The sequence below is a fragment of the Oryx dammah genome, unplaced genomic scaffold, assembly GCF_014754425.2.
Source record: "Oryx dammah isolate SB20612 unplaced genomic scaffold, SCBI_Odam_1.1 HiC_scaffold_2, whole genome shotgun sequence".
NCBI lineage: Eukaryota > Metazoa > Chordata > Mammalia > Artiodactyla > Bovidae > Oryx > Oryx dammah.
In genome coordinates, this window is record NW_024070186.1 from 40359561 (window position 1) to 40503739 (window position 144179).

The 144179-nt window shown below is 40.7% G+C and overlaps 5 protein-coding genes across 12 annotated transcripts in view; 1 reads left to right on the forward strand and 4 right to left on the reverse strand.

The window, feature by feature from the left end:
• Nucleotides 1-14358, forward strand: part of LOC120858679 (mediator of RNA polymerase II transcription subunit 12-like protein) — a 114046-nt gene extending 99688 nt beyond the window's left edge. Inside the window, exons 11-13 of the mRNA XM_040234900.1 lie at nt 2582-2713; nt 5299-5425; nt 7885-14358. Coding sequence (XP_040090834.1) covers nt 2582-2713; nt 5299-5425; nt 7885-8183 — 558 coding nt within the window. The 3' untranslated portion in view covers nt 8184-14358. The remainder of the gene's footprint in view (nt 1-2581; nt 2714-5298; nt 5426-7884) is intronic.
• A 77-nt stretch (nt 14359-14435) lies between these two features.
• On the reverse strand, nt 14436-20865 carry GPR171 (G protein-coupled receptor 171). 2 transcript variants are annotated; one of them, XM_040235036.1, is made up of 2 exons: nt 20766-20865; nt 14436-15729 (listed from the first exon to the last, which is right to left on the reverse strand). In XM_040235036.1, exon 2 carries the CDS (start codon nt 15668-15670, stop codon nt 14711-14713), a length of 960 nt encoding a protein of 319 aa, XP_040090970.1. In that variant the 5' UTR covers nt 15671-15729; nt 20766-20865; the 3' UTR covers nt 14436-14710. The 2 variants fall into 2 exon arrangements, with proteins under 2 accessions (XP_040090970.1, XP_040090960.1); XM_040235026.1 differs by having other exon boundaries at nt 14436-16193.
• Nucleotides 20866-30225: 9360 nt separating this feature from the next.
• P2RY14 (purinergic receptor P2Y14) lies at nt 30226-88889 on the reverse strand. 5 transcript variants are annotated; one of them, XM_040234954.1, is made up of 4 exons: nt 88537-88889; nt 57964-58064; nt 35324-35429; nt 30226-32369 (listed from the first exon to the last, which is right to left on the reverse strand). In XM_040234954.1, exon 4 carries the CDS (start codon nt 32341-32343, stop codon nt 31330-31332), a length of 1014 nt encoding a protein of 337 aa, XP_040090888.1. In that variant the 5' UTR covers nt 32344-32369; nt 35324-35429; nt 57964-58064; nt 88537-88889; the 3' UTR covers nt 30226-31329. The 5 variants fall into 5 exon arrangements, with proteins under 5 accessions (XP_040090888.1, XP_040090895.1, XP_040090905.1 ...); XM_040234961.1 differs by lacking the exon at nt 88537-88889 and adding an exon at nt 58374-58509; XM_040234971.1 differs by lacking the exon at nt 88537-88889 and having other exon boundaries at nt 30226-32426; nt 57964-58342.
• Nucleotides 88890-104030: 15141 nt separating this feature from the next.
• GPR87 (G protein-coupled receptor 87) lies at nt 104031-130046 on the reverse strand. Of its 3 annotated transcripts, XM_040234923.1 has the most exons (4): nt 129960-130046; nt 129776-129869; nt 110905-111036; nt 104031-105518 (listed from the first exon to the last, which is right to left on the reverse strand). In XM_040234923.1, exons 3-4 carry the CDS (start codon nt 110936-110938, stop codon nt 104476-104478), a joined length of 1077 nt encoding a protein of 358 aa, XP_040090857.1. In that variant the 5' UTR covers nt 110939-111036; nt 129776-129869; nt 129960-130046; the 3' UTR covers nt 104031-104475. The 3 variants fall into 3 exon arrangements, with proteins under 3 accessions (XP_040090857.1, XP_040090847.1, XP_040090865.1); XM_040234913.1 differs by having other exon boundaries at nt 129776-130040; XM_040234931.1 differs by lacking the exons at nt 129776-129869; nt 129960-130046 and having other exon boundaries at nt 110905-111044.
• Nucleotides 130047-140867: 10821 nt separating this feature from the next.
• P2RY13 (purinergic receptor P2Y13) overlaps nt 140868-144179 on the reverse strand; it is a 6669-nt gene continuing 3357 nt past the window's right edge. Inside the window, exon 3 of the mRNA XM_040235014.1 lies at nt 140868-141321. Coding sequence (XP_040090948.1) covers nt 141296-141321 — 26 coding nt within the window. The 3' untranslated portion in view covers nt 140868-141295. The remainder of the gene's footprint in view (nt 141322-144179) is intronic.

Consider the following 144179-nt stretch of genomic DNA (forward strand, 5'->3'; position numbering starts at 1 on the left):
AAAGGAGTGGACTTTTTGGAATCTGGCCAGTGATGGGAAATACTTATTGGTAACATAGATTTTGAGATGTATAACTTTTTATGGGCACAAATTGGTTGAAATTTTATATTTTAAAACTTATCTTTTAGCAGCATGCCTCCCTGATTTTCTTAATTCCTAGTGAGTACGTTTTGAAGCCACAAGCTGCAGTGAGTAGACTGCAGACCTGTTTCATGTTTGTATCTTGGTGTCTATAAACTAGCACAGGTGGATGCTCATCACCTATGAGGGGCTTCCCTGGCAGCTCAGCTGGTAAAAAGTCTGCCTGCAAGACAAGAGACCTGGGTTCAATTCCTGGGTGGAGAAAATCCACTAGAGAAGGGATAGGCAACCCACTTCAGTATTCTTGGGCTTCCCTTATGGCTCAGCTGTTAAAGAATCTGTGGGCAATGCAGGAGACCTGGATTCAATCACCCATGTGATGTGGAAGTGCAGGTGCCTAGACTCAGTCACTTTCCTTCCCCACCTTCAGAACAGTTTGCTGCTTTACAATGAGTTCCCTTTTCTGAGGGTAAACTTTCTGAGAACAAGGGCCAGATCTTTAAAATTTTGGTTTCCTCAAAGACTAGCATATCCTGAGTGCTTAATAAGTGTTCTTGGAAATGAATTCTCTTTTTCTTAAGAGTGATTTTCTAGCATATGCCCCAAACCAGTGGGTCAGTTTCTCTATGTGTTAAAAAGAAGTCTTTTCCTTTATAGTTTCTTTCCTGTGCATTTCCAGGTCGAGGAGAGCCTGCTACTTGAATGAGTCAATTATTCTTTGGTAGCACATTTTCATTTTGTTTGATGGAGAGGGAAAATAAAAAAAAATATAGATGTAGACATGTAATGTAGACACGTAGTAGGCATGTAATGTAGACACATAGTAGGCATGTAATGTGGACACGTAGTAGGCATGTAATGTAGACATGTAGTAGACATGTAATGGAGACATGTAGTAAACATGTAATGTAGACGTGTAGTAGACATGTAATGGAGACATGTAGGCATGTAATGTAAGACATTGTAAATGTAGACATGATGTACATTGCTGACGAACTTATTTAAAACTGTGGGCTTTGTTTTTAAAGTAAGTTCTTTTGTTCTCTTTAATATTATAAAGCTAAGCATGCAGTGCCTCACTGCATTGACATTTATATTTTTGCTTTTCCTGGGATTAGATTGAATCCAGGAAGTCATTCCTCCCAATTTGCTTTCTTTTTAAAAATGTTATGTTGTCTTTGTACTTTGTGACTGAAATATTTTTCTTGTTTTACATTAAAAGATTCAGAGCTCTTTTTGAGATATCTGCCCTAGATAATTTAACATTTCTTTGTTTTAAGATAAAGAGTTTGACTGAGTTTTGGATAGAAAGCGTAAAAATCTTGGAATAAACTGATTTTCATGGTCTGAATTGTCTGCTGGTATCTGGAAGATGATTAGGGAATCTTATCCTGGGATTATTCTTAAATGCCTTGTCAGAGTCCACAAACCATCTGAAATGCTGTGTTAAAGTACATGTGGGTATACGTATGTTTTTCTTGGGCCTGTGCTCATAGCTGTCATAGTCTTAACTGAGCTTATGAATTCTGAAAATACAGAACTTCTTACATAGCTTATAAATGCTAGTACTGTGACTGTCTGGCCCTTTTGGCATAGTGTTTATGAATGTTAAAAATGTGTAGTTGATGTTCTGTGTCTAGAGGCATAGATCCTCTATAAGGAAGGTGAGATTGCACAAAAGGACAATCCCCGGTCTTATTGTAAACCCCGCCATTGCGCCCACCGTAACGGTTGCTCTGATTCTTCTCGTCCTCAGTGTGTGGTCTCATGTCTAGGCCACGGCAGTTACAGCTGGTAGTTCTGGTGGCAGTGCTGAGCCCTACATAGATGTGGGCTCCCATCTTTTGTTAACTGGGTCTGCTTGTAACCCTTGCTCCTTTCTGTGCCTGGGTGTCACTCTTCATGCTTGTTGTTTCTAAGGCAGCAGGTTTTGATCAACAGCCCTCCAGTTTGTTCCTTGCAATTCCTCCTTGGACTGGACGACTCGCTAGCCTGGCTTGTTGGGATTATGTGTTGATTGAGGCTGTGAGTAAGGGCCCGAGGGGGTCAGCAGCAGAGTGAAGCTGGTACTTGGGCTTTGTACCAGCTGTTCTTTTTTTTTTTTTTTTTTGAGGTTTATATTTGTTTCTTTTTTTTCCTATTTTTAATTTATTTTAGTCGGAGGCTAATTACTTTACAATATTGTGGTGGTTTTTGCCATACGTTGATATGAATCTTGGGTTTACACATGTTCTTGATATTCAGTACTTAATGTCCCTTTTTGCTTCCTTTGAGTTCTGGAGGCTTGATGGGGCTGGGTTATGATCTGTGCAAGTGAAGACATATACAAGGAAACGCCAGTCCTCTTGGAATTATCACAGACTCAGCTTTTCTAAGTGACTAATGTCCTTGTGACTAAAGTTTTACAGTTTAAATTTTCTGCTGCTTGCATCCTAACTCTCATTCATCAGGTGAAATGTTTCATGTGACATGGCTGTTACCCATTTCTCTTGGTCCTTAGGTTGCCCCCAATGATGAAGCTGTGGTGACGCTGCTCTGTGAATGGGCTGTGAGCTGTAAACGGTCAGGGAAGCACAGGGCGATGGCTGTGGCAAAACTCCTGGAGAAGAGACAAGCAGAAATCGAGGCAGAGGTAGACTTGACTTTCTTTCTACTTGTTGTTAATAATACTGCTTTGAATACTGCTTTGATTCTGTTTCTTACTTTCACTGTGCTTTTTTTTCTTTTCTTGTTAAAAGAGAAAGGAAGAATGTACAAATTCACATAAGGACTTCATAGCATGACCCCTCTAAGTTGATGAAGCCCGTAGTATATATTCTGGACCAATTTAAAATCAAACTTTAAAATCTGACTTAGAATGGAAATCTCCCTCTGTGAGGTTAAGACGTGCACACATACATATATGTCTGTACGTTTGGTGTTATATGCCTTTTATGTATATATGCACACGTGTGTTTAATGAATATGGATATACTTTCTTGAGGCCATTGTGACTGTGAGATTACAGATGCCGATTTGTGTTCATTTTTGAGACTGTGTTCTGGCCCCAGAGAGGGCAGTTAAAGCCTCTGGGGTCGATTAGAAAGGAACCAACAAAGCTAACGTCGTCAGCATGGCTTTGTTGAAGGAGAGCATCAAAATGAGGCTTCGTTTCTTCCTTTCTAGGGGTGGAGAAGGCGTGTGTGTGTTCTGACCAGGCTGTCACCTCTCACCTGGATAACTCTGGGGTCTCCTGCCCCCTGTCTCTGTCTCTTCCCCCTCCGTCCCCACCACCCTCCACACAGCCTCCAGAGCTGACTTCTCACCATGGAAATGGATCATATTGTCCTCTTCCTAAAACACCTGATGGCTCCTTCTCAAGACCGACAGAGCCTCACCTGAGCCGCCCACCTGCCCTTCCCACCTCATCCCCCGCTCCCATAGGTCACTCACAGCTCCAGCCACCCTGGTCTTCCTGTCCATTCCACACTCACGTTCCTCTCGGGGCCTTTGCTCTTTTTGTTGCCTCTGAGTGGCACGTTCTGTTCCCCTTTTCACGGCCGTTCCCGTTTCAGGAGGCGTCACTTCCTTCTCTAGTATTCTTGGCTCAACGCTTGGCACCTGCTCAGGAGACTCCCTCACCAACTCATCTGCGCTTAACGGCACCCACCCCTCGGCCTGTCTTTCTCAGGCCATTCTGGTTTACTCTCCCCATTGCCTCTATTTTAATGCCTGAGAGTGTAAGCTTGACAGCAGGGGCTTTGCTCACCCCGTTCAGTGTTGCACTACTGGTGATACACCTGCTTTTTATGACAGTATTAGCAAAAATGAAATAGGAAGAATATTTTCATAGACATCTCCTTTTGTTGGGAAAGCACCTTTCACGAAATACAGAGGGTCATGTTGTTGAAATTGGGGCTTAAAGATACTGACGCTAAGGTGTAAACCACATAGCCCCTTTTTATAATGGCCAAATTAAGAAAAACATATTTCATTGCTTTTTTCCTACATATTTATGAATGGACTATATTCTAAAGAGAAGTGCAGTGGTTAAACTTTAGTTAACTAAAGGTGATTCCTCAAATTTCATTGCTCCTACTGGATAATTTTTATTGTGTCTTCCCTTCCCTCTTTGTGTGTCCCAGAAGACCCACACGCAGAGTCATATTCAGAAGAGGTTCACACATAGATGACTATAATTTTAATAGATTTAAATGTATCCATCTCTAAAAATGTATTCTTCTAGAGATGTTTAAGATAATTGATTTCTACTAAACACCACCTTCAAAATTTGACTCTTATAAAGAGGATGGATTGAAGAAATCATATCTAATATAATAGTGTTTTAATGCTAAAATGGATAATGAAAATGGGAAGAAACAAAGGGGTAGCAAAAAGAACAGAAAATGAGGTTCTGATTGCTTCTAAACTGTTCCTTTGCTGGTCTTCTAGTTCTGGCCTTAAGAATGTAGAAGTTAAACAGCTTCTCTAGATATGTTTCCTGAACTGTGAAGATTCCAGGAGGTTCTGAGAGAGCTAATTGGTGACGCGTGATGAGGGAAAGAATCTTGTTAGAGGGACATTTGACATTTTACTTCCTAACATACTCGTAAATTCACCGCCTGACAAAAGCAAATACAGAACAATCAAACTCAATAATACATGCCCAATGTAGTTCATGAGAAATGCTGGGCTGGAGGAAGTGCAAGCTGGAATCAGGATTGCTGGGAGAAATGTCAATAACCTCAGATATGCAGATGACAGTTTGTTCAGTTGGTAAAGAATCTGCCTACAATGCAGGAGACCTGGGTTCGATCCCTGGGTTGGAACGATCCCCTGGAGAAGGGAAAGGTTACCCAGTATTCTGGCCTGGAGAATTCCATGGATTGTATAGTCCATGGATGGGGTGTCAAAGAGTTGGATACGACTGAGCGACTTATCACTTTCTTTCACTTTCTCTTAACTTTCCTTTTTTTTTTAAAATTAATTAATTTTTTTATTTTACTTTACAATTCTGTATTGGTTTTGCCATACATTGACATGAATCCACCACGGCCTCTTAACTTTCAGAAATTATATTCCTTTATGATGCATGGTCCTCAAATAAGTATAGAGATCTCAATTTTGCATGTTTTATCCAAGAATGTAAATGTTAATGAAAAACCAACACATTTCTTGAACCATTGTGACTGTACTTGTCTTTAATAATTAACTTTGCTTGCTTGTTTTTAATCTCAGAGATGTGGTGAATCAGAAGTCTTAGATGAGAAGGAGTCCATTTCCTCAGCCTCCCTCGCTGGATCTAGTTTACCTGTTTTCCAGAATGTTCTTCTAAGGTTTTTAGATACACAGGCCCCCTCGTTGTGTAAGTAAAGATCTTTGCTTCTAGATCTTAAATAAGGGAATTGACCTTTTTTTAGGAACTGATCTTTTTTCTCCCTTAACCTGTAATTTTATCAATGTAATTTGCACTGAATACGCTGCATATTTTACTGAACAAAATTTTGGGGCAGTTATCAGTGGATACTTTTATGACAATCTTCAAAGACTTGAACATTTCTGAAGTTTTAGTAGTTAAAACAATAGGTCAGTTCATTCTCTTGTATTTGATGGATTAATTTTCCCTTTCTAGATCTTTCTTACCAGAAGAGCGGCATTAAGGTCCTGTGATGCTCATGACATTTATTGTGATTATGAACTTCTCTTCTTTCCCTGTTTTCTAAGTTTCTGATTTTCTAACTTCTAATGTTAAAAGGGGGCAAAGATAAAACAATGGTACCTTATAAGCAGGTTTCTGATACAAGGAGATGATTTGTGAAGATGGTTGACGGCTTGTCTATGCTCTCTTAATTGTTCATGTTCTATCATGTTCTTTTTGTATCTTAATTATTCCACTGCTGGTAGGGAGTAGGGTGGGGATGGGGAATAAACAACCACCAAGTGGGTTTATACTGTGGGTGGAAACTTGAAAAAAAATCATTTGTGTAAGCTCAGTTGGCTTAATCTTATTTTGAGGTTTTCATTTGATGAAGTACAGCAGGGAGTATATTATCTTCACTTCAGTTCAGTCGCTCAGTCGTGTGCAACTCTTTGTGACCCCATGAACTGTAGCACGCCAGGCCTCCCTGTCCATCACCAACTCCCAGAGTCCACCCAAACCCATGACCATTGTGTCGGTGATGCCATCCAACCATCTCATCCTCTGCTGTCCCCTTCTCCTCCTGCCCTCAATCTTTCCTGATACTTTCAGTATCAGGGTCTTTTTAAATGAGCCAGCTCTTCGCATCAGGTGGCCAAAGTATTGGAGTTTCAGCTTCAGCATCAGTCCTTCCAATGAACACCCAGGACTGGTCTCCTTTAGGATGGACTGGTTGGATCTCCTTGCAGTCCAAGGGACTCTCAAGAGTCTTCTCCAACACCACAGTTCAAAAGCATCAATTCTTTGGCACTCAGCTTTCTTTATAGTCCAACTGTCACATCCATACATGACTATAGATGATGGTGGACCAACAGAAAAATGGCAAAAAGTGACAGGAAAGGGAGAAAAAGTGTTGGAGGCAGAACAGGAAAGTATCTATGGAGGAGAGAGAGATAAAGCAGCAAGAAACAGTGCTGCTTTGACTCCTCTGAGGAGGACCTCATTTTCAGTTGAGTGACGCCTGGGGGTGAGGTTTTTTTAGGTTCCTGGTGGTTATCCTAGGGTAAAGAAGAACAAGAATCTGAGCCAAACTGGTGATTGGAACGTAGGAAGCACTGAAGCCCGGAGAAAGACAGGAGAGATTCTGGAGAGGAGAAACAGTGTTGTCGGGAATGGCAGTTAGCAGTTGGATGTACCTTGTGTCCTGGGGGAGACAGACACTTGGTCTTTGCTCCCCTCATCCCATCCCCATTCCTGTTCTTGCTTTGGGAAAAAGTTCTTCCTCCTGTGCCTGGCTTGCTCTGGATCCTGTTTATTGCTTTGTCAGGGAAAGCTCTTCTGCTTCTCTGAAGAGTTTTCTCTCCCTATTGAGTTTGGAGGTGAGCAAGAACAAACATATAGGCTTAAGATTTTAGGGCTCTGAGTTTAGTGTTCCCTGGGTCCATCTGTCATCTTTCTCAGTGTTTAAGTGTGATGGTACCAGGGCCTGAGCTTTGTAGGTTAGTCTTAGTAGTTTAATCATTTTTTAACCTTATCTCAAAGGTAGAGATACAGAGTTTGAGAGTGCAGTTGCAATATTAAAAGTCATAAGTTATATAGCTTACTTATGAATTTTAGAAGATGGCAGAGCTCCATCTGGGGCCCTTTTAATTGCACTGTTCCTTTTGCTTTTCAGTGGATTCTACTCACCAGCTTTTTTCAAATACCATCTGAATTACAGTTCTGTTGTGATGTCTCCTTTGAAAAAGTGCTCCATTCCCACCCCACCCCCCCCTCCCCCGAGTATACAGATGCTCAAAATAGCTCAGACAGATATGAATCATGAATCATAACAGTAAAATGCGAGGAGAGTAATCTCACCTTGCTTTTTTTTTTCTCTTACCTGAAATTTTGCGTGTTTACACGGTTACCTAAATGGCCATTCATTTGCCAGGGACCACTACCTTTAATTTTGAGACGGTGCCTAGAACACTGGATACTGTTTTGCAGTTACAGTGGGAACAGAACTGGTGTACTGGTTCTGCAACGAAAGCTAGACCTCTGTAGCGAATCTTCTAATACATCCTTTATTAAAAAAGTGAATAGGAAAAATAGTGAACACTTTAAGCCTGAGTGCTTGTCTTTGTTCTTTTTCCCCCTCCTCAGTCAGGGAAACTGAACTCTTGATGCCCTTTGTCTCCTCACAGCGGATCCAAACAGCGAATGCGAGAAGGTGGAGTTCATCAACCTGGTGCTGCTCTTCTGCGAGTTCATCCGGCACGACGTCTTCTCCCACGACGCCTACATGTGCACCCTCATCTCTCGGGGAGACCTGTCTGTCACCGCCTCCACCCGACCGCGGTCGCCAGCAGGAGAGAATACGGACGAGCACTATCCAAAGGACCACGACATGAAAATGGAGGTACGGCCCTGGGGGGGCCTCCCCTTGGACCTGAACTGTGCTGGGAATCACTTTTGGAAGGGTTGCATGCTGGTGGAAGGGTGATGGCTTTTCAGTTGTAGCCTCTTGTTTCGAAGCTCATTTATCGCTGCTTCTCACTGACACAACAGAATTTGGACTGTAGTTTATATCTTCTAGAATTTTCTTCTGGGTATGCTAAAACTGAAAAGATTCTACAGGCCATCACATTTTTCACTGAATTGGAATTATGTGCTTCTAGTTTTATGTATTTCTAATCTCCAGTTTTACTGTAATGTTTAGCCTCAAATTTGGACTTGTTTCGGCCCTGACGTCATGACTGTTTTTATTCTAAGTAGCATCTTTCCCCCGATGTCTCATTACTTATATCACTCTTTGATACTTATATTGCTGTTTTATACGTATGTTTTAGTCATAACACATTATATTTTCATTTCAATTAATTGCAAATTTAATCTATCTTTCAAACGTAGAATTGCGCTTTTCAGCAAATTACTTTATGCTGTGAGTATGACTTTATTATTTTCTGCCAATTTTTTGATATTTTGGACATTGTTCCAGGTACTTATGGGACTTTTCAAGGCCAAAAACATGAAGTTGGTGATGGGAAATAATAGAAAATTATTAGAGATTATGATAGTTTCTGAAAAATAAAGCCTCATATTGGTCCTGTCAGAGTTTCAGCATATGCTGTTATGATATTTTACAATAATGGCTATCTTTGTAATTTAAAAACGTGCCTTTAGAATTGCACACGTGAATTTATAGTTTATACTCTTAAAGATTTTTGAAAATTACTTGTTTAATATGAATACTTTTGTTTCTAAATTTGTCCACAGTAAAAAAGTTAGAGTAAAACATAAAATTAGTTTACCTGTTTATGCTTTTTCTGTGTTTCTCTTTCTCTCTCTCTCTTTTGTTTCCTGTTTTTGGACATCAAGGTATCTTGTATGTTAAATATACTTAGATTTTTCTTACTAAGGCTAGTTGGTGAGCATGTGACTGGGAATAGCCCCAAGAAGGAAATTATGGTCAGTTTGGTTTTAATCAGGAAGTTTGTGCAATTTTTTCTTGAAATAGCACGGAAGTTAAATCTTTTTTATCATGAGGACAAAGAACGTGACTTTTTAAAGCAGTGTGTATCTTAACTTCCTTTTCTTTATTGAAGAAAAACACACTGAGGGGAAAAGAGACATAAGATGACTTAATGTCACTGTTGTGTTTTAGCTTCAGCTTCTTAATGAACTACATTTACAATGTGACTTTCTTTCTCTGGCAATTATCAGGAACAGACTATTATGGCGCATATGGGCATTGACTCAGGAACTACTAATATTTTTGATGAAGTAGACAAGAATGACTTTAAAACTGACTTTGTTTCGGAATTTCCAGTAGGTTCAACCTTCCAATTGTTATTGACCATGAACCCCTCCTCCCCCACCTCTGTCCCCAGCTCTCTCCTCCTTCTGCCCCTTGCCTTGTGTATTGGCATGACCCCTGTACTTGTGATGTAAGTGTCTTTCTCTGGAATGAATTCCACCCCAGGCCGCAGTTCATCATCTCACGCAGCTGTCTCATTTCAGTTCATCCTCAGTTTTGGCTGCATTCCCTCCTCCTGTAAATTAAAACACTCTCATCCTCCTGGTTGACCGTGACTCCTTTGTTTGGAGATCATTCTCTCTCAGGAATCCATGAATATCATTTCATCAGGACAGGCCATGTTGATTTGCTGGATGTGTGTTCAACTTCTAAATAACAGCTTTCCTGGCTCTGGACTTCTTGTACATTCTTCTACTTTATCTCGGCATAATTACAAAGTGTTCTTCCTCATGGATCTCAGTGTGTAACTAACTTTATGAAAACACATGTTGGTTGGGGTACAGACTAAAACCTTTGTATCTGTTGCTCATGAGCTTTATAAGTGAATTATTTCTTTGTATGTGTTTTTGTAGTAAATGTAGCCCTATGAGGAAGACACTTAGTTATCAGTCTAATTTTATCTCTGGTCCTCTGGGAAATGGAGCCGTGCACGTTTCTTCCCTGTGTGTGTGGTTGCCACTTTCTCATCTTTGGAACAGGGGATGATGCTCCTGATCTGAATATGAAATTTGTGGAAATTAACACAGTTCATTATTTTGCTAATGGTTAAATAAGGAGAAGATATGGTACGAGTGTCTTGTGTGTTTGGAGTTGTGTGCTTTGGTTTTGCGCTTTCATTTACAGTCTCCAACATTTGTTTTACATGACTTAGATTTTTTCTCCCATGCCTGGAGAGTCCTGTGAGAATGCCAACCCTGCTCTGGGCAGAAGAATGTCAGTTAATGGTGAGAAGCTGTTGAAGAGAGAAAAACCAAGGGAGCTGATTTTTCCATCTAATTATGACCTCCTACGACACCTGCAGTATGCAACCCATTTTCCCATACCTCTGGTAAGTCGCTTGTCAGTTGGCAAGCTGATCATTCCATTGTAGGGTCATTGATTATTCGGCTGCTTGCCTGAGTACTACATATGAAAGAGGTGAGTTTTTTGTATTCACTACCTGCTTTTGTTTGTTATGGTTCTTACCATGTAGCTTATGTGCTCGTGTAGTCTACATTTGTGGTATCGTACTACTGACATTAGCAAAACTTTCCACATTAGTATACTTGTACTAACAGCATCTGAGTCACTGCAAATGATGTTGGTATGTATTTTCCTACTTCGATTTGAAACTCATTTACTAAGTAGTTTTATCTGCACTGTATTGTGGTAGGTACTTTTGGCATTGTACAGATGAGTAAGAACTTTTGAGCACAGAAAAGATGAAAAAGATAGGGAGACAAATGTCTATAAAATGACAAGCCCCAGAATAAGTGAAATAACTTGAGTAAAAACCCAAGTGTCCACTGAAAAGTGAACTGTTTGACTTTCCCAGAGCTCTTCTACTACTCTGAAAGAATAAAGATGGGAGGAGGGGAAAACATGTGGTTGAAAAATTGGCTCATGCTTCATAGAAAAGGTCGTATATGTGATGGACTTGGATTTCCACTTGTTGACTTTAAGAACTGGATGATAGCACATGGGAAATAGTTGCTGGGAAATTTACTGTTTGAGTCATAACAAGTGATGTGGTTTATTTTGAAGGGAAACAAGATTAGTTTTCTGCTATATTATGAAAATTGGGCCAAAATTTATAAGAAAAAAAAATTCTTAGGTTCACTATCCTTTTTCGTGGAATTTTATTTTAACTTATTTCAGTGAGTCTTTTTTTTTTAATAGAAGACTATTATTACTACTATTTTTAAAAAAAATGTAATTGTGACATGCATATTATTTCCTGGACACCTTTGAGGAGCTTTGATCTCTAGGCTAAAGAGTTTCTTAAATTTTTTTATTTTTTTGATTATTTTTGAACATCCTCTGAAATGACTTTCAAAATCACTACACCCATATATTTTATTTTCTTGTTACAATTAAGAACCCCTTGTTAATTATCCTATGTCTAGGAATATATTGAAAGTAACTAAAATTGTTTCTTTTTTATCACTGGTTGAATATACCAATATTTTTCATTTGCTACCTGTGGGCATCACTCATTTTCTACATATTGGAACAACTTCACTGTATTTAGGGCAGCAGAAACAGTAGCTTGATATTTTAGATAGATAGATATTTAATTCTTGAAGAATTCATGGGTGAACTATCATGATGTCTGATTTGTTTTAAAATAGTCAAAAAGATTCCATATTGAAGTCTAGAGTTAATATTAATGTACTGGTGTTAGTGTCCTGGTTTTGATGAATACATCATGGTTCGTAAGGCTTTAACTAGGGCAAACTAGATGAAGATAGGGTAACTGTCTGTACTATGTTTTTGCTTTATCTGTAAATTTTAAATTATCCCAAAATGTGTATTTGGAAAAAATAGGGGAAAGGAAGGAACTATGGCAGAAACTTGAAAATGGTTGAGACTGGTTGAGTGTTCTGTGCTCTTCTCCTGGGTGAGCAGTGCTTTGCAGGGCTCCCTGTGTGTGTGGGTGTGAGAGCAGGGGGCTGCGCGAGCATGTGCTTCTTTGCTCTGTGATTGTGAATTCATGTGACCTGTGGTGACACAGCTGTTCCCAGCACTTAAATTCTCAAGACTGTCCTCTTCCTTAGAGGAAAGAGCGTGAATGATTCCCAGGGACCATGTCTCCTGATGGATTATGACAGAATTCAGCTCTGATGCGAAATCATAAAAGAGCTGCTAGAAGTTTGACATTAGAGGGTAAAATCTTTTAATAGCCTTCTATTACCAGTTGTCTTAGAAGTGCCTTTACTGTGAGTGTAATTGAGACTAAACCATCAGAAAAGGGGAAATGAAAGCGTATACTAGTAAAACTGTGCCATTGTGGATGCTGTAGTGAGTCTCACTCGCCTATTATACACATGAGAATACAAGAATATGATTTTAAAATAAAAAAGTTTGTTTTTTACCGTCCCCGCCCCCACTTTGTCTCTAAAATGTGGCTCTAGTGAGTGAAGGCCAAGGAGAGAAGACTAAAAGGCACCTTGACTAAAGGATTCAGAAAAGTAAGCTAGTTTCATATATGCTCTTGTATGAATGATGTCTTCATCTGCTCATCAGTAAGACTGTGCTCTCAGTGGGCCACCAAGCCCAGGTCCTAGTGTCCAGGCATTCAACCAGCCTCTGCCACAGAGCATTTAGGGTCATTTAGACCCTATCTGTGTCAGACATGTGATACCCACAGGGCTTCCTGTTATTACCACTAGCCGGCTGGGGTTGGTGCAGTGCCTGCCATGTTAGAGGTGTAATGGGCACTTTTTTGGGTGCATTTTCTCATGTACTGTTCTCCTCAGACTATATATCCTCAGACAATGTGTGGTAAAGCTATGGGCAGGAGCTGTCCAAGGTTCAGCTGTCAGACAATAGTTCGCGGCACAGAGCCAAAAAATGAGCCTAGGATTCAAACTTGTTACTTTCCAGGAACACCATTTCTTTTTCCTTCCTTCCTTCCTTCCTTTTCTTCCCTCTTTCCTTATTTTTCTTTCTGTCTTTCTCTCTCCCTTTATTCCCTCCTACCCTCCCTCCTGTCCTTTGAGATCATTTATTTATTTTAGTTCTCTTTATTTTATTTATTATTTTTTTTTTACTGTACAATATTGTATTGGTTTTGCCACACATCAGCATGAATCCGCCACAGGTGTACACGTGTTCCCAATCCCAAACCCCCCGAGATCATTTATTTTTATTGAGGTAGTGTTGATTTATAACATCAGAGATGTTTCACGTGTAAACATTTTATTTCTACTGCGGTATCCCCCACACCGTGCTCACCACCCAAAACTTAGTTTCCCTTTGTCACCAAACAGCTGATCCCCATTACCCATGTCATCCTCTCCTCTGGTGACTACTACTCTGTTCTCTGTGTCTACGTGTTTGTTTTTGCTCAAACCACACCATTTCTTAATAATTGCATTACTGATTGTTTTGATGTGGGCTTTTATAATGGAAACGAAAACAATACAAAGTCTTATATATGCTTATCTTAATTTTTTAGTCTTCCTTTCGTAAATAAGTCTTCATTTAATACCATCTACTGAATCCTTTCTGCTTTACTCGCATTTGAGAGAATTTGATCAATGTGACCCTGAGAGTGGAGTCATGCATACATTCCATGGCTGGCCTCCCATGGGGTCAAACTCATCTTTAGGACCTGGGGGGCACACTTCAGCTAAGCTCATGCTGCATTTCTTTCTAATAAGTCCTTGCAATGTGGAGCCGACATGTCTATTTCAAGACTATTTGACTGGTGCTAGTTTTCCATACCTTTGATGTGAGTTCCAAAACAGTAGTTTTAGCAGTTAGTATAACTTAACGACCCCCGACTTGAAAATGTTATGGGGTATGTTCTTTACTGCTACAAATAAATAAGAAATCACTGGATTTGTCATTACTAACAGTAGAAAAATCTTTATTTATAACCTATAGGTAGAATATAAGGTATGTTCAAAAACCATGCTTTTCCGAGCCTTTTTATAAGTAAAAAATTGTAAGCTATTGTGGTAGGACACACTTAGATGTTAAAAATTGGAGCATTGAGCCAAAAAGTTACTGTTAAGTGATGGATTAAAAATCAATCAGGCTCAGGTGGTTTCAGGTAAGAAACCACCCCCCCCTTTTTTTTAAGTGATCTAAAGGGCTTTAAACTGTGTTGCTAAAGGGCTTTCTGGCAACTCAAATAGAGTATTTTGTGTATTTCTATCAGAAGTCAGCTCCAGGCCGTTAAATGAATACCTAATGAATATTTCAGACTCTGTGTCATAGAACTCATTTAGGTTTTAAGGATATTGCAGGGTTTATATTGGTTCAACAAGACTTACTAGTTTTTTTGTTTTTTTTTTTTTGTACAAACATTTGTATTAAGGAGCATCAACAACCACAAGAGTACAGTTGGGCTTGTATTCAGAAACAGTTTCTCAGTAAACCAAGCTGCATTTGCCCTCTGCCTGTATTTTTACTTATGGAGGCTCTTTTCTCCCTCCTTCCCAGGAGTTTGTACACTTAATTGTCTAGTGAGGCAAGAAATTATAGCATGAAAAAAATCCTGTATTTTATGCATTGTTTTCAGACCTTGATTTTTCTTTTTGAGCCTTGGACTCCTTATGGGAAGCAAACGTCTCAGTGATCTTTAATCGGAAAGCTTTTGAGAGATGATAGTACAGGATTGGATCGAAACACAGATTGGACACAGCCAGGAGCAGTGTGGCCTCTTTTGCCTTGAAAAGTGAAATCCTGGTGGAACAGTCAGATATGACCTCTGTCTGGCTGAGGGTGTATGGGATTCGGACAATGTGATAAGGAACAAAACATATGAGGTAGCCTGTAGTTACCAAAAGTATACTGACGAGAGCTCGCTTCACGTTTGGATAATTTTCATTATCTTTGTTTCTGTAGAGTTGTCGAATTACAAGGCAATTAGATATTAAGATGATGGCTGAGAAATTGAAGAATATTGCTACACTTATGAAATTTGTCAGCAAATGCCAGTTTCTTCCAAACTCATTTTTGAATTCCATGCAGCCCACGTTGGGCTTTTCCTTGATGTCTTTGATGGGAATGATCATGTTTGGCACCATTATAAGAAGGACCATTAGCCACACAACAGCTGATATCATTTTAGCAAACCCAGGTTCTTGTATTCGATAAATCTTGGAGGTGTATGTCAACTGAAGACAGCGATCAATGCTAACGAATGCTAAGAAGATTATTGATAAGTACATATTGATGTAGATGAGGCAGGCTGTCACTTGGCAGTGGAATATCCTCAGCTTCCAGGGTGCGACACCCAAGTCAACAGTGATTTTCACTGGTAATGCCAGAGTGAGCAGGAAATCAGCTGTAAGCAAATTAATTAAGTATATGCTCACACACCTGTGATTTGTGTTTCTCTGTATGAAAGCCCAGGTTGCAAAACAACTTCCAATAATTCCAATGAGGAAAACTAAATAAAAGAAATATGTGAATGGCTCTAGGTCTCTGTAAACTGGGCAGAAGGTAGAACTGTTGGTCATCTTCAAGGACAGTAGGGATGATTGTCCAGAAAGAACAAAGACAAAAAGCTCCAAAGAATCTGTTAAAAAAAAAAAAAAAAAAAGCAAATGAGAGGGAAGGGAGGTTAGTAATTCAAATTAGAAATTGTTTTCTTCAAACAGAATTATATTCCTGAAACCATGGTCTCAATCACTCTGCTTCTTAGAATTTTATTGGTGAAGTTACTTGATGTGTGGATTGGTGGGAACATCTTTGATTACGAGGAAGGAAGCCTGGGGTTTCCATGGTCTGATTTTGTGATTTTGGGAAATCCCGTGTAAGTTGCTGCTAGAAGGGATATTTTTGACTTCACACTTTTGCATCCGGATAGCTTGTTTGTAACCAGTTGGGTTGGAAGTTAGTTTGTAGAGGAAATAAGTGAACTGAATTTCTGAGAAATAGAGGAAACAAAAGGTTTGGTTGTGGCTGAGCCTGAATTGCTCTCAATGAGGCTTCCTGGCTTTTGTTTTCATAGGTTGATAGAACTCTTCATGCTGGAGAAACCTAGGTGGAGAGGGGAGGTGAGAGGGGACAGAAAATTGTACTAAAATCTAAAAGATTTTTATTTAAATAATAGGCCTTTTGTTGTGTAACCTACCAGAACAGTTTTACAATCAGAATTTCATTTCATTTTTCTTTTTTAACAGAAGAAGTTGTAGGATTAGCATCTGGTCTTTGCCTGATGTTCTGGATTATGATGGTGTAGACCTGTCCTGTCTGGTTTGGTAACCTAAAACCACAGATGACCATTAAGCCCTTGAAAAGTGACCAGTCCAAACTGACTTGTGCTGTAAGTGCAAAGGACACACTGGGTCTTAAAAAATATTTAGTATGAAATATTATAAAGAGTAGTTACTACTTGCACTATGCTTACAATATTTTACATTAAATCTTTAAAACCCAGTGTGTACTTTGCATTTACAGCACAAGTCAGTTTGAACTGGTCACATTTCAAAGGCTTAAGGAGTAAAATTGTGCTATTTTATGCATATAGTGCAACAGTTAGTAAAATGTGTCAGTAATTTTTATATTGAGCATATATTGGAATGATATTTTTGATATATTATGTTAACTATATTATTAAAATTAATTTCTCCTGCTTTTGCTTTTTTAAGTGTAGCTGCAAGATAGTTTTAAAATAGCTTTGTGGTTTGCTTTATATTTCTCTTGAACAGTGCTTGCATAGATGTTTCCTTGTCAGTGTTGGCAAGAAGTTTGACCAAGATTATATTTTAAAGGCTTCTAGGGCAAGGGTCAGAGAAGGCAACGGCACCCCACTCCAGTACTCTTGCCTGGAAAATCCCATGGATGGAGGAGCCTGGTAGGCTGCAGTCCATGGGGTCGCTAAGAGTCAGGCAGGACTGAGCGACTTCACTTTCACTTTTCACTGTCATGCATTGGAGAAGGAAATGGCAACCCAGGCCAGTGTTCTTGCCTGGAGAATCCCAGGGATGGGGGAGCCTGGTGGGCTGCCGGCTATGGGGTCGCACAGAGTCGGACACGACTGAAGTGACTTAGCAGGGCAAGGGTATATGTTGGTTACAAAGTTCTCAGAAGAGAAGCTCAGTTATATATATATAGATAGATGTATCAAAGCATCTAACTTTAGCACTTGAGGGTTGTTTTTCTTCTTTCATTGTGGGTTTCAAGGCAGTCAAGGCCAAGTGTATAAGTCCTACCCTTGGAACCATTATGATCATCTCTGATAGTGACACAGTCTTGTCATGTTCCCTCCAAACCTGGAATATTGGATGATGTATAGCATAAGTTAAACAAACTAGGCTTCATAAGCTCGTGCTCTTAGGGCTGTGGCACCCTCCTCGTGAATATTAAACAATTTCCTTCCTTTGATTTATTGATCAGAAGGTTTTGTGTTTTAGCAAGAAAAAAAATTCACGTGCAGCTTTTAAAAATAGGGACCAGTAACTTTAGGGGCTAAGAAGGCTACTTCTCTGAAACATCCTTTTAAAAACACAAAAACTTTAGAAGCTTTTTTGAATCTTTAATTCTCCTAATTATTTAATGGTCCATTGGGTACATCTTGGGGTGAAACAATATGTAAGTGGATGGATAAGGCAGATGTATATGAAGCTTTCTAAATTAAAGGGACATTTAAAGAGAGTACATGTTTTTCCCATTTCTCTACTTGAGATAGGACTTGAGAGTCCAGGAATAACATCATTCTGTACTAAACTCAGTGATAGTCATCAAACACATTCTTTGTATCTGGTACCATGCCAAATACTTTACATGTACTGATTTAACCTTTTATTATTTCTATCATATAGATGTTGTCTCCCTTACCTTTTTTAAATTGGGGTATGGAGGTACCTTATAAAACTAAAAATAGAGCTACCATATGATCCAGTGAGCCCATATATTGGGTATATACTCTGAGAAAACCATGATTCAAAAAAGACACATGCACCCCAGTGTTGGCTGCAGCACTGTTTACAGTAGCCAGGACCTGGAGCAACCTAAATGTCCACTGACAGATGAATGGATAAAGATGTGGTACATATATACAATGGAATATTACCTGGCTATAAAAAGGAACAAAATTAGGTCATTAGTATCCCTGTTTTATAGATGAGAAAGCTGAGGCACCGTAAGGTTGAGTAGCACTTGAGGTTTTATAGCTGGTAAACTATAGAGCCAGGATTCCAGCCAGACAGTCTGATCTTAGAAGCCATGTTCAAAACCACTTGAAACTGTGTCTCAGTAATAATAATAATAATAATAATAATAGTGGTTATTGTTATTATTTTGAGGAATAGCTTTTATTGGAGTATACTTGATTTACAATGTTGTGCTAATTTTAGTTGTACAGCAAACATATATCTACTCTTTTTTAGATTTTTTTTTTTTTAACCTGTGTAAGTCCTTACAGAGTATTGAGTAGGGTACCCTGTGCTTGCAGTAGGTCCTTATTAGTTATCTATTTTATATACAGTACTCTTGCCTGGAAAATCCCATGGACGGAGGAGCCTGGTAGGCTACAGTCCTTGGGGTCGCGAAGAGTCGGACACGACTGAGCGACTTCACTTTCACTTTTCACTTTCATGCTTTGGAGAAGGAAGTGGCAACTCACTTCAGTGTTCTTGCCTGGGAAATCTCAGGGACGAGGGAGCCTGGTGGGCTGCTGTCTATGGGGTCGCACAGAGTTGGACATGACTGAAACGACTTAGCAGCAGCAGTGTGTTGATGTCAATTGCAATCTCCCAGTTTATCCCTCCCCCCTTTACCCTTGGTAACCATAAGTCTGTTTTCTACATCTGTGACCCTTTGTGTTTTATGGATAGGTTCATTTGTACCATTATTTTTAGATTCCACATATAAGTGGAATCATATGATACTTGTCTTATTTTTATTATAATATCAAACCTTTACTAAGTGCTTACTGTTGTCAGGAACTATAGTCTAAAAATTTTCATGTAAAAGAGCAGAAATAAAATATTCATTCTTAATTTTTCCCCTAAATACTAATGAATGACATTTAGGCTCTGTATGTTTTGATGTTTCGTTTTACAATAGATATATTTAAAAAAAATTCTCGGTTCTATCTTTTAAGCCTAAACCTTCTTTTTTTTTTTTTTTTTTTTTTTCAGAATTCCTGTTTGTAGTCTCTCCTGTTTGCACTGTCTTCCTCCCAACTCTGTAGTTTAATGGTGGAACCCCTGCTGTTCTGGTAGCACTTCTTTCCTTCCTTTGTACTTTTTGTTGTGATAGGATTTGGGGCTCATAGGACTGCCAGGATGCAGGGAACCCTTATTTATAACATTTGGTCCAGTCCCTGGGTTTGAGGACACTGAGGTCTGGCACCTGGGTGTTGGACAGGTTTCCCTGGCTTGTTGGAGCAGACTAGGGTCCCACCGTTTTCTAGGCTCTCTGCCTTTATCCTTCCCAGCCCCGATCCTGCCTATCCTAAATGTTTAAAGGAAGCCCTTCAGATCTGAAGTCTGTTCTAGGTTTTACTGACATCCTTATGACTTGACTTTTGCTAATAACCGTTTATTTATTAACCATTTATTCTGAACATTCTTTTGTTTTCTGGGTCAAAAGCTAGTGTCAGTGTAGATGAACCGTCACCTCCCACCTTTGCTCATTGTTCCTTTACAGAGGTGCTAGGATTTTGGCCTAGGCTCTTGTATTTCAAATGTTACATTATGATCGTAACATATAATGCATTTCTTTGAGTGCCCCTATTGCTCATACAGTAAAGTCTCATTTTATAGATGACTGTGTGGTAAAGAGAGGATTAGAGAATTAATTAGTTTTGATCAGTTAGCCTACTGTGTATCTGGAACTGACCAGCCATTTATTTAAAAATAATTACAATGTAACTATTCACTCCATAGTGCTTGAGAGTCATGCAGGGCCTTCCAGTTGTTTTTCTTGAACCTCCGGCTAGCTTGCAATGAAGCCCACATTTCTCATTTAAAATTTTTGGTCATATCAAAAATTTAACAGTTGTTAAATTATACTATAATAGCATTCTGTGTTTTCCATCATGAATTTGAAAACTAAGTGCTCGATGAATATATTTTTTTAACCAATTATTAGCCTATGGACATCTGAGATGCCCATGTGTATTCTAGCAAAATCAAGAGATTTCTAGTGTTTCATTTGTTTGAGAGTGCCCATTGCTTATACCCTCATGAGATAACTCATTAGTTGTTCTTTACAGAAGTCACTATGGAATTTTCTAGAAATTACCTATCAGAGTGTTGGTAGAGCCCTGTTGTGCCCTGTGGTGAAGAACTACAACATAGCCTTCATCCATCCAGTTTTAAAATCGAGTTACTGACTAGTTAGGCTTTCCCATCAGGAAGTAGTATTCAGTGTTGTGTGAATTAAGCTGTCTTTCTGAAAGGGATGGATGAGATCTTCAGATAGAAGAAAATTACAGTGTAGTTCACACTGCGAATCTATTTGGAGTTTAATAATTGGTGCCTTCTTGCACAGCAACCTTATTACATGTTGGCATTTTCAGCTCACATGGTTTAAGCACTGAAAATCATAGATTTCCCTGCCATGTAAAGACACTGAATATATTAAGTATTTAGGAAGACATACCTGGAGGTGTATTCTCTGTGCTTCAGCGGGCCTTCCTCCAAGTCTTCAGAGAAACATGAGCTGTTTGGCTAGCTTCAGCTGTAGTAGGCCCGCTGCAGGACTGCCGGCTGCACTAAAAATTTCCTTTCCTTTTTGTGTGGTTTTAAAATGTTGCATATTGACGTAGATGAAACTGTGGTTTGCAGATAGTTTAACTGTATTTTTTTCTTTTCTTTTAAAAAATTTTACCTTTATGAAAGCCTCCTCAAGAAGTTCTTTTAAATTTTGTACAAGGTTTCTTCAACAATTAAGATTTGTTCTTGTAGAGGAAAGATTTTTATTCATCTGTTGTAATGCCTGTGTTTTTTTATAATCATCCAAGCTGTGTTTTTCATCATAACAATATTAAAAAATGCCAACTTTTGCGTCTTAAGTGGTGTTATGAGTTAAAGATACCAGGTGTTTAAGCAGAATTTCTTTAGTATATATACTGACACTCATCAGCTTTCAAAATGATAATTTTAAAAATTGTTGCAATTTTAATACTGCTGTGAGACATCTGCTAACATACAAAAAATATGTGATTTAAGAGAGTCTGATACAGTGTAGTTTTTATTTATCTTCATTTTTTGTTCATTTTAGAAGAATTTGGAAATATAAGAGGAAAATCATTATGTACAGAGATAATCACGGTTAACATTTTTGCTACATACATTTTCTGGCTTTGTTTTATTTATTTATTTTAATCAATTTCTCAAAACTTTTTTTAGCTGTGCTCGGTCTTTGTTGCTGTGTGCAGGCAGTATTTTCTAGTTGCCATTCATGGGCTTCTTATTGGGGTGGTTTCTGTTGCCATTCATGGGCTTCTTATTGGGTTGGTTTCTGTTGTGGAGCACTAGCTCTAGGGTGTGCCAGCTTCAGTAGTTGCAGCATGCAGGCTCAGTAGTTGTGGCACACAGGGTTTCTTAATTATCTTGTGGCATGTGAAAACTTCCTAAACCAAGGATAGAACCCATGTCCCCTGCACTGGCAGGCGGATTCTTAATCACTGGACTACCAGTGGTGATGTGTGATATATACATTCTAACATTTTTCGGAGTATGCTCACATAATCTCACATCATCTCACAGAGGATGAAATGGTAGGATGGCATCACCGACTCAATGGACATCAGTTTGAGCAGACTCAGGGAGATAGCGAAGGACAGAGAAGCCTGGCATGCTGCAGTTCATGGGGCTGCAAAGAGTCGGACACACTTGGTGACTGAACAACAGCATGCCCACATAAAAATGTTTCTATGTTGTGCACACTGTTTTATAGTTGGTAATTTTTTTTTATTCAAAAATGTATTGGACCTGTTTTTCTAAGTTATGAGAGTAAACCTGCAATGTAGTTTTGTCAGTTTGGCCACAATGGCATAATGAATTGAGACAGGTACTTAGTAATTAATAACTTGTATGAAAAGGGACCCTCTGGTGTACATTTAAGTTAGATACAGGTTTCTTTGTCCTTTGAGGGAGTAAGTTGTGTGGGCCAAAGGTGATTTGTCAGGGCAAACCATTGCCTGATCATTTGGGGTGGGGTCTGGTGTTTCTGTTGCTTCATTGACCTGGTAGGTACTTTGGTTTTGTCTCTTTTTCTTCTAGTAATTCTTAGTTTTCTAATTTATAGTCAGAAGCAGGTTTGCTAGGATCTAAAATGCATTCCTTTAGTATTCACTCTTCAAAAGAAAAATCTCTAAAAGACTAAATGAGAACTGTCAGGCTGGAGGGAATTTAAGGTGGATCTAGGGAACTTTTGAAAACAGCAGTCTTCTGTAAGGACTCTTATGATGACACTGTACACTGGTTTCAGATACACTGGTGGCCTTTCAAATTCAGGTAGTTACTATCATTTTGCAAAAGAATAATTTTTACATATATTGACTTAGAAATTAGTGGGAAAATGCGCCAGTCTTTCTCAAACTTTGTATTTGATTTGGGTTAGGAACCAGTGTTTGGAGAAGGCAATGGCACCCCACTCCAGTACTCTTGCCTGGAAAATCCCATGGATGGAGGAGCCTGGTGAGCTGCAGTCCATGGGGTTTCAAGGAGTCGGACATGGCTGAGCGACTTCACTTTGACTTTTCACTTTCATGCATTGGAGAAGGCAGTGGCAACCCACTCCAGTGTTCTTGCCTGGAGAATCCCAGGGACAGAGGGGGTCTGGTGGGCTGCCATCTATGGGGTCGCACAGAGTCGGACACGACTGACGCGACTTAGCAGCAGCAGCAGGAACCAGTGTTAACTTTCATCATAATACGAAATGCTCTCTCTTTTAAGACACTGATGTGCATCATTACTGGCTAGGACTCACTGAAAAATACACTTGTATTTTGTAGTAGTCAAGTTAAGTGAGCAGTTACGATCAGGGTTTACACTCACTGGGGGATGGCGAGGGTGAGATGGAAAGAATTTGATGAGATACAGGTGGCTGCCAGCTGAGTGGTGACTGGTTTTAAAATATGGTGTGAAGAAACATTGGAATCGAAGGTTTTTGGTAAAGTTTATTTTTCTTTTTTTTAGTTAGACATAGTCATATGTGTACTTCCCTCTTCACTTTGGGGTATAGACAGAATTAAGAAATATATTGAACTGTTTGTGTGTGTATGCACATGCGTGTGTCTGGGTTGCCAAGTAAAAAAGAGCTGAAGTCCCTTAGTTCTCCATGTTCTATTTCCTTTTGGGAATAATGAGGAACCAGTCTTTTAATCTGGAAAAGGGCATGGCAACCCACTCCAGTATTCTTGCCTGGAGAATCCCATGGACAGAGGAGCCTGGTGGGCTACAGTCCATGGGGTCACAAAGAGTCAGACACGACTGACGTGACTAACACAACACACAGTCTTTTAATAGTGAAACTGAGCATGTTCTTCCTCATTCCTGACGGTGAGCTTGAGGCAGCCTGGAGTTTTGTGGAAGTTTCTTCACAGTGTAAGAGGCATTCTTTTTTGGCCTGCTGTCCACTTTTGTTTTTGTCTTTAACACTAGTTCCATGTGAATTTCCATAAATCACTTCTTCCTGTTTCATTAGAGACAAATGCTTGTCGGTGGGTGTTTTCTTAGCGTTCTAGGAAATTGCCCATCATCACTAACCCAGTATTTCAGAAACCCAAGTGGGAAGACGTGAGGGGAAGTTGTTTTTCCCCTACCTCGGTTGTGGCAATACTTTTTATTTAAGAAATGACGAAGCATTTACTTTAATGAGTATTTTGTATGTTTAAAAATTGAAAGTAAATTGCCCCATGAATTGACAAAAAAGATCTTTTTGTAGTCTCTCCTTTATCCACACAAATGATAGTTTTGATCTTGTTGAATGCAAATACCAAACTGTATTTCAATAGAAGCATCATTTTTAATGTGTAACATTCTTAAATTTGCTTTAATAAGGAAGGAAAAAAAAGATTGTTGGGGTAGGTAGCCACTGTCACAGCCAGGAACACATGTTTGAGAATTTATTTTCTTTGAAGAAATCTATAAAATAGAGGAGCTTCTTCTCTTTACAGATGGGGAAACTAGGACATGAGGGAAATGGAGGCCTTGCTCAAAGCTGTACAGTTAGACCCCAGTGTTCCCCAGCACTGAGTTATTCTAGTTCAAATGAAAGTGTTAGATGGAGAATGTGGTTACCAGGCTGCCAGGTCAGTCGTATCCCCCTCCTCCCACCTGCAAACACACACACATTTAGTGTTTACAGCTGTGTGAACTTTAGTGCCACTGGGCAGTGGAACAGGCACCTTTGTGCCACACTTTCCTCACGGAGTTTGCAATTTGAGATGTTGACAGCTGAAAATAGTTTGCATCCTGAAGTTTTTAAATGATCTTCAGGCAGGAGGCTGTTCTTTGGTTAACAAATGCCTGTATCTGGAGTATTTCTCCAGCAGCTTCTGGCGCTCCAAGTCACCCTTCTCTCTGGAGTCCTTGTGCTTTTGGTTTGCATTTTGAAAGTGTTTTTAAAAGGTGGATAATCCCCTTTCCCACTTGAATTAGTCAAAGACATTCTTTCCTAACTCTCAGATTGGTAGCTTCAGATCTGACAGTGACAGATATGATTAGATAGAGTAGTTTTAAAGTGAGATGTAGATGCGGAGCTGCTAACAGGTTACCGTTGCTTTCTGCATTGTTTATGTTCTGCCTCAGTTTTCCCTTTTTAATGAAGTGAAGGGTAAAAATTTGGGGATATTTTGAAGATGGATGGAGGTGTTTTGCACCTTCTTAAAATGTGAATTTGATTGTAGGGGTGGCTGAGTCTATTGTCATTCCCCTGTCTGGTGCTTTTGATTTTCTGCCTTTTTATTGGCTGCACAGTGTTATCTGATCAATATATGATTCATCTAATCTTTCAGTTGGGAGATGTGGCTGTGCTATTTGGTCCATGGTTATCAAATAATTAATAGCTGGGGAAGTCCCTTAAAAAGAACTTTTAAAGGTTATCTTGTGTCTTTTTAGTCACTGAAGTTCCCCACCCCCCCCCCCTTGAGTATGATATGATCCATTTCTTGTGCAGTTTGAGTAACAAGTTTTTAAAGTGCAGGATATATTTTATGAACACTGTTGTTAATTTCAAGGAGAAGGTTTTTAGAGCAATTCTCCCTTGTCCTTGCTATGTGAATCTTTGTTTTGTGGTCACGTGGTTAAGAAAAATTCTGATAACTATTTCTTGACTACAGGCTGCCTCCTTAGTTTCCATTCTCCTGAAAGTGGTTGTTGCTTTTAGAAGGTCACAGGATAGAAGGCATGGTAAGGACAAGACAGGATTGAGGGGTTGCAGGTGGACCGTGGGCTGTCAGAGCCTGTGGGGATCCAGGAAGTGGTCTTTTGACCAAAGGAGTTGAAGAGCTGCTTCTGAGAAGTGAGGGAGCGGAGGTAAGCTGGGGGAGAGATGCACGCAATTGGGTTGTGGTGTGGGGAGGGTGCTTGGGGCTCTCAGTCTGGGTGCAGAGAGAGAGAGAGAGAGAGAGAGAGAGAGAGAGAGTGTCTGTGTGTGTGTGTCTGTGTGTGTGTAGGCTTCCTGTGAGGAAAAGGCTGAGACCAAATCTCAAGAGCCCTCTGGTCCATCTTGGTTACTTTATTTAGTAAGCAGTGGAGAGCTCAGGAAAGTAGTGTGAGGAGAGGTCAGTTCAGTAGTACCAGGTTAGTCTGTGGGCACTGGAGTATATTGGGTTGGATTGAGAGGAGAAGTGAAAGACAAAATCAGGTTTGGGGGGTCTCACAGTCTTTTTAGGTGAGAGGCAGTGAGGATCTAGAATTGGCCCAGAAGAGACGGGCAGTTGGGAACGACTGTAGAGGTGAAATCGCTGAGGAATGGGCCTGGCGGGACGCAGACTGTGGTCTTAGTTCTGGGATGGGAAGTCTGAGAAGAGAATCTGGTTTAGCGGGTAGAAAGACAAGTTTGGTTTATTGACTTACTGTGTTTTTAGTGTTACCTCATTATCTGATATAGCATAACTTGCTTTTTATTTTATCCCTTTTCATTTTGCTACTACAAAAGAAGAGCAGGTAACTTCCTCTTATTAGTTAAAACTAACACCATGGAAGGTGACTGGCGAAATAGTACAAACTCAGGCCTGGTTCCATCAGCTGCAGCCCTTGCACCCGCCCTTTAACGGATCCCATACCCACAACTGTGGACATTCAAGTCTGTCAGCCAACAAATCTCTTATATGGCACAAGCCTAATGTTTGTTTTTTAGTGGGGTCACTTACAAATAATAAAACCTTTCCACGTTAGCGCCACCTAAAAGATTAATCTCGAGACTCTGGAAAACACTCTTAAACTAAGCTTTTATTCCACTTAGAGTTGATAGGAACTTTGTGCCATTATTTCTCTATTCTGTCCTTTGTCCTGTTGCTACTACCTATGTGTTTTGACTATGGAGAAAAAATAAACTTTATTAGTACAGAAAATATCCATGACATCAACAGATGTCATACAAATTATAAACATAACAGATCATCATTTGCCCAGAATGACATGGGATTTCCTTTGGGTAACAGCACTGTGAGGGTTTGTATGTTGGGGTAGGAAAGATCTAATACTCTGTGGTTTTCAACAGTAAAAGCTGCTATTTCCTTTTGGCCACCTCTTCTCTGCAAGATTTCAGTGACATATGGATCACCACTTGATGGCCGGACATCCTCCTGATGGCTTACGGTGAACTGTATCAGATTCGTGATCTCTGAAGATGATGATTTAACTTCGGGACCAGGGACCAGGCTTGATCAGTCAAGAGCTTTTGTATAGCAGAGTTTTATTAGAGTATGAAATGGGACAGAGAAAGCTTCCGAGATAGACATCAGAAGGGGGACAGTAAGTGCCCCCCCTTGCTAGTTTTAGCAAGCTGTTTTATGTCGGTTAGAAAGCTATCAATCAATTAAAAGAAACACTTCAAGGCTGACTGAATTTCACCTGGCCCCTCTCCCACAATATGTATTTTTGAGATAGGATGGCACAGGTGTGTCGTCCCCAGCCATAAAACAATTGATGTGAATAGTGGTTTGTTGAGTTGTTATCAGCCAAAAATTAATTTTAGGTGGAACCAGTTTGAAGAAAGGTAGCTTCCAAAGCAAATACATAGTTTCATTAACATGACTTAAGAAAAACATTTCCATAAGAAAAAAGCATTGGTTAGCTCAAGTTTTGAGAAAAATTAAGTTCAGGTGGAACCAGGTATCGTCATGGCAACACAGAATTTTAAGAGAAAAAAATCTAACACTTGTAGTTTGTTTCCTCCTGGCGATTAAGGGAGAGATTAAAAAAATATCTGACACTTGCAGCCTATTTCCTCTTTTTGAAGACCCCTGGCCTTCCTGCCTATTAACCTCTAACTCCTGAAAGAAGCACTTTAACAATACGTAGCTTGTGTTTGCCATAAGCCAGTTTTCAAAATGCTTTATTTCATAGCACTGCTTGTACAAAGTGATTAAATGTTGTATTTTTTTAGCTGCAGCAAATATGTATTACAAGTCTTGTTTATAAACTAGAACATATTACACAAAATAATTTAAAATCTAGTACTGATCTCAGAAGTTTCTGGATTAATCCACTTTTGCTATTGCTCTATTGTTGTATTTTTTTTTTATTGTAGCCGTGGACCTTTAAGTTTCTTTCTTAAAAAATGCTCATTGCTTTTATTTACTTAACTTTTCAATATTTGAATAAACTCCTTATGATCTGACTTCTAACTCTGATAAATTTCTTACGGAAATTCCTCTCGCTAAAGTCTTAAATGATCTTCAAAAGTTAAATCCAAAGATTTGTTTGTAGTCTTGATCTGAATTTTTTCCTTCAGTTTTTAAATTGAAGGATAATTGTCTTATAGCATTATTGGTTTCAGGTGTACAACATAGTGATTATTTTTATACATTACAAGAGGATCACCTTGATATGTCTGGTTTCCATCTGTCACCAATGAAAGTGAAAAGTCAAAGTGAAGTTGTGCAGTCGTGTCCAGCTCTTTGCAACCCCATGGACTATAGCCTACCAGGCTTCTCTGTCCATGGAATTTTCCAGGCTAGAGTACTGGAGTAGGTTGCCATTTCCTTCTCCAAGTGATCTTCCTGACCCAGGGTTGGAACCTAGATCTCCTGCATTGCAGGCGATTCTTTACCAGCTGAGCCACAAGGGAAGCTCATATTATTGATTAATTTCTCTGATGTACATTACATTCACATCCCGTGATTTATTTACCGTATACCTGGAAGTTTGTTGCTTCTTTGATCCCTTGTTTCACTAATTCCTCCCCTCTGACTACCACCAGTCTGTTCTGGGTGGGTCGGTGGGTGGGTGTCGCACATCTTTTTGCATTCGCCTGTTGATGGGCACTTAGGTTGCTTCCATGTCTTGACTATTGCAAATAATGTTGACGTGAACGTAGGGATGCATGTATCTTTTAGAATAAGTGTTTTTGTTTTTTTTAGTGAAAAGCACTGAGAAGTATAATTGCTGATAGTTCTTTTTTAATTTTTTTGAGGAACTTCCGTACTGTTTTCCATAGTGGCATTACCCATTTACATTTCCACTGATAGTGTGTGAAGGTTCCTGGCCTTTTTGCTTTTTTGGTTATTTCTTTTGCTGTACAAAAGTTTTTTAGTTTGATGCAGTTTGCTTACTTTTGCTTTTGTTTCCCTTGCCTGAAACATGTCCAGAAAAATTGCTACAACCATTGCCAAAGAGAAGTACTGCCTGTGTTTTCTTCTAGAGGTTTTATGCCTTCAAATCTTAGATTTCAGTGTTTTATCCATTTGAGTTTATTTTTGTGTATGGTATTAGAAAATAGTCCAGTTTCTTTCTTCTGCATATAGCTGCCCAGTTTTCTCAACACCATTGATGGAAGAGGCTGTCTTTTCTCCGTTGTATATTCTTGCTTCCTTTTTGTAGATTGATTGTGTGCGTATGGGTTCATTTTTGGGCCCTTTGTTCTAGTCCATTGATCTATATGTCTGTGTTTGTGCCAGTACCATCCTGTTTTGGTTACTATAGCTTTGTAGTATAGTTTGAAATCAGGGAGTGTGATACCTCCAGCTTTGGAATCCTTTCTCAAGCTTATCTTGGCTTTTCAGAGGCCTTTGTATTTTCGTATAAACTTTAGAATTACTTGTTCTAGTTCTGTAAACAATGCCATTGATATTTTAATAGGGATTGCCTTATATAGTATGATCATGTTAGCAGTGTTAATTCTTCCAGTTTGTGAGTACCATACATCTTTCCATTTGTTTGTGTTTCCTTCAGTGTCTTACACTTTTCCAAGTATAGGTCTTTTACTTTACAAATTCTGATATGCAGTAGCTGTTATTCAACTCTTGCTTCACCTATCCTTATTTGCATTGCAAATTTTCCTGAAAAATACTGCCTTTCATGTTTCCGATTTGCTTAGCCACAGTGGTTACAGAGGCATTACTTGGTGGTTCCTATCTTCTTTTATACTTTCAGTTTCTCCTGGTGCTGCAGTAGGGGCATGTTAAACCTAAATATGTAATAATTTGCCCTGAACAATGGAAACTGAATAAAAACAAGCTACTTTCTTTTGCAAATATATTTAGCCAGACAAATGCTATAGCAAGCTTAGTTTTGCTGGGCATGCTTATGATAGAATTGTGATTTGTTCTTTTTGGAAGAGAATATTTGACCCAGAGTTGGGAGCAGAGAGTAGAAGGTGGATACAGAGTGTGAAGACCTTCCCAGATCTTCCTCAGTTTAAAATGTGCCTTCTCACTTTTGTCTAAAATTTGATGAGGTCCTAGAACATAGAAATACTTATTTTGAAAAGTCAGTGGCAAATAGGATTTCAAAAGTACTCTATATAACTCTTACCTGGGTATTTCTATGCCTTCTTTCTGTGTCTTTTATTAGCATGTGTGATCGAGTGTACTAAAGAAACCACCCATGTCTTGACTGAGGAAATCTGGTACTGTTTTTTAGTATCTTGACTATTAAGGGAAAAATTGACACTATGAAAAATATTTTTTATTAGTACATATATGATACAAAAATGTTTGAGAAGAACATTTGAAAGTTGGGCTAAATATTTTCAGGCAAGTTAATAGCAAAGAATTTAGCTTTGATAACTCACAAAGCCAGCCGCCATATCCTATATCTGCACATACGAAATTTGTTTTTCATAAAATGTGACATGTAAGTTTTCATTTTGTGTGTAATTTATGACTCATAAATTTTAGATGTTCTTCTTTATGAAGTCCAGTTGCTTTCTACGAAAACTGTTTCTTTCTGCTCCTAGAGAATAATGTATGTTGGCAGCCTGCGGGGTGTTTGTGTACATATGCCTTTTCCCCAGTCAGCCTGTATATATTTCTTTCCATACCATTGAGCACAGGAAGTTGCTCGCAACCCATGCCACTACCTAGATTCTCTCTGTAGAGTTCACTTAAACATATTCTAAGACCAGAACCCCAGTCTCATTAAGTGGCTTAGCTAATCTTCATATAAAGAATTTAAAAGTTAACCTTATCCTCAAAATGCTATCAGAGAAAAATTACACTTTTGCTGCAGTGTACAGAATTTATATCTGCTTTCCTTTGAAATGTGATGAAATAAATCAGTTGGGGATTTCTTAAGTAATTTTCTCAGTGTCTGCTTACCCAGTTCTTCAAATCAGAGAAAACTTGACTTTTTCACTACAAACTGGCTTCTAAGTCCATATCAACTCTGCCTGCTTTTACATTGGTCTTTAATGACCTTGTTGAAAGAAATTGTATAACTTGATCCTTGTTTTTAGAAGACACACCTGTGAATTGTCTGTATTGCTTCCTGTGTATTTGCTGTTTAAAGTTCTGTATGAACTGACCAGACTACTGATTATACTTTTAAACCTTCTATTTTGATGGGATAAGATTAAATAATATATTATTTTTTTCTTTGATGTTACAAAAGATGCATGGAAACTTACCTGTTAACTTTATTATTGCACTAAATTGAATAGTAATGCCTAGAGATGATACTATTGTGGACACGTGTATTCATTTTGTCTTGTTATAGAATTGAAGATTACAGTATGCATGCATGAACTTTATTTGAAAGGAGGTGAGAATTCACAAAGTATCTGTGCTTTCTTGTATTATATTTTCCCTTTTGGTTTTGGAAGTTTCTGAGTCATGCTGAGTTTTTAATGGGATATGCAATTTCTTACACAAGACCTCTCTAAATGGCTGGCATAGAAAGAAATAAATAATGGGGTCCAGGCATACGTTTGCAGCTGACAGTAGCAGAGAGAATTCTTTCACATAAAACAGGATTTGTTTTGACCGGCAGCTGTAATGAGCTTCTGTTTGGCTCTGTGTATAGGGGATTCTGGCAATGTGGTAAGGTACAAAGCAGATAAAAAACACGAACATAATGCTGAATATATTACGGCTAGATTTCTTCTTGACTGATATGGAATTCTTTCTGGACTTGAGGTGGGACTTAAAGATCTTCTTTGTGATAGCAGTGTAGAAGATGATTAAGGAAAGAAACACAATCCAGAAGATGCCCACAAAGATGTAGCTGGAGGCTTTGTGCCACCTGAGGCCCAGGTCACTCTTAAGGTCCATACATTTCACGCGTGTGGCCTCTGTGACACTCCGATTGGTCAGGATCATGTTGGGAAGGGCGATGAGCAGTGTGAGGCTCCACACCAGCACTGACAAGAGTTTGCTGTAGCTTATGGACTGGATGAAAGAGGTCAAGAGAGGCTTCACGATTTTATAATATCTGTCAAAGCCAATGAGCCCGAAGAACACGATGCTGACGTACATGTTGATGTAGAAGAGCACGGCCGAGACCCTGCACACAAAGACTTTTACCTGCCAGAGGCCCAGGCCCAAGTCCCCCAGGATCTTGAAGGGAAAAGTCAGGCTCATCAGGAAGTCGGCAATGACAATATTCTTGAGATAGACGATGAAGCTCTTGGAGCTAGGCACGTAGAAGAACACCCACCCTGACATGCCGTTGAGCAGGATGCCGGCCACAAAGACCACAAAGTACAGCGTGGGGATGATCTGCTTGGTGAGGAGGGTGTTCGAGGGGCAGGACCCCTCTGCAGGTGGGGCGGTGGTGGCATTCATGGTCTGGTAACTTCCTAAGGCGTGGCCTGCAAGGTGATGTGAAAGAATCACTCAAAGGGCACTCATGACCTCTGAGTCGTTTGCTGAGAAACAAAAGCAGAGGGCAATAGATAAAACCAAGTAAGTGAGTAAGTGTTAGTCGCTCAGTCTGCCCAACTCTTTGGGACCCCATGGACTGTGGCCCACCAGGCTCCTCTGCCCATGAGATTTTCCAGGCAAGGATAGGATATAATAAACCCCAGCAAGATATAACCAAGCCCAGCAAATTCTGGAAGCTAAGTTTGTGCTGTATTCGTTAGGTACCCATCCCTTCCTCCTTTTCACCTTCTCTTCCTTCCTTTAGAAAAGGGAAGAATTGAGTAGACAGGTAACAGGAAAGAAACATAAGAGAGCAGCGGGCCAGCCTGAGCACTGAGGTGATCATGGAGACCAGCATTTCCCTGAAATGATAGGGGTTCCTGTAAAACTGAGTTCTGGGAGTACTCATTTAAATGTAGCTTCTGAGGTAATAAAGCTGTAAAAACAGCATCTGTTTCATAGTAGGTTTAAGAGCTGTTGTTACACAAAGTGCACGCTATGTATATTTTAGACAGGACCGTGTCTTACAAGCATACACGGCCACATGTACCTGGTATTTTTGGTATAGGATTATGGGTACCTTTCAAAATTGAGATATTCTGTGTCTTTTCCCATTTAGAAGCTGATTTGCAATATTTTTATAAATTAGTAAACACAAAAATGATAGGACCTTAAACATTCTGAGAGATGTTCCCCAAAGTACATTCTAGTCTGTATTGTCCAATATGGTAGACAATAGCCATGCGTGGCTATAGAGGACTTGAAATGGGTCCATTCCAGATTGAAAGGTGATGTAAAATGCACAATGAATTTTGCAGACTTAGTATAAAAAAATTATGTAAAATATCTCAGTATTTTTAATACTTATTACATGTTGAGATGATATTTTAGAAATATCCCATTCAATAAAATATATTATTAATCTTAATTTCACCTAATTTTACTTATTTTAAAGAATATGGCTACTAGAAAATTTAAAATTACATCTATGGCTCTCATCATATTTTTATTGAGGAGCACTGTCCTAGGTATTACCCAGAACCTTCTTTTGTTAGGGAATCTTGTGTAGTCTTCACAGAAGTTGGACATAGTGATTTATGGCACAAGGAAGATGAGGAGTGAGGAGTTTTTTGAAAGATTATTTGATGTATCAAAGAAAATGTCTGCTGCCCATCTTATCTGTAATGGCAACATCCTGTTTAACCCTTCATTCTTGCCCTCAGGATAAAGTTCTTCAACTCTTAAACCCTGAGCTACCAGAAGTCCCCTTCTTGGTCTGGTCCCGACTAATTCTGCCTCCAGCAATGAGCTCCTGCTGTTCTGAATCCTCCTACCTTGTAGGCTCCATGACTTCTCTCACCTTGAATCTTTGCACAGATTTTGATTTGTGTGGAAGACTCTTCCGCTACCTTCTTGGTTGGCTAACTTTTCATCATTCTTTCCTAAAGAAAGCTGTGACTTTCTTTAGGACACTTTGCCACCTTGAGCCTTGGTTGGGGTGGATTGAGCATGAGGTCCCTTGTATGTGAGCTCATAGTTTCGTGCCTTTCTTCTGTCACAGCACTTGTCTCTTCAGGTGTTTGTTTTTTGTTTCCTCTACTATTATAAGCTTTTTCAGGGTAAAAGGGATCATGTCTTTTTTTTTTTTTTTTTTTAAAAAACCATTGTATTCCTAGCATTACTTTAGGACATTAGATATTTAAAATATTTGTGAAATAAATGAATATACAATCTGGGAATACAAGACATGAATTCCTCTTAAGAAATTTACATCTAGTCAGGGATCATGGAAAAGAAAGATTGTGGAGGACGCTGGGTTCCTTGAGGATACAGAATGTATCTTGTTCATCTTTGTTTTTCTGGTGCCACATATGGTGCTTACAAAGTGAGTGAAGGGTTAGGTCAGTACATTTAAGCACATGTGAAAAGATGAAATTTGGAAATGCGGAATATGAAATTCAGTCACGTTGCAAATAAAAATCATACTTGCAAGCTTTGTGTGCTACTGCTCACAAAAGAATATCTTGCCTCTGTGTATTCTTCCTATGAGCATATGACAAAACTAGAAATATTTCTAGCCATTTGATTTTGCCAGTCCTTGGACTTCCTTTGGAGGGAAATCTGATGCCCTGTTCACTTGGATCTGATCATAATGGATTTGTAGTTGACTTGCTTCTTTGTAGGTCTTCTGTGGCCTGTTTTATATTTAGATGGTGAGCGAAGGGTCTATGTTTCCTATTGTAAACTGCTTACTGTGGCAGAGTCTGTATCAAGGAAATAATTGGTATTGTCCACTGAAACTAAGATGCAACTTAGTCTAAGAGCAGTTTGACGGAGCTTAAGAGACTGCCCCCAGTGGTCACAGTGCTGGGGACACTGCCCCTCAGTCAGTGTGTTGCAGGGGTCATGTTGCGTATTCACTAATTGTTGGATTCATTGCAGTTTAAAATATAAATTTTTTTTTAAAGCAGATCTCATGCTTAATTGGTCAGTCATTTCCAACTCTTTGTGACCCCATGGACTGCAGCCTGCCAAGCTCCTCTGTCCATGGGGATTCTCGAGGCAAAAATACTGGAGTGGGCAGCATGTCCCTTCTCCAGGGGATCTTCCCTACCCAGGAATCGAACAGAGGTTCTTACATTGCAAGTAGATTCTTTACCAGCTGAGCTACCAGGGAAGCCCTAGTACATTGTAGAGAGAAATATTAAATATTTAATATGTAATTACATGCTGAAGAATTTCCAGAAATTATTTAATGAGTGCCAACTTTTTCTGAATAGAATAATTATAGAAGCCAATATAAAGAGGAAAACAATAGAATAGGAAAGACTAGAGATCTCTTCAAGAAAATTAGAGATACCAAGGGAACATTTCATGCAAAGAAATGTATTTCTTCAATTACCTTTTTAAAAATTTGGACCAATATGAGGTTTCCTTTCAATGAAGTAATTTAGCCCAGTGAACGCTTGTCATCTTGAAGTGGCCAAGATGTTTCTTCACCAGTGATCCTGTATTGTAGTAGAAAAATGAAGATTTAATTATGTTAAATAAATGCCAGAATGTTTTATTGAAGTGTATGTGTGGTAGCAGGGTACTTAGTCTTTAAATACAGCTTGTATAACTTGAAATATTTCGACATATGCTTTTGTTGCTTTACCAAACTTGTTGGTTGTCGCTATTGACCATTATAGATTTGATGTAAACTCTGGTGAGAACCTTGTAAACTCTACTTGAGAGTTGAACAAAAAGTGTTTTTAGTTACCGGTTTATTATTTTTTTCCCCCCTTTATGGATTTAGATGCTCAAAACAGATCATATAAATTACTGAAGTTAACAAACAGTTGACCCTTTTAGCCAGGAAATCATCAGCAGGCTTTCTTTTGTTTCCTGTTTTTTTTTTGTTTTTAAAACCTTTGTACCATTGACATTTCTGGAGTTAGATGACTTGTTGTGACCGTTGTCCTCAGCATTGTAGGATGTTAAACATCAACATCCTTGCCTTCTAGCTATTAGGTGCCAGTAGTTTTATCGTCCTAAGTTGTGACCAAAATGTCCTCTAGGGGGCGAGATTGCCCCTGGTTGATAACCAGTGGTCTAGTTATACATGGACTTACCGAAATAACACCTGAAAGTTTTATTGTTTGATAGGGAGAGGATAGGTTTCGCAGAATGTGATTGGTTCAGTTCTGCCTTGGTCTGGGTTGGCACCTTTTTGAATTCTTTAAGCTAGCCCTCCTGAGACTTCAATGTGTGTACAGATTTCCTGGGGCTCCGGCTAACGTTAAGACTCATATACCATAAGTCTGAAGTTGGGTGTAATGTTGATGTTGGTAAGGCAAAGAGTACTCTTTGAATAGCAAGTTTCTGACTCTGTACACAGGAAACTTGAATAAATGTTTGAGGAGGGTTTAAAAAAACTTTTTTTTGCTGTAGTCAGGACTTCAGGTAGGTAAAAGTTATGTTAAAGGGAGCCTGAAATCTAGAAGTTTTCTTAGAGAGTTTACTTGTTACAGATTTCATGATAATAATCTCATCTTTCTGGTCTGGAAATATAAATAGATATTTTATGGAGAGCCAGTGATAAAGAACATCTTATATTTACCTAGGATAGTCCTAAAAGGTCATGAGGTTTTCTTTAGAAACAAGCAGATGTAGTTCTCTGTGGTGAAATATTGTATTTGATCCAGGGTGATACTGAGCTTGTTCTGGGCAAGAATGATACTGTCTTACTTCAGAACAGTGCTTACTCTCGGAGAAGGAAGTGGGGCGTAGGGTGGTTGGACTTTAGCTGTATTTGTGGTCGTTCATCTCTTAAATTCTGAAACAACTAAACATTACTGTGCCTAACATTACTGTGAATTATGTGTAAACATTACTGTGAATTAATACTGGGCAATTAGGTATATTGGTGTTTACCAGCATTAGTTTCTGTACTTTTGTGTACTTGGAATAGTTCATAATTAGGAAAAAATGTATATGGAAAATGAATTGCTTTCAAATCACTCTTTTATCACCACCCACCTATGATGAGCGTTTTCCTCACTGTTCTTTGTTCTGTTCTTAGCAAGTGACAATGGTAGTTCAGCTGGTAAATAATCCGTCTGCGGTGCAGGAGACCTGGGTTCAGTCCCTGGGTTGGGAAGATCCCCCAGAGGAGGGCATGGCAACCTACTCCAGTATTCTTGCCTGGAGAATTCCATGGACAGAGTCGGACATGACTGAGAGACTTCGCACAGCACACCTATGATGAGCATTTTCCTCCCTGTTCTTTGTTCTGTTTTTAGCAAGTGACAGGCTCAAAATTCCTCCTCGAGTTCAAACATCAAAAGCTTTCATTCCAGGTGCCCCAGGATCTTTTCATATGCAATAAATACTTGTTTTCTAGATGATTCTTCTAACAGTAAAAAAGAGTATGCTGCTGCTGCTAAGTCGCTTCAGTCATGTCCAACTCTGTGCGACCCCATAGATGGCAGCCCACTAGGCTCCTCTGTCTCTGGGATTCTCCAGGCAAGAATACTGGAGTGGGTTGCCATTTCCTTCTCCAATGCATGAAAGTGAAAAGCAAAAGCAAAGTCACTCAGTCGTGCCCGACTCTTATAGATGTGTATAATCATTGTGCGCATGTCCAAACTTACTAAGGCTGTTTTCTTAGCATTGCTGTTTTTATCTCCCTTGCTGTAATGTGTGACTTTTTCTTTTCTCTCCTTGTCTTGCCAATATGTAGTATCCTAGATGGTTTTCAGAGCAGTTGTAATTAATGGGTTGACTAAAATGAGGATTTATGTATGGGCTACTTATTCAGTCTTATAGTTGCATTTTATAATGTTTTATGTTATTAAATATTCAATAGCATACTTTTATTTTAAAAATATTTTATACTTTTGAGTAGTATTAATTCTGTGATCAGTCTTCTGGCCTGTCTTATTCTGTGGTCTGTTGAGTATTTAAGAATTTCTTCTTCCTGACTCTCGGTCCTGCCTCTCTTTCCCGACACTGTGACTCCTGAGAAGTGGGTAAACAGTGTCTTTTTCTTCTAGGTCATAGACCTGTTCAAAAGGAAGTCATTTTAGGCTCGTCAGTTTACTTTGTAGAAGTTACTGTCTTTAATGTGTAACTGACTGCCCACCTTGCGACTCAGAAAACCATTTCTTACTCCATTTCCTGCTTGGCTGCTGCTCAGACTTCGACTACGGCTATCTAACCCCTCTCTGCCCTCCCTGTGTCCTCTGTCTGGCCTGCACTTTGTCTAGGCTCAGCCAGTGGGAATCGTGCTTGCTTTTGTACCGGAAGGAGTGAGTACCTCCCTTATCTTTCTTCATTCCCATGAGCATTAATGTCCAGTGCTCACCACACTTCTCAAAGGCTGCCGGGGACCTCATTTCTAAATTTATTGTCCCTCTCTCTGTCATTCTGTTTCCTGACTTCCCTGTAATAGTTGATGGTATTGATTTTCACTGCTTGAAATCCTCTGTTCATAAGGTACATTGTAGCCTTTAGCTCCTGTATACATTGGATCTTCCTTTCCTTCATTTGTTTACTAAATCCAACAGAGCATGTTTCTAGGCAGTATGGAGATAGTGGGGCTTCCCAGGTGGCTCAGTGGTAAGGAATCCGCCTGCCAATGCAGGAGATTTGTGGGTTCGATCCCTGGTTGGAAAGATTTTTTGGAGAGGAAATGGCAACCTACTCTAGTATTGTTGCCTGGAAAATCTCATGGACAGAGGAGCCTGGTGGGGTCCATGGCATCCCAAAGAGTCGGACATGCTTGAGCAGAGCACAGGCAGGCAGCAGGCAGGCAAGCAGGCATGGAGATACATTGGCAACAGGCAACACTCAGCAAGTTCCCAATCTGGGGGAGACGGAAGAACACAGTGGTACTTTTGGTTGCAACAAGGTGCTGTCATTGAAGGAGGAGGCACAGGAGCAGAGCTACCACTCAGCACCTTCCAGCTTCAGGAATGGTGGTATTAAAGCTGTCTTCTTGGGTCATGTGATAATGAAGGTTGACAAATTAGTTAGGTTTAGCCAGTCAAAGAGGAAGGAGAATGTGTCAGGCAGAGAGAGCTACCAGGCACATTCACCAGGACGCCTGAGATGATAGCACAGCAGGGGTCCTGTGGCTTGCCCAAGCTCTTGAGTAACATAATAGAGCCTTGTTAATCAGTTACTGTTACCACCATTTTGCAAATGAGGAAGCTGGTGCTGAAAATGGTTAAGTAACTCATCAAAGGCGAATTGGGCAGATAAATACACGGTCAGACAGTATTAAAACTTGTGTGTTCATCTCCCAGTGAGGTCTTCCCTACTCCTGTAGTAATTCAGGCAGGCGTGATAGGCAGGCGTGTTTTGTGTGTGTCTGTGAGTGTGCAGGCCCTTCAGCATTGTTCTGGAATATTGTTTCTAGGAATCACTTATCAGGTATTTTTTTTTTTTTTGAGGTGAGGTGGACATGTGAGTGTGAGAGTGGGATCTGGTGGTTAAGAAGTCTGCCAGGTGTGTGGATGCCTTCAGTCTCTCCATCAGCGTCTGGGTGCCACTGCGTACAGAACCTCTATTTAATTTGCCAGTTTCTGAAAGTGTTTAAAAATGAACACCTTTCTGACTAGAAACAGACCCACGTATATTATTAGTGATTAAAACAAATGACATTAATCAGTTGGTGGTGGAGACCCTGTTGCTGGAGGAAACCCAAGTCTGCTGCTGTGGTTTGGATGCTGGGATCCTGGGCATGAGGAGGGAGGACCCTGGTGGTTGCTGTTTCTCCCTTCCAGCCTGCTTTCTCTATATGCGCATGAGGTCTAACTTGATTCCTCAAACTCCTGGCCACCATGACTCATTGACTTCATCTTCAGTCAGAACGTACGCCAGTGAGAAACGTGCTTTCACTTATAAATGGGCGGATGTTGTTGTCTCTGAGTTGTTTGTTGTTCAGTCACTAAGTTGTGTCCAACTCTTTGCAACCCCATGGACTGCAGCACTCCAGGCTTCCCTGTCCTTCACTGTATCCCAGAGTTTGCCCAAATTCACGTCCATTGAATCAATCAGTGATGCTATCCAACTATCTTATCTTCTGCTGCCGCCTTCTCCTTTTGCCTTCAGCCTTTCTCAGCATCAGGACCTTTTCCAATGAGTCAGTGTTTGCATCAGGTGGCCAAAGTACTGGAGCTTCCTCATCAGTCCTTTCAATGAGTTTTCAGGGTTGACCTCCTTTAGAATTGACTGTTTTGACCACCATGCTGTCGAAGGGACTCTCAAGAGTCTTCTCCATCACCACAGTTGAAAAGCATCAATTCTTTGGTGCTCAGTCTTCTTTATGGTCCCACTCTCAGATCTATACAGGACTACTGGAAAAACCATAGCTTTGATTATCAGTTCAGTCACTCAGTCGTGTCTGACTCTTTCTAACCCCATGGACTGCAGCACTCCAGGCTTCCCTGTCCATCACCAGCTTTCAGAGCCTACTCAAACTCATGTCCATTGCATCGGTGATGCCATCCAACCATCTCATCCTCTGTTGTCCTCTTCTCCTCCTGCCTTCAATCTTTTCCAGGATCAGGATCTTATGGACCTTCAATTGACGAGCAGTGCTAATTCATTCTCACATTGGAAACACCTGCATGTTCTTCATAGGCTGAATTGCAGACACCTCAGAACTTCCTCTTCCACCAAAGCATCAGCTCAGCTCTGTCCTTACACCTTCAGGCCCCCTTCCTGGGTCCTCCTGTTTATAGACTCTCAAAATCACGAAGACTAAACATCTGTGAGTTTCTGCCACAAACAGCTCTTCTTTGATTCCATGTAATAACAGGTAGACTGATAACATGCAGACCTACTTTTTATTTAATTCCAACCACTTCCCTTAAAATACATTTAGCCAAACTCGCAGCTATGTGCAAGAGTGCCATCTCCTCGAACCTGGGTCTGTCTTCACATCTTTGGGTGATGCAGGCAGATAATTAGGAGCTGGGGGAAGAGGTGAGGTGCTGCACAGGCCCTTCTGGGGCCACAAAAATGCCCTCCCGCCACCGCCTCTGTGTCAGTAACTGCATTTGGTTTGTCAGGATGGATTTGGGGGGATTTTTCACCTACAGTCTTGGGGTTGCCCAGGATTTCTCATCTGTGGTACTGTCAACATTTTTTTGAGTTGCAGTTCTTTGTGGGTGAGTGGTCTGGTGCATCATAGAAGGCTGCATCTTTGGCTCTATCCACTAGGTGCCAGCAGCTCCCATGGTTTAAGACATGAAATAGCCCCTTAATAATAGTTGTATTTCTTAACATTTTGATACAGGAATAGAATGTAATCAACTCTGTGACTGATGCTAAACTTTATGCATTGAGTAACTCAGCAGCAATATGTGATTCATATGTTTAGGTCTTGGAATGTGAAGTAGGTTTTCTTTACTGTCCTGTTGGAATAATGGGCAGGCAGTGGAGCATAATGATTAAATGGATGCAGTGGACCTTGGTTAAAAATATGGCTCAATTTCTTAATAGCTGTGGTAGTCGATTATTTGGGGCCTCCTGGGGTAGCTCAGATGGTAAGGAATCTGCCCTATTTGCAGAGTGTCTCCCGGTTTCTGTGTTTACATCTAAAAGGAGAGGTAGTAGTTGCTACCACATAGGGTTTCTATTCCTGTAAGACCTGGTGCCCGGCAGTGTGTGACTCAGAGGGGCCAGTGGGGGTTCAGAGAGTAAGTGACTCAGCTGACAGCAGAATCGGATCAGACGTCGCTGGGACTCGGGCCAGGACTTCCCCTGGGCTGGGCCCCACATGTGCCCTACTTCCCCAGATCGATGTGAGTTGGTGGTTCTGCACTGATGCAGGGCTGCAGGAGACACCTTAGATCCGTTTCCGAGTGCTCCGCACCTCTCTGGGGAGTCTGGCCCAGCAGTGTTTTGCCTTGGGGTCGCTGGGGGAAGGCTGTGCTTCTGTGGCCTCCGGGTTCTAGTAATGGAAAGTGGCACTCTAAGTAAGTGAGGGTTTCCCTTCACTCTGAGGGAGTAAGGGTGAAGTCCAAAGCATTTCATGCTCCTACTGGCAGTCCACGCAGTCCTGCGTCTTTGATGAGAGTGATGGAAAGCTATGAAACTCCTGTCTCCAGAGTTCTGGGGACTGATTCCTTCTCTGGAATTAAATGGAGATGTTATGATTCCTGACTCTCCCTCTCCCTGCCACCCCCGTGCTTCTGCCTGCAGCCTGTTCTTCTGCAGCATCGTTTTGGAATATGTGTTTCTGTTCCCTGCGGGCCAGACAAGGAAATGAATCTCTGACCTCTTTTTGCTTCACTGAGACGGTGTTTCTCAGTCAGGCGTGTGCTGTACTCAGATCTTCAGATCTTGGGGCTTAAGGCCTTAACACATGCCCCTTTGCTAGGGGGCTGGGGAACAGATTTTTAATTCTGAGAAACCAACTGCTTTCATGTTTTAGATGAATATCAATCACCTTTATGTTTGTTCAAGATTCAGGCTTACATATCCAAAGGAAAAGAATATAAATATCCAGGACTCTAAGTGGAAATGGAAATACTACAGAGAAGTGATTCTCATACACTTTAAAGCCTAAAATTAAGGTACTTCCTGCCTGTTGGAAATCAGTAAATTTCGAGTCAATAAAATGTATTGTTATGAATTGGGAAAATTCTTTAAATGAATTTGTATTTTGTTAAACACAATATATGACAATGGAGCAACTATAATTCACTTGAAAATGAATAGGACTTAAATGGGAAAGATACATTTTCAGGCAGCTTAAAGGTGGTGCTCAGAGTGCATATGGAACAGAAGACCTTTTCTTTTTGAGTCCTAGGCCCTTCTCAGTGGGATCCGTTGTTGAATGTAAATGTCCTCTTTAAAGAATCCTTTAGTGGTTATTTCACTTTTCATATGGATTTCAATATGAATCAGTCTTACATGCTTTGAGAGAGCTATCTTATATCTTGCCATACGTTATGGGAGCTAATAGTTGCCATTTCATCACTGCCTCAGATATAGTTGTCTGAACTGTACCAAATCTGATAATTAGAAGTGTTCCTTTCCATCTGTACCATGAATTGCATTTCATTTTCATGACCTGCTTGGACAAGGACCAGCTTTATTTTACTCCATACTGTGTGTGTGTGTTTTTTTTTTAAGGCAGCCTTCCCTGACTTCTAATCTTTATCCATACATTATTGCTTTCCTCTTTTGTATTCAAGATCTGTCTCTGTCTTTAGACTATTTTTTTTCAAGGTGTAAACTTGCAGAAGTTCTCTTGAAGTTGTGACACCCTCGTAGCTATAAACTTGCTCAAGCCTTGTCCAACCTCACATAACAAAAGTAGAAATCCTCTGTAGGTGGCAAAGAATGAGCCCCAATATTAATGAGCTTATCTTGTTTCTGAGTATCACTGCCCTCTAAAAGGGACCAAGCCTCCTTGGGGAAATGACTGATTTCAAATTAGGCACAGGGAAAAGTGAGTTGATACCTTGCCGGCAAAAAGCAAGGGAGTACTCAGACTAACAAGGAAATGTTAAGGAGGGGAAAAAAGGACACGAGAGCTGACTTGGTGGCACTTCTAAATTCCACAATTTGGATATCAATAAGAATAACAGTAATAGATGAAAACACTTTTGAAAGCAAACCAAATTCAAGAGTTGCTAGTACTATTAAAAATATAGATAAAAAGGGAGGATGAAGACAAGAGAATGTCTTCATAGAAGAATGTCAGCTAGAAAAGGTAGAAGGAATGATAGAAACCAGTTTTCAATCTCGTCATAATAACGGATTCAGGCAACAATCTTCAAGGTTTGTGAAAAGTCAGCAGAAGTTTCTAGGAGAACAGGATGTTCTGAGTCTACAAGTATCACCCTCAGATCACTTAGAATAACAAAGGAAAAATTTTACCTTTTCAGTAGGGATATTTGACTGTCACTGAATGATTGAACTTACCAAAAATGGAATAATTTGATATTCCCCCCCTCCAATATAACTCAGATGTATACAACATACCTTGTTAAAAAGCTAATCATGGATAAACAATTGGACAGATTCAGAGCATGATCATTCTATAAAAGAGCCAGCTCAGAACCTCTAAATAAATTAGTATCATGAAAAGCAAACAGACGGGATGGGGTGGAAGCGAGCAGCTCTTGGACATCTCTGCCTTCCTTACCTTTTCTTCTCAGTCACCTTTGGGAGCTTCTCTGCCTGCCCTGAAATTGGTGTTTCTTACTCTGTTCCTGGCCATCTTTTCTCATTCTCCCCCGCAGAATATTGTTTAAGACTGTCATCTGTAAGACAGACTTTTCCTTTCATCTATCACATAATGCTTTTGGCACCTTCTGTGAGGCAGTGTTCTTGGTACTGGGGATCCTGCCCTCTTAGAGCCCAGAGTCCTTGTGGTTCTGGTATCTGAGCAGCCTCCTCACCCAACTCTCCGCTGAGCACCTCCATTTCCTGCAGTCCTGGGTTGTCGTCTAGAAACAGTCTTGTCATCTGTTTCTACTCTCTTCACATTTTACAGCAATAACTGCCAGTTACTGGGAACTTTAGCTATGTCTATCAGATACAGGCAATGCTAACTGCTTTTAAAAATACTTAATTCTTTTCAAGGGATTCCCTTGTGGCTCAAACGGTAAACAGTCTTATTCTTGTCAGTGGAATATTCAATATTTTGAAAAAAATTATGCAAAGAAGCGAAAGCACACAAAAAGAACACAGCATTGACTTGAGAGCCAGAGCCTTGTGGAGTCTGCCGACTTTTCCCTCCTCATTCTCCCTGGGCTGTGCCTTCCTCCACTGGGAGAGAACTCTGTCCTGAATTTTCTGTCTTTTAGTTCCCACCTTGATTTAAATCTATATGAACATAGATGCCATTAAAAAATTGTTCATGGTTTGTGTAGTCTTCCAGGATTTTTTTTCTTTTTTTTATCCCCAGCTCAGCCTTAATTGTTTCTAAAGGAATCGGAATCTTTGAAAACGCTTGGAAATAGTTGGAAAAGATGAACGTTCATTCACCCTTTAGCTGAGCATTTTAAATCCTTAAGTATATGTTCTAGAAGAATCTCTTCCAGCAGCATTCCAAGGATATACAAGAAGATGCACGTGACAGCATGCTCATAGAAACATTGCTTGTAATGGGCAAAGTGCAGAAATAGCAACTGGTTATTGACAGGAGAATGGCTTTAAAATTTTAGTGGAATTTTGTGTAGCAGTGAAAACGAATGAACTACAGCTGTGCTTCTTTGAATTCTCCTGATAAGAGAAATCCCATATTACAGTTGAGGAAACTGAGGTTTAGAGAGCTTGAATAACTTATCCAAGGTGTAAGAACAAGTATGTTGTAGAACTGAGAGTGTTATTCTAAAGCTGTAACGACTGTGGAGTATTTTTTCTTATTGAAAAGTCTTGTCTTTATTAGCTTGTGTGTTCCACTGAATGGAGAGAGAGCTTCATGTTTTCATCTAGCTCAGCAAATGGATCGTAATAGGAGTTGAATGAATTTCTGATGAATGACTGAAGACATCCTTACTTTACATAGGAAGAATGCTATGTAAGGGAGCTTAGTAGCTTGAGCGAGTTCTGAGATGGTAACCAGAGCACCTGCAATTGAAACCCAGGTCTTTCAAGCCCTCAGTGACTGTAGCATCTTACCTGTATGCTCTTTCCTTGGTTTCATCCCCCTACTCCATCCCAGTGGATGGCTGAGGGATGCCTGGCAGGTGTAATGTCAGCATAACTTGGATTATTACTACCCCGAATTCCTTAGCCAGGGCCCACAATTGCTCTCCTGATGGACAGCAGAAGCCCTTCTTCAGCTATGTGGCTTTTAAAAAATTTTAACCTATAATATGAACCTGCCCAGCCTGCAGCAGCAAAAGTGTCAGCAAACTTTCTGTCTCTTGAATGTCCCTGACATGATCAGCTTGTGGCAAAGTGCAGGCAGTTTGTGCATATGGGGTGGGGGTGTAGAGAATGCAAGGTTGCAGATATTTGTTGCCTTTGACAAGTAAACCAGTATGTGTCATAAAAAAATTATTTCACTCTTTAATTTTTTTGGCTGAGTGGAACAAAAATTGAAAAGCAAAAGCTTAACTGCCCAGCTATTCCCTTGAGCTTTTCCTTGCCTGCCATCCAGTGTCAGGAAAAGCTCTGAGCAGATACATGTTTTCTCTCTGTCTCAAATAAATCATGAAAAGCTTTTGTTCCTTGGTAAATTGGGGGTAAGAGGGCAGAGGGGGAAGAACCGCATAGGAGGAGCAGGAATGTCCAGGTGGATTTGCTTTCACACTGGCTCTGCAGTGACGCTGAAGTTCAGTTCTATAAAGATGAACCTCAGTGGGGCAGAGGTTCTTGGAGCCCTGACCTCTGCCTGTCTCTAGCATCTTACTGTGGTTGCCTCATATTGGTGTCTGTTAAAACATCACTTTCTCAGTGAGGCCTTACTGGTTTACGACCCCTGACATAGCCCCTGACACAGCCGAGCATCTACCCAGCACACTCCAGCCTCTCAAATGTTTCATTTTCTTCAGAGCCATCTTCATTATTATTTAGTTATTTATTTTTTCATCTTCATTATTTAAAGTGATACTTATTTTTCCATTTATTTTCTCCATCATCCCTCCACTTCCCTATTCCTACTGTGCCACTCTCTTAACGGTAGCCTTCATGAAAATAGAACTTACTTCTTTTCTTCACTGTTAAATTAGTGCCAGGCATATAGTAGAAGTTTATTAGATATTTACTGAATTTTTATGAATGACTGTATCTGTACAACTTTGGTCAAATAAAGGACTCAACTGTTGAATGATGAGTCTGTTCAGGACCTCAGATTTTCTGTGTGTTTAATAGGTTAAAATGTATAGATAATCTTTTAAAATCATTGGTGCATAAAATTGGATTAACCATAGTCTTTGGTTTATGGCATATTCGTATCATGCAAGGTTGACTTTAAAAATTATCTTGTTATTCTTAATCACATTATTAATTTCCTTCAAACTTGTTAACCAAGACAAAAGCCAAGACTGACCAATAATAAGCTATTAATACATGGAGCTGACTTCTCTTTCTTCCCACATGCCGTCTCTCTGGCCCCCCATGTACCCTGAGCCTCATTTTTTTCACTTAGTCAGTTTAGTTTTATTGTGTTGTGTTACATGTGTATATATTCCTAAAAGTGTGTTGTATGCTTATGTGTGTGTATGAAATTGTGATCTTTAGAAAACATATGTAATCATTTAGTGGTTTAAATATTATCACACCATGCATTGTCCATGTTATTTGAGTGTTGCTATAAATCATCTGTTTTGGTGACTGTAACATTCCATTGTCTGACCATGCCACAGTTCATTCATTCAGCTTCCTGTGTTCAGCATGTTTCCAGGGTTTTGCCCTTTTGAACCATGCCAAGGTATATATCCTTCATGTCTTTGGATGAACATGTGAAAGAGCTTCTTGTGTGCATAAATTTAGGTATTTAATTGTTGAATTATGGGTATGTTAAACTATAGACAATGATGTCAAACTATTTGCCAAAGTGATTGCAAATCCTCTGTGAACACCAATCCTCATTTCCTATTCTCAGATTTACAAATTTTCTTGAGAAATATTACTCCATTGTGGTCCTGATTTACATTTCCATGATCATAATGTTATGGGCATCTCCTCATATGATAATTGGTTATTTAAACGAAATGTCTAGTTATATCTATTGCTCATTTTTCTTTTGGGTTGTTTGTGCTATTACTGATTTGTAGAAATCCTTCAAATACTCTTGATCCCTGCTTTGTTGGTTTTATATATGGTGAATAGCATCTCTCAGGTTGTAACTTGTTCTTTCATGTTTAAAAGTACATTTTGATAAGCAAGTTACTTATTTTAATATATTTAAATCTCATTTTTTGAATTAATGCTTTTTGTATCAGAATAAAGTATTTATATGTCAAAGTCTGAGATAACAGTTTGACATGGAGGCCTTGACACACATTCAAGGGGATCAGGAGGTCAACCCATTTTCAAAAGAATGTTGTTTGTCTCTTTGATTCAGTGTGCTGACATCTGTACTAATGGTGCAAAAGCCACAATGTGTAAAACAAACCTGCTGATACCTCAGCACACTTGAAGGCCATGTACCCAATTGTGTCCTGTAGTCATTTTGTAACTTATTGCCATGCAACCTTAGTAAACAAACAAACAAACAAAGCCAACAACATATGGGGCTTCCTTGGTGGTCTAGTGATTAAGAATCTACCTTGCAATGCAGGGAACTTCCTTGATCTAGGAAGGAAGATCCTACATGCCTTGGTCTAGTGGTTAAGAATCCACCTTGCAATGCAAGGAACTTCCTTGATCTAGGAAGGAAGATCCTACGTGCCTTGGAGCACCTAAGCCTGTGTGCCACAGCAGTTGGGCTTGTGCTCTAGAGCTGGGAGGCGCAACTGTTGAGCCCTCGTGCCACAGCTGCTGAAGCCTGTGTGTCTAGAGCCTGTGCTCCGCAGCAAGAGAAGCCACTGCAATGAGAAGCCCACACACCACAATGAAGAGTGGGCCCCGCTCCCTGCAACTGGAGAATGCTTGCACACAGCAACAAAGACCCAGCGCAGCCAAAGAATAAACTAACAAATATTAAAAAAAAAAAAAAAAAACCCTACAAAACAGAAAAAGTGAAGTTCACTTTAGAATGACTGTGATGATGTAATATGTATTGTCCATTTGACAAATATTTAAATATGTCATGTGGCATTATGAGAATAGTTCACAAAGCACTTCTGCTATATATGATAGTTGTCTAGAGGAACAACACTTGAGAGTGAGTTACAAGCTAAATTAGGTGCTTTCTTGATGGAACACCATTTTTACTGGAAAGAATGATACACAAACTCTAGCAGTTCATACTTGGGTATTTGGCGGACATTTTCTCAAAATCGCATGGAATGCCCCTTCCAGTCAAGGAAAAAAATAGCAGAACTTTCCAGTACTTAGAATGAGATCAGTGCCACTATAAATACTATTTTTTGATACTGTATAATGAAAAGTATACCTCAAAGTTCTGGGTGAATGTACCTCTCCAAATGACTAACAATTATATGATATAAAATCTAGCAGTGGTAAAAGATTTCTTCAAAGACTTAATTATACTAAAGGATTTTAATGTAACAAAAATTGATACGGATTTAGTTTCTCCTTTGCAAACAGCCTTTAAGAAACTGCTGCTTTTTTGAGTTTTGATGTGGTACCAAACAGGATAGAGAAGGAAATGGCAGCCCACTCCAGTATTCTTGCCAGGAGAATCCCCATGGACAGGAGCCTGGCGGGCTACAGTCCTTGGGGTCGCAAGAGTCGGACACGACTTAGCGACTATACCACCACCATCACCGCTACCACCAAAGAAGAAAAATCAGAAGGCTACGAAAATACTTCCTTGTCCTGTTAGAATATGTCTATGTGAGACTAGATTTTCTTCAGTATACTTTAACTAAAACTACATTTTGAAACTCATCCAATGCAGATGTGGATGTGAGAATTTAACTTAGGACAACTGTTAGATGAGCAAAAATGTAGAATCATGCTCTTTTCCTCACTAAAACTTTTAGGGAAATATAATTACTTTTCACAGAAATGTGTTTTTCATGTTAACATTTAATGCTATTTTTAAAAGAAATTAAAAATAAACATTTTATGAATTTCGCAATTAAAATTTCTAATATAGTAAACATTACTGGGTATAACAATGAGCTTTGCGTTTCTCAGTAGTGTTCAAAGGCTCTTGAGACCAAAGTTTGACAATTCTTGGCTACAATATATTTTACTCTGTTTTCTAATAAGGCTTTTTTGGGTTTAGTTTGCTTATTTTATTATGTCAGCTCTTAATCCATCCCATATATGGACTGTCTATAAATCCCAAAACAAAAAAAGAAACCAGATCTTTATGGAGAGTGACTAAATGAGAAACGTATATAACTTCTGCCTATCATTATAACTCCTGTCCATCAGATATCTTTCATTTTTCTTTTCTTTTGAGGTTTTTTGATATGGTTGTTTGTTTGTTTGGTTGTCCATCCATCCATGAAACATGAATTAAGCAAATACTACCTCTCATTAGTTCCTCCCACCCCTTTCTGTGTAAGACCATCACCTGTGGGGCTCATGGGCCCTGACCCAGATCTCCATGCTCCACAGCTGTCAGACCTACTGATCTGGGCTGGAGGGACTTGTCTACTTGTTTACAGTGGTCACTAACTGGTTACAGTTAGTTAGTGGCCAGTGGGCCCGTTGATAGGTACTTACTACTAAAATACTGATGTAGTGCCCAGTTTTCTGTTGGAATGATAGGAGATAAATTGGGAGAAGTATTCATTTCCCCTTATTTTATGATTTCTTACTTGGCCCGATGACTGTGTGAATCAATTCAAGCAATTTCCTGTGGGATTTTACTCTGGACAGGACTCCCTCTAACTTAGTAAATTACTAGCAAGGAAGAGGGAGGAGTTCCCTTTTTACTGAGTAGCCCCTAAAGTACCAGGGACTGGCCTGTCTTATTGTCTTAGTAGTTCTTTGGGGTGATAGCTTTATTGTGATGGAGCAGAGGTGGATCACCCGGGCAAAGGAGCTAAAAAACAAAATGTAGCCCAAGCCCACAGTAGATTGAAATTCAGCTGTTTCTCTGAAAAGTGCCTGCTTTTTCGACGGTGAAAAATTTCCTCTCTAAAAGCCTGAGTCCCAATAATATTGACTGTTTTATACAATGTGATTATTGCCATTATTGTGTAAATACCTAGTTAAGGCGAAGAGCAGTCCCACGTACTCGTGCATCTTCAGCTTTTATTTGTGTATAAATCACAATTCTTATTGGACATGTTTATCTCCTTAGGGCAGAGACAGGATGGGACAGGTGACAGGGCGTTTGATTTGAAACCAGATGACTTTTTCCTTTTAAGTTCAACCCTTGGACTTTATTAGCTGTGTTATCCTGTTTGAATCACCAAAGCTCTCTGGACTCCAGTTTCCTAATCAGTATAACAGAGCCACTGATAGAAGTTCTTTCCCAGTGTAATTTGGCTGCTGAAAATATCCAGTTTTGATAACAGAATCTGTGCAGAGGCTTTAAAAACAGAGAGGTACTTGTACAGATAATTAGAAGTCCTAAATCTCACTAAAAGTGAAGTCGCTCAGTCGTGTCCAACTCTTTGTGACCCCATGGACTATAGCCTACCAGGTTCCTCCATCCATGGGATTTTCCAAGCAAAAATACTGGAGTGGGTTGCCATTTCCTTCTCCAGGAGATCTTCCCAACCCAGGGAATGAACCTGGATCTCCTGCATTGTAGGCAGACGCTTTACCGTCTGAGCCACCAGGGAAGTCCCTAAATCTCACTGCTGCTGCTGCTGCTAAGTCACTTCAGTCGTGTCCGACTCTGTGCGACCCCATAGACGGCAGCCCACCAGGCTACCCCGTCCCTGGGATTCTCCAGGCAAGAATACTGGAGTGGGTTGCCATTTCCTTCTCCAATGCATGAAAGTGAAAAGTGAAAGGGAAGTCGCTTAGTTGTGTCCAACTCTTCGTGACCTCATGGACTGCAGCCTACCAGGCTCCTCCATCCATGGGATTTTCCAGGCAAGAGTGTTGGAGTGGGGTGCCATTGCCTTCTCCCTAAATCTCACTAGTGTATAGGAATTATGTGTTGTTGTTTGTTATTCAGTTGCAAAGTTGTATCTGAGTCTTTGTGATCCCATGAACTGCAGCATGTCAGGCTCCTCTGTCCACCACTGTCTCCTGGAGTATGCTAAAATCCTCTGAGTCAGTGATGTTATCTAACCATCTTAAACTGTTGCCCTCTTTTCCTTTTGCCTTCAGTCTCTCCCAGCATCAAGGTCTTTTCCAGTGAGTTAAATGTTTGCATCAGGTGGCCAAAGTATTGGGTATTGAGCATCAGTCCTTCCGAAGAATATTCAGTCTTTCCCACGATTTCTTTTAGGATTGACTGGTTTGATATCCTTGCAGTCCAAGGTACTCTCAAGAGTCTTCACCACCACCACAATTCAGAGGCATCAGTTATTTGGTGCTCAGCCTTCTTTATGGTCCAGCTCTCACAACCATACATGAAAAACTACTAGAAAAACCATAGCTTTGACTATATGGACCTTTGTCGGCAAAATAATGTCTCTGCTTTGTAATATGTTGTCTAGGTTTGTCATAGCTTTCCTTCCAAGGAGCAAGCACCCTTTACTTTAATGGCTGCAGTAACCATGAAATTATCTGCATTCAAAATCCACAGTGATTTTGAATTATGTAGGTTGTTATTAGTGATGTTTCCCTCACCCTTTGATTGTTGGGGCTACCTTCTAACACTGTTTTCTTTTTTATTAGATCGAGTCATATAAAATTGCTAATATTTGACTATATTTTATGTGCAAAAAATGTCAATTTCATATGGTTAATGCAGATTTATTTAGAACAGTCTTTAGTAAAATTATGCATCACCAGTGAAAATCTGTATAGTTGCATAAAAGGGCATAGGACCAAAGTCAGTGAGCCTTGATCTTGGTTATGTTTTTTAAAACTTTTGTTTTATGTTTTACAAACTTTCATTATGGATTTTCTTTCTCAAACTCTCTGATGACACGTTGTGAATGCTGCCTCATAGCCAGAGAAATGTTTTCTGTTGAAGAAGTGCTGAAGGCCATGGAGCATTTTTCCCCAGAATGAGTTGAAGCAGACAGTTGGCCCAAATGGAGGAAAGAGGAATTCGTTGCAAATGCCAGTCTCTTCTTTGTAATTGTGTTAAGCGTGAGATCTACCTTTATGTCTAAAGGTCTGTATATATAAGTGGATGGATTTTCTCCTGTGAATGCTTTCTTTAAGTAGATAAAACTGGCAGGGAAGTGATAGGTATAAAGCTGAATTAGGGAAGACTCCTTTAAAGAGTAATTTATGAAGAAGGAAGTCACAACTTAGAGCAAGTACTAAATTTAGTGATTTCTGAAGTTTCTGATGGCAGAGGGGGAAACTGTTTGTCATTGGCAAAATATGCTCTAAACCTCTGCCTTATTTCATTTGAAGTATTCTTACAATCTCACCAGAAAATGGAGCTCCTTAGCGAAAGATTTTTTTTTTTGTACTGGGAAATAAACTGGAATGGATGTTAAAAATGAACTAAGTTTTAAAATTATCAATTTAGATTCTATGGAATTTACTACCCAACTTTCTAGAAAAACAAGCAATAAATAGAATAAGTTTTACAAGTTACATACTTTGTTCCATCCATGAATTAAGCTTAAATACCAATGCTTGATATTTAATAGTGTTACGTGAAATCTCAGAGGAAGAAATCAGAAGACTCAATCAAGATGGAAATAAAAACTTATAAGACATTAGGAATTGGGTCTAAGATGGCAGAGGAGCAGGTGGAATGGAGTGCATCTGTCTCCACAGACACCTCTGGACAACACTTAGAGATGCAATAGTTCTCACAGAACACTGGCTGAATACTACTAGGAGCCTTGATCACCAGAAAGAAGTATACGAATCCGCACATGACTGGGTAGGATGAAAGATGTGAGGAGAGCAAGGAGGACCAGACTTGCACCCCGGGGTTGGGGAGCTAAAGCAGGGGAGAGATTCCTGAATTCCAGGGAAATCGGTTGGGACAGAAGGGAAGCATTTGAAGAAGCAGAGGAGAGTGAAGCAGCTGATCTGTGATAGTCTGCACAGAGTGAGAACCACTCGGAGAGTCTGCCATAGGCCTATGTACCCAAGACTGGACTCATGTCCACCAGTGTACACAGAGGCTTGAGCTCGAGTGTGGGGATTGGAGAGCAATCCTGGGGTGAGGACTGGTGTTGATTGTGGGGAGAAGGTCTGAGGGAGTGGGAGGAAGGAAATCCGCAACAGGGAATGCCTTTGGAGGAAAACTTGATGGCATTGGAAGGAGGGCACTATTGCTGAGCCACTCGCAAGGGGTGGAGCCACCACTGTGCCTCTCTCCCTACAGGCTAGCGTTGGCAGCCCAGCAATAGAGAAGGACCACCCATGGTTGCCTCTTGTGTGCCTGCTGCTGGAGGCTAGAAAAAGCTCCTAATAGAACTGTATCCCTTGAGCCCACGGCTTCTGGCCTCCCTGTGCACCTGGTACTACCAGGGCCCTCAGGATCCAAGCAGCCGTGCCACCTCCATGTTAGGTCCTCACTGGGGCAGACTCAGGAGCAGGCTCCTGTGGGTGGCCCACGTGTAGAGATGGGGATAAAATCACAAGTGAGCTCCAGGGGCGGAACAACTGAGGAAGAGCATCAAAAACCTTTCCATCACCAGCACAAGCTGTAGATTAAATCCACAAGGTCAACTAGGTAGACTCTGTCTGTGGATTATATTAAAGGACAGTGTGTTCCCACAAAAGAAAATGCTCTACCTCTGGCAGCTGTGGACACTGGAGGCAAGTACATGTGGGAATAGGGACAGATTAGCAACTCATTCAGTGTGGCCACCATCACCTTGATAGCAAAACCAGACAAAGATATCACAGAAAGCGAAAATTACAGGCCAGTGTCACAGATGCAGAAATCTTCAACAAAATATTAGCAAACAGAATCCAACAACATATTAAAAGGATCATACACCATGATGAAGTGGGGTTTATCCAGGGATGCAAGGATTCTTCAGTTTATGCAAATTGATCCATGTGATACACTGTATTAACTAATGGAAAGGTTAAAAACCATATGATAATCTCAATAGATGCAGACAAAGCTTTTGATAGTTCTCAACACCTATTTAAAAAAGTCTCCAGTAAGTGGCATAGAAGGAACCTACCTCAATATAATAAAGGCCATGTATAACAAGCTTACAACAAACATTATTTTCAGTGGTGAGCTCTGAATTAGGGAAGCGTTTCCTCTTAAGATCAGAAACAAGACAAGGATGCCTACTCTCATCACTGTTATTCAGCATAGTTTTGGAGGTCCTAACCATGGCAACCAGAGAAGAAAAATTTAAGGAATCCAGATTGGAAAAGAAAAAGTAAAGCAATCACTACTTGAGGATGACATGACACTATACATAGAAAACCCTAAAGATGCCACCAGAAAATTATTAGAGCTTATCAATGAATTTAATAATGTTGCAGGATGCAAAATTAATGCACAGAAATACCTTGCATTATTATAACTAACAGTGCAAAGTCAGAGAAATTAAGGAAACAATCCCATTCACCACTGCAACAAAAAGAATAAAATATCTAGGAATAAACCTACCTAAAGGGACAAAAGATCTGTATGCAGAAAACTATAAGATGCTGATGAGAGAAATCAAAGATGACACAAACAGATGGAGAGATATATTCTTGGATTGGAAGAATCAATATTGTAAAAATGACTGTACTACCTAAAGCACTCTACATACTCAGTGCAATCCCTATCATATTACCAGTGGCATTTTTCACAGAACTAGAACAAAAAATTTTACAGTTTGGATTGAAATAAAAAAGACCTTGACTAGCCAGAGCAATCTTGAGAAAGCAAAATGGAGCTGGAGGAATTAATCTTCTTGGCTTCAGACTATACTACAAAGCTACAGTCAGCAGGACAGTATGGTACTGGCACAAAAACAGAAATATAGATAATTGGAGCAAATAGAAAACCCAGAGATAAACACATACATCTGTGGGCACCTGATCTTTGACAGAGGAGGCAAGAATATACAATGGAGAAAAGATGGTCTCTTCAGTAAGTGGTGCTTGGAAAACTGGACAGCTACATCTAAAACAATGAAATTAGAACATTCTTCCTAACACCATACACAAAAAGAAACTCAAAATGGACTAAAGACTTACATGTAAGATCAGAAAGTCTAAAACTCCTAGAGGAAAACATAGGCAGAACACTCTTCAAACATAAATTGCAGCAAGAGCCTCTTTGACCTACCTGCTAAAGTAATGGAAATAAAACCAAAAATAAAGAAATAGGACCTAATTAAGCTTAAAAGCTTTTGCATAGCAAAGGGAACTATAAAGTTGAAAAGACAGTCTCCAGAATGGGAGGAAATAATTGCAAATGAAGCAACTAACCAAGGATTAATTTCCAAAATGTGCAAGCAGCTCAATAACAGAAAACAGACAACCCAATCAAAAAATAAGTGGAAGACCCAAACAGACATTTCTCGGAAGAAAACATATAGGTGGTCAGTAAACACATGAAAAGATGCTCACCATCACTCACTATTAGAGGAATTCAAATCAAAACTACAATAAGATATCACCTCACCCTGATCAGAATGGCCATCATCAAACAGTCTACAAACAATAAATGCTAGAGAGGATGTGTAGAAAAGGGAACTCCCCTGGATTGTTGGTGGGAATGTAAATTGATGCAACCACTAGGGAGAAGAATATGGTGAATATTTCTAGTTAAAGAGTGTTCCTAGTTAAAAAGGCATGAAGAGTATTCCTAGTTAAAAAACTGGGAATAAAACTACCATAAGAAACAGCAAACTCACTACTAGACATATACCCTGAGAAAATCATAATTCATAAAGATACATGTTTATGAATCAATGTTTACTGAAGTAGATTTTATAATAGCCAGGACATGGAAGAAGCCTAGATGTTGATCAACAGATGAAAGGGTGAAGAAGAAATGGTACATGCATACAATGGGATATTACTTAGCCGTAAAAAAGAAATGAAATTGAGTCAGTTGTAGTGAGGTGGATGTACTTAGAGTCTGTTGTGCAGTTGGAAGTAAGTCAGAAAGAAAAAACAAATATTGTACATTAACTCATATATATGGGATCTAGAAAAACTGGTACTGATTACGTTTTTGCAGGAAAGAAGTAGAGACGTGCATGTAGAAAATGGACTTGTGGACGCAGCAGGGGAAGGAGAGGGTGGGGCAGATTGAGAGAATAGCATTGACATATATATACTCTACCATGTGTAAAATAGCTAGTGGGGAGCTGCCTTATAACACAGGGATCTCAGCTCAGTGCTCTGTTCCAGCTTAGATGGGTGGAATGGAGGCAGTGGGAGGGAGGCTCAGAAGGAGGGTTACGTCTATACATATAACTAATTCAAATTGTTGTACAGCAGAAACAAACACAATATTGTAAAGTAGTTATTCTCCATTAAAAATAATTTTTTTGTCCCTTATTGAATTAAAGAGGAAAAATAAAAGGAAATTTGTGTGAGAAATTCATACCGAAAAGCAGATGTTGTGAGGAAAGAATCTATGCAATTCAGTTTCTTTAAATTTTTAGAAAGGAAGTCATTAGTAAAATATTTGAATTATTTTGAGGGATTCTGTGTAACACTATTAATACTGCCTGGGGAATGTAAATTATTATTAATGTGAGGAGTTTCAAAGTAGAAAATATTTCATGTATGAGAGCTTATAATAAACACTCCATTAAAAAAAAAAAACAACTTCTGAGACATATAGTAAAAGCTAAAACAGCAACTGAGGCTCTTAAAATTCCCGTTTCTTTCCTTTGAAAATCAAATGGGACTCACCCTTAAATCCACACAGGTAGCCCAGGCATTTAGCGCTTCGGAGGAGACTTAAAATGCTTGGTTGCATGAAGTATTTCATGTTTGGTTTCAGTTTTTAGTGAGGTTGTGGCCTTTTGTGCTCTTACACCAAACCTGTTTTTTTCCCCTCCAGTATTTTAGTTCTTTACTGGATTCCCTCAGCTCTGAGGATTACATCATAACCCAGCTGTATTTGTGCTCTTTACCATTTCCAAAATTGATTTTAACTCACTATCCACATACACACAACATTGTCTTATATTTTACAAGCAATAAGATAAAGTTTCTAAAACAGGAATTTACGAAAGCCTGTGCATAAGGTTGTGAAAGAAAATCCTGCTTCATGCAATTAAAAAGAACATTTACAGAGAAAAATTAATTGGACTTAGTTTAGTCTTTGAACCTGGAAAAGTAAAATCTCACCTGTAAATCTGTCACTCTGTCTGTTACAAAAAGGAATCTAGGACATGATAAGCACAAAAAGGCCATTTTACAGTGGTACCACAAATTTTCTTTAAATACACTCTGCCTTAGATGGACTTTTTTACTTACCAGTTTATCCGTCTCTTGTGGTTTCGGAAGGCAAGACTGGTCAGCCACTGGGTGTAACATCTGATGGTGAGGGAAATCTGCTTTGCTTTCTGCCTGGACTCCTGTTGACCAGTGGGGAATGCCGCATTAGCTCTCAAAACATTTAAAGTGCTCTATGAAATGTTGACATCTCGCCAAGGACTTGAACGTCAAGTACCACAGATGTCCAGTCCTCTCTGGAGCCCAGCTCTCTCCTCTGTGCTTGTGTGAGTTCAATCTGATTGGTGTTTAGGGTGACAAATGATCCAGGCTCTAGCAAACAGTAACCGGTATGAAACTGGGTACCAAGAGAGAGAGACAGACAGACAGATGCAGAGACAGAGAGAGTGAGAGCCAGTGAGCAAGAGTGAATGTGAGCGAGTGCAACCGACCTGCTAAGTGAGAGCTGCAGCTAGCAGGAGGAGGCAGGATCTTTCCCATGCCTGGCTGTGACCTTTGACTGTGAGGCTGTTGTAAGAATAGCTTCTGTATTTATTGAGATGTATTTTCAAGTTGTAATTCACACGGCCTCACTAACTCCTTGAAAAGTGTTGGAAAACTGAGAAAATATTTGAGAGTGAACCAGACCAGAACATTTCCCATTTTCAGTGCCAAGGGGAAGGGGTGGGGAGACTCTTAAGTGCGTGTTTACTGGAGTGTCTTGACTAGCATAGGGCAAGATCATTATCAAATGAGAGATTGAAAGGACCTCAAAGCCGTCTCCTTTGAGCCTATGGGATTTTCCTCTCTAGGCTCACCCCGTTCTGGGGGGTGGGGACGTGATGCCTGCTGATGCCCATTCTACTCCAGGTATGAAGCTTACACATTCCCAACCTCGACTTGGTGCCGTTGGGTCTCCTAATTTTTCTTCAAGTGAGCACCCTATTTGTCTCTAATATCTGAGTGCTAGTGAGTGCCTGGAAAATCCCATGGACGGAGGAGCCTGGTAGGCTGCAGTCCATGGGGTCGAGAAGAGTCGGACACGACTGAGCAACTTCCCTTTCACTTTTCACTTTCATGCACTGGAGAAGGAAATGGCAACCCACTCCAGTGTTCTTGCCTGGAGAATCCCAGGGACAGGGGAGCCTGGTGGGCTGCTGTCTATGGGGTCGCACAGAGTTGGACACGACTGACGTGACTTAGCAGCGGCAGCAGCAGTAGCAGTGAGTGCTAAGTCACTTAAGTCGTGTCCGACCCCAGGGCTCACAAAGGCTTCTCTGTCCATGGGATTTTCCAGACAAGAATACTGGAGTGGGTTGTCATGGCCTCTTCCAACCATCTTCCCAACTCAGGGATTGAACCCGACTCTCTTGTGTCTCCTGCATTTGCAGGCAGATTTTTTTTTTTTTTTTATAACCATTAGTGCCACCTGAGAAACCCAGGTGGCTAATTTATGGGTTGTTGCCTTATTTAACAGATTGTTGCCAGGGATTCTTTACTTTTCTTACATAGTCCTTGGGTTTAATGTAGTCATGATACATCTCCCTGAAGGAAGAGCCTGGATCTCAGCTTTACTTACTTTATCAGTTTCTTTTCCCTTTGTCCTTAGACAGCATGCTAATCATCAGATACGTATATTATCGTTATCAACATGAATCAAAACCTCTGAAAGCCCCAATTGACCTTAAGTCCCTTTTATTTGGTACTATTGTCCATGGATCACTCAAGCGCTATAAAACATTACATTCTGCTTCACTGTCTCATAGCTATTTCAGTCACCAAAATCTGTTTTTTTTAATACCTAAATGTTTCTTATCTATGATTCTCACCAAACTCAAGGTCATTTTTGGCCTGTACGCTCTGCCTCTAATCTTTTCCCCACCCACAACAGCTGCCATCTAGTCATCCATGAGTAGGATCTTTCTGAAATTCAAGCATGCCCGTGTCCTTTTTGTGGCTCTGTATCACTGATAAATTCATGGTGTTTAATCCGTCAGACCTGGTGCTGTATGACTGGTTTGATCTCCTTGGGACTTCCCTGGTGGCTCAGACAGTAAAGCATCTGCCTACAATGACCCAGGTTCAATCCCTGGGTCAGGAAGATCTCCTGGAGAAGGAAATGGCAATCCATTCCAGTATTCTTGCCTGGAAAATCCCATGGGGTCGAAAAGAGTCAGACACGACTGAGTGACTTCACTTCACTTCACTTGATCTCCTTACAGTCCAAGGGACTCTCAAGAGTCTTCTCCAACACCACAGTTCAAAAGCGTCAGTTCTTCGGTGCTCAGCTTTCTTGATCGTCCAACTCTCACATCCACACATGACTACTGGAAAAGCTATAGCTTTCATTTTATGGACCTTTGTTGGCCATGTAATGTCTCTGCTTTTTAATATGCTGTCTAGGTTTGTCATAGCTTTTCTTCCAAGTGTTTTAATTTCATGGCTGCAGTCACCATCTGCAGTGATTTTGGAGCCCCCAAAATCAAGTCTGTCATTGTTTCCATTGTTTTCCCATCTATCTGTCATGAAGTGATGGGAACAGATGCCATGATCTTCATTTTTTGAATGTTGTGTTTTAAGCCAGCTTTTTCACTCTCCTCTTTGACCTTCATCAAGAGGCTCTTTAGTTCCTCTTCACTTTCTGCCATAAGGGTGGTGTCATCTGCATATCTGAGATTATTGATATTTCTCCTGGTAGTCAATCTTGATTCCAGATTGTTCTTCATTTAGCCTGGCATTTTGCATAATGTACTTCCAGATTATTCTTCATCTAGCCTGGCATTTTGCATGATGTACTCTGCATATAAATTAAATAAGTAGGGTGACGTACTCCTTTCCCAATTTTGAACCAGTTTGTTATTCTGTGTCTGGTTCTAAGCCTTGCTTCATGACCTGCGTACAGGTTTCTCAGGAGACAGGTAAGGTGGTCTGGTATTTGCATCTCTTGAAGAATTTCCTACCGTTTGTTGTTAGTAGTCAACAAAGCAGAAGTAGCTGTTTTGCTAATGGAGTAGATCTTTCTAATGGATGCACATGAATTGAGATAAAGCAGAGATGCTCCCAGACCCAGTTCACAGCTATGACATCTTCATGCTGAGAAGCTTAGTGTACCTGGGGATGGAGCTGGGGGTGCCATTCCCACTGTTCAGTGCTGGGAGCTCCCTCTGTAGTGACTCCTTGAAAAACAAATGCTGAACAGTATTCTTGAATTTCACTTTTTTTCTTTTCTCCATTAAAAAAAAAAGCCTTCAAATTTTTTTTTGATGTTTTGAAAAGGAGATGATACTCAATGTCTGAAATTTTATTATATCTGTGTACCATCTGTTCTATTTATTATATCTGATTTGCACTGACATGTCATTGCCTTAAAAATCAAATATTTAGCTTTCCTCTAAGTAGAATGACTTTGAAATTACAGATTTTATGTGTTTAATCTTTTAATTAAAGTAACTGCATAGCTGTTGAGTAAACTTGTCTCAGTTTTATTCTCCTGAGTATTTCTCAGACCTGTGGGAACCCAGGTTCAGACACAGTTTGGCCACCCTTCCTCTGGGAATCTATTCTTTCCTTCCAAGTTTTACTTACAATGTTTGGTATGTTTCATAAAGGAGACTTCTAAACATCGATAAAGGCCAGAGTAAAAGTTAATGTGTTCGCTTTTATTTTTGAAGGCTTGAGAACCATGATATAAAAATAAACTGACTGTTTAAAATACTCAGTTTGACATGCAGGAATACATTTGTTTGTTTGTAATCCAGTAACTGCTAGAAGTAGTTCAGTTACAATGAAACCTTGAGCCAAGAGCGTTTTTTTTTTTTTTTTTTTTTTAATAACCAAAACCAGAACTTGGGGCTGTGCACATCAAAGCTGGTTCAGTTTTATGGGATTAAATAATGATTTCAGTGTTAAAACTAACAAGAGCTACATGAGAATGCCAAAGGGGGGAAATTCCTTTTTTAAAGGAACTTGTACCTTTATAACGGTTCTGTTTTGTAAGCCGAAGGGAGAACTGGAGGTAGCTGAAACTCAAATCTCTGAGTCTTAAGAATTCTACACTTTTGGGAAATTATAAGGGAAGAGCAAAGGTGAGCACTTAGGGAAACCTGGAGGTATGACAGTATCCCTGAACAATGAGATAAATGTCAGTGTCTGGGATTTAAGTGTGTCCAGTGTGAAATAGAAGAGTTTAAACTAGGAGGGTGTCCTATAAGCTAGATAATTTAAGAGGCACTCACCCTTTTACAGTGTTTTAATTGGTCGTGTCTGCAGTTTTGCACTGTCCCAGTAACCATTGAAATAACTGTCTGTCCCAGGAGGCACCCACCCCTCTCTACTCTCTCCCTCAAGTTCCCCTGAGGCAACAGCAGCAGGAGACTTGGCTTTGACTGTGTCCCTTTTCCAAACCAATCATCTCTTCTTCCACCACTGACTTGGTTCCGGTTTGCTGGATTGGCCCCTTCCTTCCATCTCTACCTGTTGACCTGTTGTGCATTTCTTAAAACACAGGCCAGACTCCACCACCTGCGGAGCTTTTCCTTATCTTCCCCCTAAAAATGAATGAATGGTTATCCCTATGGTGTTTAACTTGAGTTTTGATTAGGCCACTCCTGACAGTGTATATAACCTTCTACTGAACTGCTGATAGTAATGGCTGTCTCCTCGTTTTGGAGAAAGGAGAGTTTTTTGCTGATGCTCCCTGTGTCTGTTATTCATGCAGTCACCTGGCTTGTTGGGGTGGAGGGCACGATATTTTTCTGTGTCCTCTCTCATCCTACATGGCCAGGTTGGTTTCCTTGGCTTGGCACCTTACCTGTTTGCAATTCTTGGGCACCCTCTCTCCTAAGACTCCATTTCAATGAGAAGGCAAGATCTTTCAGAGACAAGGACATGATTGTAAATGAATGAGGACCTCTACTGTATTCCCTTCTTTGTCTTCCTAGTCTAAGAAATATAAACATCCTTTTAATTTTGATTTCTTTTTGTTGGTAATTCAAATTAAACTAATTAAAACTTTTTTTGTTGTTGAAGTTATGCATTTATGTACTTTAATCAATGTTATAAAACTTATAAAAAAAATCCTGCCCTTTTTGTGTACCCTAGGGGCTCCCTCGATCACCTTTTTAGCTACTGCTTTGGGATGTCAATCCCTATGTTCCTGTTGTAACTGAGGGTTCTTGTCTTCCATGTATGTCTGTTGATGTGGAAGTTGAAGATCCAGTTCCTTTATTCTCCATGCTTCTCTTCACCTGGATAATTATGTCTATATTTTTTGATAAATCAATAACCTTTATTCAAATAATTAAAACCATGGCAGTATTGTTTATAAGTGAGGCTCATTGCTTACATTAAAAGGGATCATAATTCCCCAGCTGTCTCTATTACCAGGAGAGACTGTGCCCTTTTGCCTAATGCAAGCAAGCTTCCCTGTGCATCCAGGCTGCCCATTTTCCCACTTAGAATTAGTTATGATATGTAAACAAGCTCGATAAGTGTTAGCTCTTGTTATCACATTAATATTACAATTTGAGCCAAACCATATTTAGTCCAGTTCTTAACCAAATGCATATGAATAAGCCTGAAAGTCCTTTTGCCAGCAGCTGCATTTAGAGAAAACACATAAAGTCCAGGTGTATGTTTACATAATACAACTTTTACTGGATAGATAATTCTCAGTATTATACCTCAACAGGCAGAGAAAATGTGTGTTGTTGATACATCCTTGTTATTCATTGTTTTCTGATATATTTCACTGAAGAGCCCTTCCAGCTTATCCGTTTTAGAATTTTGCTTTTGGCAGCTTGCAATTATTGCTATCTTGAAAAAGTCCCATTCACAATATATAAATACTTCCAGAACTGTGTTTTTCATTATTCCTAGTTACCTGCCACCAAAAGCCTAAATCAGATTCTGATCCTTTGCCTTTTGTAGTTTCTCCAGAAGCCTTATATTATACTTTATAAGCAAGGCCCTTAATATTTTATTCATTTAAAAATACAGACAATCACTTAAAAGGTAAAAGCATCTGAGTCATAAATAGGCAGGCTGGGGATTGTCTTACGGAGTTGATGAGATTGTTGGGAGACCCTTTTCATGTAAAAATAAGCAATTTGCAAAGAGAGCTAACAGCTGAATAATGGGGATGTGAGAGGAACTCGATGGCTTTCATTAGTTTATAAAAAAAATCTTACTTTGAGGATTCATGCGAATTGATAACCCTCATAGTGCGAGAGTGTGACTTAAATGTCTACCAAAACTTTTGTCATAGTTCAAAAAAGTGAGGGTCTCTCAATAATGAGCATCCAGGAAAGAGAGAGTCCATGGCAGTTGATTGTTGCTGAGCAGAAACATGTGGGTTGTAAGCAGCACCTTTGTGGTGCCGTGTGCCTTTTGCAGACTCATCACAGCCCGTTTTCCTGGAGCCTTTCAGTCCTTCTCTAGGGGATCTTGAACAGTCTGTTAGAGTCTGCCCCTGACATGAAACCTTTGGCCATCTTTGGCTAGAGTTTCATCCAGCACAAAGTGAAGGGCGGAAAAAACAAAACCATAAACACCAGCAAATCTGTCTACTCTATCATGAAGAAAGGGTCAGGATGAGATTAATCTGTATTTCTTTAGAGTTAATCCCATATAACATAGAGTCAACTTGGGGTACAAAAGTAAGCTCTGCCTCTTATCAGCCTGGGGACGGTGGGCTAGTTATGCCATCTCTCTACCTCCCTGTTTCCCCTAGTGTCACCTACCTCATTCAAGTTATTTGAAAGTTTAAATGAAATAATGTGTATTTTCTTAATTGCTGTTCTCAGCCAAAGTAAGTAGCCAGTGAATGGTAGGGACTGTTATTAATATGAGCAAAGGCTAATTGTTGCCTCATAATTTTCTTGAAGTTGTGTTATCATTGAGTATATGGGAGGTACAAAGTGATATGCTTTGAAATTGTAATAAACATTGATTTTTACAGAAAGATCCACATTTGAACAGATCTTTGGCTTAGTAACCATCGTTATAGGAAGACTCATTTATAACTTGTGTGTGTGTGTTTGTGCATGTTCAGTCATGTCCAACTCTGTGCAGTCCCATGGACCCCACCTGGCTCCTCTGTCCATTAGATTTCCCAGGCAAGAATACAGGAGTGGCTTGCCTTTTCCTTCTCCAGGGGATCTTCCTGACCCAGGGATCAAGCCTACATCTCCTGTATCTCTTGCTTAGGCAGATGGATTCTTTACCATGAAGCCACCTGGGAAGCCTCTTTTTATAACTCAGGCATACTTAATTCTGAGAGAAATGCTTCCAAACTGTAAACATAATTTCAAAAGGGGATGAGCAATATGCAGGAGGCTGGAAGCCTTTAAAGTTGGTACATCTGATGGAGTACTTCAGTGTTTTCACTTCCCTGGACTCCTAGGTGAGGAAGCCTGGCATTCAGCCTCTTTCGTACCCCTCGTTCCATCCCTCCTTTCACTCCGTCTCCACAGAATGTGGATGGAGCATGCTTCCTCTTTCTTGACTGTATCCAACTCCAGAAGTTGTTATGGTTCTACTGTTTGTTCGTAATGTAGACAAACCGTGTGGTCTAAAAGTACCTCTCCATTGCCAGAAATCACATTGGCCTACTGCCCTGCAGGAAAGACCAAAGCTTATTGTGCAGATAGCATTATTTAGCAATGTCTAGATGAGTTTCTGTTATTAAAGGCCTAGGAGATGAAGTGAAATCATAGTAAAGGCAGGAAACATTTATTTTCCCTTAGGCAAGGAGAGCAAAAGCTCATACAAACAGGATATTTTGTAAATATTTTTTTAGTTCAGCTGACTGGTGGTTAATTTATTCTGGTGTTTTGTGGGAAATGACAGAGGCTTATTATTATTATTATTATTTTTAAAATGAGCCATTGTGGGGGAAAAACAATGTTTGAGTTTGCTCAATAATCTCTTGCCATTTACCAAACCAAATATCACTTATCAACTCTACGTATGAAGTATGTGCTATTTGTGTGTAGTTCAGATGTTTATTATCGCCTTGTTGGAAGCCTTTTGTTTCAAAAGACAAAGCGAAAAAAGCAGCACCATGATGCAGCTGCTTCTGAAATAAAAGAGATGGTATGGTTTTAAAAAGGAAACGATTATGAGAGATTGTCAACATTTTCAATCTGTCAAGTTTTCTCACAGTCATTTGGGATGGTTTCTAAGTGATCTTGCCTGGCAGGCATCCTGATGTACAATCTTTCTCTGTAGCTGTAATTTTACAACTTCAATATAATCCTTGTTTTACTGAACGCCAGTTGGCGTGTTTTAGTTAGTCTAAATATTTATAGGATCTTACCTCTGCGTATTTATCTTTTAGGCATTTGTGACATTTCTTAACGTGTGGTCGAGAGGAGGTAAGAGGCATTATGTCTGATTAATTGAGCGGGAGATCTCCAGAGTAATTGCCCTCATAAGACTGGCTCAGGCGATCCTGGCTGTGGATCCTTTAGCCCATTACTTAACCTCTCTGTGTCTCAGCAGTCTCTTCCTTGGGGTGATTCCTGCAAAAGCAGTGGTAATATTTAACTCAGCATAGTCCGTGACCATAAAGAAAGCTGAGTACTGAAAAACTGATACTTTCAAACTGTGGTGCTGGAGAAGACTCTTGAGAGTCCCTTGGACAGCAAGGAGATCAAACCAGTTAATCCTAAAGAAAATCAACTCTGACTACTCATTGGAACGACTTTTGCTGAAACTGAAGCTCCAATACTTTGGCCACCTGATGTGAAGAACCGACCCATTGGAAAAGACCCTGATGCTGGGATAGATTAAAGGCAGAAGAAGAAGGCGGCGACAGAGGTTGAGATGGTTGGATGGCATCATCAACTCAATGGACATGAGTTTGAGCAAACTCTGGGACATAGTGAAGGACAGGGAAGCCTGGTGTGCTGCAGTCCACGGGATCACAGAGAGTTGGGCATGACTGAGTAACTGAACAACAACATTATATGACTGTCAAGCACATAGAAGAGCAGAATGAATGTTGCCTGTCATAAGTATTATTCCCCAATGGAGATTAAAAAAAACTTGAAATACATTTCTTATCTGTCAAAGGTAATGATTGCTTGGAGAAAACATGATTTTGAAATGGCACTTTAAATATAGTAGTTACAGATCTGTATTTTATCATAATTTTCCTCTGGCCTATGTTCAGACTATCTACTGTCTTTGCACCATTTGGTGTAGATAAGGTTCTCACAAATTTTTATATTACAGGTTTCCTCTACATATGATGACATTTGAATGGTAATTCATATTTACTGCTTCCTTCCCCACTATTTTTTTTTTTTTGAACTCATTTTAGAAATTTTGTTTGAAAACAACATAAGAATCAGTATGTTTTGGCTTTAAGTTCATTTTTTTTCTGGCTTGGAGCTCTATTTTTTATAAATAAAATAGTGAAAGTGCAGACTGAATAAACATATTCTTCCGATGTGTGGGTCGTTATGGTGCTGAGATATCTCTAGGCCAACCTTTCTGATTCAGGTTCATTCAGAGGCACAAAATCGAGTTCATACACTACTTATTTGTGGATAAATTAGAAAGATCTGGAAGCTACCTAGTAGCTAGCTCAGAGGCATAATCAAATATTCCAGACCCTCACACTTTATTTCTAATATACTTTCACTACTTTCTTTGTTGTCTTGATGCTGACATAAGAAAATTTTAGTATATTCCAGTATGAGTGCCACATAGAAACCAGGTAAAGAAGATTTCTTAATGTCTTCTTGGAGAAGGAAGGAAACCGAGCTGATTAATGAAGTGTAGTCTGGGACTGGCCCTTGGTCAACTTCCAAGGTACCCCTGGCAGCAGGAGAACTGGCACTATGGAAGCTACTTTTAGAGTCACGGTTCAATCACCAGATTTGTGACACACCCCGAGGAATGTGCAGATCTTTTTTCTTTGTACCTGGGTTCACCTTAAATTTAGCATCAAAAGCTGATGAGCTTGGGCCCTTTTAGAATCCTGAGGTCAGCTCTGTGCCTCTGCCTGCTTCAGGGTGGGGAAGGTGTGATGGTGCTCCGGAGGTGGGTGTTCCTCTCTAGCCTTGGCCTTCGTCACCTGGGAAATGGTGCTGATGATGTCGCCTCCCTGACTGGGTTGCTGTGTGCATTAGGTGAAAGAGTGCACATGGAATGCACACAGTTTGTGGCACCAAGTAGAACTAATAACTGTTAGTGTTATTTCTGTTGATTTCTGCAAGTCAAGATGATGATGATGATGATAATAATTGTATTCTTTTCCTCCCCCCATGCCCTTCAGTAGGCATATCTTAGAAACAGGTTTAGCATTTTGATTCTTAGAGCATCCACCTGTATGCTATAGATTCACCGTCACTTAGAAGTTGTGCAGATAGGATCTCAGCACTTCGTGTCAGTGGTAAGGTTTGGGGAACTTTGGGGAAAGGTGTGAACAAACGTGGCAGGAAGTGAGGATGGAGATGATATTGTAAGGATATGCTTTTTACTTACAGGCTTATGGGCTCATTTAATTCCTCAGTTTTAATGAGTGAATGGTGTGAAAGATTATCTAAGATCCTTTTCTCCTTAAATTTTTCAGACTTTTATTCAGGCAGTTGTAGTATTGTTTTAAAATGTTTATTCAGACTCTGGTTCTGGCAACATGTTCTAAAGTGGGGTTTGTGTGTATGGTGTGTATGTCTGGTTTTGTTTTGAGGGGCAGAGCAGTGGAATCCATTGTTTTCCTACTGAAATCTTAGATGGAACTCTGGTGGTTCCATTTTAAACAGGTGATAGTGCATCTTCGGATGCAGATGGGGATGCAGCAAGGAGTTGTCCTGCCTACGCAGTCTCTACGGGCTGCCCACCAAGCTATGTCTGTGATCTCCTGTGGCTAAGAAATGCAGTTTGAAAACGGTGCCTTCTAGTGAATTCTGTGAAACACTTTTGTTCTAGAATAAGTCTATCACACAAGTTGCAGCTGAGGGCTTTATAGATATTTTAGTAATTCAGGACCACTGAATTGAGATTTAGAAGCTGAGATGGAGATAAGAGGTAACAAAGGGATGGTTGCTAATTGGATCTGGTCTCTTTGGGAAGTTACAATATCAGGACACACAAAACTCCAGTGAGATAACCAGTTAATTCAAGCCTGGGTTTCCTTCCTTACCAAACCTGATTGCGTTGGTGTGTGGTCAGTATGTCCGAGTTTGTGCACTGGACCAAGAGGTAGGGGTTTACCTCTTTACCACAAGCTCCTTGGCCCTTCCTGGGACAATGTGAGGTACTTTCTGGGTCAGATGTCTTTGGGGGCTAGAGTGTTTAAAACTGAAACAGCTTGTCTTAAACTAGGACTGTCTAGTAACTTCACATTCGTGCTATGTTTGAACATGTCCCCCTTGTGTGATAGCTGCAATATCCATATACACTTCAGGCATTTCCGAGGTGGGCCTAGACCACAGAGAGGGCCATGGAGCCAGGACAGTTAGCCACCCTTTGGGGACATGCATGGGCTATGGAGCCCCATGGAGTCAATAGCAACATAGGCACCAAAATATTTGCCTTTTCTTTGATTGACAGTGCCTTCCTCTTTTACGTTTTTATTTGGCGTGTGCATGTGTATGTTCTTCTTAAAGTGGGTTAATTATTTTTTTTGCTTAAGATAATTTCTGTAATTTTGATAAGTACTATGTATATGTCATGAAATTAAAAGACGCTTACTCCTTGGGAGAAAAGTTATGACCAACCTAGATAGCATATTCAAAAGCAGAGACATTACTTTGCTGACTAAAGTCCGTCTGGGTCAAGGCTATGGTTTTCCCAGTGGTCATGTATGGATGTGAGAGTTGGACTGTGAAGAAGGCTGAGCGCTGAAGAATTGATGCTTTTGAACTGTGGTGTTGGAGAAGCCTCTTGAGAGTCCCTTGACCTGCAAGGAGATCCAACCAGTCCATTCTGGAGGAGATCAGCCTTGGGATTTCTTTGGAAGGACTGATGCTAAAGCTGAAACTCCAGTACTTTGGCCACCTCATGCGAAGAGTTGACTCATTGGATGCTGGGAGGGATTGGGGGTAGGAGGAGAAGGAGATGACAGAGGATGAGATGGCTGGATGGCATCACCGACTCGATGGACGTGAGTCTGAGTGAACTCCGGGAGTTGGTGATGGACAGGGAGGCCTGGCGTGCTGCGATTCATGGGGTCGCAGAGTCGGACATGACTGAGCGACTGAACTGAACTGATGTATATATTTATTAATTTATACTATATTATTTATTATCATTAATCAAACTTACACCCCCCCCCGCCCCCCACCCTTGCAAAAAGCATTTGGTAATGCTTTAGAATGGAATGGCAAGAAAAACAAAAGTTCACCTGAAGCCTTGAGCTCTGCATGTTTGCATTTGATTACCAGTGCTGTAGGACAGTGGCCGCATAGCTCGCTTTGAGAACGATGATCTCTGTGACATGCTATGAATATCTCCTTTTGAACTGTAATGTATTTTTAGCTCAGCTTTAAGATTGAGGAGAAACTTTTTGATCTGAGGTTCCTTGCTCCAGGAAATACTTAGAAGAGATTTCACTTACCAAAGGCTTAACCAAAACAGGTTTGAATAGAGTGATCTCAGAATTTAGTATGCCAACTGGGGCACTTTTGAGAGCAACTGCTGCTGCTGCGAAGTTGCTTCAGTTGTGTCTGACTCTGTGCGACCCCATAGACGGCAGCCCACCAGGCTCCCCCATCCCTGGGATTCTCCAGGCAAGAACACTGGAGTGTGTTGCCATTTCCTTCTCCAATGCATGAAAGTGAAAAGTGAAAGTGAAGTCGCTCAGTTGTGTCCAACTCTTAGCGACTCCATGGACTGCAGCCTACCAGGCTCCTCCATCCATGGGATTTACCAGGCAAGAGTACTGGAGTGGGTTGCCATTGCCTTCTCCTTTGAGAGCAAAGAAGGGTGTTAATTATAGTTAGAGTGGGGCTGCAGGAGTGAACTGGTTCTGTCATGGGCATATGAGACATATGTTTGCCCCATAGTAGGTACACTGTTGAGAGTCAGAATAGAAATTTCAAAGTCTCCAAATCTTTTGAAAGCCCAGGTCTTACCTAAAACCTTAAAATGAGCCTGAAGACAGACAGGTTCTACCTTGTCTCTCTTTGTAGTGAATGCTCCTCTCATGTAGGGTTGGCATTGATGAGTCCATTTATTGACCATCTACTGTGTATAAGTACTCTGTGCTAGTCTTGAGGAGGATTCTTTCATCAGCTACTTAAAAGAGCTTGTAGCTTTTCCAAACAAAAGTTTAAAGAGTCCTGGCTTACAGTTTATCCCCAGTGCATTCTCTTTGTGCTGTGTTTATTGTCTGTTCTAATTCTGATTCCTTCATGATGTCTCTCTGCTAATCCATCCTATTCTCTCCCTTCTGTAATTCCAACATTTTAATTCTAAGTTATTTGGAGTCAAATTCCCCAATCTCCCCACCTTTTTTGGTTATATGCTAAATATTTCAGATCTGTAATCTGAAGTGGGGAGCTCAGGATGTTTTCTAGTTTGGGGTCACCTAGCATTCATCTTACTGCTGGGGATACAGTGAGTGCTCACTGTATTGATGGGTATAGCTGATTACTATTAATCACTTAATAGTGACTCTCAAACTTCTTAAAGTGTGTTCAAGTTTAAGAATTACTACTAAATCGACAATGTGTAGCAGCTTTAGGTCATGAAGAACCTCTCAGAATTTGATGAAAGCCAGAAAGCTAGAAAAATGCACATCTATATTTTGTATAATAGTAGGGCTTTGGGGAAGCCCTGATTCAGTCCTGTGATATAAACTAAGCACTCTAGTTTTCAGAATAAATCCTATAGGAATTATTAGAGTAAGTTGCACACCAGTGATTGTTTCATTTTATGGTTTGTCCCTAGCTGGTTTTTTTTTTTTTCGTGGAGAGTTCATGCCCTGAGATTTTCTCCAGGCGTTAACCTGGGCCCTGTGGTTAATGTCAAGATGGGTGGTCCTGACTCACGCTCACTCAGCCACAGACTGGATGTGGTGTACACTTCTGGTGGGCCCCCACCCAGCCAGGAGGGTGGGAGGAGACTTGAATGAATTCCCTTTACTTTAAACAACTTACTTTTTAAAATTAATTTGCTTTAATTTTTAGTGAATTGCATTTACTAAAACAAAGTTCTAAACATTTCTAAGGAATGCATGGGCAGATTAGAAATATGGATGAATAAAAAAAAGGGTTAAAAGATGACAGGGAATTGTATCCTTGGGTAACCAGTTATTTTTCTGTAAATGGTAAAAATGAAAGGTACAGGAATAGTCACTTGGTGACTTTATACTTCCTAGTTATGCACGAGTTTAATAAAAATAGTAGTAATAATTGTTGAACATTTGTTGAAATTTTATAACATTCCAGATACTGTTGTGTTTAAATACCCTATTTATAGTAACTCAGTAAAACCTGATAGCTGATATATGAGTAAGTGTTGTTATTTTACCCCAATATAGCAAGGACAGTAAAGCTCAGAGTGGTTAAGCATTTTGCTCGAGGTCACACAGCTGGTAAAGATTTGAGTTGAGAATTTGAGACATTTATTCTCTGTCTCAAACATGTACCCTCTTCTGGTCTTCTAGGATAATAAGAAACACTGTTATGAATCACCATTGGATGGTGTTGGTGGTGGAGGAGAGGAGAGGAGACCCCTTGAGGGGAATGTGTTGGGGTTGAGCATTGAGAACTAGGATGTTTCTGTGTGGATCGGGTTTGTGCAGAGATGGTTCAGTGACTCAGGAGTGTACCCAGATCCTATGCTTTGTACCCTTTAGTAATAAGGCTGATCATCAGCCTCACCTTGAAATATCTCTCATTGCTTTGTAATCAACATGTAGAACTGTTGAAAGAATGTCTGCTGATTGATATCTTTCAACTTATCTTAAAATGGTGGATGTCTGTTTAATTTTAACCTGGGTACCATGACATCCCCTGTGCTGAACAGTCACAGACAGCTGGACTTAGAAGGAAATGTACAAATGTAGTGTTCCCAGATTACCAATATAATGAGGGCTGACAGAATTATTATGTCACTGAGCCTTTAAATAACATTTATTTGTAAAGTTGCCTTGTACTTGATCTTGAAGGTAACCCCAATTTGGGTCATACTGACTTTCCACAATGTCATGAACCTTGGATGTTTCCTCATTAAAATTAAAAATTTTCCCTAAAATTATTTCCCAGAACACTAACATTTTTTCCTGTAATGTTATTTAAAAGAAGGAATCCAGGAGCAAATTTATCAAATACACTTAGTGAATAAGGACTTGTCTCTGAGAGATGAGTAATGTAGAGGTTAAAAAATCAGGCTGCAGGGTTGAAATTCCTGGATTCAAATCCCTCACTTATCAGCTCTTTGAGTCAGGCTAAAATACTTAACTCATCATGGCAAATAGAAGGGGAAAAGTGGAAGCAGTGATTGACTTTATTTTCTTGGGCTCTAAAATCACTGCAGATGATGACTGAAGCTAGGAAATTGAGATGCAAAACTAGATATTAAAAAGCAAAGACATCACTTTGCTGACAAAGGTCCATAGTCACATCTATGGTTTTGTCATGTACAGATGTGAGAGTTGGACCATAAAAAGACTGAGAGGTGAAGAATTGATGCTTTTGGTTTGTGGTGCTGGAGAAGACTCTTGAGAGTGCCTTGAATTGCAAGGAGATCAAAATAGTCAATCCTAAAGGAAATCCACCCTGAATATTCATTGGAAGGACTGATGTTGAAGCTTCAATACTTTGGCCTCCTGATACAAAGAGATGACTCATTGGAAAAGACCCTGATGATGGGAAAATGGTCACAAAGAGGAGGGGCAACACAGAGAAAAGATGGTTAGATAACATAACCAACTCAATGGACATGAATATCACTATCCAGAGATAGTGAAGGACAGAAAAGCCTGGCGTGCTGCAGTCCATAAGATCCCAAAGAGGAACTCGAGTTAGCGACTGATCACATAGCCACTCACACCCACACACCCACCCACCCCTACCTCTCTGTATTCCAGAGGATTGTTATAAGAATTCAGTGAGATAATACTCATTACTCATGAAGCATCAGTGTGATATTGAAAGAGTGGAGAGCCCTCAATAAATATGGATGCATTTCTGCATGCTAAGTCGCTTCAGTTGTGTCCAACTCTGTGCGACCCTACGGACAGCAGCCCACCAGGCTCCTCTGTCCACAGGATTCTCTAGGCAAGAATACTGGAATGGGTTGCCATTTCCTTCTCTGCAATAAATGTGAGCAGTTGTTAAATCCTGGAAAAGCAGACAGGTTGCTATCTCTTACCATTGCTCCCCACCCACTTAGCAGTATGTCTACATGGCTTTCCCATGTCAGTTTTTTTTTTTAAGATTTTTTTTTTTTCTATGGGGACCATTTTTAAAGTCTTTATTGATTTTGTTACAACATTGCTTCTGTTTTATGTTTTGGTTTTTTGGCCACAAGGCATGTGGGATCTTAGCCTGCTGACCAGGGATAGAACCCACACTCCCTGCATTGAAAGGTGAAGTCTTAACCACTGGGCCGCCAGGTTCTGGACCCCCCCTGTCAGTTCTTAAAGCTCATTTCTCTTTTGAATAGTTGCACACATCCCATTGAAGGAGAGAATCATTAAAGGTTATTTGGATTATTTCATATTTTTCCATCATTACAAATACCTTATGCTCTTACTCCCTGCTCCTCCAACATTCCTCTGAAAACTTTGAAGGTCGTGTTTTGAGATTGGTCTCAATACCACTGCTGTAATTATTTCCATTGTTTTATAAACACTTGTTCAGTGGGGTATCAGGCACAATTTGTGCTCATTTAGCGTAAAACTAAATAATTATTGGACATCCTGTCCTATAAATTGAAAAATTGAGGGCAGCAGGAATAAATTCTCTCAGATAAGAAAGAGGAAACTGCCAAAGAGCCTTTATTGAAAACTTCTTATGGCCCATCTGTCAAAAACTCAAACCTAAACTCATGAGCTGGCGTGTAATTGTAGAAAGTGCACATAAGCCCAGCCTGGAGAGGTTTCTTATTTTTATTCGATGAAATGCCTTTTGCCTGAAATTGTTCCTCCTTATCCTGTGGTTTAGTTTGTGTGTATAAAAGCTTCTCTTGGTTATGATCAGTGCTCGGAAGGCTCCTCTCCTTCCTTCCTACTTCACACCTTCTCCCTCCAACCCCCCCAGTCTCTTCTGTGGCCAGCTGCAAGAGCCCACATCCCATCAGGGCACGCCTTTGGTGGCACCCACTGGGAGAGATTTTGATTGAGATTTGCTTGTGGGCTGGAAGGCCCTCTGACCTGGCAGGCCTTTGCCCAGGTCACTTACTGAGTTTCCTGTGCTCTCAGACTCCTTCTGTTGCAGCTGCATGAGCCGCCTTGCTGCCTCTGCTCCTCCTCCTCCTCGTCCTCCCCCTTCGACATGTCAGTCCCACCTTGAAACCTTTGCAGATGCTCTTCCTCCCAGTGTCTTCCTCTCTTTGTTCTGGTCTCCCGTTGGGGTTCCTCCATCTTCACTGTGACCATGCCTGGTCGCTTCATCCACGGGGCACACCCCATTAGGCCCTGTCCTGCCCCAGCCCATTCTGTTTGTTGGTTCCTTCCCCAGGACTATGAGCTCCTGAAGTCAAGCACTTTGTCATATTAACGGCTCTGTTGCCAGCACCTGGCACAATGGAAGTACTCGATAAATTCTGGTTGAACTAATGAAGAAGTCAAGGAAGTAGAGATGCTTATAGAATTTCATGTATGATATTGTATTTTGAGGCTTTAGTCTGAATATTGATGACAGCAACAAAGAGCAGAGCATGTAACCTTTCAAAGAGTTCAGAAAAACTGTCTTTCAGTAATTTTTCAGAGCATAGGCTTGTAATGGTTTCTGAGAAATTTTCAAAAAGCAGAAATACCATGGCTTGATTTCTCACCTTTGATAGCTGTTGTTGGCTTTTTGATTTTACTCTTGTGTTTATATCTTGTGTCATGAAAGTGGCTTTGGCTCTTTATTCTCATTTTCTCAAATGCCCACTTGCAGAGTGCTTCCCCTCCTGCCCTTCCTCCCCCCCTCGCATTAGTGATGACAGTCTTACAGTATATTCAGGCTGCCTTTTCTCTGGGGGTGTAGGAAGTATATGGCTGGCTCATCCAAGATCATTCCTGTCTCTAAAGAGAGGTCTGAGCAGTGGTTTCAAGCTTTTTCTTTGCTTCTGGGCTGGGGTCCAGGGCATTTCAGGGGAGCTGGAGTTCTTGCTTCAACCTCAATAAGAGCCCTTCCGTTCCCATCTGTCTAGTGTATGAGTGTTCCCTATAAGACTTTGTTTGAGTAAGATGCGCCTCATGAATAAAACAGAATCAGAACACTTCTGATGTTGAGACGACTCTTCCCTTTTCAGGGAATAATGAGAGGACTTGGAACAGGGAGGGTCTTGTATCCCTGAGAATTGAAGGTGGCAGACAAAGGCAAGGGTGGCCTGTTCTCGATGATTCTGACTAGTTCTGATCCAAGGAGACGTTTGATTGATGTCAGTGCCTTAAACTTAATTACAGGGGTTCGTGAGCCATTGGCCTAGGCTTTGCTGGGTGGTGTCCACAGGTGCCCTTGGCTTTGCTGCTACTTTCCTTTGCCTTTTTCACTTCCTCCTTTCTCTTGAGTGCTTCTGTTTGTGGTGCAACATTGCCAACATTGCTGTGGAAGTTTTATGCTACTGTTTGCTCCTGGCACTGTGCATTTGGGGAAGGCTCATCTGATTTCTGTTAAATCTTTTGATTTTCCTGCATGCCCTCAATTTCCAAGTCTTTTAAAATCCTCCATTACAATGAGAACATGAACTCATCAAAGTAAAAATGTAAACAAACTTGTAAAGTATTTGAGCTTATCATTGAATATATCTGGAAATTCCAAACAGAAGTTTCTGGGCTCGTATTCACAGTACTCACCCAAATGGAAAGCAGTTAGTTGTTGAGTGAATGAACTTAGCATCAAACACAGGTTGCCTAGACTCTGGACACAGCTATCTTTGCACAAAAGCCTTGTATAAATAGTTCAGTTCCTTATTTGCGGCGGTGTGTGTGTGCATTTTTGACTGCCATATTTATCTCAGCTCTATGAGATGGGGGTGCTGCATGTGATTTTCCTCGAATATTCTTTTGTATTCTAACTCTTTGAAGTAAATGAAGGAGTGAATAAGTAAGTGACATGAACAAATCAGTGGAAAGGAACTCCAGCCATAGGAGAAAAGCTTTAAGACTTGGTGGGTTGGCACAGGGGAAAACGAAGTATGTAAACAGGAGCAGTTGGGTGTCCGGTAAGGAGAAAGGTACGAATCAGAACAAAAAGTTGCTGTAGATGTGACATTTGTGAGGAAGAAGTGACCTCTCAGCCAGAAAGTGGCATTCTCATGGCCAGTTGGCCATGCCTTGCAGCTTGTGGGATCTGAGTTTCCAGACCAGAGATCAAACCCAGACAGTGAGAGCACAGAGTCCTAACCACTGGACCACCAGGAAGTTCCCTAAGGTTCTGTCATTTTTATAAACTCCTTCCTCACTGAATCAACCTAGCCTCTCGTGGGATCCCCTCAGTGTGATTTAATAGGGATTTTGGGGAAAGCTGGGCTTCCCTGGTAGCATGGCTGGTAAAGAATCTGCCTGCAATGCAGGAGACCCTAGTTCGATTCCTGGTTCCGGAAGATCTGCTGGAGAAGGGAATGGCTACCCACTCCAGTATTATGGACATGGAGAATCCCATAGACTGTGTAGTCCATGGGGTCGCAAAGAGTCGGACCTGATGGAGCGACTTTCACTTTCACTTGGGGAAAGCTAGGATTTACTTCATGGCTGACGGTGAGTTCTATCAATGCTGTGAAGTACAGGAGAACTGTTCTAATTAAATGATGTGGACAGCTCATTCTAGACTGTGAACAGTGAAAGTGAAAGTCGCTCAGTCATGTCCGATTCTTTGCAACCCCATGGACTATACAGTCCATGGAATTCTCCAGGCCAGAATACTGGAGTGGGTAGCCTTTCTGTTTTTCAGGGGATCTTCCCAACCCAGGGATCAAACCCGGGTCTCCTGCATTGCAGGCAGATTCTTTACCAGCTGAGCCACAAGGGAAGCCCAAGAATAGTGAAATGGGTAGCCTATCCCTTCTCCAGCAGATCTAGCTATCAGGGAAGCCCATTCTAGACTGTATTTTTTGCATATTAGAGTTTCTTACATTCTTTACGTGAAAAGTTTATTTTGACTATTATTGGAACCATTAAGTATTTCAGGGAATATTAATATATGACTTAAGACAATGTCTCTTACTGGGAATTTGTGTGTGTGTGTATGTGCTGCCTTTATTCTTTTTGACCTTCGGCTGTAGAAAGGATTGTACACTTAGGAAGGCATAAAAAATAATGGAGTGCTATTAAGGAAATAGTGGTAATTGAACTGCTTAATGAGAAAAGGAATTTAAATATGTAACTTAACCAAATTCAAGTATCTAGACACAAACCCTTTTCTCTTTAAAAAGAAAGAACACCAGGTTTATATGGCACTTTCTCTTCTTTTCAACCTAAATTATAAGTAACTACTGTTGATTATTTCCAAGAGCTGTTAGCTTGGGAAGCTGAGCAATCATTAAAAATAGAAAACTTGCAAGCTACAAATGAGTGCCTAAGTTTTTGTTTAGATGTAGTTTTCCTATGGCATTTCCTCAGTTGTAGTTTGGAAACTTAAGCTAAAGCAGAGTAATAAGAAATGAGCCTTGCTAAACAAATAGTGTATTTTGGTTCAAAACTATTAAGGAAGCTATTAAGATTCCCAGGTGGCACTAATGGTAAAGAATCTGCCTGCCAATGAAGGAGACACCAGAGACATGGGTTCAGTCCCTGGGTTGGGAAGATCCCCTGGAGGAGGAAAATGGCAACCTAGATCAACTGCATTACTAAGTACTCATGAAATGCTCTATGATCCTAGTTACTTTATTAATTTCCCCAAGCTCCAATTAAATGGGAAAGCATATTTTTTGCTATTCTCAATTTTTTATTTTCTTAGTAAAATCTCAAATAGACTTTATGTGAATAGCAGGAACAGTTTATTTTTTGAGTTGACAGGTTTTCCAGATAAAGTATTAGTAAAACATTTTAAAAAGTCATCTAAATCCTACAAAAAACAATGAGAATGTTTTAGGCTATAGAAAATATGTCCCCTGAGAGTAATTTTTTTTTTTTTAACATTTATTACTCACTGTGGAGTCAGTTTTCAATATAACTGCTCTGAATCATTGAGTGTTTTTCTGGAGCCTAACTCATTAAAGAGAATTCAGTCTACTTGAATGACATGGTAATTGTTGTAATATGTGTACCAAGAAGAAAATATGTTGTAGCACAGTGTTCTTTTTTTTTTTCCTTTGCTGGGTTAAACGGTTAACTTGTGTAGAAATACAAACTGTGGATGATCCCTGTCCTAATCAAAAGCTTATCCTAAGACGGGGCCATAGCAACCATTCTGAACAGATCTTTCCAGTTTGCTCCTTTGGGCTACAATCATGACTTTATTCCTGTCAGTAGGTTTTCCGTCCACAGTGTCCCTGAGGTTGAGCAAATGCCCCTCCAACAGGCTTTCAAAATACATTTCTCTTAACCTGTGGGGCATTTATAAGTGAATCAGCAGTGTTTATAGAACACTTGTTTTCTGCAAAGATCTATTACCAGAAGAAGGGGAGAAGGTGAAGAAGCAATTCAGGATGGATCGTGCACCTCAATATAAAACTGAAGCCATAAAGCTTCCAGAGGGAAACAGAGTATGCTCCCAATGTTGGATAGGTGAGGATTTCTTAGGATATAAAAAGCACTAAACCATAAAATAAAAAAATAAATGAGACTTTATAAAATTTAAATCTTTCATTTTTCCTTAGCACTAAGAAAATGAAAGGCAAGCCATAGATTGAGAGGGAATATTCACAACTTATATCTCTGTTAAAGGACTCAGACTACTTAAAGAACTCATAACTCTCTAATAAAAAAGACAACTGTAAAAAAAAAAAAAAAACCCAAACAACTGAAATGAACAAATCACAAAGATGTTCAGCCCAGGAACACATAAAAAGATGCTCAGCGTCATTGGTCCACAGGGAAATGCAAATTAAAATGATGAGATCCTACTTTATCCTATTAGAATGGCAGAAAAATAAAAAGTACAGAAAAGCTGAGAACACTAGCTATTGACAAGAAAATGGAACAGTAAATAGTTCATACATTTTTGGAGTGTAAACTAGAAAATCTACTTTGGAAAACAGTTTGGTAACTTCTTACCAAGTTAAACATATAACTACTTATGAGCTAGTAATTTAACTCTTAGTTGTTCACCTAAGAGAAATGAAAGCATATATCCACAAAAAAGACTTACTGGAATGTGCATAGGAGCTTTATTCATAATAAAAAAAAAAAAACTGAGACTGACCCAAATGTTCATCAGATTAAAATGAGTAAACAAATCATGATGTACATAGGGACTATCACTTAGTTATCAAAAGAAATGATACATGTCAACAATATGAATATATCTCAAAACAATATGTTGAGCCAAAGAAGTTAGAAAGGAGTATGAACTATGTGACTCTATTTAAATGCAGTTCTACTGCAGATAAAATTAAGCTCTAGGGACAGAAATCAGGAACTCGGACACCTGTGACTGGAAAGGAGCACCGGGAACTTTTGTGATGGAAAATACTGTATTGTGGTAATTGGGGTGGTGTTTACCTGGTGTCAAGCTCATTGAATTTATATTTAAAATGTTTTCCATTTTATTGTAGGTAGTTTATACCTGAGCCTAGATTCAGTGGGGAAGAAATCAAAGCCGTAGAACTTGCCCCTGGAGCAGTAAGGATATTGAGCAGACAGGATGCAGTTGTAAACTACGTGTAAATGACACAGAATGTTAGAAGGATAGCAGAGATACACAAAGGAGGCATCATGTGACTGCAGAGGAAAAAGCAGATCAGATGGGAAAGGTTCTCTGGGCCATAGGTGGTTTGTGTTGTGTTTGAAGACAGCAATTAATATATGTTAGAGGTTAGGATTGATGGGAAAATATTCCAAACAAGATTATGGTCTCAGGACAAAGAGTCAAGATAAAAATAAACAAAAGACATGTTTTGAGGTCAATCAGCATATTAATTGAATCTGTTCACCGACTCAGTTTTTCATGTCCCAGCCCTCTATTGGTGGATCACTTTCCTCTTTCAAGAAAGTGAAAGTCGCTTCAGTCATGTCCAGCTCTTTGCAACCCCAAGGGACTGTAGCTTGCCAGGCTCTTGGTCCATGGAATTCTCCAGGCCAGAATACTGGAGTGGGTGGCCATTCCCTTCTCCAGGAGATCTTCCCAACCCAGAGATGGAACCCAGGTCTCCCACATTGCAGGGGGATTCTTAACACTGAGCCACCAAGGAAACCCTCTTTCAAGACTCTGCCTAATTCTGTTCCTTCCATCTGTTCATCGCCGCAGCACACTGTGTTCTTTACTATGTCTGAGCTCCTGTTTTAACTCCACAACACAGCACCTAACTTTTTACAGGTTATATTCTTTACATTGAGTGTGTATTTTCTGGGGGAATGTGGCTTTTCCTTTACTGCCCTAAGTGAAAGGCAGAGTCCACAATCAACTGTTATGGGTTTTAAATTCAGGTTTGATAGATGTTCAGGGGAGGACATCTCTTGGAATGTACAATAGCTTTATTACTTGAAGAGTGCCATTAACACTATATTATATGTAGTGTTATGTGTACATATGCTACATTATATGTACACATGTAAGAGTGTTAATGGCTTAATTTTTTTACTGTCGACTATGTACCAGGCATTATGATAATGATTACAATAGTTTTTCTTAGGCATTTTTATTCTGTTTATACAGAGGAGTTAAGTTAGGAGGTACAGGTTAAGTAACAAGCTGGAATTTGAATATATTTCTTTGGCTTCCACTGTTCTTGTAGTCATCAAACCACTGTATTTGTGTTACTGACAAATAAGTTTATATTAGTGATGGCAGGAGTAAATATCGTTTATACTCTTATGTCATGCCAGTCACTCTTTGGGCACTTTATACATATTAATTGATTTGACTTCCATGAGCAGTGACAGAAATGATTCATATAGTCATTAAATAACTCTTATCAGGGTCATATCAGAGTAAGCAGTATGTTGTCAAGATTTGAACTAGTCTGATTCCAGAATACACGGTCTTTGCTCTTTATGCTCTACTGCTTGGCTTTGTGAACATAAGGACTGGCTATCTCTCTTAGTGAGAGTAAGGCATGCACTTTTCCTTGGGTGGGGTAGGAATAGGAATGGATTTAGATAAAAACTACTGAGGCAGAATGTTGTTTCCATGACATATTTAGTTAGTTTCTTAGATTAAGGTTCTCCTTATTGCCATTCATCCATAAAATGTTTGTGGAGAAACTTCACTGTGTCTTTTCCTTATTAGGTTAAGACAGATTCCATTCTATTGAGGGCCTGAGTGTAGGTCTGGGTTTTTTTTTTAAACTCTTGTGGCTTCTTAAGTATTTAAAAATTCTCATACTACTTGAACTAAACTAAGAAACTGGTCATAACTGGCAATATGCTACATTTATTTATGAAGGAAAATTAATTACAGAACTCTCATCAACAGAAGCATATTCAGGAAAAAAAATCTTGCCACAACACCAAAAAAATAAGGCAAAAAAAGATATAGTATGTATTTTAAGTTAAAATAATGTATTTAAAGGAAATATTTATCCTTTTCTAAAAGTGATTAAGAGGTTTTCCAAGTGGCCTAGTGGTAAAGAATTCTCCTGCCAAGCATGAGTCGGGGATTTGATCCCTGGGTTGGGAAGATCCCCTGGAGAAGGGAATGGCAACCCACTCCGATATGCTCCATGGGCTGCAGTTCACAGGGACTCAAAAAGCAGACATGACTTAGCGACTAAACAACACCAAACATGATTCCTACTTAGTCTAATTTTCTGGTTAACCAGCCACCTGCTTCAGGGACCCTGGTGACAAGGACTACTTGGATTCAAACTCTTTAGAAGACTTGGTGATAACAGAGGCAGCAAATCTTACACTTTAGGTTTTCTTTTCTCTTAGAACATATCCTTTCCCTTCCTTTTTTTCACTTCTATAAAGATTTGCAGAGATATTTATAGTAGGGAAAGAAGTAGTGAGATCCTTTGTGCAGAAACGTAATTGGCAGTTTCAGAGGCCAGGAAAGAGAGAAATATGAAACAATACGGGGCAGCTTCTAGGATAGTTAAAAATATTTAGTATTGTTCTCAATATTCTGTTTTGTCATGGTGCATGCAGGGCTGTCAGCTCCTACTAGAGTTAGGTGTGGGATGTGAATCAAGTCAGTAAATACTGATTGGCTTCTGCAGGGATTAGGGTCCCCTCCAAATCTTTACTAAGAAAATAAAAATGTAACCTGCTTGCGTGCTTAGTTAGTTGCTCAGTTGTGTCAGACTCCTTGTGACCCTTTGGACTGTGGCCTGCCAGGCTCCTCTGTCCATGGGGTTTTTCAGGCAAGAATACTGAAGTTGATTGCCATTTCCCCTCCAAAATGTAACCTAATAAGTTAAAATATGCCCAAAGATTGTTGTCATACTGAGTAAGTATCATTTCCCAGAGGAGAAAGATTGACGTTGGAAAGGTCTGTGTTTGTATGTATTAGAACATAAGCTCCATGAGGTGAAGGCCTCTTACAAACAGAGAATCTCTAGTATATAGAATCTTCGCTGCCACATAGTAAGGAATCAGTATTTGCTGATTGATAATGATTGAAATAGCTCTAGGATGAGAGGAATTTATCCTCTGTAGCAAGATGGAAATATTCCTTAGATGAAGCTTCCTGGGAGCTCACTTAACAACCTTTTTTTGACCTTAGGGCTGGACTAGCTGGGAAGATCCTCCCTTGATAAAAGAAGGATTAACACACTTCAGGCCAGCTTGGTGTAAGTCAGTCATGTGATAAAAATATGTTTGTGATCCTAGAAGAATGAGAATCAGATTCTTTTTCCTCGTGATCACACCAAAGTGTATGATCTCCTATGGGCCAAGTGTGAGGTGCCAAATAGCTGATCTTCCTGTTTTCCTTTGAGAGCTTAGCTTCCACAGCAGATGTTACATAACTGAGTAGAAGCCATTGACCCCTTTTTGACTTTCATCTGAAAGATAAAGGGTCATGACAGGGTATCCGAGGCCTTTGATGCTTTTAAGAAACAGCAGATGGAAGACTTCGGTGAAGAATAAAAAGCCAACAATTTAATTTAGGCTGACTGAAGACAAAGATTTCAAAGGAATGGAAAATGGATAAGATCTAAAAGCATATGACCAATATTTCACTTTGCCTTTAAAAGAACAGGTGGAATGAGAAGCTTTGTGGTGAACTTGGTTTTTCTGTGAATTAATATTGCCAAGTTACTACTGCAAAAATAAGACTCGCAGATTACCTACTAGCTTTTTACTTTTCTCTGTACTAGTCGGGAAAAGAAAACTCCCTATATCAAAACCAGAAGATTTATTAAAAAGGATTTTGAAGACCTGATAAAAGAGACTTGATACCACGTGCTGGGAATTTAAGCCAGATTTTATATAGTTTGTTTGTGGAATACTTTTTTGGTGACGATAGGATACCTCTTCCGAAATAGCTATACTCCCTAGACTTGCATGAAGCATCTTTCAGTGTTCAGGGTGGCTGTTGGTTTAGTACCAGGGCATAGCAGCAGTTGTGAAGCGAATTTGAAATCCCTAGTGGTAGACACAGTCCAACCAATGAAACCCCTTTACGGCATCCAATCTGAAGTGCAAGGATGACCATATAATTTATTGTTCAAACAAGGACACTTCTGAGGTCGAAAGGAGACACTATTTACAGTTATGTCAGAAAATGGAAACTGGGGCTGTCCCCGGATTCAGTGACACTACCCAATGGAGCTAGAAATGGAACTTGCAATAAGATCACCTGGAAGGCTATTAAAACACAGATTGCTGGACTCTACTCCCAAAGTTTTATATTCAGTAGCTTTGGGATCAAAATTGTGCCTGTCTGACAAGTTAATTGGTGGTGGTATTACAGCTCATCTGGGAACTGCAGTTTCAGAACTACTGTTCTCCCTAAACTGGCTTGGCACTCTTGTGCTGATGATGTAATTTTTAGTTGAAAGAAACTCTCCTTAGTGTTAAATCCTTCTCAACCTTCTACAAGTGAGAATATCCATGAAGATGACTCCCCCCGCCCCCGCCAAAAAAAAACTTGTGTTGGCTTTGCTTTCACCTGTGTCTCTGTGGACTGGTCTGTTCTTGATTTTCCAGAGACAACTCTCCTGGTACCAACCCACTCTCAAAGAAATGTTGAAACCAAATGAAATAAAGGTGACGTTGGTTTCTTACCATAGGGATTTCAGCTTAGGGAAGCCTCAGCAGCTAAATTCATTCCAGAGACGTTTTATAGATTGAACACCCTCATGAGCAACAGTATTCCTGTACTCTTTCCTTTTGCATCTGTAAAAGCAAGAATGGGGCAACGGCAGCTCTACTGGAGCCATCCGAGAAAACTCAGTCAGGGTTCCTGTTCTTGGTGAATCTGCTCAAAGTGGCATAGTCTGGCCCAGAAATACTGCTTCAACATGAGCCAGCAGTGTTACTCGAAAGTATTGCTTTCGTCACGTTGGGCTAAGTGAACTTCCTAGGATTGCATCATCCAGGACTCCTACCTTACTGCAGAAACAAAGCTAGCTCTTTGAACGTTGGATGAAAAAAAAAAAAATACAAAACCCTCAGTATTTTTCAATTCAGCAGTTGATTTTCAGAAGCATCTTAGACCTAATGGGAAATATTTTGACTCTGTTTCTCTTCCTTTTTAAATCAAGAATAATGGGAGGATAATATGGTGGCTTTTTTTTTTTTTTTTAGGGCTTCCCTGATGGCTCAGTTGGTAAAGAATCCTCCTGCAATGCAGGAGACCCCGGTTTGATTCCTGGGTCAGGAAGATCTGCTAGAGAAGGGACAGGCTACCCACTCCAATATTCTGGCCTGGAGAATTCCATGGACTGTATAGTCCATGGGGTCGCAAAGAGTCAGACATGACTGAGTGACTTTCACTTTGCTTTTTAAGCATTTATTCAGCATTTTGCCCTCTCGCTAACTGACCTGGATTGAATGAGAAACGTGGATAGGTTTATTAGTAAGGCAGATGTGAATGTGAGAGTCACTGCAGATCAGTGGTTCTTAAAGTGTGGACCCCAGGTCAGCAGCATTACTGTCACCCAGGACTTTGTTAAAATGTAGGTTCTTAAACCCCACTCCCACCTTACTGAAATGGCAACTTTGGGGTGTGGGGCCCAGGAGCATATGTTTCCACAAGCCCTCCAGGTAATTCTGATGTGTAACAATGTTTGACAGGCACTGTTGTAAGGAATTTTTTGGAGGGGAGGATGCCTGCCGCACGCAGGAACTTAGTTCCCTGACTAGGGATTGAACCCGTGTTCCCTGTAGTGGGAGCTAGGAGTTTTAACCACTATACTGCAGGGAAGTTTTAATAAATGGTTTTATGTCTCTCTGTTTTGGTCTACAAAGGTTCTGAAATGTCTAAATTATGCTTTCCAATGGTCTGATATATAATTATGTACAATCTGCTTTGATTAAAAAATATTGAAAGCAATGATGATGTTAACATTTTCTGAACACTTTCTACATCACTATGTTGAAGACTTTGCAAGTAATATCTGATTTTAATTCTGTGCTAATGCTATCACTGTTGTACAGATAGGGGAATGAGACTCAGGAGCATGGTGGACTGGCCTTTAGAGGGTAATTTCTTAGTATTTTGCTGCCTGGTGTACCCTTAGCTGGTTTAATGTGCGTCTCCACTCCACATTCACCACCACCCCCCAACCTCCACCCACCCTGCCGTTCTCCTGATTTTAAGAGACTTTTTCTACTCCTCTCTCCTTCACCCTGTTGTATCCTATTTAAATATGTCAGGGATGATTATAACTTATTCTTTAGAAGATTTTTTCCCTGCAGTATATGTGTGTGGCATTAGATTGAACATTCTTCTCTCTGGGGAATTAGCAATGCCATTCTACAAGTGCGTGACTGAGGATGAAAGTAGTTGAAGAGGCTTGAAGGACACGCTTTAAGTGAAGAGGATTGTGACTGGTGTGGGGCAGGGTGGCAGGGCCAGGAGGAGTGTAGCAGTGGGAAGGCTGGGCTGACTGAAAACCTGTAGGGGTCAGACTCCTGCCCTGAATGGAATGCAAGTCCCTTCCTTGTGCTCAGGGGCTCAGGCTCACTGTTGGGTGGTTACATCCTGTCTGCCTGCCTCCTCAAGTGTGAAACGGGCACTTTTTGCATCTCAGCAAACAGGAGTTCTTTCCCTATGCCCTGCCCAGTCTCCCTTCCTGGGTCTTCACGCTCTGAGTATCTTGGTGACCCCTCATTTCTTCCTTACTCAGCTGTAATAGGCATGAATGTTATAAAATGGCAATGTAGTTTATGTGTATGTTACCAGTGTGTAACTGTGCATATGTGTGCCTCCTTTTAAGTGTATATTTATAGATTTTATTGAAGTATGAAACTTATTTATGTTTACAAATCATAAAATGTTATTTTGATATTTTAGAGTGAATACATTGTTTTATTTATTTTTAGCTTACCTAGATTTTTCTGGTGCCAAAGCTGTTTTCAAGTCTATATATTTTAAGATGAAAGTACAAGCTAGAGTTTTTTTTTTTTCTCTTCTCTTTCTGTTTTACCAGTGTGATCTTTGGCTCATTTTTCTCTTGTTTGAAAAGAACATTTCTGGCATGAGATTGGTTGACTCTGCGGATGTATAATAATTCCCCTGTGTGTAATTTAAACTTATAATGTTTAAGGTTTTAAAAAATAATTTAGCTGGCTAGTCCTAGACCGTTATAAGTAACAGATAAAGTTTTGCTGTGCATAGAATGCTGCTGCTGCTAAGTCACTTCAGTCGTGTCCGACTCTGTGCGACTCCATAGGCTAAATGTTTATAATTCATTTTAAAGATAAATACATACCTTACTAGGTATTAATAGGGTTACTTATCCCAATAACAAAGATAAAAGCTTTTATGTATATAAATATATGTACAAATAGATACTGACCATATACTGATTCATATATGAAATTGTAAACAAAAACATATTCACACTGACTTATAAGTATTACTGTCATAATTGAATTTGCAGTTTTTAGAGGCAATTTGATATACATCTAAGGCTTCTGAAATGTCTGTCCTGGGTGAATACCTTTGAAGCATTTTCTCTGATAGCTTCTCATCACAGGTGTAATTTGACAGCCACAATCAGAAATCCTGAATAATCATCAGTGGTAGAATTTCCGGTTTGGATCCTCAGACCAGTGTGAGCAAATACGTTACTGTATCAACCAGTTATAGTTCTCAAACCCACAGTAACTTACTGAGGGTGGAGAGAGTCTATGTTACTCAGCATTATTACTGCCAAGCCCAGAAATCTCCTCGTCTGTTCTCATGCCCCTTTCACACATGCCGAAGTTATATCATGGAAAGGCTGTTTCCTTACCTGTTTGTAGTTTTTCACCTGTGAGTCAAGCAGCAACCATTTCAGAATGTCTCAGTGGACGCTCCAAGTTGAGACTGTTAGACACAGAGTTCTTGCTCGTCTTCAGGAACAGATGAAAATCAGGAACTTGATAGAAACCACGAGATAGTAGGTTGACTGTCACTCTGCTGAACTGGTTGGTCAGAACTCACTCAAGGTTGGGAAATGGAAACAAGGAGGAAGAAAGAGGTGTTTGGATCTCTGTGGTGTTGGGCCGCCTCCACGTTAGTTCCTTTCTTTCAGTGATCCAAAAAAAGCCATAGTGCCATTTTTTTTTCTTGCAATTTTCTACTGCTTTTTTCCCCCCTCAGCATTGCCACATCATCTGGCAAATGAATAGCCAGGCAACAACCTAAGTGCTTTCTGTTTTTATACTTTGCTATTGCCAAATTCAACATGTGGTAAGAGGTGGAGGGCTGCTCGTGGTGCTGACCACTGAGGTAGGGACCAGGCTCTATCTGCCGCACCCTCCTAAGAGGAAACTGTTGTCGGGGAGGAAGAACTTCTCTCTGCCCTTCGAGACTCCTCTGGCTGGTCCAAGAATTAAACTGACATGAGACTGATTAACAGGAGAAAAATGAAAATTTAATAACATGTATATATGTGGGCGAGACCAGGAAGACTGAGTAACCTCTATCTAAATTCTTTTAGAAAGTTGGGGGAAGGTCAGAGGTTCCTGAGTCTTTGGGGCCTGGCTTGTTTTCAGCTCAAAATAATTGACAGATCAAAGAGACACATTTGGGGTTGGCAAGGTTTGCTCCTCTTTCCTTCAGCAGCAGCCACACAGTGTAAACAGCTGTTCACCAACAGGTGGCGATTGGGGCGCCCCGGAAATGTGAAACTAGCATTTGAGTAAAGAAGCATTTTGGCATCCATGAACCCATCTGTTGGCTAAGAGGTGCTGCTGTTGTCACGTTTTCCCCCACGTTTGAGCATTACTGACAAATAGATCACAAGTAGGACTTCAGTAATCTCATCATGTGTTGATCTTTTGCTCAGTGTGTGATGCTAATATTACTGTTTTGAAAGCGAGAGGCAGGGCCCTCTTTGTATTTTTCTTCCTTTCAGGCCTTATAATATCACTTGTAATGTCCCAAGGAGGGCTCCAGTGTCTTTCCCACTGAAAAACAGTGTGCAGTTAACGGGTGGAAGTACTCCGAATTTGGCTGTAAATCCCTCATCAAAGTGTGTGACTCAGAAACAGATAAGAAAGAAACTCTGCCCTGGAAGGCTCTTTTTAATTTTTATTTTATGTTGGAGTGTAGTTAATTAGCAATGCTGTGTTAGTTTCAGGTGTACAGCAAGGTGATTGAGTTATACCTATACGTGTATCTGTTCTTTTTCAAATGCTTTTCCCATTTAGGTTATTACAGAATATTGAGCAGACGGAAGACTGTTTATTAGGCTGCTGCATTGCAGGTGTGTTCACTGAGGTGCCCAAACTGTGGACTCATAGTTTAATGTGTCAAATTCAACTGGACCTAAAAACGTAAGAAACGTTTGCAGTTACAGTAGTCAGTAGTACTTATTTATATACTTATGATATGCCCCGTGCTGTTTTAGATACTTTATATGTACCTCCTGTGTAGTAGGCAGTATTCCATGCCCTGGGGATGACATAGTGACTGAATCAGACCCAAGTCCCTTTCCTCATGAAGTGCGTTTACTTATTTTGAGTCTTGTATACAGACTCAGTATTAACTATGGTGTGCTTAGTCACTCAGTTGTGTCCAGCTCTTTGCAACCCCATGGACTGTGGCCTGCCAGGCTCCTCTGTCCATGGGGATTCTGCAGGCAAGAATCCTGAAGTGGGCAGCCATTTCTCTATGGGATCTTCCTGACCCAGGAAATTGAACCTGGGTCTCTAGCGTTGCAGGAGGCAGTAGTCACTACTGATCCTTAATAATCTCAGCAGAGGCCCCGAGGGACCCAGAGCTGGTTTAGGAAAGCTTCTCACTTGACTCTTCCTGGGGGCACCCATTCCCCATCCTTCCCCAGGGCCTATATAGAGTCCTCACTGCTTCTTTGACCACTGGGGCTAAGAGCACCTGTATGCCTGCAGAGGCTTGCTAGCTTCAGCTGTAAGCAGATCTGGTGGGCCAACACAAGAACAAATGGATATAAGGATGATTACCAGGGCTCTTGGCAGAGTCCTTCACATGTAAACATTATGCTGATTAAATGGACAATTTGGCATTCACAGTCTCTTAACTGTGGCTCTCAAGGCTTCCTTGGTTTATTGCAGGAGGCTCTGTTTATTCTGACAACCTCAGAAACACCCACTAATTGTCTCCTTGTGCTCTTACGCTTCTTGCCTTCTCCATGGGGTGCTTCACATTTGTATGGAGCATGACTGTGATGGAAATGATCATTACATTAAAATTTACTTGATCTGCTCATTTTCCTCTTAATACCAGGAGTTACAAAGCCCAAGGCCAAAGGGATAGCCCTATGGGTGGTCCCCTGATAGCAGGTAGTCCAGACAAGTGTGAGACCCTTGGGGATTCAGGAATTGTCAAGTGTAGTGCTCATGGCCCACCCAAGTGGGCAGCTGCTTCTCGACTAGACCTTGTCAGCATCCCTCATTGCCTCCTTGGTGGATAGGTCCGTGTTGTCAGAGCCTCAAATGGTGATTGTATGCATCATTTTAAACACCTGTTGTGTGTTTATGTGTTTTAACTCATGGGGCTCTCACAACAGCTCCATGAGCTGGGTTGGTTCCACCTCTTTTTTAATAAATGCGAAACCAAGGCACAGAGATGTTCCAGAGCCTCTCCTGGAGCCCGTGCTCCTCTTAGCTGCACTATTACATCTACATGTTGTCATCTAAGTCAGATGCTTCTGTAGGCCCGATGTCTTGTGGGCTGAAACAGACCCTGACTGTGCCTGGCTTAGTGGAAGGCTGGTTTGTGACCTCTGCTGTGTAGTGAGTTGTCTAGGCAGGAAGCCAGGGGATTCAGAACAGTGCTCACCAGCAAGGACTGGATCAAAGCGCAGGTACACGACCTCCCAGATATTTGACGGAGGAGGGCTCTCTTTGTATCAGACACTTTTGCACCCAGTTTACATGGGAGCCATTTGAGGGCCAGCTAGTTCTATTTTTACAGACAAGAGAAGAGAGCTTGGGAGGATTTAACCAAGTTGTTCAAGTGAGGAGGTAGCTGGACAGCACTTTGCAGCCAAAGTTTAAAATCAAGAGTTTAGGATTCCTTCTCCGGTTCAGCAGCTCTTTTCTACATGCACATGAACAGTGAACACTGATTCATTAATTCATCAAACATCAGACAGTCCTTGGTGGGCACACAGGAGGAGTGTATTTTCTCATCAAGAAATCTGGTTGTATGCCCATGTAACATTTTATTCCAATGTAGAAAGGGCTCAGATGGTAAAGAATCTGCTTGCAGTGCAGGAGATGGGTTCTATCCCTGGGTCGGAAAGGTTTCCTGGAGAAGGGTACCCACTCCAGTATTCTTGCTTGGAGAATCCCATGGACAGAGGAGGCTGGCAGGCTACAGTCCATGGGGTTACAAAGAACTGGACATGATTGAGCAACTAACACTTTCACAGAGAGAGATGGCAGACATTTAAGTGGTGCAGGTGATGATGAATGGTAAAGTTAGTGGTTAAAGGCTGTACTTGCCTTGGAATTAGGGAAGATGAAAACTAAGTATCCAGGAAAAACTTGGTGAGTTATCTGGTTATCTTGTCTTCTCAAGATTGCATATCTCAAGATAGAGGGTCTGCGCTAGTAGAACTTCTGGCTGTAAGAGCTTATTGCCAGTGGGGCAAGGGCTCGTCTTATTTTTTTTTTTTTAATTTTAATTTATTTATTTTAAAATACTTGTTTGCCTGCACTGGGTCTTAGTTGCTGCTTGTGAACTCTTATTTGCAGCATGTGGGATCTAGTTCCCTGACCAGGGATTGAACTCAGGGCCTCCTGCATTGAGAACTCAGAGTCTTAGCCACTGGACCACCAGGGAATTCCCTTGTGGTCTCTCAGTAAATGTTGAGAGACTTTTAAGAAAAACCTGAAGCTGCCACCTGTTTTCCCCTGTGTTTTTGGGTTGCCCTTCTTGCCCTCCACTCACTCGGGAACTCTGAAGCAGTTCTGACTCTTTTAGGTCATTGTTCATATACTTGACTAGCCATCAGTACCACCTGGGGAGCTTTATCTGTGGATTCTAAGACCCTACTTCAGTAACCCAGTCACAATGCATGTTTTTGGCTCAGCACTCTTTCTTTCAAAAGCATCTGGGTAAGTCAGAAATATGGCCTGGGGCTGAGCATCCTGGCCTTGCTGTTTTGGAGCCTCTGATCTCACAACATTTGGAGGAACTTTTATCCTCTGGCCAGATGTCTGTCTTCCTGTTTTTTTTTTTAGCTGCCTCCAGCCATCTGGCCCTTATCAGTTACTGTTGTAGGTTTGGACACCATGTAGACTTGTGCCCTGAGAGCAGAAATTGTGATAATGGGAGAACTAGGAGGGTGGTATTAGTGAGAGGAGAGAATGGTAGAGAGACCTAGAGAGAGAGAATAGAGCTAGAGCATACAGAGATCAGGTAAAACCCAAAGAGGAAAAGCAAGAATATCATCAGGGGCTCATGTTTCAAAACTAGTGATGTCTGACTTCTTCTGGGCCCTTAAGTTTCTATTTCAGCCTGTCTTCCTTTATAACTCGTTTTCTGCATTGGATGTCAGTGAATAATAAAAATATATTCTTACACTGTCTATCGTTACTCCTTTGTAGCAGAAAAGTTTTAGGAGTGGAGTCTTCCTTTATTTATGCACCTCACATTGTGTGTTAATCAGATTTTGAAAACTGGCCTCAGGTGTCCCAGAGTGTAGAGCTTGTGGAAACCTGGGCATATTTGTGACTCAGAGGCATTGCAGTGCAGGATGTAAAGGCTACCCTGCATTACTGTTTTGTATTTCCTTGAGATTTTTGCTGGTCATTTTGTGGATATGCTTAAATGTGATGATTAGCTTGTAAACATTTTTCCTATTAGAATTGGAAATAATGTATCTTATTATTGTTTGCAAAAATATTTTATCCCGACAAACTATGGTTCATATTTTGTGTATTTAAAAGATAGTATTTTGTTATGATGATTAACAATACAAATTACTTGGCTTTATTCAACACTGGACACCAGTTTCAATATGAAATAAATAAAATTATAAATGATGATGGAAATAGTAATAGTATAATGGATAGAGGACATATTTCCTTCTTCCAGGACTCAAAAAAAAAAAAAAAACCCAAAAGATAAAAACATAATCAATGTTCTGTTTTGGATTTGTCTCTGATTTTTTTTTTTTTTTTTTTTGATTCTTTGTTTTATGCTGAGTAGTTCTATGTTCCCTCAGCTTATTCCCATTTCACTCTGTGGAACTCTTAAGATTAAAATACCATGGGACTTCATCCCCATTAATCTCAAAACCCTCCACATACCCCCCAGTATGATTGCAGCCCCTAGCCCACCCCCCATGCTCACATGCACTCACACAGTTCCTTTCCCTAGCATCATTTCCAGGTTGGACTCTGCCTCGTCAGTACTAAGACTGGTTATATATAAACATCCCTTGTGTATTTGTCCTTCAAATAGAGTGAGTCTAATACATGGAATCCTCCAATGTCTGTTATTGTTTCCAGTCAGTTTCCATCCAGCCTGTCAACAACTGCCGTAAAAGTCGGTTTACTTATTTCTATAAATGTCTTAGTTTGTTCCTTGCCCCCAAATTGTTTTTTGAAATAAGTACAAAAACAACTGTATTGTTATGACCTTATCCCCCAGTTTTTCCCCATTGGCTTTGTTGGACAGTTAGCCACACCAGAACATTTTGCTATTTCTTTCTTGCTGTCTTGGTACTTACTCACGTTAGCCCTATAGAAAGAATTATGTTTTTTATTTCTCCTTATGACTTTGTAGTATCCCATAATTTATGTAGTCATTATATGAAGATTTTTGATGAACCTATTTTAACTGCAGGAGCTATTTACTGGGTTATATCATTTTTTAAAAAGTTGAAAAGGCTTTTCCGGCAAGTGATTTATTATGGTGTGTGTGTTTGTGTTGGGGGGAGTTATGATTGCAACAGGATTCTACCAGACATTGAGAAATACACTGGGTTAAAAATACAGAGAATTTTAGTACAAGACCCATTAGAAACACTATAGGGAAACTATAGAGAAATGAAAAGGAAATGAGTTTAGGGAGTTCCCTGGCAGTCTAGTGGTTAGGAGTTGGTGTTTTCATTGTTGGGATCAGGTTCAATTCCTGGTCAGGGAACTAAGATCCTGCAAGCCTCACAGTGTGGCCAAAAAAGGGGAAGTGAGTTTGAAAGTTGCCATCTTAAAGGATCTGTGAAGGAGCTGGTGTCTCAAGTGGTTCTTGCTAGATGTCTCTGATGTCTAGACTCAGTCTAGAAAGTCCTTCAGGGAATGGTGTGACCAAGGCACCAACCAGGAAAGGAAAGTCAGCAGAGGTGGGTGGGATAGAGTGTGAGCATTTTGATCATCATGCTGAGGTGTTCATAATTCATGACACTGTGACATTTTTCAGTTTTTGGTAAAAATAATTGAAGATGTGCTTTAAAAACTAATCTGGTAGAAAAACATGGAAAGCAGACATGCCTTTTTGTGTTTCCCTCTGTGAAATCATTAAATCCTGCCCAAGTCAGTGCATTGATTTAGGGTAGTGGAAGAGGGTGGCAGGATTTATGTCTTTAAGACATAATTACCCAGTATTTTGTAAAACAATGCTTTCTTTCTTTCTTTTTTTTTTTTTGTAAAGACTCGAAATGAGCAACCGGCACAGGAATTCATTGGCAGTTGTGTGCTCCCCTTTATTTGAAAGTTGTAATTGGAGACACAAATGTCTGTTACAATATCTCCCCCTACTGGAAGATGGCAGAAGTGACAGTTTATAAAAAGAACCGATGTGAGCAATATTTGTATGTTTTGTAGACAAACAAAAACCTCACTTTGAAATAGGCACTAATATTGAGTCATGAGCTGAATGCCTAGTCTCAGTTAGTTGAATTACTCAAAAAATTTTTCTTTGTTGCTAATAATAGGTATAACCTTAAGAATCAGAAGGAATGAATTTCAGTCCGTGATATTAGCAAAGAGTCAAAATTGAGAACTCACTGTCACAAAAATAAAATCTCAGTGCATATATTTCTTCCTGTAGGTATAGTTTCTTGAGAAGATGGCCATGAAGCAGAAGAGGCTATTTTCTTTTATCCTTGTGAGCCTCCAGAATAATATCCTTTCTCATTATTTCATTCTGTTCCCATTTGCTCTTAAGACTCACCTGTCACTAACTCTGGGCATGTCTCTGCTATGTTGCCATTGTTCATATTCTTCCTATGTCGCCTTTTTTTTTATATCCATCCCAGCCAGAATGGGCAGTAGCAATCTTTGTTGGCCTATTTTGGTCTCTGCAGTGCCCACTCCTGTAGCAGGCACTCAGAAATGTTTGTTGAGTGAATGTGTATTATGCAAATAGAAGAGAGGCGGGGAATGTCCCCCAGCTGTTATATCTGGTCCTGTGGGTAAAGATAAATGAGATGGACTTCCTGGGCTTCCCAGGTGGCTCATTGGTAAAGAACCCACCTGCAGTGCAAGACATGCAAGAATAGTGGGTTCAATCCCTGGGTCGGGAAGATCCCCTGGAGAAAGAAATGGCAACCCATTCCAGTATTCTTGCCTGGGAAATTGCATGGACAGAGGAGCCTGGTGGGCTACAGTCCATGGGGGTTGCAGAGAGTCTGACATGACTGAGTGTCTGAGCACAGCACAGGATGAGTCCCTTGGAGTAGCAGTCTCCGACCTTTTCGGCACCAGGGACCAGTTTTGTGAAAGAAAATTTTCCCGTCGACTGGGAATCGGGGGTGGTTTTGGGATGATACAGTTTCATGACGTTTATTGCACACTTTATTTCTGTAACTATTACATCAGCTCTACCTCTGATCACCAGACATTAGATCCCAGAGGTTGGGGACTCCTGCTAGAGGACAGTATGCTGCTTTAGAAGATTTATTTGCTTAGCACTGTGCTCAGCTTTTTAGTAAATCATTTGAAGAAGTTAGGAAAACGAGGCTTCAGAAGCCACTGAGAGAAGCTTCAGTCAGAATGAGACTTAACGAATGTAGAGAGTAAATACTTCATTTTGATTAGGTTGAGGAAAATAATAAAGAACCTGTAATCAGAATGGAAAAGAGTTTTATTTGAGCCAAACTGAGGAATAAAGCCTGGGGCACAGCCTCTCAGATAACTCTGAGGAATCGCTCCAAAGAAACATGGTTTTCAGTGCAGTTTGATGTCTTGTCAGAACAAAGAACATAAAACAAGCCAGGGATGCATTCCTTCAAGGTTTCAAAAAAAAAAAAAAGAAAAGGAAAAAGAGAAAAAAAAGTCAGCACATACACAGCGAATCAGTATGTACTTGGCACCTGGGAAGACAGTCTTATTATCAACAGAACACCAGCACTGGTGTCCCAGCAAGAGAGGCATTTACTCTTTATTTTTGACGTAGACTTTCTTTACTCCTGGTCAGTGTGCTCTTTCTATAAATCAAACAGATGTCCAATGTATGTTTGACAGGCCACCAGCAGGCTGTTCTGCTAGCCCAAAACTCAAGTCAACTCATATATAAGCCAGAAGACTTTCCCATGCCTCCATGTGTCAACATTTATCAGCTAGATAAATTTTCCCAGAGTTGTTTTGATAAACAGATGTCGCCTGTTCAGCTGTGTGATGTGTGGGAGGAGCAGGCGCTGGCAAGTTTAGGGGAAGGTTTTGTGGTGGGGAGACTTCAGGGAGCTTTGTCTGGGGTTAAACTGAATGCAGGGGTTTTTGGCTTTTTTTGTTTTTGTTTTTCCTGTTTGTTTTTTTACCCAACGAGTAAGCCATACCTGAAATTTGTACAGTCTTCTTCTCTAACAAGCTGCTATTAGCTAAGCACACTTGTATATACCTCTGGTTTGTGTGAGTGTTGTGTGGTCATCTTTGGCAATTTAGTTTCATTGGCAGGGTGACTGTGAAATTTTTCTGCGGTTTTAGGCCATTCATGCTGTAGAGAGCTACATATCTGTTTAGTTAACGTTAGGAGCACAGCAGTGATTGTGGGCTGTTTTTCACAGACCAGTTGGTGTCATTAGAATGAAGACTCAACGGGGCCAAGTTTCTGTGTCTGTTCCTTGAACGAGCTGTTCGGGGAGCAGCTGTGCGTGTGGCCCTTGTCTAATTCCCAGGGAGAACACACACAGGTTGAATGAGGATGTGCGGCTCCACTTGTGTGATTCATCATGACCAGAAGGCTCACTGGGTTCCCATGTTCTGTTTCTTCCGGAGCCCGGCAGACTTCTTGTAGGGGGCGATTATCTAACCCTGTTGTATAATAGTTCCCTGACACCAGTACCCTTAGTGGCCCAATATCCTGACCACTTTGTTATCCGACTACTTTGTTTAGTTGTCTCTGTGGAGGCCTGTGCCTTGGAAGGGTGAATGCTGCAGCCCCCTTTTCTAAAATCCTGTTGAAGTCACACCAGTCATACATTTTGTACTTAGTTAACAGTGTGACAGATTCTTGATGGTTTTGCTGCAGAGGAGAGAGAAAATTTAAATTAAAATTTAGATAGATCATGTGTGCTTGCCAAGGCAAAAGTACTAAATTTGGTGAGCAGGGTTCTTTCTTGTGGTATTAAACAAAGCCATTCGCAATGAGCACTGACCTAGAAACCATTATCCACACTCCCAGGAAACCTCCATTAGAGATTTTTGTTGAATAGTTGTGAATCCAGCATCCAGGGGTTCACAGTTTGTGCTAGTAAACTTGACAGAAGAGACGTCACGGTGGGGCTTCCAGTCGATGAAATGGCTGGGTTTCTTGATCTCTCTATCCTTGTCCTAAACTGCTTGTTTAACTGGGCAATGCAATCCTCACAGACGTGAATTTTCAGATGTGCTGTGAGCACAGGGGCCATATGTCCAGGTTTGTTTACACTGTCTCAGTTTACACCTGTGCCAGCTCAGTAACTGACACTTCCACACTCAAAAGTAGCCAGGTTTTGATCATGAATTATATGCTTATCTGAATTGTTGTTTAGTGACTAAGTCATGTCCGACTCTCTGCAACCATATGGACTGTAGCCTGCCAGGCTTGTCTGTCTATGGGGGATTTTCCAGGCAAAATACCGGAGTGGGTTGCCATTTCCTTCCCCAGGGGATCTTCTGACCCAGGGATTGAGCCCTCGTCTCCTGCATTGTCAGGTAGGTTCTTTACTGCTGAGCCACGGGGGAAGCCCCCTCGTCTGAATTATGAGGGAGTAAAATGACCAAATACGTGTGATTGATGGACTCAGTGTTCTCTTAATAGTATAATCTTTCAGGTTTAGTAAAGGAATTATTGAGTCCTTCCTTAAGAGTGCTGCCTAGCTTCATTCCCAACCTTATCTGCAGTGGCTTGTGTTTGTATTTCTAGCATTAGGTAACGTAAATCATTTGCAAGGCTCTTGGTCGTATCAGTAACACCTTAAGGCATGTGTTTCACTTCATTATTGAGACTGATTGAAAGCAGAGCTTCTGGAGCCAGATGGCCTAAGTCTGGATCCCAGCAATAGCCTTTCTGACCTGTGTGTCCCTGAGGACGTTAAGGTAATGCCAGTGCGTCCTTGGAGTTTGTCAAGGGCATAAAGGTAGTTGATACAGGTCAGGAGCTCAAAATGATGCCTGCTTTGTAGGGAATACTAATAAAAGTTAGCTATTTTTATTTCATTAGAAAACAACTGTATAGTGTTAAAAGTTCTAAAAGGAGTACGTGAGGGCTTAGGCCAGAATGGAAAACTCGAGGCTCCTAGCAGAAGTGCTGGCAGTTTAAAATCAGGGTGAGGTTGGTTCATTTTCTCCTCTCAGCTGGACACACAGCAGGAGGTGGGGCCAAGGTTTTTTGCTGTGCTTGCAGGTCCTTGCTGGTCCGTGAGCTCACACAGCTGCCTCCAGCCTGAGCTAGGCCTGACACTGGGCCATGCGGGGTGGAGGCCTACCTTGTCCCCCGTGTGCGGGGGCAGACTTGCGGACTGGGTGCAGGGCTGCTAGTAGGGGGAAGGAAAGAAGAGCCATTGGATGACTCTGAATTTCCATTCAGGTGCCTGGGTGATGGTGATGGTGTTAATCAAATCCAAGGGTACAGAGCCTCCTTGGATATGATAGAGAAAGTGATACAGTCCTCATTTTTATGGTCCTACACTACTATACAAAGAGAGGTATGTGTGTATAGATAGATTATATTACTAAAAATACATTGAACTTCCCTAGTGGCTCAGATGGTAAAGAATCTGCCTGCAATGTAGGACAGAGACCTGGGTTTAATCCCTGGGTCGGGGAGATCCCCTGGAGAAGGGAATGGTAGCTCACTCCAGTATTTCTGCCTGGAGAATCCCTTGGACAAAGAAACGTGGCAGGCTACAGTCCACAGGGGTCGCAAACAGGTGGACATAACTGGTGACTAACACTACTACTTGTGCTCATTTGGGCTCAGACTCTCAGTCGTGTCCGACTCTTTGTGACCCCGTGTACCATAGCCCGCCAGGCTCCTCTGTGCATGGGATTCTCCAGGGGATCTTCCTGACCCCGGGATCGAACCCATGTCTCTTATTTCTCCTGCATTGGCAGGCAGGTTCTTTACCACTGGTGTCATCTGGAAGCCCTAATGCTACTACTACTAAAAATACGTTGAAACATATCTCACAGAAAGAGTGCATTGGGTTCAATGGAGTTGAGAAGTTCTGATCTAGGTGATTCCAAATTTTTATCACGTAAGTGTTTGGCCCAGTATTCATCTCCTTACACATTCATTTTTTCCATTGTGTTTAATGTTGGCATTTCTCTAGCTGCATAAAATAGCACATAAAAATCTTGAGATACAGTTGATATGGCATTTTGAAAAAACAGAGAATTTATTTTTGGTAACTGACCAGACGGTTTCACTGTTACTGAAGGTATTTTGTGGGATAGTAGTAACAATCTTTGGCACCCCACTCCAGTACTCTTGCCTGGAAAATCCCATGGACGGAGGAGCCTGGTGGGCTGCAGTCCATGGGGTCGCTAAGAGTCGGACACACTTTATTAAGAATACTTGCCTAGGATCTGATTTAATTCCATATCTTGAGTTTCCAAATGAGGGAAGGAAAGGCCAGTTGATCTAATAGCCACATTACACCACATTTACACCAAATCTCATTATTGTAGCTGATAAGAAAAATTTAAGAATATTCAAAATAAAACTTGCCATTTGAATCCCATACATTTCTTGATAAGTTAAACATTGTAACACTGACAAGTCTTAGTCTAATTCTAATAAATGATTTTTGAAACAGTAAATTACATTTAAATAAATTTTTTTTTTGTATGTCAAAAAGCATAGTCAATATTTGTTCCGGTTTCCCTATGAAATCTATGTATATGTCAGCCTTTTTATTTTTTTAAGACACATCTGTAACTTACCTGAAGACGGAAATGGCCGCCCACTGCTGTATTCTTACCTGGGAAATCCCGTGGACAGAGGAGCCTGACGGGCTACAGTCCGTGGGGTCGCAAAAGAGTTGGACAAGACTTAGCAATTAAACAACAACATAATTTTTTATAGGTCTTATTTTTTGTCAAACATTTCCATCTCATATTTATCTAGGCAGCTTCAGGACTGTTGTGCCCTCCCCCGCGCAGCGCGGCCCCGCCCCCCCCACCACGCGCACGCGCACGCGCACACGCACACTGCTTTTTGTTAGCACTAAAGATGACTGACTGAAGGAAGCCTAGAGGGAAGGCCTAGGCCATGGTAATGTGTAGTCACAAGCAGTAACTAGGACTGGACTCGTTTTCAGTTGTTTCATAAATTTACCAGTAGATGGTGATAGAGGGCTGGGGGTGGGGCGCAGAGCGTAGCTAATTCAGCATCTACCAGATGTTTATGTTTAAATTTGAAAATGTTTGATCTTAATGCTTTTATAATTCACTTAGACATATCCAAAGATTATTGTAAATATCGTCTTGGCCATAATATATATTTTTTCAAATATAGCATGTGCCTAGTATTTATTGATTTGATAAGCTGTTTTCTTGTGGTGTTCTGTTTGAGAGAGAATCTCTATTTACGAGATTTAAGTGATCCTCAAGCTTTATTTTGCCCTTGTTTTTTTACTTTATTTTTTTCTTGTATATCACATTTCTCTACCGTGATCATAAAATTTATGTTTGAGATTGTACTGTGTATTCACAATTTTGGCTTAGGTATTTAGTCTGAGCTTACGCATTTTCCAAATTATCATTCCTTTGAAACTTTAATTGAGAAACAATTGGAAATGAGAATAAAATGGTATGAATGGTATAATGAATGTAACAGAGTTAGTAATATGCACACCAAAAGATTTTCTGCAAGGTAAGTTTCTCTGCATGTAATTTTTATGAATAATAGAAAAATTTCTTTTTGAAATTATCTGAATGTATTTCTCATTTGCATAAAATAAAAATAGCTGTGTTAAAGTTGCTGCCTTAAGTGGGTCCTGAAATACTGAATATAATCCAAAAGTTCCATGTAAGAAATTTTAAATTTCAAATATAAATTTTTTTCCAGATTTTCAGTTAATTAAAAACCAATCAAATAGAATTTTTGCTTTCTTCAATGTCAGTGCAGCAGTTTATATTAACTTATGACACCAACACGATATTTTAAGTTATTCCTGTGGATATTATGTTTGTCATGTGACTGATTCATTCTTGGTTGTGACACAGTGTATTTGTGTAAAGTACAAGCAGTATGATTTGATGCTTTTGTAATATGGCTTTAAGAAAATGGAGATAATACTTTCAAATTTTTTCCTTAAGTCAATGTTTTAAGCTGTCCCATTGATTTAATAATGTAATTTCAGAGAATAAAACCACTATATTAAATGTGCCCATTAACTCTACAACAGTACAATTTTAGAAACATTAAAATGGGATTGAAATATTTTAAGGACCTCTTAGAATTGAGGCCTGAATTTTAGAGAATTAAATGCAGTGTGGGGTTAGCTCTGCTAAGTTTCAGAACACCAGATGGAATCATTTGATGAAGATGATAGGCTGTTAGTTTTTAGGCATGTTCTAAGGTAAGCATGCTTTACACACACACACACACACACACTCACACTCACACACACTGTGAGCTGTGATGTAGAGACAAGTAGACGAAGGAGAGTCTAGGACACGCTGTACTGAGGGTTTTCCCAGCTGCAGCATTGCTCCTCCTTTTTATATAGGGCAGCTGTAACTCAGCCTTGGTGTCATGGGAGAATGGAGAAAGGAATTAGCCTTTTAAACCATCTTCTTAAATACCTAGTGTAAAGTATGGCTATCTTAACCTAGCTAGTGAACAAAATGAGCAGCAGGTGGTGGTAGGTAGGCACATGTCTAAGAGAGATGTGTATTAATTCATGTACTGTAGGTATCCTGGAATTTATGGAATTGGAATCTTGATGGAGAAATAGATACTCTGATAAAGGTCCTTGGACAGTTCTTTTCACCTCTTTGCTTCTGTCCCTTCTGTTAAACCTCACTCACCTATTAGACCCCTTTTCTGTTCTTGAACCTAACCTTGGTAGTCACTGTTAGGCTGAGTTATTCTTGGGACCTGCTTCCTTCTTTTTCGCTCACTTTAGCTTTTTAGAATTTTGCAGATCGTTTGTATGAGTCTAAATAAAATGAAGCCTTTCACTGTGTTATACATGTACATCTGCTTTGTCTTCGTTAACCATAATGATACCTTTTCGTTAGCAAACATGCCTTCACTCCTGGTCTTTTAATGCTCCCCTGGCTCCTTGTCCCATGTTAGGAACCTAGACAGTGGTCACGCAGCTGCAGGCTTAGAAAAAGCATGAAGGTTCAAAGGTTTATATTGAAGAAGGAGAAATTATTCTAAGATTTTAAGCTACCCTTAATCTTTTTGACTTGATGTATTGAGCTCTACAACTGAAGGTTTAAAATGAATGCTATTTCTATTAGAGATGGGATATAATTTAAAACTATAGTTTATATAAAATAAAGATTATTAAATGGCTTTTAAATAAACTATATGTACTTGACTGTTAATGCAGCCTTCGTCTTCTATTCTCTGCCCCTAGCACATAAGAATTCAAATGCAGCATAGGGGTATAATAATGGCACTGTAAGTTCAGTGTTTTATCAAAATCGACTTGTCTTAATACTCAGTCATACTTTTTTCTTCTCTGAAATAAACTAAGTTTAAAATCACTTAAGTGACTTCAGTCTTTTTAAGTGTATTGCTTAAAAAGATACAGTTGAACCTCCTTGCCTACTCCTGCGCTGTGCAAGTTTTTCTAATGTGCATAAAACATAAACATAGATGAGGGACTATGGCTAATGTTGTGGGCAGGTCATAGATACAATGACAGAGAAACCTAGCAATCTGTGTTTACTCAGTTACATCTGCAACAGATGAGCTGTGTTGAAAACAGCATTTTCTTTCCCAAATCTTAAGGATCAAGGTCGAACAGAGTTCTCTCTACTTCCTGTCCTCTCAAAAGTGGCTTCAGAGCATCAGCACTTCCTGGAAGATGACTGCAGTGCGTTGGCAGAGCTGTGGCCTTTGCTGCCCCTGAAATCTGCTTTTTAAATTTTGAGTCATGATTCCCGCTGCTCAGCCATATGCCATCTCGTCAATTTCACTTTCTTCGTTATGCCTTGATGTTTTCCTCATTTCTGAATTATACCCCAAATTCATAACATTTCACTTCTCTTTTCATCCACTTTTTGATGGGCTCAAGCAAGGATAATGAAAATACACATTTATTTACACTTTGTACATACTGACAAACAAGAGTGAGTCTGGTGACCCTGAATTCCTACACGTCAGTATAATCATAGTATATGCGGACCTCGGATCTTCTAACACTCTGTAGTGATCGGATGCTTTCGCTCCTTGTTCTGATGTTTGATTTTTTGAATAGCCTTCTTGAAAATGAGCGACACATGAAAAAGTAAATGATTGGGTCCAGGCAGACGTTGCACGCAGACAGGAAAAGTGTCATTTCTTTGCAGTAATACAGGATTTTGTGTGCCGACTCATCTAAAAGTCTGTCCAAGTGACTGAAAGTAAAGGGAATCCTACACAAGTGATAGGGTAGAAAACAGGTAAAGAACACAGCCACGACCACTCTAATGCTCTGGTTGTGTTTTCGCTTTCGGCTTGACTGGCTTATGAATTGCCTGCTGGATTTGTGAATGTACCTGGAAATGGCAATGTAACACCCGATCAGTATCACCAGCACAACCACGAACAAGCAGCTGTTGACGTAAGTGATGGCATTATGCCATTTCACTCCCAAAGGACTCTTAAGTTTCGTGCACTCATGAATATTTTCCCTAGTTGGTTGGACATTGGTTAGAATGATGTTTGGCAAGGACAGGACAGCCATGAGCACCCAAACACAAACAGATAAAACCTTTGTAAAGGTTATGCTGTACATGCGAGAGTCACCAAATGGCTTTACCACCTTCAGGTAGCGATCAATGCTTATTAGCCCAAGAAACACAATGGAAGTATACATGTTGGCGTAAAATAAAACCGAAGAGTATCTGCAGAGGATAAACTTGAAGTACCAAGGTCCAAGTCCTGCATCGTGGACTATTCGAAATGGAAACGTCAGTGTCATTATGAGGTCGGCAACCACTATGTTTTTGAGATAAAATATGAAGCTGGTTTTATTCCTAATGTGAAAGAAGATCCATACTGCTAGACCATTCAGCAAGATGCTTGCCACGAATATAACGAGGTAAAGCCCAGGCAAGACGATAGTGTCGAATTCGTTGTGAATGGTGGTGTTCTTTCCGGGTCCATCGCTTGTGTTACTTGGGGTGTGATTCCCTGGGCCATGCAGCTCATTATCTGTAGGAGAAGTGGGGAGAGGTCACTTCATGTTTTGCATGCATGCCCTGCTCATGCCAGGCTTCCTTACAGGCTGAACTACTGAAGTTTCGGGCTAGTTAAAAAACGTCTTTAGTAATTTAAAGAGTCTATTTAGTGCACTGTTAATGTTTTGAGTGGCTAAAGAATTGGTGGTCTCACACAACAAGATCCTACTCCATAGTACAGAGAGCAACCCTCAGTATCCTGTAATAAACATAATGGAAAAGAATATGAAAAAGAATATGTATTTTGTTTTGCTGTACACCAGAATCAGTTTGCTGTATACAAGCAACTAACACAACATTGTGAATCAGCTGTAGTTCAATAAAGAAACACACAAAACATTAAAAAATATTAGTGACCTCACCCTTGAATCCCACGTCCCCCACCAAGTCCTTTGAGTAAAATGTGAATTTCTGGTCGGTTGTGCTAATCATTTGAATGAAAATAAATATACCAGTGAATATGATCTTGACTCAATTTTTAATTCAGTTTTGATATAATTACAAATTGAATAAACTGGGGAGCAGCAAATTAAAATTTCATACAACAGAAGGGTAGCATGTGGTTATTTTAGTGTAGTCTTTGGCAGGCTCTGAAATATCTTTTTTTCTCTCTCAGTTTTAAGCTATTTGAAATGCGAAAGAGTAAAACTAGCAGGTCATTTTTCAATTATTTATTTATTTTTTGGGTAATACTTAAGAATCTTTAGGGAGCATTGTTAGGAAGAAAGACAAAAAGGTACGATTGTCATTAGTATTTAAATTCATTATCAAGGAGGACAATTTTTAGAAATAATTGCAGCCTGATACCTACTTTTATTTATAAGCTAGATTATACCTATTATGCTAAGAATATGAAAATTTTAAACCTTTTGCTATTTTGAAGTCTTGAGTTCATGAGCCTTACCATTGTATCACATAATCAGTGGAACAGTTTATGAATATTGGATTTGCGTGACAGCCATGAGAAGGGGCCTCTCAGATCTCCGGCTGCAGGGAAAGTAATTGACGGGCAGCTCTAGCTCAGTGCTCTGAACCCAGCGCTGTTTTCCTGCTGATGCGACACTTCCATGGATCACTCCTAACCAGTAACTAACTGAGCACAGTAGGAACATTAAGCCGGCTCCTGGGGCAGTAGGGGTTCCTCTGATGATGACTTTGTCTGGAGCACTTTTCATCAGTCTGGTCAAAACTTTCTTCCAACTGCACAGAAATATGAATCTTCCTATTTGCTCCCTGCTCCCTTCTCTCCTCCACAGGGGGTTGGACCTGCGTAGCTGTCTGCAATCCCTCTGGGCATTCCTGCTATAAATCTCCTGGCCATATGGTTACTTTTATCTGCTGCTGCTGCTTTTTGTTTTTGAAAACTGAAACTGTTTACAAGTGAACTTTTGGGGCTGTGACTTTACAAGAAAAGTCATCTCTGAATTTTCATGTCTCACTAATACGTTTACTATAATGACAATTATGCTTTGGAATGATTTTGTTTTAGGGCTAATAGCATGATTTTAGCCCTCAGTTCCCTATATGACAGGCAGCATAGTATGTACTTTGTTTTCCTTCTTTGAAGAAGTGAACCAAGGAAGAGAGTTTGGATGATTTTTAATCCAAAAACAGGTTCTAAACTGCTGCCTGAAATTTTAAGTGTATGGGCTCTTCCCAAGTAACCTTGTCCTCTTTTTAATTCTTTCCCTTTTATTCTCTGCTAGAAGTGTTTTTAAAAACTGGTTTCCCTGGCTTAAATATCCTTAAACAGGCTGGTAATTTATACCTGGACTAGCCTGTTATGATGAGACCCACAGTATTTATAAGTTTAAAATGCCTGATTCAGCTGCCATCTGTATCATGGTTGCCAGTTTCAAATATTGTCTTAAACAGTATTGTTCAAGCCGATTTTGACTTAATGAAGTGTCTTGGTCTTGGTTGCTTCTGTACCACCAGATGCATATCAGCATCCATAACCTTAGAAGCTTCTTAAGATATGCAGTTTTACCTCGGTTAAGGTACCTGCCTGAATTAATTTCTTCAATTAAACTATTAGCAGTCCCTTTCATCTAACCCAGAATAGACACCTAAAGGAAGTATGGAGAGGACAAGTAACTTTTAATTAGGATGAGTGGTCCAGCTGAGGGACCCCACCCGAAAAGGGGCAGCTACACCATATCTGGAAACACTGGCTATACCTTGTAACAATGATTTTCGAAGCCATGGTAAGTGCAAATAGAAAGGTTCACTGGCCACAGATACAAACTGCGTGTTTAGTCTCTCAGTCCTACGCAACTCTTTAGAGTGTCGCTCACCAGGCTCCTGAGTCCATGGGATTTTCCAGGCAAGAATACTGGAGTGGGTTACCATCCCCTTCTCCAGGGGATCTTCCTGACCCAGGGATTGAACTGGAGTCTCCTGTGTCTCCTGCATTGCAGGCAGATTCTTTACCTGCTGAGCCATCTGGGAAGCCCAGCGTACATAGTAGGCATGGAGCATTTCAACTCTTAAGTGTTAGCTCCCTGGATCTGCTGTGCCTATCCATTGTGTGTTAGAAGGACCCCTACTTCTCTGGGTTGATGAGGAATTTTGTGTCCATTATATACTTTAAAGTGTTAATTGTATGAACAAGCACTCTTATTAAATAATGATTTACTGATCAGCTATGGTTCGGAGAAGGAGATGGCACCCCACTCCAGTACTCTTGCCTGGAAAATCCCATGGACGGAAGAGCCTGATGGGCTACAGTCCATGGGGTCGTTAAAGAGTTGGACACGACTGAGCGACTTCACTTTCATTTTTCACTCTCATGCATTGGAGAAGGAAATGGCAACCCAGTCCAGTGTCCTTGCCTGGAGAATCCCAGGGATGGGGGAGCCTGGTGGGCTGCCATCTATGGGGTCGCACAGAGTCGGACATGACTGAAGCGACTTAGCAGCAGCAGCAGCAGCAGATCAGTTTTGGTCATTATTAAAGTTAGTCTTAAATCAGAATGTCAGAAATAGTCCTGATGTGTACTCTCAGTCATAAATAATACCAAGGCCAGCTGACCTCTTTTCACAGTGATGATTGAACTGTTTTGTACCTTTGAGAGTGTCTGCCAATCCTGTCACCTCACAGTATTTGCATCTTTAGTTTATGTATGAGATTAGCATTTTGGAATACAGGACTTCTTACTTCAGTGGAATAGGCTTGGGCTTGGTTATTACTTCATTTGCAAATTTTACATTTACGATGCAGCTTAAACAAACTAGTGGTTAAAACCTGTTATGGGTTATTCTATGAAACACTATGGTAGTAGAGGGAACAGTCATCTGTGGGCTGCTCTGGAAGGCTCAAAACTGAATATAGAGAGTTTTTTGTGACACTTGATTTTTTTTTTTTTTTTTTAAGAATTAAGACTATGGCATATTCTTTCCTGACAGCTACCTCCCATCATTTCCTTTCTGTATTATTGCCTCCGGCTTTCCTAATGCCTGTGGCTATGCCCAGAAGCAGTTCTCTGCAGTGTTCCCGCTCAGGAACAATGTCCATTTAAAGTGAGTGGGTTTCTTCACCCAGATGGTTTTATCATGTGATTCTTTGCTGTCAGTAAAGAACTTGGCTGAGTTAGGAAACATTTTTAATGACAGGTATAATAGTGATTCAGTTAGTAAAAATTGGAAGCTATTTTTACAGCGTAAAGGCTATTTTCTCACATCTCACACACTCCTTGTTTCCTTGGATGTTATTCTCTGTATTATTTAGTGCAGAGCTTGGTTTCAGAGGGAGAGTTATGGTCAGATTTCCTTTTTTGTTTTCCCCCTGCTCTCCTGCTTCCAAGTCCTTTTAAATTAAGTTAGCAAAGGCAGTGACCTAATAACACCAGTACCAAAGTAAATCATCATTTTGTGCCAGTGTGTGTTTGAGGGTGGGGCTTCCCAGGTGCAGTAGTGGTAAAGAATCCCCTTGCTAATGAAGGAGATGCAGATTCAACCCCTGGGTTAGGAAGATCCCCTGGAGAGGGAAATGGCAACCCATTCTAGTGTTTTTTGCCTGGGGAATCCCATGGATAGAGGAGCCCGGCAGGCTGCACTCCATAGGGTCGCGAAGAGTTGGACGCAACTGAGCATGCACGCAAATGTGTGAGAGTGATCTTGTGGTATGTGTGCTGGGCTGTGGTTGCCTGTGTTTGTAAGGGGGATTGCGTGTGTACTTTGTGTGCTGAAGAAATGCATGGATTTTGTAGTCAGATACCTCATTAGTCCCACGTGGCTCCTGTATTGGACAGTGGAGATCAAGAGCATTGCAGTCCTGTTTGTTAATGTTTTTTCAAATTAAGTTTTATTGGAGTATGGTTGCTTTACAATGTTGTGCTAATTTCCACTGTATAGCAAACTGAATTAGCCATATATATATATCCCGCCTATTGGACTTCCTTTCCATTCAGGTCACCACAGAGCAGTAAGTGGAGTTCCCTGTTCTATATAGTATGTTCTCATAGTTATCCATTTTACACATAGCATCAATAGTGTATGTGTGTGAATCCCAATCCCCCAGTTCCTCGCCCACCCCCTTCCCGCTTGGTATCCATGTATTTGTTCCCAGTGTCTGTGTCTCTACTTCTGCTTTGCAGATAAGTTCATCGATACCATTTAGAAAGTCCTCTTTGACAATGCCGGTTCAGTCACTTCTTGGCTTTGTGAAATGGAATAAATAGCAGCCATTTTGCTGGGTCTTCTGAGAGTTAAAAATGCTCTGCATACATTTCAAGCACAGTATCTGGTACTTAGTAGGTGGTCTGTCTCAACGTCAGGCCATGATTTTGATTTGTGTCATGAATAGCAGTCACATTCTGAATGAAATGTGATGAAGACCCTTGTTCCTTTTGCTTTTGGAGTCGCTCCACTGTTGCTCATGGGGGCATGTCACATTTTGACACTGAATGTGAAAGTATCAACAATATGTCACTGCTCTACTTGCCAGGTGGGAATGAAACACCAAAGTCGTGCAGATGACCGGGTGTCACTGACCTGGTACAGCTGCCCTGCACAATCATGTTCTAATTACCCAGTAGTGCAGGTAGATGTTGTCTTTGGTCTAGACTGTTCCATCTGGTAAGTAATATATACTTTAGTTTCAGCGTGAAAGACTTCCCCAATTGTTAGTTTAATCTTCCTGTCCTTTTGCAGATCATCTCTAGATGAAACAGCTTAAGACAAAGTTAAGAGTTCTCTTGGCAATGCCATCCTGCATGTTTGCTGTTTTACATTTAATGAAGGCAAAGATATGTGCAAGTTTATTTTGTTAATTGATTTGCTATCCACCAAAACCCCTAAATTGACACATGGTGTAAATAACTGTTTTTGATTTTCTTTGCATTTTCCCCTACAGCTTACCTGGTAATTTTGCAAGTGTCAAGTTGAGCCCCATTCTTTAGTTGTGAGGGACTGAAAGCAAAAATCTGTGTCAGGAAACACTCGGGGACAATTCAGTCAAGGGGTCAGCATAGGTTATTCCTGGTTTGATTTCTAGGGGAAAAAAGAAAAAACAGTTGAGCAGGTATTTGAATACACAGTACTTTGATTTTCACTTTAAAAAAAGAAAAAAAATGCCCCTTGATTCAGAAGAGGCCTACCTTTTTGTTATGAACAGCTGTGCCACGTAAGACTTGTCTATTTTTGTGTGCTCTTTCCACCTGCCAGGGAGCACAGGACATTTCTGTGTATGCCTTCTCCATCTGAATATCGCTGTGTGGCCCTGGGAAAGTTACTTAACGTCTCTGTGACTCAGTGTTCTCCTCTCTGACATGAGAGTGGAAATAATCATACAGCAGAATTGTGACAAGAATTATGTGACATAGTCCATAAGAACCTGGGTCCAGGAGTGTTCTCAAGACACGTTAGCCTGTGTCTGGCGTTATTGCTTCTACTTCATTCTACCCTACCCCATTGACCTGAAGCTCAGCACATGTGTTTAAATGCATCTCTAATGGCTCTTAAATGCAATTGGAGATTGTTAAAAGTCAGAAGATCTTGGACCAATATATGTTAAGAGTTTTATAAACTCAACTATCTTCAGTACCCAGTCTTATAATCTCTGGCTTCTAGTTCTGGCTTTACACTAACTAGCTGAGTGACTTCATCATGTCACTTAACCTTTTCTGAACTGGACTGGAAGGCTCTAAAAAAAATTCCCCAGAGGAACTCAGGTTTACGTGGGCTTCTATGTTTTCCTCAAACATAGCTTCCCATTAAGAATTTAATACTGCTTGAACCTTTATCTTGAAGTCCCTATATTTCTCTATGATAACTGTTTTCCATCCAACCTCAAAGTCTTGCTAGGAGTGGATAATTAAATTGGCTTTGAGTCATTAGTTTTTGAAATTTTGGCTAAAACCTCAAAGCTTTCTGAGCTTCAGATTCCTCACAGTCTTTTTCCTGAGACCACATGTGCACACGACGCGTGTTAGTTAAACTGTGACAGTGCCCCCTACTTCTCCTTCGGCAGCCTGTTCCCTGTTTTCTGACTTCCTTAAGGTGTTCATCAAAGAGAAAAGAGATCCTGGGAACTGTTTGGAAAGTGTGCCGCCGAAGTCAGATGTCTTTTGGGAAGGATTCATTCTAGGGGAAGTCACACTGTTTCTCATGAAATGAAACTGTGTGAGACCTTCATGCCCCCTCAGCAATACTGCTTATAAATACCACAAAGCTGCAGAGAGACCCCAAGTAACCTCACTCCCTCCAAGTCCAAAGCAATCTACAGGTTGCGTAAGCAGTTATGTCTGCTGGTCAGCAGGCTCAGAGTACTTTCAAAGCAAAAGCATATTTAAGAATTGGGCAGCCTTTGGAGAGGCATGTATTTCTTTCTCTGTTGTTTTGTCCTTCTCTTCTGTTCCCTAGTGGCACGTGACGTTTGGATGCTGGATTTGGTAGTAGATGGATAAAGTGGTGTCCAAATGTTCAGTGATTTCCTCCCCACTACCAGTCATCTCTTGAGAGTTTAGATGCCCTGTCCATGTCTCACCTTGAATCATCAGAGTATGTGGTACATAGTGAGTAGTCAAAAAGTATTCATTGGTTTATGGAGCATAGATAATAGACACCCTCCTTTTTGGGTGCCAGTGTTGCAGTCTTTTTAAAGTAAGGCAAGGAGGTGAAACCCTACTTTCTTTTAATAAAGTTTACTAGGATTGAGGCAGTTTGCTAAACTTTATAATAATGACCCTTAGATTTCAGTACACTTTATTTTCTTGAATCTAACTTCTCATGGAAATGTTTCAGGGAGTTTCCATGAAAGACATCTCTGATTTCATGTTCCTCTGTGGTAAAGTTATGTGGTTTTCTTCTTCTTGACTTCATTTAAACTTTACTTGATAACAAGAAATCCAGTATGGCTTGTCCCCTCTGGAGGAAAAGCAGTATGTAGTGGGTGAGCCATAGTCACAGTAATAGATAGCAGACAGTTATTAAGGAGGACACGGAAAAGATTCTGGGAGAAATATTTGCATATCATATTTATTCTCATAAAGGGTTAAATTCAGAATATACAAAGAACATTTACAACTTCCTAATAAAAAGGAAATAGCCCAACTAAAAAGTGGTCTAAAGATTTGTGTAGACATTATATCAAGAACACATGAAAAAATGCTCAGTATCTTTAGTCATTAGCGGGATTCAAATAAAAACCACAATGAGGGCTTTGCTGGTGGTCCAAAAGCTAAGATTCCACACTTCCACTGGTTGGGGAACTAGATCCTGCATGCTACAACTAAAGATCCTGTGTGCTGCAACTGAGACCCGGAGTGATCAAATAAATACATAAATATCTCTTAAAAAAAAAAAAACCACTCACACAATGAGATAACTATTTCATATCTCCCTGGCTATAGAGTGGCCATAAATGAAAAAGATGGTAACAAGTATCGCCAAGTATATGGTGTCACAACCCTCATGCATTACTGGTGAGGATTTGAAATGATATGGCCACTTCAACAACAGTTTGGTAAATTCTTAGAAACTTTAACCTACATTTTTCTTACCTGATAATTCTATTTGTAGGTATCTACTTAAGACTAATGGAAACATAGACCTATGTAGAGACATATATGCAAATATCTTTAATAGCGGTATTCATAATAGCTAAGAATTGAAAGAATTGAATCAACCCAAATATCAGCTGATGAATGAATAAACCAAAGGTAGTATAGGCAACAGGATGGGTAAACCAAAGGTGATATAGTCATAGAATGGATAAACCATAGGTAGTATAGTCAAAGAATGGAATACAACTCAGCAATAAAAAGAAGTGAAATTCAGCTATAATATGGATGAATTAAAAAACACTGTGCTAGGGAAAGAAACCAGATACAAAAGACCACATACCATTTCAATGAAATGCCTAGAAGAGGCAAATCTATAGAGGTGGAAAGTAGGTTAGGGCTGAGGGTAGGAGTGGAGAGATTTAACTGTAAGGGGGGTGAGGAATTTTATTAAGGTGAGAAAAACTGGATTATGATGGTGGTTTCAGAACTCTCTAAGTTAATTAAAAATCATCAAATTGTATGTTTAAAATGGATGAAAATTATTTTATGTAAATTATACCTGAACGAAGTTAGAAAGGAACCAAGAGTACACAGAAAAGAAATAGATACAGGATAGCAATTCACTGTGCAATAATGTTGAGTTTTATAGACCAAGGAAAAGTACCTTATAAGCACATTCCTTATCATGTCTTGAAGAAGACAGTGAAATGCAAAGTACATTTATCAAGAGTTCCACCCCTTGATGTACGTGTGGGACATTGCTCAATGATCTGGATGATTCATTTATGAGTTTCTTCTTTTAGAATTTGGTTCAGAATCTAGAGGCTGTGGGTGGTGATTTGTACTTTGGGGGAATCCATGCTCTTATTTTCTTAATTCCCGTTGAAATTATGTGAATGAGTTGGGTCTTAATTAGTTCAGACATGATACATGGACTTTCTGGAATCAAAATTGTCTTCCAGGTTTAGGAAATACTTCATTCTCCTCAACTGGCTTGTGAGAGTTTCCTCTTGCCACCTCCATCTCTTTTACCACTTTCTCTAGATGAATTACTTCCCAAAATTTGGGTCATAGATCCTCATTTTTTCTTTTTTTTTTTTCTCAAGAGTGTTCATGTCTCCTTGGATGCTCAGCCATCACCTCTCTTCCATAATCTTCCTTCCCTAAACTTCTGTTCATTATATCATCTTTGTTCCTCAGACTTAGCATCTCTAAACTTTAACTTTTTTTCCTTTCTTCAGCAGAAGCCATTTTCCTTTCATCCCTCTTTATGAATATTTGCTTCAGCTCTTGATCGAGAGAGTTTAAAACCTCAGGACTGAATTGGATCATTCTCCCTTGGTCAGTCACTTATCTAGTCTTGCTACTTCTTCTGTTACAATATCATTCCTTTGCTTCTGTCATCACGTTGCTGCTCAGGTCAAGGCTCTCCTAGTTTCATGTGTGGCCTTGACCTGACCTTTCTGGTCTTTCTGCTTCTTGCTTCTTTCCTCTCAGATGCTTCCTGCTGCTTTTTGTTAGATTCTTCTTTCTAAATTACCCATGCCATCATGCTCTCTCACCCTGAGTACAGTATGATAGGGAACTTCTCAAATTGCAGTGATAACATATGTAAGGAGTTACTTTTTTAGTGTTGGAGATTATATAGCGTGGAAGCCAGAAGCTGTTGGGTTCTGGTAATTAAAAGGTGGCTCTCAGCTTTGGGAGAAATCTTCTTGTTCCATAATTAATCCTCTGAATCAGATGACAATTGTACCTCCTCTGTAGAATCATTATGAGGTTAAATTAGAATATTTGTTTATAAATTGCATGCTTTGTAAATGGAGCTTTTACTTGTGTTTTTACCATTAATCCTTGCCTACATGAAATTCAAGATCATTTTCATTCAGTCAGGAGTTCTTTATGCTAACTGTTGCCTCACAGGGGCATGCCTTTCATTTCACCCCGTGCCTTTCTTCATACTGATTCCTGCTCTTGAATGATCTCCTGTCTTCTCCTCTTTCCCTGTCTTGGGAGTCTCTACCTCCTCATCATTGTTAACCATAATCTGACCTTTTCTGTGAGGTTAATGTCTGAAAGTCTACTCATATTCCACACTCTGGGAATTATAAAGATGGAGGGTAAGTGTCTGCCCTCAAGGAATTTAGAATCTAGTTGAGGATCCAGAAGTAACTAAACTGCAAAATACAGAGTAAGAGGGGGAATGTTGTAGAAATCCAGACATGGTGGTGTCCCCTGATGAACAGAAGCAGAGGTCAAGGAGGTTCCATGGGAGCTTTGATGCCTGGGTTGTGGCTGGTTTGCCAAATGTGAGATGGGAAAGGAACATGTGGAAATGCTCAGCATGGCCCAAGATCACGTCATCTACTAGGGAGATGACGACCTCAAGTGGTAGAGGTGTGGGGCGGGTTTGGGGCACATTGAGGAGTGAGTGGCTGCTGGTGCTGATGCAAAGGGAGAAGGAATGTTGGGGCCTCCTGGGATCAGGCAGTGGGCATTGGCCTCTTTCCCTGATCGGCGGGCCCATGAGAGGAGGAGCATGTGGGAGAATGGGTGGAGTTCAAATGTCCCTTTGTGGATATCAGGATGCCTACGTAGTATCCATGTGGAGGTGTCTACTGAGTAACTGAGGTTGAGGGCTGAGGCTTGGGAAGTGGCCCTGGCTGGTGGTGTACTTTTAAAGTTGACAGAAGATCAGGGATAGAAAAAGCAATGGGAATGGGTGCAATTGCCCACGATGACCCTGCCCAATAGACTGAGAATAGGAGAGAGCTGACTTTGAAGTTTTTCAGGAGCAATTCTCCAGAAAGGGAAGTGCCTAGAGGAGTGGTCAGAGAATTGGAAGGATTATCAGACAAGATTCATGTCCTGTGAACCCAGACTTGAGGTTACAAAATAAGAAGTTGTAGCTAGTTTTATCCTGCAGGGAAGTCCAGAGGCCTAGGACAGCAAAGTGCCATTGGATGGAGTTCAGTAACAGAGAGGTCACTGTTGGTCTTTGTCAGAGCTGCATAAGTCATGCTGTGTAAGTGTAGGGGGCAGAGGCAGAGGGCTGATAACAGAGGGTTGAGACAACTCTTTCAAAAAAAAAAACATGTCTACCCTGGGAAAAAGAGAGGAGGAGGGGTGGGAGGAGAGATAGATACAGGACTGATGGAAGTTTCTGCTAAGCTTCTCATTTAATATCTTAACATTTTAAAATATTTTCCTCACTTGGCTTAAAAACAAATGAGAAGCAACCCTTGGCACTACAATGAGCCGAGTAGGGTGGCAGTGTGGTGCTAGTCTAGGCTCTGTGAGTCTCCGCCTCTCCATCTGTATAGTGTGTGCTTTGATGCATCCATTGTGGGGGTGACTCCAAAGTTGACATGAGAACCTGCACGAAGCATGTGGCACAGTTGTGCGGGGTGAGGTCTGAGTCTTACAAGCTCCTGTTGCATGTTGCAGGCACATGGTAGAATGCAGTTTGTGACTGATGGGTTGGACGCAGGGTGCAGTGGAGTTCTTGCCGCCTTGTTTATGCTGACACTGTTTTGTGGTTTGTAGTTTCAGTCACCCAATGAGGAAGCCTTTGAGCTCTTTCCTCCAAGAGCTTCATTTCAGTTGCCTCTGATCCTCATCTGCCGGCTGTCTTCAGCAGCTGCACCGATATCCCCACCACCACCCCCCAAACCCCACCCCACCCTGTGCAGTTTATCACAGAGCAGCTATGCATACTGTGCACATCCCAGCGCCTGCAGGGTGTTGCAATGAACATTGCTTCAGCCGTAGTTATGGGCTTGGGTCCAGGGCCTTGCTGATGGGCGGAAGCCCCGTCCTGCCACCTACGGCTCCACAAGCTGAGAGCTGATGAAACCTCTCAAGAATGTGATGTCTGTGGCAGGTCTGGGTTTAACGGCCATTCCTGAGGTTGGATAGTATCGATGCTTAGAGACCTTCTGGTTTTTTTCTGGCCAACCGTTGATATTTTGATTGTTTTCATAACCCTTGACTATTTTCATAATTGTGTTATGTTGTTGTTAGTTGTAAGCTGGCTTTTTAAATGAATGAAATGAAATAGTAGAAAAGGACATGTTCTCGGTGTCTCCTTGATCTTAGGCCTTAAACTTGTTGCTTGGTTTCTCCTGCAACCCTCACAGCGGCCCGTGCCCTAGGTGTGTATTATGCCTCTTTTCCTCCCCCGCCAGGCCGATCTGAGGTTCAGACATGTGAATCAATATGCCCTGACAGAGCTAGTAATAGCTGGGATCAGAATTCCTAGCATATCCGATTAAAGCCGTATCCACGTTTTTTCCCATTATCCTTCTCTAGAGTCCCAATGCAGAGCAGGTTTCCATAGTTGGTATTGGAGGGTGGGAGGTGGGAGGGGGAAGACAAGGCAGAGGCAGCCTTTGTTTTCCCTGTTGAGGCCAAGAAGGAACTGCTGATCTTCTAGCTGGAGGTATAGTTTGGTTTGACCTGAGCCATGTGGAAAGCATCAGGAAATTTCCCTCTTACCTTGAGAAAGATCTGCCCAAACTGCGTATGAAGCGTCCAGCAATGTTTGCTGCCTCCTCCCTTTGGGAACCTGCTCTCTGGGTCACCAGCTCACTGCAACCTCTCCTGACTTCCCCGGGCCTCTTCACTCGGGAGCTTTGCCTGCCTGATCCTATAGACCCCAGCTTTCACAACTCTTGATTCATTTATCATTTATCCTTATGTGATGACACTTGATCTGTACGGATCATCCGGTGGTCTGTGTTGACTATAAACATGCCTTTCTTCTTCTTCTTCTGCCCCCTCTCTGCCAGCTCCTCATTTTTCTTGCTTCAGTGACCAACATTGAGGGTTCATAACAAATGACTTTCCTGGTCCCTCTCAACAACCCAGAAAGAATAGTGGCAGGTGAGCTTGTTTAATGCACCCCTGAGAACAAATTAATTGTCACAGTTGAGCTTTTCACCATGCCCAGCCCTCTGCTGAGGCCTTTTTGTGAAAACCCTACTGGTCATATCAGATTGCTTTTATGGTTGGGAGAACTGAGATTCTGGGTCTCCAGGAAGGAGAGGTTCACTCATGGTGGAGCAGCTTGAACCTGGGTGTGTAGGATGTGCAAGCGTCTGCTGTGCCCTGGAGGGGTAGTGGGGGGGCTGGGAAGCTGAGCATCCAGGGCCCCAGAACTGCTGCTTTGGGCACCCAGCCTTGCTCCCAGAGTTCCCGGGTTAGATCTTGCCTTGGATGGGGAGCTGCTGTGCCAGACTGGGAAACTCCCTGTGCAGCAGGCAGGGCCAGCAGGCATGCCTGCCGGGCTACGGCCATGCCTTTATTCTCCCTGGCTTCCCAGGGTCTCATTATTGTGCTTCTGGTCAAGATGGGAAAGATAAATGCCAGTTAAATGCTCACTCCCTAGATTCAGCTGCTCATGATTTTTTTTGGACTGATTGGTGGTGGTGGTTCTCACATGGCAGAGCTGTAGTTTAATTTGCCCTCCACTTCTTAGTGTGTTCTGTAGAAGCTCAACATTTGGAATCACATTTGGAACTGCAAGAATTTCAGCTCTGAGGGGTTTTGTGTTTTGTCACTTTCTTAGAGAAAACTGTACTAAAAGGTAGATACTAAATGGGGATACTACTATAATTCCTGAATATCAGTGGGATGGTGCCATTGTTCCGCTGCCTGTGTGTAATGTTCCCAAGAACCATCTAATGTGAAGCTTCTGGTAAAAGGTGCAGCATTTCTTGCATTTTGGAATAACCTATAACCTACGACTGTGTGTGTGTTTGTGTGTGTATGTGTGTTCCAGTACTGCTAAGATACAGCTCTGCTGAAGGCCTTGGGAAAGAAACAAGTTACCTCACTGGCTATAATTTACTTCTTTTTGTAATAGAATTAGGTCACTGTATTCATAGGGCACTTCATTAATGCAAGCTTGGAGTCAGTAACCCAAAGGTGTTGGAATGCCAAGCAGACAACCTTCATTCTGGTTTTTCAGGTACCACCCTGAAGTTCTTTTAACAAAGTTAACGCTTGATGTCTATAGCCTACAATTAAGCAAAATTTGGTTCACACTTAGATTTAACTTTTTTTTTTCCAGGTGACCTCTGATTAATTTTTTACTTATTGATTGATTGATTGATTGAGGGAGGGCAGTGGACGAGGCAGGGTATGAACTGGGGTGTAAACTCCCTGAAGGCAGGGTTTGTGTCTAGTGCTTCCTTATTACCTTACCCCAGACCTGGTTATTGTGCAGGTGAAGAGCCTTAGTGAGCTTCAGCAGCTTGCCCAACATCACACAGACAGTGAGAGGCAAAGCCAGGAGATGAGGTCCAGTTTCTGTGACCCCAGAACAGGCTCCTCCCTGCTCTGCTACTTGGCCGGATCAGCGGCCCCTCAAAAGTAGGCTAGACAGTGTCCTGGACCTCAGTGCAGTCGGCAGGTGTTAGCTGTTGACTCTCTCTTCGGCCCCGTGACCCTGGGCAAAGTATTTTAGCTCTCAGAGTTTTAGCTTTCCACTGTTTGTGAAATGAGGGAAATAATAGATACTTGGCCTGGCTCCCAATGATGCTCTGAGAATCTGAAGAGATTCTCTTCAGATGTGCAAGTCTATTTTATACTCTAAGTGCTACAGTAATATAATTCATGGCAAAGTAGTGGAACTCATGTCAGATATTTTTTTCTGCTTAATAATAATAATCTTCCCCTGTGCCTCAGATGGTAAAGAATCTGCCTGCAGTGCGGGAGACCCAGGTTTGATCCCTGGGTCAAGAAGATCCCCTGGAGAAGGGAATGGCACCCCACTCCAGTATTCTTGCCTGGAGAATTCCATGGACAGAGAAGCCTGATGGGCTACAGTCCAGGGGATCACAAAGAGTTGGACGTGACTGACTGTCACTTCACTTCATAAAAATCTTATTACTCATATAGTCAAATTTTTTCATTTCCCAAGTTGAAATGTGTATTTTTGTGTTCTGTTCAGGCAAAGTCTAATGTATACATAGGGAAATTCTGAATTATTAATACCAGCTTACTGGTCAGAGAGGTTTTGGGCTATACTCCCAGTAGGAGTAGAGGTATTGAATTACTATATTCTAAGCCAAACTGCATTTCAAGTAACTTCTGGTCCCTTAAAAAATTCTCAAAATCTAGGACCCCAGGTAAAGTCTTTAGCTGTTTGATATGCATTTACAAAGCTATTTAAGAAAAAATAGTACTTTTCTTAGGCTTACAGAGATGTTGTTCGGAGGGTCATTCCATGGCTTAAACACTATACTTAAGGGTCATAATTATTCTTCACTATGATGATAATGATGGTGGTTGTCATGGTCACCATTCTAATCAGGTCATCAGTGTGGCTGTGGGTTGAGGGGTTAGGTGTCCTCATTGCCGCTCTCAATAGAATTGGGTGTAAGTTTAGCTACCCTAATTTTTTTTTTTACCCTCTTAAAAAATTTTTTTTTAAATATAAATTTATTTATTTTAATTAGAGGTTAATTACTTTACAGTATTGTATTGGTTTTGCCATACATCAACATGAATCCGCCACGGGTATACACATGTTCCCCATTCTGAACCCCCCCTTCCTCCTCCCTCTCCGTACCATCCCTTTGAATCAGTTTAAGCAAACTGTAATGCTGTTTAAAGTAATGAAACAAGACAGGTGCCTAACAGACACGTCTTCCTTCTGTTTCAACCCCTCCTTTGGTGGTAAAGATTCACTAGTGAAATCTTCAATGCCAATGGATATTGTACAGTTCTCATCAGCATCAAACCCTCACTGTGACTCATTTTCTCCTCTCATAAAAACAAGAAATAGAATTTGGGGATTAACAGATATACACTATTATATATAAAGTAGATAAACAACAAGCAACTACTGTATATCGTAGGGAACTATATTCAGTATTGTGTAATAATCTATAATGGAAAAGAATCTGAAGAAAATTAGCTATATCTGAATCACTTTGCTGTATACCCGAAACATTATAACTCAACAATACTTCAATTTAAAGTCAACAAATCCCTCTTCCCCCTTATGTAGTAAGAGGATATGACATCACATTTAATTCATTTTCCCTGTGCGTGTGTGAATACATACACACCCACATACATACATACATACATACATACATATATATATATATATATATATATATAACATTTTCTTTAAAGTAGTTCCTACTCTTAACCTCACTGGCATTAATTACTTTTTTATTTATGAATGAATTGAACACAGTATGACCCAGGAAGAACTGAGAGAATAGGAATTAGCAGTTCCTAATTTTCCTGGGTAGGGACGATCCCCTGAAAAAGGAAATGGCTACCTACTCCAGTATTCTTGTCTGGAGAATAATGTGGAGAGAGGAGCCTGGTGGGCTACCATCCATGGGTTTGCAAAGAGTCAGATACAGGTGAGTGGCTAACACTTTCACTTTCTTCTTCTGAAAGGCATGGCCAAAGACCTGGGGAAAGTTGAGCAGACACTGGTCCTCTGATATTTCTGAACAGCCCACTGTGAAGTAAGGAGACTATTGCAATGGAATGCAAATCCACATAAAGCCCCATATCTAATGTCAGTGAGGACAGTGAGCCAGGTATAAGAAGAAATAATCACTAGTATCAGCAGGCCAATAAAATACAGCTAACAGCGTATTAAGAGAAGTGCTCAGCAGGGCTGGGGGCTGCGTGAACAGGGGAGTGTTGCCCCTTGGCCAGGCTCTGGGTTGTTGCCATGTGGATGTGTGGGTTACTTGCCACAAGACTGTAAAAATGGATTTTTGTATAAAATTACATGAATTTTAAATTCTGGCTTAGCTTTATTAAGACAGACTAAATAAAGCTTGTCTGTGGCTTATAGTTTGTGACATATAATTTCAAGGTGGGGCTGCCCCAGGTCTCTCCGTGGGGTTTCTACTAGTACCTTGGGGTACCTCGAGCCTTGGTACCCACTGCCAGCTCCAAACCTGAGCCTTATTTTTAGTAATTTCCCCCTCATTCAATAATTTCCTTCTTAACGTGAAATTGATAAGCTTGTAAGTCAAGCTTTGAGATAGTTTATACAGTTTCAGAACTTAATGGCATTGTAGTTAATTTGGGATGAATACTTTTTCAAAGATTTTAAGGTTTTGTCGTCCTTGATGCTGATGCATTAAGTTGAACTGTTTAGAAGTGTTTTTATAGGTCAAATGGCATTTTCATATGGTTAGCTTAATATGTCTAGTACTCAGGAAATTTTGATAATTAGAACAGGCTTCCCATGTGGCTCAGTGGTAAAAAAAAAAAAAAAAAAAAAATCCACCTGCCAAGCAGGAAACCTGTGTTCAATCCCTGGGTCAGGAAAGTCCCTTGGAGAAGGAAATGGCAACTCACTCCAGTATTCTTGCCTGGGAAATCCTCCATGGATAGAGGAGCCTGATGGGCTACAATCCATGGGATCGCAAGAGTCGGACTAAACAACAACAATAATAGTACTGGGGAGAAAAGGACAGAGAGGTTTTGCTAGATTAATTGCGAAGACAGCAACATAGTAAAACTGTGTTCTCCTGTCTGCCTCCATATCTTTAACTGAGCTTTGAGTTGATACCTCCATGTGGTCCCCCATCTTCACTGTATCTGTTCTTTGGGTGTTGAACACAATTTTGTTTTTATGTATGAGGACTCATGAGAAAAAGTTATTTTTAGGCTGCATATTGAGAATAGTGTTCCTTTAATGCTTGTGCTTAGTTGCTCAGCCTTTTCTGACTCTCTGTGACCCCCCTGTCCATGTATTTTCCCAGCAAGTATACTGGAGAAGGTTGTCATTTCCTACCTGAGGAAATCTTCCCGACCCAGTGATCAAACCCATGTTTCCTGCATTGGCATGCGGATTCTTGACCACTGAAAGTGAACGTTGCTCAGTCGTGTTTGATTCTTTGTGACCCCATGGACTGTACAGTCCATGGAATTCTCCAGGCCAGAATACTGGAGTGGGTAGCCTTTCTCTTCTCCAGGGGATCTTCCCAACCCAGGGATCAAACCCAGGTCTCCTGAATTGCAGGCGGATTCTTCACCAACTGAGCTATTGGGGAAGCCCCCCTTGACCACTGCACCGTCTGGGAATCCAGTGTTCCTTTAGGCCTGCTACTATTAATTATTTATCAAAACTGTATCAGTGTGCCTTCTTGTTTTCCTTTTAGAGTTGAGATAGGAATTGATGCATTTGGTGAAGTGATCTTTCATGTGGCTTTGAATTTCCCTCCATTGCTTTTCCCAGGCTCTGTTTTTGTTAGCATTCATTTGAACTTATTTGATATTGAGCATCTCTGCACACTACCCCAGATCTTTTGGGGGATTAGCAGGATCTAAATAAATATCCATGTGAGGGAGTGCCTGCCTGGTGTAAAGTCAACTGGGGTGTAATTCATAGCAGAGGAATTGGGGCGGGGGGACACGTGGGAAATACACCATCTCCTTTTGGGCCTGTAGTAGGGAAAGGCAATGTAGAGATGCTGGGCTTGGCCACCCTGGTTGCAAGACAGCTGTGTTGTTGGGATTGTCTTCCAGGATCGAGGAGGACCAGGGAGGCCACCAGAGCAAGTGTTAGGTGCCCTGGTACTCATTTATCATGTGCCTTCAACTTTGCCCTCTCAGACTCCATTCTCCATTGGCCAATTGTTCAGTGTCTGTATGACTTGCAGTTTCATACAGATCGTAAACTGGTTCTAACAGTGTCCATGCCGAGTCTCACATGAGCTGCATGAGTGGGTACCAGTCAGATACTCAGTGTTTCTAGGTCTTAAGATGATAAATGGAGATAATACTTGAGGTGTTGTACTGTTGTCTGTAGACATGGTATGAATAGTTGTTGTTTTTTTTTTCATACCACAATATATGTCTATATATGCGTGTGTGTGTGTATTTGTTTTATATTTGTAACACAAAATTAGAATGAATCTTTTAGGGTAAAGGGAAAAGAATATTGATGTTGAGTAGGTAAAACCATAGTGTCTGTTGAACGGTGATCATAATATGCTTATTCCATTGATATAGTGACCTTTTATAATGGGATCCACTGTTCTTTGATTCATTCATTTTGCTGTGTATTATATGAGTTCTACATGAACAGTTTTGGCCCAGTACAAAATTTTATCCTGCTTAAAGTCTTCATTTTGCAGGCTTTTAACATGTTTGGTTTACACAACTCAAAATCAGTGCAGCTGTGCTTATTTAAGGTTTGCATGTTACTGCGCGCCCTGGATAGTTGCAAGGTACCCAGTTATGATAGGAAGGATCGTTCTCTTTAAAAATAAACCAATAAACAGTAAATTGCAGTTATTTCAACTTGTCTTTTAGTCTGTTTATCTAAGTTGTTTTGAGAAGCCCATTGATGATTTGTTTTCAGTTTCGTGTCTCACCTTTGAGTTTGGCAGGTATGAGGAGGAACAAGTTTGGACAGGCAGGTCATCCTCCCCAAAAGCAGTGTGGCAGGCCCTGAAATGCCAGCAGTCTTGAGGCAGCTGGTGTCCGTGAATTCCTTTCTTGGGTCTCTTCTGTCAGTTCTCAGCTTGTGAGACACAGCTGACTGCTAACAGCCCCAGTGTTTTTCTGCTATGATTCTTCTTTCTGCAGCTAGATCCTAAGCTCCTGTAGTACAGGGACCTTGGATTATTTTGTTTCTGCTGCCCCCATTACACTGGCTTCCATTCTGAAAGCAACCAGAATCTTGATATTTTTTAGCAAAGGATCTCTTTAGACTATGAGACTTGAAAAGTGGAGTTTGAAAGCCAGTAATATTTCTAATGTGAGAGCATGTCCAGACTACAGGCAGTGCCTCCTCTAGAAGCTGAAAGGTCTGTTTTTGTCTTTTTACTCACAATAGCAAGAATGATGATCAGACTATGGGTTCAGCAAGCATGCCTGTGTAATTTTGTTCCTAAGACTATTCTAAGTTATTTAGATTAATTAAAAAAAAAATTTGGCTGTGACATGTGGAATCTTAGTTCCCTGAACAGACATTGAACCCACGGCTCCTGCATTGGGAGCACAGTGTCCTAATCACTGGACCACCAGGGAAGGCCCTAGATAATTTGTGAAAAAGACATTGGAATCAAATTCCAGACTTGCCACTTACTTGGGCTAGTCGTCTAACCACTCTATACTTCAATTCCTCTTCTGCAAAACATTCATTGGGATTGATTTGAGGACTGAATGAAGTATTGCCATAGTATGTCCTTCAAGCCTTCGAAATCTTTAACTGGAGCTTGGCATCTAGGAAGAACTCATTATATAGATGCTTTCTGAATGGTAGTAAGTATAGTCTGCCCATTTTTCAGTTGAAGAAACTGAGGCTTGCAGAGGTTCCTTCAGCACACACCAGCTGCTGTTGCTCACCCAGGTTAGAGGCCTGGTAAGGGCAGAGCCTGCATGTGAACACAAGTTGGTCTGAGTGATGGGCTTAACTACTCTTTTGCTTCTACTTGTGTGCAACCCCGGGGGTTCATGTGTTGATTATAATCTGATGTCTCCTTTGTGAAAACGAAGTAATAGCCCCAGCTTGATTGCAGGATGTGATGTGCTCGAGAAGATACTTATCTACTGCAGTCAAGTAGCATGGTAAATAAATTAGAAATCTGTGTAATTTTACCTATTAATTGTGTGTACGTGCTAAGTCACTTGAGTTGTGTCCAACTCTTTGTGATCTTGTGGACTGTAGCCCACCAGGCTGCTCTGTCCATGGGATTCTCCAGGCAAGAATACTGGAGTGGGCTGCCATGGATCTTCCCGACCCAGGGATCAAATCCAGGTCTCCTGTATTGGCAGGCTGGTTCTCTACCACTACCACCACCTGGGAAACCCACCTATTAAATTACTGACGAGAAAGAGATCCCAGATAGCAAATACAGAGTTTATTTAGCACTCTAAAGAGTGATGAGAGAAGGCAATGGCACCCCACCCCAGTATTCTTGCCTGGAAAATCCCATGGACGGAGGAGCCTGGTGGGCTGCAGTCCATGGGGTCGCTAAGAGTGAGCGACTTCACTTTGACTTTTCACTTTCATGCATTGGAGAAGGAAATGGCAGCCCACTCCAGTGTTCTTGCCTAGAGAATCCCAGGGACGGGGGAGCCTGGTGGGCTGCCGTCTATGGGGTCGCTAAGAGTGAGCGACTTCACTTTCACTTTTCACTTTCATGCATTGGAGAAGGAAATGGCAGCCCACTCCAGTGTTCTTGCCTAAAGAATCCCAGGGACGGAGGAGCCTGGTGGGCTGCAGTCCATGGGGTCGCTAAGAGTGAGCGACTTCACTTTCACTTTTCACTTTCATGCATTGGAGAAGGAAATGGCAGCCCACTCCAGTGTTCTTGCCTAGAGAATCCCAGGGACGGGGGAGCCCAGTGGGCTGCCGTCTATGGGGTTGCACAGAGTCGGACATGACTGAAGCGACTTAGCAGCAGCAAAGAATGATGACTCAGAGCATGGTTGTCTGCAGGCAGACATGGGTCAAGCTCAGAGCTCTGCTTCCTATTTGTGCACCACTGAAGCCTCAGTTTGCCCAGATGTAAAATGGAAGTAACGGCAGTGTATATCTTAAGGTTGTGTGAAGTTTTTTCTTTTAAAAAATAATTTCTGTTAAAATATGCAGCAGTCTTAGACATATGTTAAGCTACCAGTGCACGTTCATGATTGTTGTTTTAGTATTACGGTTTAGAAGGACAGTTTGTATTGTAAAGGTTCTAAGTCATTTTAAGAGTTACCTTCTTCTGAAATGTGTGAAATTACTATTAGAAATTACATTTAAAAAAGAAAAAGAAATTGCTTTATAAGAGAAATTGTGGAATCACTGATACGTATGACTTAATGTGATGGCTTATGAGTGCTCTTCAGATGCATTTTTAGTGTAAGTTTTTCATATTGGTTAATGAGGATGTCAATGAAAGATCAGATGCACTACTTCAATACAAAATGAAGAATAGCAATTCTATTCTGCCCATATTTGCCATATAAGGAGGTTGGAAAGTTTGGAAATTGTTGCTGGGTTGTATAAGGGCTTTACTTCAATCATTGGCCTGAAACAGCAGGTTTGCATCTTATTTCTTGTTCACCTTGATGTTTTCCATGTGTTCTTCTCATCTAGTTCTAAACCACAGTGCCCTGGTTACGTCTGCTCTCTCCTCTCTTCTTTAGATAGTCAGCAGCTATAGGGATTCCAGTTGGCCCTTGCCTTTCTCCTGAGGCAAAACTTGCCACCCGAGGAAGCAAGAGGAGACGATAGTCATGTGTGTCTTGCAGAGGAAGAATCCGGGGCCTAAAGAGGCTGGGATTGGATGAACATCGTGTAGCTGCCTGGGACAGAAAAGGGCAGGACCAGTCTTCCTCCTCACCATTAGCATCTTCATTTGACTCAAGCCTTGGTTCTTGATAATCAACCTGAGTGCCTAAGTACATCTCCTGAATCAGGGGAATCTAGTCACACAGGGGGCCTCTCATGACCTCTGATCGAATCCCCTCAGTTTACTGTGGGAGAGGGCAGTGAGCTCCTGAGGAAATGAGAGGCTTGCTCAAGTCACACTAACTTTTGGCATTGCCAGCACCCAGTTTCCAGCCGGGCTTTCTGCTCTGAACCAAAGTCCTGTCCCACGCTTGTGCACACGGCAGTCCTGTGGAGACTGTGGGGTGCTCCCACGTGATTTCACCTAGGTTTCACGTCCCTTCTCTCCTGCCTTCACCGTCATCCCTTTTATTGGGCTCTGAGCGTATTTTTCTAGTTTCCCCTCAGTTTATAGGAGTGCAGAGAGTGAATGGCCATTCATATCTCCTCTATCTTAAATTTCTGTGGCATTTTCTCAGAGGACAGGACTAAGTATGGAATATTTTTTGTTTTTAAAGGAAGTGAAGCCCCAAGATATCAAAGAAGGAAGGAAAGCAGACAGGCTCCGAAGGGGCCAGATAACACTCAGCTAAATAAAAACATCAACTCTAATTTAGTTTTCCATCTCCCACTTATATCCTGGAGTGCAATAAACCATCTCAATATTCTGTCTGCCAGGAAATTTTTGACTCAATCTCTTCATGGAATAGGATTTTCTGACTAATTATACTTTTTCTTTTCTAGGCTATATCCTTAAATATGGTTTTCAACAATCTGACTGCTCCTCCAACCTCTTCTCCTTAACCCACATACACTCAGAACACTTTTCAGATAGGTGTTAGAAACAGTAGTCCTAGGACAGAATTTTGCTAAAGGACTCAGAGAATACATCCCCTTGATTCCTAGTTTCAGCCTTGAACTGGCAGAAATAATAATACAGTATAAAAAGATGATAGTATAAAATCAAAATTTCCTGGCTCTGTTTGGTAATATAGAACCAAAGTTTTTGTTGTTCATTTTGCTAGTAAATTGGAGTCTCTAATCAGGATTATGAAAGAAAATCTGTGTTAGAAATGTTAATATGCCTTATGTGAAACCAGACCCTCTTTGAGAACATGATACAAAATATGGTAGCAGATAAATCTTAACCTAGTAAATCAAGAAAATCACCCTACCTTATGCTCACCTATCTTTAAAAATCCTTATTATAACTTAGAAGAGTTCAAATTTCCTTCTTGATTCCCTCAATGAAATGAAAGCCTCCCTATGACTTTGAACATGAACCAGACCTAAGCTGTTCTTAAGCCATTCGTCACTAGTTAGGCGGCTTTCTCAGTGCCTTTCCAAACATGTTTTAGCATGATCTCCTAAGGAATCAGGGCAAGGATTGCCGTGTTCTTTGTGTTACAATGAAAAGATTGAGATTCTTTTACCAAAATGAGGCAGTTGGGAGAGAAAACCCATCTCTCTCTCTTTTTTTTTTTCTTTTGATCTCCTTTTAAAAGAAAAGTGAATGAAAGATTATGAAACAAATTTCAGTATGGCGTCTAGGGAAACAATTATAATGGACTTTGGGGTTTACTCAACTAATAAAGCAAATGTGATTTAAAAATTCACTTAATAGAAGTGATTTCCTTAACATCATTTCCACTTTTGAAGGCATAACTCATGGTTTGCTTAACCTGCCTGCCTAAGCTGGGAACAGTGAAATTCTGTGACGCACAATGGCCCGCATTTCAGAAATTGTTCCCTCCCAAACAAGACTCGTGTATCTAATTCACTTAAGTTTCTAACTCTTACTTTCTCTTCAGATCTAAGCAGAGGTATAATTACAGTCTTAATCAGTGCTATGTCCTACCAACCCTGGTTTTTAAGAAAATAAAATTTAAAAAAATATTTCATTTACCTTTCATTGCTGTGGCTGGCTGTCCATTCACCTAATACAGGCGTCTTCAAGTCGAAACAGGTTTCTCAGTGCCAGTTACGAATAAGCCTTGAAACTAAAGTTGGCAGGGAAGTAGCTTTTTTGTTAAACCATAAAAAATAGTCATTTTCCCCCTCCCCTGCCAGAGAAGGTAGGTCTCCCCTACCTGCCTAAAGATTGTTCTTTGGGGCGCCCTTTCAAACCCTCCTGCTCGGGAACAACTGGAGCAACTGGCTCTCTTGCTAGAGAAGTGACTCACATCTGAGAGGAGGTGAGATGTGCAGACGGGGGAAGGTGCTTCCTGAACTTGCAGGAATGAGACAGTGATTCACCTGAAGGGAACACGGAGGGCTGGAACCCGGAATGCCAGAGGACGGTTTAAGGAGCAGGGTGTCCAGGCTCAGGTTGGGCCTTGCTAAGTCAGACCCAGTGTATAGAGGGATTTTCTGGTGGTGGTGGTGGTGGTGGTGGGAGGACAATCTTCCTATTGCTAGTTGGAAAATATGCGTTTACTAACCTTCCTGCTAGTTAAATATTGAGTTAAAGCAGATCAGAATATCTTTAATAAAAGATCTTTCAGGATAATATTCTACACATTAAAGAACCGAGTTAACTATGTTGATATTGGTGATTGATAACCTGGGAAACCTGTGGTGTTGCTTTTGAGAATCTGTTGAAATCTATATACTTGTTTTCACCTATACATAAATATAAACGTTCAGAACATTTTAAATAAAATTACTTAGGTGTCCAGTTTCTCTAATCTGTTAAATTCCACAAGACAACTTTTACTCTTTTAAAAGATCTTCCCACAATGATAAAGTTAAATAATCAAATCACTTTTTCCTATTTGTAATTAATTGTAGAACTTCCAAAAAATTTCCCGAAGACTCCAGTGTTTTCTTTAATGCAACATTCAAACAAAGAAGTAAAAAGATAAAAAATTTATCAAATATAATCAAAACTTGTTATTTTCATGGATGAAGAGAAAGATAAATGAAAATAATGAAGGTGGAACATTGTTTGAAGTTAATAAATCAGGAATAGATATTTAGGTGGTAATTTACTTATGCATTAAGGAGATAACGTATATGTACTCTTTTTCCCCTCCCCTGTGTTGGTACAGAAAAACAAATGTATTCAATCTAAATACTGAGAGTTGAGTAGTTGTTTCTTCTGTTGCCTTTTTCTAAACAAAAACAGACAACTAAAATTTAATGGTTTTCCATTCCATTCTGTTCAGCGTGGACTAAGTATGTTGTGGATGAGTTGCTAGCCCTAGGGAAGCCTCTGAACAAAAATTAGCCAACTTAATAATGGTTCAGTCTTAAAAGAACTTGTCAGACTTAGCAACCATACTTCATTCAGGTTGGACTCTGCTGATTGTCCTTTGGTACTTCTTCAGGGATTTCCCTTTATCACTGAAGCCATTTCCCTGCGTCTTGAGGGGGAAAGTTATGCCATGCAGGCCTCAGTTGGAGAGACTTTGTTTTTGTTGAGTTGAACTCCTTTCGGTTTGTCACTGTGATCCCTAAATAGTAACTGATGTACTACTACTCAAAATGGGAAATCTCACTGCCAGAATAACCAACTGCCAGTCTTAAAAGCATCCATTCAAAGTAGCATACCCCCGTGTAGTCTCCTTTAAAGTATGTTGGGCAAAGACCTTCTCTGCAAAGTCTGAGGATTATCATCCTTCAGTTCCAGTGGTGGGTAGGAATTCATGTGAGGGAGCGTGTATGGACAAATATTTCACAAGCTTCTGTTGAGGGAATAAAGGCAGTTCTATTATCTGCCTCAATTTTTTTTTTCTTTTGGTAGTATAGTTGATTTATAATATTGTGCCAATCTCTGCTGAACAGCTAAGTGATTCAGTTATACACATACATGCGTTTTCAAATTCTCTTCCATGATGGTTTATCACAGGTTATTGACATAGTTTCATGTGCTGTAAATGAGGATCTTTTTGTTTGGTGGTGGTTTAGTCACCAAGTCATGTCTTAACTGTTGACCACCTGACCTGCCTCTTGAGAAACATGTATTCAGGTCAGGAAGGAACAGTTAGAACTGGACGTGGAACAACAGACTTTTTCCAAATAGGAAAAGGAGTACGTCAAAGCTGTATATTGTCACCCTGCTTATTTAACTTCTATGCAGAGTACATCATGAGAAACGCTGGGCTGGAAGAAGCAACAAGCTGGAATCAAGATTGCCAGGAGAAATATCAATAACCTCAGATATGCAGATGACACCACCCTTATGGCAGAAAGTGAAGAACTAAAGAGCCTCTTGATGAAAGTGAAAGAGGAGAGTGAAAAAGTTGGCTTAAAGCTCATCATTCAGAAAAGTAAGATCATGGCATCTGGTCCCATCACGTCATGGCAAATAGATGGGGAAACAGTGTCAGACTTTATGTTTTTGGGCTCCAAAATCACTGCAGATGGTGATTGCAGCCATGAAATTAAAAGACGCTTATTCCTTGGAAGGAAAGTTATGACCAACCTAGTTAGCATATTCAAAAGCAGAGACATTACTTTGCCAACAAAGATCCGTCTAGTCAAGGCTATGGTTTTTCCTGTGGTCATGTGTGGATATGAGAGCTGGACTATAAAGCTGAGTGCTGAAGAATTGATGCTTTTGAACTGTGGTGTTGGAGAAGACTCTTGAGAGTCCCTTGGACTGCAAGGAGATCCAACCAGTCCATCCTAAAGGAGATCAGTCCTGAATATTCACTGGAAGGACTGATGGTGAAGGTGAAGCTCCAGTACTTTGAGCACCTAATGTGAAGAGCTGACTCATTGGAAAAGACCCTGATGCTGGGAAAGATTGAGGGCAGGAGGAGCAGGGGACAACAGAGGATGAGTTGGTTGGATGGCATCATCAACTGGATGCACATGGGTTTGGGTGGACTCTGGGAGTTGGTGATGGTCAGGGAGGCCTGGCGTGCTGCAGTCCATGGGGTCGCCAAGAGTCAGACATGACTGAGCGACTGAACTGAACTCCTGTGACCATAGGCCACCCGACTCCTCTGAGCACGGCATTTCCCAGACCAGGATTCTGTATTAGGCTGCTCTTTCCTTCTCCAGGGGCTCTTCCCAGCCCAGGGGTCAGACCTGCACCTCCTGCATTGGCAGGTGGACTCTTTACCACTGAGCCACCAGGGCAGCCCAGGTATGTGGCTGAGACCTGGAAGAGATTAGGCCACGCTTGGCCCACCCTCAGGAGGAGGGCCACCTGCTGCAGTGATGCCATCTCCAGCTCCCCACTCCAGTATTCCTGCCTGGAGAATCCCATGAACAGAGGGGTCTGGTGGGCTACAGTCCAGGGGCTCGCAAAGATTCAGGCATGGCTTAGTGACTAAACAGCTAGTCACGTAACAGTGGGATTGTGTATTTAAAAACTTCTTTCACTGGTGATGCAAAGTAGGTTTAGTAGTGAATAAGTTAACATGAGGTAGCCTTTATGCATTCATCTTAAAGCCCATTATGCGTATCTCAAGTTGGGACTTGTTAAAGCTGGTCTTACTTACTTAACATTCAAAAAGGGAAGTAGTACAGGTTTAGTCAGAAAAAAAAAAAAGTGTAATGCTTTGATGAAAAGAGTAGCTAAGAAATAGCCCATAACTTTATTATTATTCAAATCACTGAAAGGTTAACCAGCATAATTTTTTTCTGCTGATTTTTATAGCAAGTCTCACATTTCATAAAAGCCACAGGAGACTTTATAACCATAATTATCTTGCTGCTTCATTGGAAGATCCTATTAAATGCAGAGAAGCTCTTTTAATAATTTTGTTCAGCTATTGGAAACCTCAAATTTATTTTGAATACAGGACGATGGATATCCTAGGATAGGCTTGAGTTTCTCTACCACTATAGTGTTTTTTCTTTTTAAAATTTTGTTTCATTTTTTTTCTGTAATAATATTACTTTTAAATATGTTAAGCTTACAGATAAGTTGAAATTATAGTTCAGGGAAATTTTATGTTTTCATATTGGTAGATTTCACATCCTCCCCTTTCCTTTCCCTTCAACATACATTTTTGAGCGAGACCTATATGAAGTTGAAGCAGTATGCCTGGTGTCCCAGCCCTAACTGCTTCAGCATGTATTTCCTAAGAACCAGGGTATTTTCCTACTAATCACAGCACTGTTATCAATCAAGCGACTACTTCTGAAACAATAATAAGTTCTAATGTTTAGTCTGAATTTTGGTATTTCCCAGTAACATTCTTTATAATTTTTTGATGTGAAACTAATGAGTTTCACATTGCATTTTTTTTTTTTACTGGTTTATTCTTTTATTTTTTAGAACAGTCTCTCTGCTTTCTTTGTTTTCTCCTTAATTTCCTTGGCTTTTAAAAATTGGTTTGCTCTGTATTTGCTAGGTCCAGCCCGTGGGACACTTAAATGGAAATACTTTTAAATGTTTCTGAGGACTTTTGGACATACTAATCCGAAATCTACATTGGTGTTTAAAAACTTGAAATAAAATACGAATATCTATACTCTTGTTTTGGACAGAGACCTGGTTCATGACTCCAAAATCACTTTTGCTTTGGAATATTGAACAATCATTTCAAATTTTCTTGGCTTCATTGTTCTACAAAACTAGGATTCTGTCAGTGAACTTTAGAAAAGGATCTGTGTAATCTTTTAAAATATGTTCTTAAAGAGACAGAAGAACTCAAGGAGAGACTGTTTCTAATACCTTTAGAGGAATGAAAATAGGTGGTGATGTTGAATAATCTTCCTAAATCCTGGAATAAACTCTTCACCCTATTTCTGCTTTCTTTCTTTTTAGTATGAGTGAAGTGAAAGTCACTCAGTGTCTGTTTGTGACCCCATAGACTGTAGCCTGACAGGCTCCTCTGTCCATGGAAAATCCAGGCAAGAATACTGAAGTGGGTAGCCATTCCCTTCTTCAGGGATCTTCCTGACCCAGAGATTGAACCTGAGCCATTTGCAAATGGATTGCTAAGGCTTACCTTGGTCTTCTAGTCATTTCTCTCTTGCATATGTCTGCTTCCTCTCTGCTCCTTTTATTTGACTTTTCTGCATTGGCCTGGCCCCGGGCACAATGTTCCTGTCTCCAGTGTTGTTAGGCACAGAACTTGTTGTCTAATTTTCTCTGTCTCTATAATCTTTGATGTATCCATTTCTTCTTAAAGGAAAACACACACATAAAGCGCCTCCAAATCCTTCTCAGTACTCGATCCTATTCTTCGAAAACAAAGATGAGAGGGGTCTAATTGAAACAGTTTATATGATATGTCTGGAATGCCCATGTCTTTCAAATGTAGTCAGAACATACAATAAGGATTGTAGTAAAATCACCAGATCTTCCTGTCCCATCTCTGTGTACAAAAGTCACTGTAATTGTGGCTTCCCATCTAGTCAGTAGCTGAGATTTGTGCTGAGTATAGTTATTACAAACCCTTTAATGTCGTCTTCACTGAGATTGATATCTTCAGGTCCCTATGTTTGAATTACTGTGTTTAATCTATCCTTTGAAATGATTTGTATCTATTAGGTCTGCTTTGAATAAAGCTGCTTATCTTTTTCTGGTATGAGAACTTCATCTGTAATGGTCAATTAAAGGGAAGGGATGGTTTGGAGACAAATCTGGAGATACGCCTGCATCTGACTCCTGCCCTCATATTGATACTCTCTTCTGTATTCTGTGTTTGATCCAGCTCCTCATTTTGGAAGTCTTGGTTGTGAGGGATGCTGTCAGTACTGATACATACAGCCCCGTAACTGGGGGTCCTATAGATTCCATTGTGAACTTCAGCCTGTCCACATAGGAGCTTTCTTACTTTGGGCAAGTCATTATTACATCTGAGCTTCAGTTTCTTCTTCTGAAAGATGGCTGCCTTGTAAGAGTGTACAAGTGTAAATGGGATAATCTGTAGGATAATTCCTACAGTGTTTGAAACTTGGTTGGTGCTTAGTAAGCAGTATCATTTTTTGTTTCGTCTTGCTTTTGTTTTTGATCAGAGGGCAGAGGGAGAGTATATAAATGAATATGAATAGCAGTAATTTCTCTGAATGTAAAGTTGGAATGATTATGAATTCCAACTAGAAAGTCAAAGTCTTTAATAATGTTTTGGTTACCCTTAGAAAGCTCTTAGTTTTCCTTTAGTGATGTCGTGGTGATACTTGAAATACTTTTTATATTCTTTCTTGATAGCTTTCTCTTCTGAAAAGGAGGAAATCAGGGCTAGCTTATTCCAGATTGTGATATTGTGGGAAGGTGTAAAAGTTGAGGCCAGGCTATGTGGGTGAAGAAGAGGCGTGGTCTCCGCAGGGTCATGGCATTCAGGTTATTGCTTCGCTCATGAGTTCAGGCATCCTTCGCTACGGGAAATTTCAGTGATAGAACTAAATAGAATAAAAAGGATGAAAAGCATAGAGTAATATGATATGGATATGATGTAAATTTAATTCATGAAGCTAGTATTTTTTATAACTATGAAACTATTCAGATATGTTTTAGATAAAACTCTTTAAGATGAATACCACTAAGTGTGATCCCATACAGGCATATAATGTTGAAGCTGAATTTAAAAAATAAAGTTGAATATTCTATTGCTATGCCTTAGAATTTCTGACCTTTATTGAGCCCATCTTTGCTTGAAATGTTCCCTTGGTATCTATAACTTTCTTGAAGAGATCTCTGGTCTTTGCTATTCTATTGTTTCCCTCTATTTCTCTGCATTGATCTCTGAGGAAGTCTTTCTTATCTCTCCTTGCTATTCTTTGGAACTCTGCATTCAAATGGGTATATCTTTCCTTTTCTCCTTTGCTTTTCACTTCCCTTCTTTTCACAGCTATTTGTAAGTCCTCCTCAGACAGCCATTGTGCCTTTTTGCGTTTCTTTTCCATGGGGATGGTCTTGATCCCTGTCTCCTGTACAATGTCATGAGCCTCCATCCATAGCTCATCAGGTACTCTGTCTATCAGATCTAGTTCCTTGAATACAGTCACTTCCACTGTATAATCTTAAGGGATTTGATTTAGGTCATACCTGAATGGTCTAATGGTTTTCCCCAGTTTCTTCAATTTAAGTCTGAATTTGGTAATAAGGAGCTCATGATCTGAGCCACAGTCAGCTCCTGGTCTTGTTTTTGCTGACTGTATAGAGCTTCCCCATCTTTGGCTGCAAAGAATATAATCAATCTGATTTCGGTGTTGGCTACCTGCGGATGTCCATGTGTATAGTCTTCTCTTGTGTTGTTGGACCAGAGTGTTTGCTATGACCAGTGCGTTCTCTTGGCAAAACTCTATTAGCCTTTGCCTTGCTTCATTCTGTATTCCAAGGCCAAATTTGCCTGTTAAGAAGAGGTGGTAAGAATACACAGAAGAACTGTACAAAAAAGATCTTCATGACCCAGATAATCACAATGGTGTGATCACCCACCTAGAGTCATACATCCTGGAATGTGAAGTCAAATGGGCCTTAGAAAGCATCACTGCGAACAAAGCTAGTGGAGGTGATGGAATTCCAGTTGAGCTATTTCAAATCCTGAAAGATGATGCTGTGAAAGTGCTGCACTCAACATGCCAGCAAATTTGGAAAACTCAGCAGTGGCCACAGGACTGGAAAAGGTCAGTTTTCATTGAATCCCAAAGAAAGGCAATGCCAAAGAATGCTCAAACTACCACACAATTGCACTCATCTCACACACTAGTAAAGTCATGCTCAAAATTCTCCAAGCCAGGCTTCAGCAATACGTGAACTGTGAACTTCCTGATGTTCAAGCTGGTTTTAGAAAAGGCAGAGGAACGAGAGATCAAATGGCCAACATTCGCTGGATCATGGAAAAAGCAAGAGAGTTCCAGAAACTCATCTATTTCTGCTTTATTGACTATGCCAAAGCCTCTGACTGTGTGGATCACAATCAACTGTGGAAAATTCTGAAAGAGATGGGAATACCAGACCACCTGACCTGCCTCTTGAGAAATCTGTATGCAGGTCAGGAAGCAACAGTTAAATTCGACATGGAACAACAGACTGGTTCCAAATAGGAAAAGGAGTACGTCAAGGCTGTATATTGTCACCCTGCTTATTTAATGTATATGCAGAGTACATCATGAGAAACACTGGGCTGGAGGAATCACAAGCTGGAATCAAGACTGCTGGGAGAAATATCAATAACCTCAGATATACAGATGACACCACCCTTGTGACAGAAAGCGAAGAAGAACTAAAGAGCCTCTTGATGAAAGGAGGCTGATAAGAGGAGAGTGAAAAAGTTGGCTTAAAGCTCAACATTCAGAAAACAAAGATCATGGCATCCGGTCCCATAACTTCATGGGAAATAGATGGGGAAACAGTGGCTGACTTTTATTTTTGGGAGGCTCCAAAATCACTGCAGATGGTGAGTGCAGCCATGAAACTAAAAGATGCTTACTCCTTGCAAGGAAAATTATGACCAACCTAGACAGTATATTAAAAAGCAGAGACATTACTTTGTCAACAAAGTTCAGTCTAGTCAAGGTTATGGTTTTTCCAGTGGTCAGGTGTGGATGTGAGAGTTGGACTATAAAGAAAGCTGAGTGCCGAAGAATTGATGCTTTTGAAGTGTGGTGTTGGAGAAGACTCTTGAGAGTCCCTTGGACTGAAAGGAGATCCAACCAGTCCATCCTAAAGGAGATCAGTCCTGGGAGTTCATTGACAGGACTGATGTTGAAGCTGAAACTCCAATACTTTGGCCACCTGATGTGAAGAGCTAACTCATTGGAAAAGACCCTGATTCTGGTAAAGTTTGAGTAGGAGGAGAAGGGGACGCCAGAGGATGAGATGATTGGATGGCATCATGGACTCAATGGACATGAGTCTGTGTAAACTCTGGGAGTTGGTGATGGATAGGGAGGCCTGGCGTGCTGCGGTCCATGGAGTCGCAAGGAGTCAGACAGGACTGAGCAACGGAAATGAACTGATGATTTAGAATGTTACATTTGTCAATTAAGTTTTATTGTAGTAGAGGTGAATTTTCACATGCTGAGTGAAGTTCTGAGTTTTTCAAATCATTGGTTTACCTACCATGGGGCTTACCAGGTAGCTCAGTGGTAAAGAATGTGCCTGCCCATGCAGGAGATGCAAGTTTGATCCCTGGGTGGGAAAGATCCCCTGGCATGGGAAATGGCAACCCACTCCAGTATTTGTGTCTGCAGAGTCCCATGGACATAGAAGCCTGGTGACCTACTGTCCATAGGGTCAAAAAGAGTCGGATGTGACTGAGTGAGTGAGCACGAGCTACCTACTATGAGTCTCAAGTTCAATTCCTTTTTCATTCATTTTTCCTTTGTGTTTAATTACTCCTCCCCATATTCTCTGCTCACATGCCTGTCACTTAATGGTGATCCCCAGTCCGTTTCTCCCTGCACTTTATACTAGAATGGGTGCGGGCTGGGCATCAGAAACCCCGAGACTGTGGGTTTGACACGTCGGCACACCTGTTTTCTGGCTACAGCTGGTTTTCTTGGTCGTATGGTTCCACCCATCATGTGATTTGTGCCCCTGATGTGTTGCCCATATCAGGTGGATCATCTTTTCCTGTGCATTGCATGAGAAACATGGGAAGAAGCTGCTCCAGCTGTTCTTAGGAATGCTTGGAAAAAGCTGAGCTAATCTAACAGCTGTCCTTATTTCCTCCTTGCAATGCTTGTCAACTGATTGGTCCTTTATGGCCAGAGTAGCTTGTCGCCCCTCCCTTCCCATTACAAACTGGGGCTCCACCCACCTCCTCCTTCGAGTGACCACTGACCTCCGAGTTGTGCATTCATCACATTCGACCTCCCCAGAGTGCGTGATTCTGTGGACCATCGCTTCCTCCTTGAATCTCTCTTGTTCCTTGATTCCCAGGGAACGTCTCGTTGCTCCTTGTCATTCATCGATCCAGTCCCGGGCACCGTTCCTCTTTTTCTGCCTGTTTTGTCCATGAGACTTGGGTAGCATGGCCTCTGAGATGCATAGCTCATTCCTTATTTTCTCCCTTTCTTGGGAAAGATTATTCCCACAGCTTCTGATCTGGCTCTGTCTTGAGAGCCCTGGATCCATATTTTGCCCCCACTAGGTAGACTCCTTGACTCAGCTCTCTCACTGGTACTTCCTATTCAATATACCTTCATGGTACTGCACATCACCCAAGCTAATGTTCCTCAAAGCAATGATTCTTGATTGGGAGGGGGTACAAGGGGGATTATGGACCCCATTGAGAATACATTTTGCACAGTTATCACATACGTTTTATATAGAAACCCCTTCTCTCCTATGGTGTTGGACTCAAAACCTTTCTCTCTCTGAAAATGTCTCTGAGGTCCATATCAGATTTCTTTCCACTTGGCTCTTAACAGGGTATAGATGAAAGACTTCTTTAATTGATCTCCTGGCCTCAGTGGCCCTATTAATCCCAGAATCACTGTCTTGCTGACAAATTGATTTTCCTAAAGTACAGCACAGAGAACATAATCTTCACTTCAGCCACCTGCAGTGTCTCATAGAGAACTCAGAACACCCCAACAACCCCAAAGTGCTGTGCTATGGGGCCCCACGCTCACTTCTCAGGCTCATCCCCCACCCCCACACATGCTTCATCAGCCTGAACAGCCCCTCCTTCCCTGGGCCCCGTGGCCCCTCTCACTGGACCACAGCTCAGTGCCCAAGCCCCTGAACTTTCCTCCAAACTGCTCTGAGTGCTTCAGGGTCTCCTTTCAAAGGCTCTGGTTCTTCATCAGGGCCCAGCTCACACTTCCACCTCCTCCGAGCCTTTCCTAACTTTCTCCATCTGGCATTAGCTGCCTTTTCCTCTGAGCTGCTTTGGTGAGCTAATTCTGCCTCTTATTCTGGGAGCCGATGGCTCAACAGGTAAAGAAGCTGCTGCAATGCCCAAAACACAGAAAACGCGGCTTCAGTCCCTGGGTGGGAAGATCCCCTGGAGAAGGCAGTGGCAATCCACTCCAGTGTTCTTGCTTGAAAAATCTTATGGATAAAGAAACCTGGCAGGCTACTGTGCAAAAGCTTGCAACGAATCGGGCACGACTGAGTGACTAAGCGTATTCTGCGCTCCACATTTTTATTCATGGTGGTCTGTGTGCAGCCTCCAGAGAGGCCAGGGTCCCTGCATGAAGCACACGATGAAGGGTTAATGGGCTCAATGAATCAGCCTTCCTACGCTTTGTGATGTTGCTCCTCTAAAGGGCCGGAGGGGCCCCCACAGGTCTCTGGGGACTGGTGGTGGAACTGTGCATACCCCTGAGGTTGTCGAAACCCTTTTGTGTTGAGACCTCTGTCTTTGGGAGCCCCCTCCTTATCATTGTCACAGTGGTGGCTTGAGGTCACCCCTGGAGGAACTGGGCTTGTTCTGTCAGGGGTGGTCTGGAGGCCACCCGCTGGGTGTCTGGCCCAGCTCTGTCTCTGCTGGTGCTGGGGTCATGGGCACCAGCACAAGGGATCTGTTCACTTTGTGCCTCAGTTTTCTTTTTTGTTTTCTCCCCTTCAGGGAGCTCTGTAGTGTCCATCTCCTGGGATAGAGTGAGAAATAGAAAGGTAATGATCCTTGTAAGGTCATACATAGCGATATGCCGCACACATAGTAAAGGAATGTAAGGTCCTGGGAGGTGCCTGTTAGCTTCGAAGTCAAGGATAATTAGCCGGCAGTATGTGGGCTGCTGTGGCCCACACATGATGTATTGTTTTTCTGGGGCCAGGGAGTGTGGGAGTGGTTATGGAAGTGAAGTGATGTGAAGTCGCCTAGTCCGTGTCTGACTCTTTGCGACCCCATGGACTGTAGCCTACCAGGCTCCTCAGTCGATGGAATTTTCCAGGCAAGAGCATTGGAGTGGGTTGCCATTTCCTTCTCTAGGGGATCTCCCTGACCCAGGGATTAAACCCAGGTCTCCTGAATTGCAGGCAGACGCTTTACCATCTGAGCCACCAGGGAAAATAACAAGTAATGTGGCAGAAGAGACTGGATTTAAGGTTTCTCTTGAGAACATTAGAAGATCTGTGGTTGATAGTTGTTAAGAATAGATGGTTAAGCTCAGAAACCAGAGTCTGAATTAGTCTTATCCTTGCTACTTACAAGCTGTTTGACTCCATGCAAGGTGCTTAACTTCTCTGTTTCTCAGCTTCTTTATATCTAAATTGGCAGTAACTATGGCACTTGATAGGTCTTCCCAGGCTCAGTGGTAAAGAATCCACCTGCAGTGCAGGAGATGCAGGTTTGATCTCTGGGTCGGGAAGATCCCGTGGCGTAGGAAATGGCAACCCACTCCAGTATTCTTGCCTGGGAAACCCCATGGACAGAGGAGCCTGGTGGGCTACAGTCCATGGGATTGCAGAGTTGTGTGTGCAGAGTGTGCACACATGGTACTTGATAGGCTTCCTGGGATTGCTAATTGGAACAGTATCCTTAAAGATCTTGACACACTTCCCTGGTGCATAGTAAATAGTAGATAATGTGTGCTGGTTTTGGTGTTGCTGGTGCTGATTTTACTACCACTGTGGCTACCAGCTAGCAACTCTCGGCCCAAATTCCCTCCTGTGCCAACAGTTGGCATTGAATAGTAGATGCCCGCTCTCCAGTGGGACACGAACTTTCCAGGTAACCATAGTTCATGTCACTGCCGGTCACCTTATATGTGTCCTGCTCCCTTAATAACAGCTGTGTTTGTCTCCTGTTGACAGATCCCACCATTGGACATTCGTGTCCAAGAGTGCTGTGTTTTATGGTTCTTAACATGTGGCCCAAATTGATAGCATCCTTATCTCCTCTCCTGGAAACTTCTTCTCACTTTTCAGCCCACACCTAGTGAATCAGAAACTCTCGGGGCAGGCCTAGTGATCTACTCTTAGAGCTGATTCTGGTACCTGTTAAAGTTTTACTACTGATTTCACACATGTACTATATTCATATTACCTATGTTTGGTTTCCATGTAAAGTTTAAAATGTTGTGTTTTGTTTTTAGGCACTTCAAATGATGTGTAAATTCCACGCTAGGGCTGCTTTTCAAAATGTGCTTCCTAAGCTGTTCACACAGCTGGGTATGGGTTCCTCTGCTTGGAGGCTTTGTACTGGTGACATCTAAGTGTATGTGAACTTTGATCTGTTAACTTACTGGAGGAATACAGTTTACCTAGGGAGATGGTGAGAGAATTTCAGAAAGAAGACAGACCTTAGAAAGTTATGGAACAAGCTGCATTTATATGAATCTGGAATGTATGAAGTGATGAGATGAACACAACTGAATTGAGCAATTATTTTATGTTGATGTCACAATCACTTTATCAGCCAGCTAACTCCTGTGAGCTGGGAATTCGCGCTGCTTCTCTATCTCTTCCTTCCCTTTTTACAGTGCTTTCTCTTGGTTTCCGACGACTAATTCTGTGTTGGGGCAATACGCTCTCCTACTTCCCCTGCATCAGGGGTATTTGGAAGGCCTTATTCAGTATGAATATTTACATTTTAGATTTTTACAAAAGCCCTTAATTGTGCTATGAGCTTACAGAGTTTACCAAAGCTGCTCTTTTCCCCCACCTGTCTTCTGTGTCATTAATGACTGGGTATAGTGCCCCATTCTCTGAGCCTTCTAGATTTTAGTATTTTTGATTGCTAGTTTGGGAAGTTCTTCTCAGGTAGTTGCTTTTCATTTTGTGAATGTGATTTTATGATGACTCTTCTCTAAGTTCTTGGTAGATTATTTTGTTGTATACCTCAGGTAGTCTGCTTTTGACTATAATATTACTGCAATGAAATATAAATAAATATCTCTGGAGGACAGATTTGCTACTGAAACTTTATCTTGAAAGGTATTTCTAAAATATTATTTCTTGTCTATATCCATTCAGTGTATATTGAAACTATTTAGATGTAAAATATACATGGGTTATATCACCAAGCCTAGTTTGATGGGTGGCTTAGATGCAGTTACTAATAATACATTCTTAGAGTCTGCTCATGATCACAGAATTTACTCAGTAAAGGTAACATGGATTTAGTGGCATCTCTAATAGTCATTATGACTTAATTCTTGTGGCAAATGAAAATCAGGCACTCGAAGTATTTTCTTAGAGTTTTGCTGATTGTGATATGCTATAGTTACAAATTTTATTTAACCAAAACCAACAGTACATAGCTTAAGCATTTTGTCAGTGGCTCTAAAATTGAAATGATGATAGACATTGGCCCCCAAGCTATACGTGTACTGTTCAGTAATCCTCCTTCCTTCCTGGTCATTCACTAGTGAACCCAAGGATGCCCCCGCTTCCCCGGCTTCTGTGTACATGCATAGGAGACCAACTAAAAAGAGCTTGAGCTTTTAAGAAATTTATGTTATGTTTTGAAAAGTAAAAAGTCAGTGAGAATTGGCTTCCCTCTTGC

Coding starts and splice junctions, on each gene's coding strand:
- GPR171 (XM_040235036.1), bottom strand. CDS start 15,670: ATGACCAACAGTTCTACCTTCTGCCCAGTTTACAGAGACCTAGAGCCA.
- P2RY14 (XM_040234954.1), bottom strand. CDS start 32,343: ATGAATGCCACCACCGCCCCACCTGCAGAGGGGTCCTGCCCCTCGAAC.
- GPR87 (XM_040234923.1), bottom strand. CDS start 110,938: ATGGGGCTCAACTTGACACTTGCAAAATTACCAG. Junction 105,519..110,904: donor GACACTTGCAAAATTACCAG/GTAAGCTGTAGG, acceptor CTTCTCCTACAG/ATAATGAGCTGCATGGCCCA.